This window comes from Castanea sativa, chromosome 4, assembly GCF_040712315.1.
Source record: "Castanea sativa cultivar Marrone di Chiusa Pesio chromosome 4, ASM4071231v1".
NCBI classification, from domain to species: Eukaryota; Viridiplantae; Streptophyta; class Magnoliopsida; order Fagales; family Fagaceae; genus Castanea; species Castanea sativa.
This window is the reverse complement of record NC_134016.1, coordinates 45,894,472-46,030,023: the sequence shown is the minus strand read 5'-3', so window position 1 is coordinate 46,030,023 and position 135,552 is coordinate 45,894,472. Positions and strand designations below refer to the sequence as shown.

Below are 135,552 nucleotides of genomic sequence, written 5' to 3'. Positions count from 1 at the left end.
TACTTTTACGGAAAAGAAAGACAATAGTCATATTAAAATAGTGCAAGACAAACTAGACATAGTTGATGAAGACAAAGAAAAAGGAATGACAAGGAAAGAGATAGAAAAGGAAAAACATAATAGTAATAGTTTAGTAAAAATAGTCAACAAAGAAGAGAAAGCTAATAATTTCAAGGAAGAAATTGATAGAGTACTAAAATCAATTGATAAATCTGTGGCATATACCTGAGACAATAGTTTAGCAGAATTAGCTAAAAAGATAGAAATTTTGAATTCACCTATAGAGAAAAAAGAGATAGAAAAAGGCATAACAGTTTTAGAGATTGCTGAGTTATCAGATAATGAGAAACCTGACAGGCATACTAGAAATACTATTTTTCATAAATGTAAAGAATATGGGCATACTAAAAAACAATGTGACAGACATAATAAAAATGTAAAACGTATAAGCAAATTAGAGTTTGAGAAAGACATAATGAATGAATTAATGGAAATATTTAACGTTAAGCAAAAAGAGATAGACCAAGTAATGAAAAAGGAAGAATTAAAATCAACCAATCCACTCAAAATCAATAAAAGAAAAAGGAAACAAAAAGACATAATAATGAATCTGATAGATAATCTACCCAATCACCTAAAAGATAAAAAAGGCTATTTACTAAAATTGAAAGATTCTATAGATATATCTATTGCTAGTATTAAGTGTAAGAAATATGGACACCATGTTATGGAATGTGGAAAAGGAGAAAGAGATAAGAAAGAAAAAGCTAAGAAAGAAAAGACAAAAATGAAACAAGATGGAACAAATATAGAATCAGTAACTCTACAAGACTTAACGACAAAAACAAAAATAATAAAACAAAAAATTAAAGAAATTAATGAAGATGATTCAACAGACATAGAATAACAAAATATTGCAAAAATAATAAATTTAAAAGAATTTTCTAAACCCATGATAGACCCCCCCTTCATTAGAAAAAGATGATAGCAATAGACAGAATTTCTTGAGTTTACTTGATAGAGTAATTTTTCAAAAATGGCATACATAAATCACTTTCGTAATTAATAAAGCGTTCTCTTTGACAGAAATTGCTTTAATAGACTCAAGTGCTTACATGAATTGTATATAAGAAGGACTAATACCTTTAAAGTATTATGAAAAATCATCTAAAAAATTAACTCAAGTTAATGGAGAAAAGCTCATAATTAATTACAAAATACCTAATGTTCACATATGTAATGACGGAATATGTTTTGAAACTGTTTTTGTTTTAATTAAAGACCTTTCTTCTAGAATTATTTTAGGAAATCCCTTTATGGCTTTGCTTTACCTCCATTTAATGACAGATGAAGGAGTTAAACCTAATGTGCTAAGAAAAGATATAATTATCTCATCCTTTATCCCAAAAGAAATTTATTCCCTCAATAATGACACTATTAATATTAATAAAGAAAGAATTTATAGAACAAAAAGGCATTTGTCATCTTTAGAGACAGAAATATCACTTGTTAACCAATTGACAAAAAATGACAAAAAAAGTTTAAACAGGATATAGAAACAGACAAAAAGATAAGTGTAATAGAAAAAACATTGTCATGGACAAAGACAGAAAATCATGAAAAGGTGTACCAAACTTATCCACCCTTTGAATCAGTTATATTGAATCAAAGTAGTAGAGTCCAAGTGTTGGCTACTCCTACTAAAAGACCTAGTCTAAGCGATGATAATAAGAACCTAGATAGTATAATTCAACAGAATAATTATACTAATATATATTTAAAATCAATTGGTCAAAAGCTACAAGACATAGAAGACAGAATAACACCCCCTTCCACCTCTATAAAAAAGGAAAATGAGTCTAATACCCCTTTGTTTATCCCTCATTAAATACCTCCTCACCTTAGATCACCTTTAAAGAGACCTATGACAAAGAAAACTAATGATTTACTTAACGAAATAAATAAAAAGTTAGACTTAATGAAACTAGAATCACAAAAAGATATGGAGCCACTAAAAAACGAAGATATGACGTTAAATACAATAGGAAGAACTGAGCCTTCAAGGAATGAAGAATCAGAAGGCAATCAATTGACAGACTTGAAAGACTCATCAGACATAGATAATTTAGAATCACAATTTACAGATAAATTACAAATTAGTAAATTAACTTTAGGATCTTCATCGCAAGATCGCAAAAAAGGAAGAAATGATGAAATATACCCTAGAAAGAATTGGTATCCTAAACGTACTCCCCTAGATTTACAATTTGAAGAAAGACATACTTTTGTTAATTTGTCTTATTCGCCAGATTTAATATATGAATGGAATATTGATGGAATGTCAGAATATGAGATAATAAACCTTTTACATGAAATGACCTTGCTCACTAATGTTTATAAGAATCATGGAAAATCAGACCACCAAATAGCCCATTTAATTGTCACCGGTTTTACTGGCCAATTGAAAGCCTAGTGGGATCACTATTTAAATAATGATGACAGACTTAAGATGTTGACAACAGTTAAAAGAGAGACGGGTGGAAGTGTTATAATGACAGATAAACAGCCTTCACAAGATGCAGTCAATACTTTAATTTTTACTATAACTAAATATTTTGTTAGGGATCCTAATCAATATAAAGAAAGAGCTTCAGATGTTTTAATTAATTTAAGATGCCCACAACTTTCAAACTTTAGATGGTATGAAGATGTTTTTATTTCAAAAGTCTTAAGTAGAAATGACTGTCAACAATCCTACTGGAAAGAAAAATTTATTGCTGGTTTACCTTATTTCTTTGCTCAAAAAGTTAGACTTGATATAACTAATAATGATGGAACTATAGATTATCCTAGCTTAACTTATGGTGACATAATATCCTTAATCAATGAAACAGGTCTATGGCTGTGTAATGATCTAAGACTAAAAAATCAAATAGAGTAAGAAAAAAAATGCTAAAAAGGAGATAGGAACTTTTTGTGAACAATATGGCTTTGATTCGTTGATTGCTCCCTCTAGGAAAAGAAGGAAACAAAAGAAAGATGTTGACAGATATAAAAACAATAATAGAAGATATAATAAAAGTAGGTCTAAAGAAAAGAAAGAAGAGTCCAAAGGAAAGAAGAGTGATAGATATAGAGAGAATGACATTATTTGCTTCAAATGTGGTAAAAAGGGACACTCTAGTAAATACTATAACTTTCAAAGAAAAATAAACAAACTTGACATATCAGGAAAGTTAAAGGATAAATTAATGAGTATACTAGATATTAATAGTCTAATACAAGAATTGAGAGAATTAAAAACAAAAAATTTCATCCTAAAAAACATGACTGAGCAGATAGCCGCACAAGTAAATAGTATAAAAGATAGAATTAAATATTATAATGAGCCCTTGACAGTTTCCTCTCTCCCTGACAGACATAATTATACTAGTGAAAGTTCTTATGAAGATGAATATAAAGATAAATTTTTAAATATAATTGATAGAATGATATTCTAGAAATGGTATACCAAAATAACTCTAGTTGTTCATAAAGAATTTTCATTAACAGTTGTTGCACTCGTTGATTCAGGTGCTAACATGAATTGCATACAAGAAGGCTTAATACCTTCCAAATATTATGAATCAATGACAAACAGATTAACTTAGGCTAATGGTGATAGACTTAAAATAAGTAATAAATTGACAAAGACATACATATGTAATAATGGAATCAGTTTTAGAATACCTTTCTTCTTAACATATAAGTTGTCTAAAGTTATTTTAGGGAATCCTTTTTTGGCTTTACTTTATCCATTTTCTACAACAGACAATGGAATATATACTCAAATTTTTGAGACATAAATATTTTTTTAAGTTCATTTTACCCCCAATCCCCTAAGATATACAATTGTTAAAAGAAATTTCCATATTTAAAGACATGTGTACCGATGAAATTGTGCGAGCAACAAATAGTGTTGTTACTATAAACCTAGTGACAGATGATGCTATAATCGTTACCCAATAGTAGTAGCACTTAAATATATACATATTATTTTCAAGAGAAATATTTTCCTAAAGTTTCTTTAAAAGTTTGTTTTCAGACAGATTTTATGCCAACTGAAAGACTTTACTCAAATTAACAAAGTTCTTCACAGATCTTCTTTAAAATATTAGTGTCCCCCTCTGATATAGACAACCTTCTAAAAGAACTCCCTTAGTAGCATTTGCTCAAGTAGTATTGGCTCAAACTTAATCATCATTTGCATGAAGGCCTTCAAGTAAGGCGTACTTGCAATATATTAATTAGTTAATTTTATAATTAACGGCCAATTGCCTGGCAAGCAAGATAGCCATCCTAAGGCTAATAAAACTTCAGACCGCATTTTGCCAAAACAAAAATCTTCAATGAAGATTTCAAACAAAGCATGAAGACGTCTCAATCGAGACAATATCCCTTCAAGTGGTGATTATCAGAAATGCCAGATTATCTAGAAAGATATTTTGAAAGATTACTTTTCACCATACAAACCATCCAGACAAATCTAGAAAGATATTTTGACAGATTACTAGCTACTATCAGCAGAGCAAATTACTATTCATCAGCATGGCAGATCCATAGCAGATTATTATTCATTAGCATGGCAGATCACTATTCATTAGCATACATGAATGCAGAAACTCACGGGCTAAAAGTTAAAAGTTACTACTGTTCACCAGCACGCGTAAATAACATTCTGACAAATCCTTTCCCGGAGAGATTTGACAGATTCCCAGAAATATTGGACGCTGACGAATTCCCAGACAGATTTGAAAAAAGTCACTTTATGAAGACTACTGTATTTTCTATAATGTTCTACGAGTTTCTACTGACAGCCTAACTTGAGTTAATTTTACCAACTCAGGTTACTTTGGAAGACTTACCATGGTTCATTACATCTATAAAAAGGACAGACTCTGAAGACAGAAGACAGGTTTCAAGTTTAGGTCTAGAATTAAGGTTCAATTCTCAGGTCCAAAGTTTAGAAAGAAGATAGCTTTCTCTCTCCCTTAGAAAGACTCTTGTAATCCTTCCTCTCTTGTAATCTTATAACCCTTCTCTTTAGATAGAACTTTGTAACCTTTCAAAGAGATTTTACTTTGTAATCTTATAACTCTTTAGACAGTGTTTATTTTCAAGCTTGAATCAAAGACAAAAAATTTTAGTATTAATCAAAGACAGAAGTTTTTATTCAAGTAAGATTTTACTAGTATTTGTCTTCATATTTCATACTCCGTTTTAACCTTATTTTGAATATATCTGTTTTGCTATTTTCTTCTTTATCATCTATTTTATCATTGTTTATGCTTTCATATTACTGTTGTGCTCTCTCCAAGGTAGTCATTGGTGGTAGTCATTATGAACACGAGAGAGCACAACAGTAATATGGAATTATAAACAATGATAAAATAGATGATAAAGAAGAAAATAACAAAATAGATATATTCAAAATAGGGTTAAAACAGAGTATGGAATATGAAAACAGAAACTAGTAAAATCTTACTTGAATAAAAACTTCTGTCTTTGATTAAAACTGAAAACTTCTATGTTTGATACAAGCTTGAAAATAAACACTGCCTTAAGAGTTATAAGACTACAATGTAAAATCTGTCTGAAAAGTTACATAGTTTTGTCTGAAGCAAATGGTTATAAGGTTACAAGAGAGGAAGGATTACGAGAGTCTTTCTAAGGGAGAGAGAGGGTTATCTTCTTTCTAAACTTTGGACCTAAGAATTGAACCTTAATTCTGGACCTAAACTTCAAACCTATCTTCTGTCTTCTAAGTCTGTCCTTCTTATAGATGGAATGAACCATGGTAAGTCTTCCAAAGTGACATGAGTTAGTAAAATTAACTCAAGTTAGGTTGTCTGTAAAAACTTGTAGAATATTATAGAAATTGCTATTAATGAGCAATGGTTTGTCTGGGAATCTATCAATTCTCTTTTCACACATGCTAGTAAACAGTAGTGACTTGTGACCCTCTATCTGTATCTGTCTAGATTGTCTTGGATTTTTTTGGAAGTTATTCACGCGTGCTAGTGAATAGTGATCTGTCACATTTGTCTTTCTGGGGGAGTTTTCTGTTTAGCTTGGCCTGTCTTATTTGTCATATGTCATAGGGATCTTGAGAATCTTGGAATACTTTTGGGTGAGTCCTGTAGTTTAGATAGGACGATTTCATTATTGTGTCATCTTCATCATCTGAGATTTATGATGCTGCTTCAAGGAGCTATTTTTTAAGCTGCCTTCTGTTTGAGACGAAAGCGAGCTGGCACTAAACTTGACTTTTCTCTAGAAGGAAATTAGAGCATTCTGTCTAGGAAGAGGAGGATTTTTTCTATTGTTCCTGGTGAATATGATGAAAATTAAACTTATGCCACCATTTTAATTTAAACTTTCTGGTGAGCATGGGAAAGGGACATTAAGGATGTTTTTCTATCTTATATTCCCATCTAATAACCCATGGAAGGTTTGGAAACCTGTAAAAGAACTGTAAAAGATGTGGAAAATTCTTAAGATGCGGTATGTTTGGTTCTTTCTTGAAAGTCTCATAGGCTTTTAGGAGATTAGGAGGGAGAATCATGGCTTCAGGACCGTAGGAATTCCTCCAGTCAATGAACCCTCTTGGTATCATTATGTCTTTCTTTCTATACATATCAAAATAGTAAAGCCAAGTATGTATGTAGATATTATTTTGGAGAAGAAGGAACCTATCCCAAGCTTCCATATAGTCAAAATAATTATAAAACTAAGGTTCAAATCGTTGGAAAAAGTTCCTAGCGATCCAAGGTTGTGCTTTCCACCGGGAGGGCGTGAGGACCTGTTTTATGACTACTTTAGAGTAGCCAACTCTGTTTGGGTCTTGGGAGCAAGTGAGAAACGCATATGTGTTACTAGTATTAAGTCTGTATCAACTAAAATAAACTCATAAAATGTTTGGGTCTTTAAGGTTTCTGTCTTAGGATGTTTTCATCTTGGGGGTATGAGTTGTTTGACTAGGGAGAGGGTATTTGTTATGTGTTGGTATTCTGGTTCAATCCATAAAATAACATTCCAGGAGTCTTTTGGAAGTTCAATACTATGGTCTTCTTTTGGGGCTTGGGCTTCCTGAGAAGTAAAGGATTTGTACTTTGGTTGGTTGGAGGGAGAAGCTAAAGGGGGAAAATAGGCTATTGCTATATTTAATGGTGTTTTTAAGGGAGGAGTTGAGGTTAAGGGCAAAGCGTATGTTTGCTTAGTTGTTGGAGTGGGACTTAGGGAAAGTGGGTTAAAGGGATTTGGGTTGCATGTCAATGGGGATTTGTCTTGGGGTCTATCTGAAGAGAGGGTGGGTGAGGGGAAAGAAGGGGAAGGGAGAAATCTGCTAAGGGGAATAGGAGTAGCATCATAGGATTGTCTGGTTCTGGGTTTTGGGGAGTTACTCTTTTCTGAGGGGGGAACTCATCTTCCCTGTAAGAATTCACGGGTTAAGAAATCAGGAATTGGATTAGATTCTCCTTTAATGTATTCAATATCAAAGTAAAAAACAATTAAAATAGCTTGCATCTAGCAAAACTTTGTTTAGAGACAGGATTTTGAACATCTTTTTGTAAAACTTCTTTAGCACTTTTACAATCAACTCTGATTAAAAACTTTTGATTAAAAAGATCATTTTGGAATTTTGAAACACAAAATATAATAGATAAAATTTCTTTTTTAATAGTGCTATAATTCTGCTGGGTAGCTGACCAGGAGCCAGAATGGAATCTGACAATTTGTTCTTTAGCATCATCTTTTGTTACCTGTTATAGGATTCCACCATAACCTATGTTAGAATCATTTGTCTCAACAATTTTGAAAGCATGGGGTGAAGGAATAACAATGCAAGGGAGTTGCGTAACATATTTGTTAATTTGTCGAAATATCATAGTATGTCTGTCTGTCCATGCAGGAGGATTCTTTTCTAGCCTTTCATACAGGGGTCTACATATCTTTCTTAATCCTTGAAAATAGATTTAGGCTGCCAAGAAATCTTTGTAACTGATTTTTATCTTTTATTTCATCTGAGAATTTATCTGCAAATTAAATGGCTCTATTAATGGGGCTTAAGGTTCCCTTATAAATATTATGTCTTAAAAATCGGATTTTATCTTGAAACAAATTTATCTTAGTGGCTGAGACAACTAATCCATTGTGTTTAATTACTTTGACAAATATATCTAAATGTTTCCAATGGTCATCAATTGATTTGGAAAAAATTAAAACATCATCTATATAGACAATTGAAAATTCTATAAAAGGTGTAAATATATCATTCATTATATTTTGAAACTCACTAGGTGCATTTTTTTAAACCAAAAGGCATAACATTCCATCCATAATGACCAAAAGGAACGGTAAAAGCAGTTTTATATCTGTCTTTCTCATCTATCTGTATTTGTCAAAATCCACTTTTCATATCAAATTTAGAAAATATGGTTGCTTCATGAAGCCTGTCAAGTAAATCTTTCTTATTAGGGATGGGATATCTTATCCATTGTAGTGTTGTATTTAAAGGTTTATAATTTATAACTAATCTTGGAACTCCTTGTTCCAATTCTGTCTTTTATTAACATAAAAGGCAGCATAGCTCCAGAGAGACTTGCTTTTCCTAATCAAACCTTTATTCAAAAGGTCTTCAATTTCTTTCTTACAGTGTTCTAATAATTCATTATTCATTTGTATTGGTCTGGCTTTAGTAGGTATCTATCTTTCATTAAAATCTTTTTCATAAGGTAGTTGTACTATATGTTGGTGCTTGTGCCAAAAAGCAGTAGGAAGATTAGAACAAATTTTGATCTCAATCTGTTGTCTAAACAATTTTATTTTATGATTCAGTATGGGGTCTATCAATTGATCAGCGATTCTTTCATATATTATTTCTGACTTTAAAGATTCCAAATGTCTATTTTTCCTGTCAATTCTTCCTCTATCAATTTCCTTTATCATGGAAGTATTAGTGAGTGAATAGATTTCTTTCGGGATAGGTGGTAGAATGAATTTAAAAAGTATGTCTTTTCCTAGCACATTAGTTTTAATCCCTTCTTTTGTTGTTAAAAAGGGGTAAAGTAAAGCCATAAAGGGATTGCCTAAAATGATTTTAGAAGAAAGATCTTTAATTAAAACAAAAACTATTTCAAAACATATTTCGTCATTACATATGTGAACATTAGGTATTTTATAATTAATTATGAGCTTTTCTTCATTAGCTGGAGTTAATTTTTGAGATGATTTTTCATAATACTTTAAAGGTATTAGTCCTTCTTGTATACAATTCATATCAGCACTTGAGTCTATTAAAGAAATTTCTATCAAAGAGAACTCTTTATTAATTACTAAAGTGATTTCTGTATGCCATGTTTGAAAAATTACTCTATCAATTAAACTCAAGAAATTCTGTCTATTGCTATCATCTTTTTCTAATGAGGGGGAGGGGGTCTAACATGGGTTTAGAAAATTCATTTAAATTTATTATTTCTCCAATATTTTGTTCATCGATGTCTGTTGAATAATCTTCTTTAATTTCCTGTTTTATTATTTTTGCTTCTATCATTAAGTCTTGTAGAGTTACTGGTTTTATATTTGTTCCATCTTGTTTCATTTTTGTCTTTTCTTTCTTAGCTCTTTCTCCTTTTCCACATTCCGTAACATGGTGTCCATATTTCCTACACTTAATACAAGCAATAGGTATATCTATAGAATCTTTCAATTTTAGTAAATATCATTTTTTATCTGTTAGGTGATTAGGTAGATTATCTATCAGATTCATTATTATGTCTTTTTGTTTCCTTTTTCTTTTATTGATTTTGAGTGGGTTGGTTGATTTTAATTCTTCCTTTTTCATTACTTGGTCTATCTCTTTTTGCTTAACATTAAATATTTCCATTAACTCATTTATTATGTCTTTCTCAAACTGTAATTTACTTATACGTTTTAAATTTTTATTATGTCTATCACATTGTTTTTTAGTATGTCCATATTCTTTACATTTATGAAAAATAGTATTTCTAGTATGTCTGTCAGGTTTCTCATTATATGATAACTCACTAATCTCTAAAACTGTTATGTCTTTTTCTATCTCTTTTTTCTCTATAGGTGAATTCAAAATTTCTATCTTTTTAGCTAATTCTGCTAAACTATTGTCTCAGGTATATGCCACAGATTTATCAATTGATTTTAGTATTCTATCAATTTCTTCCTTGAAATTATTAGCTTTCTCTTCTTTGTTGACTATTTTTACTAAACTATTACTATTATGTCTTTCTATCTCTTTCCTTGTCATTCCTTTTTCTTTGTCTTCATCAACTATGTCTAGTTTGTCTTGCACTATTTTAATATGACTATTGTCTTTCTTTTCCGTAAAAGTAGTCTTTAAGTCTTTCAAGTCTTGATTATTGTTATCTTTCTCATCCATCTTCTTACGTATTGTTTGTATTCAACTAGTTTCTTTATTGCTTCGTCTTTCCATTCTTTCCATCATTTCTTTTAATTCTCTTTCTCTTATTATACTCTTTTGTCTTTCTATGTCATCTTTTCCTTGTATTATTCTTATAGCACTACTTTCTTTCTTTTCTATCAGAGTAGTCTTTAAAGTCTTTAAGTTATTTCTTCCATCATCTTTTCTACATGTCATGTTTTTAGGTTTGTCGGTGCTTACTAAGCTATTGTTTTGTCTACTATGCCAATTATCAGTCATTAAAGATGATCTGTCTCTTTCTTGTTCTGAATTTAAAGCTTTAGTTCTTTCATAGAGGTCCAGAAAACTATCATTTTTTCTTCTACTTTAATAGTGGATCTTTCAATAGCTTCTAAATATTCTAATTCTTTATTAATCGTATCTAAGAAACTATTATTGTGTCTATTAGTCTGTCTATTGATTTTATCTCCTATTAATGTACTCCTATTATTTATGTTATTATAGTTATAATTATAATTATCCATATCACTAATAGAGTCAAAATCTGTTTCATAATCCATATTATCATTTAACCAATTATTGTCTATATCTCTTATGCTATAACCTTCATCATAATCTATATCATCATAGTCCATGTTTCTAATTAGTGTGTGTCTAACCTAAGTGTGAACAAGTAAACAGATGATGAGCTGATAAACGTATTTATTCTATTTCCAAGCAATTAATAATTACTGACGGAACTATTACTAACCACTGGTATCCTTGCTATCAAGACCATCTCCTCGGGAAATTCTGACTCTGACAGTGATATGGATAATTATAATTATAACTATAATAGTACATTAACAGGAGATAAAATTAACAGACAAACTGATAGACACAATAATAGGTTCTTAGATAGGATTAATAAAGAATTAGAATATTTAGAAGCTATTGAAAGATCCACTATTAAAGTAGAAAAGAAAAATGATAGTTTTCTAGACCTCTATGAAAGAATTAAAGCTTTAAATTTAGAACAAGAAAGAGACTTTGAACCTCATCATAGATCATCTTTAATGACAGATAATTGAAATAGTAGACAAAACAATAGCTTAGTAAGCATTGACAAACCTATAAACATGACATGTAGAAAAGATGATGGAAGAAATAACTTAAAGACTTTAGAGACTACTCTGGCAGAAAAGAAAGAAAGTAGTGCTATAAGAATAATACAAGGAAAAGATGACATAGAAAGACAAAAGTGTATAATAAGAGAAAGAGAAGTAAAAGAAAGGATGGAAAAAATGGAAAGACGAAGCAATAAAGAAACTAGTTCAATACAAACAATACATAAGAAGATGGATGAGAAAGATAACAATAATCAAGACTCGAAAGACTTGAAGACTACTTTTACGGAAAAGAAAGACAATAGTCATATTAAAATAGTGCAAGACAAACTAGACATAGTTGATGAAGACAAAGAAAAAGAAAGGACAAGGAAAGAGATAGAAAAGGAAAGACATAATAGTAATAGTTTAGTAAAAATAGTCAACAAATAAGAGAAAGCTAATAATTTCAAGGAAGAAATTGATAGAAGACTAAAATCAATTGATAAATCTATATATGGCATATACCCGAGACAATAGTTTTGCAGAATTAGCTAAAAAGATAGAATTAAAATGATTTAAAAGGTTCATGATTTTAAAAAGTTGGGATTTAATTTGAATTTATTCTAACTTATAATTAAATCATGTATTTTACCACAGTTTTTAGTAAATTATAATAATTTGACGGTGACTTTGTGCAAAACAATAATTTTATTATATAGTATTAACAATACTTGTTAATGGCAACCATTAAAAATTAAACCAAATAATTTGACAGTGACTTTGTGCAAAACAATAATTTTATTATATAGTATTAACAATACTTGTTAATGGCAACCATTAAAAATTAAACCAATAGCTCTGAATGAAATGAAAAAAAAAAAAAAATCAAAATTTCAAGTTTTCAGAAGAAAAATGGGTATTTGTCTCTAATTTACAAATTATACAGCAAAATTCTCCTATTTTGAAACTATTTAGCAAAATGCCCTTGTTTTTTAAACTCAATTTTAGCAATATCAAGTTCTATGCATATTTTGCCACTTAAATTTTCAACTTGACATAGCGTGTATTTGGATTGAAATGAAAAATTAAAATTATTTCACTATTCAGCTTATTTTTGTTACTATTCATGGGCTCACTGCACTTTTTGGCACTATTGATGGACCCCACCGTACTATTTCAACTAACTTTTACTTTTATCTACAGTAATTTCAGTAATAATTTTTCGATTTCAACAAAATAAGTGGTATCTACATATCTATAATGTCAAGTTTCACTTTAAAAATATATAGAACTTGATTTTGAGAATATCAAGTTTTACATAGAATTCAATTTTCTTACAATTGAGTTTCAAAATCACAGACATTTTACTAAATAGTTTTAAAATAAAAACAAACATAATTTATAAATTATAACCAAATACCCATTTTCTCCCGTTTTCACTACCAAATTATTAGTTGGAATGTGAGCACATTCCCCACGGGTCCTTGTGGGGTTGATTCCAAATGAAGCCCACACATGGGTCACCATTGTGGATATGGGCCAACAAGTTTTTTGACGGATCAGTCCTTACCCGAACCCGACTCCTCTCTAAACACACTGCTGCCATAGAAGTTGCTGCCACTCTGCTAAGCCACCACCACCGAGGCACCACCTTTTTTCTGTCTTTCATTTTATCCTCCAATGTCAGCTTATAAGTTGTTTTGGTTTCCTATGAATTTTCTGTCTCATTTGAACCAAAGTAACTGATTTTGTGTTTGATCTGAGCAATGGGGTTTTCATTTCTGGACTGTGCTAGATTATATTTGAACAACTAGTTTTGGGAAGAGAGAGAGAGAGAGAGAGAAAAGAAGAAAGGAACAGGGTTTTGTAGCTAAGGTGTGATAGTTAATATAGGTAAATAACTATTTACATAATCAACTTGAAATATCAATCAGCTGTAATTTTAAAAGAGTTTCAACTTTCACCCTTTATGCTAACATGATTTAGGTTCATGGAATAGGTCACTCAAAAAGATAACAAGGGGTGGGACATAAACCCCTTACCCCATTAGGGGTGAATGCCCCTCATTTACTATGGCAACTAGTTCTAGCGAGTGGGGTTAGTTGCCCGTAGGTTTTACAGGCTAAAAGCGAGTCTAAAGAACTCTTTTTTAAAAAGGTTCCAAAATCCTCTAGGGACTGTGCCTCATTAAACAGTGGGGTCACTAGTTCGATAGGCTGATTTTGGAATTCGACCACAACAGTGGAATGCTAATATGTTCACAAGAGTAGTGAGCTATTAGGTATATGAATATGGATTTTTGTGTATTGATTGCTCTAGAGTTGTCTTGTTGGCTTCACAAACTATCTGCCTCATGGGGTTCAGGTCCTGTTGGCTGAACTGAAGCTGGTCGTGAACTTGTAAATGCAAGTCAGCTCATGTTTTCTGATTTTAATTCTGGGATTCGTGCTGCTATTGGATTTAATCAAAATCCAAATGTGACTATAAAATGTGTTGACAATTAAAATTTTTTTGAGATGCCAATCATGTATGAATTTAATTTGGATTGGTATAAGCTACTGTTATAGGAAAAATAAAATTACTGGCTCTTGTGTGGACTGCATCTTGAATTTTTTTTTTTTTATTTAATTTTTGATGACCATCAGATTACTTTGTTGTGAATCCAATATTCTTTGACAGTAGTTGTGTTGCTTGAGCAATGTAGGGAATTCTGTATGCTTTTAATAACTACACAATTGTGTCATTATTGTCTCTGGATCTTTTGAGCATGATGTGGCATAATTTTTGTTGAAATTTGATTCTCTTCTTTCATAGGGTTTAGTGGCAATAGCTTGGGTTTGGGATTTGATAAAGTCTGACTAGGATATTATATATTTGAGAAGTGATTGGCAAGGTTTTCCGTCCAAATTTAAAGGACAAAAGTTTAGAGACATTTTGTTGGTTATATTATTACAAAGTGCAAGTTATCCAATGGTTGATAATGTTTTTAAGCATATTGTTAGATTCAAACAATGAAGTTCATGTACTTGGAATCCATGGAAGCTTCTCTGTATGCATCAAAACTTGTTTAAATCCATGTTAGTTGTGCAATAAAAATATGCAAATTCACGTTTAGGCCCTAACAATTAGGCATTGAGTTATTTAACTGATTTTCTCAGTGTTGAATTTTGCAGTCTTCATTTGTTTTGCCCACCATGTTTTGTTTTGCTTGTTTTCTTCTTCTTTTTTTGGTCCAAAGAATCTAGGTTTTTTGCTGTAATTCTGACGGGCACACCATAATAGTAGGCTCCTTGAATTTAATGTTTTACCATAGGAATATTATCTGGTACATGAGTCACTTTTCTATAAGGAAAAGCAATGCCATAGCAAATGTATCAAGTTTTATATGGTGGTTTTCAGTTTGTAGATTTGTATGGATTTTTTTTTTTTAGTATAAACTGAAACTGTATTTTCTTTCATAAACGGCCACCCAAGTCTTGAATCCATGACCTCACTCTCCACCCTCTTCTTGTGGGAAGAAGAAATTTTCATTTGAGCTAGTGCTCAATGGCCGAAAACTAAATCTGGATTAATGAATTAAGTTCATTAAAATTAGGTTCTTAAGGGAAAAAATTGCCTTGCCAATCAGCTATAGCTAAATGGCATTTCCTCTTCCCATAATAATGGGATAGAGGGTGAGGTAGTGGCCTTGTGAGCACTTGTGTGTGTTACTCACCAAAATGACCATACCATTTGTGACCTCTGCTTTAAGGGGAGATTCGAACTAGTGAACTCATTTTATGAGGTGTGGTTCCCAGTCAATTGTGTGCATTAGAGTATAATGACCATACCATTTGTCTTCCAAAGGCTGTCCAGCAAGTTACTCCTCACCTCCTTAAAGAAACCCATTTGCAACCTGAATCTCATAGGCAAGAAAGGGAAGGGGAAAGGGAATCATGAAATGAGACGATAGGTACATAATTTGGCATATTCAAGGGTGATCACAAGTGGATTGGGTTCAGTATGATGGCCAGCCTGTCACTCAACCATGCCAATTAGGGAAGAAAGAAACCCATTGCCAACCAACGCAAATCTACTTGCCAAACGTCTGGCCTGATTGGGTGATTCCATCATTTGGGTGGAGATTGATGTCAAGGCCAGCAATCTGAGCCAATCTATGCAAGATCTAATGAAGATGGAGTTGATCTTCGTCAGATCTAGTGGATATAAAGAAGAGAGGTCGACAACTAGCAAGGGGTGATGCTGGTGAGGTTGAGATTTAGGAGGGACGATGACAGGCAAGGTGGGCATTGTATTTTAGTCACATTTACAGTTGAGATCAATATAGTATATGTTTGGATACTGCTTATTTTGCTGAAAAATGAAACTTTATTGCTGAAAATAATAAAAAAATAATTTATGGGTTACTGTTCACTGTTGAAAACACTGTAACTTTGCCTTAATACACTGTTCATGTCCCATGAACAATGCAAGAGGCGCTAGTCAAAAAAAAAAAAAAAAAAAGAGGGAAAAACGCAAAAATGCTGACGTGATCCAAACGGACACATATTGTCATAATAATTGTGTTATATTCAACTAAAAAAAATTGAGAAATTTTGGATGTAAATATGAGCTCCATAGGAGTAAAAGATGGGTCTAGAATCTGATTAATGGAAATTCTTGAAACAAGGCTTTGCTGTAAACCTGTAAGCTGTTTCTTGGGTTGGTAATTGAAGTGCAAGCAACTTGCTTTTTCATGCTAGAGTGCAATCTCCAATCAAACACTTTTCAGATTCTCTAGTATTCTTTACTGGGTTTATCTTTCAATCGTCAGAATGGTGCATGCTCTTTGTCAACGAGCTTTAGTGCATATGGCACCTCCTCTTCCTATAAAAACAAGGGTGAAGGGTGCATAAGTAACTTAATAAAAACGATGCATTCTCTTTGTTCCTTAAATGGAAATGTATCTGGTATATATGTACCTTGAAATGTCAAGTCTCGCATTGTTTGTGACATGTTCTCTTTATTCTTATTTCTTGAATATTGGAAAAGTGTTTTTTTTCCCCCAAGTTGTTGAGTCTACTCTGTCTTGTTGGGCATGTGCAGTTTAAGTATAGGATAATGGGTCGGAAAGCTGGTTCGCTTTATATTAACCCAAAGAAATTTGGCTCTCTTCACAAACCTTGCATGAAGGAAATGACTACATTTCTCAACTGCTTGGCTGTCAACAACAACAGTAATGATAAGTGTGTCCGGCATAAGGAACTTTTGAGTGCCTGTATGGACTCTCAGGTGATACAACTTTTCTGATTTATTGCAGCATATTCTTCTCCTATCTTTTTTGTCCCATTATTTTTGTAATTTTTTGAAAATATTTATTATGTTCTTCTTGGATTGTCCAATGCATTATATATCTTTTAACTTTTGACTGCCTTTGTTACAGGCAACCAATAAAAGAAAGTCTTGGGGAAGCATTAATTACCACCTGCAGAGGCTTAGCAGAGGAAGAAAGTAGTGGGGTTTATAGAGAAAGAATGTTTTATTTTAATGTCTCATTCTTCAAGTTCAGTAGCAGAGCCTTAGCATGGAAACTATTTTGGTTGTTGGACCAGAAGAAGTTTTGAAATCATTTCACAATTTGAATTGAATGCATCCAATGAAAACATCAATTGTGGTTTATATTAATCCTTGTTGCAGTGAAGAATTTTATAGCAACTCTACTTTCGGTAGAATGAAGTTAGACAAGATAGACATCAGAGTTATTTCTTTACCAAGCTACTCAAAGCTTCAACATGTTGCTCATTGATAACTGATAATCTATTTTATCTGCTCAAATTTGTCCATGCATCAGTTACCCCAGCCAAGTAAACTTTGTTTTTCCTCTTTTTGTATTTCAGTTGCCCCTACCAATTCTTAGCTTCTCGGCTTTCTTTTTAAAAGAATGAAGGGGAAACTTTTTTATCAAAGTAATGGATGATAAATTAATCTACCTTAGAAGGTTAGCTCAATGGGGAAAGGGATATCTAAAAGTTTAAGTTATAAATTCATGGTTTTATGTACAAAATTTTTAAAATTAGTATTTCCTTCGAATTCGTTCTAAATTACAATGAAATCGTATATTTTACCAAAGACTTTAGTAGATTGTAATAATTTGAAAGAAAGAAAGTGTAGTCACTTGGTGCAAAACAATACTTTTATTTATAGAATTTGTAATATGCTTGTGAGATGCAGTGATCGGTAATGGTCTTTGAAAATTTCAAAGGATACTAGTTATTTAAGAGTGTGTGTATTTCATTTATTTCATCACAATATTTACCTTGGTTTTGAAAAAACAAATGTTTTTTCCCCCAAAAAAAACATATTTTTTGAAATGTTGATTTCCTCATTGCACCATGGAAGAATGTAACTATGATGAGAGTAGGAGGTATCACTTGTCATCTTGGAATAATGTACTGCTGACTAGGATATTTCATTAAGGGTGCAGCTTGTGGCCACTGCCTATGTCCAGTGGCTAATGCCACTGGACACGTTGCGATGCGGACACGTGTCCAAGACTGAACACATGTCCGTATCCGAACGGGTCCAGAAGCCAGACCCTTTCATTAATCATTATAATTGGTTTATTTATTTTTATTATTATTATTATTATTATTATTATTATTATTATTATTATTATTATATGGGGTATTCTCATTGCACCATCTATTTTGGTTTGCCAAATTTGAGAATCAAGCTGCTCTAGTACATAAGGCGAAGCTGAGTCGCACTAATACATGATTTTTCAACTCTTTGTTTGTGGCCGATTTGATTGGTTACAAACCAAATCCTGCAGATCACAAAGACATAAACATCACCAAAGCCAAAAAAGGGAAGAAAAAACCATGCTTGGCAAGTGTATTGTTAAAACTTGTGGTACTTGTCAAGAGTCGTGTAATTTAACTAACGGTATTTCTAAGTTTCTAACATAAACATACAATTTGTATACTATCCAATTATTAAAAGAAAAGTTAAAATGTGTGGCAACCATTAAAAAGTCAACCAATAGCTCCACATGACATGAAAACTCAATTTTCAATTATTCACTACCAATCTGGGTTTAGCAACGCAAACTTGTAACTTTTGTTGGGGGATTAAAGTGGTGGAAATTTAGATTTTAAAAAAAACTAAATAGTGTATTGAGTTTGATAGTTTAAAGTGAAAAAAAAAAAAAAAAAAATTTCACTTCCAAATTATTAGTGGGTAAGTGAGCCCATTCCTCATGGGTCTTGATGGGTTGACTCCCAATGAAGCCCACACACTAGTCACCATTGTGGAAATGGGCAGATGACGATGGGCTAACAAGTCTTATGTGGGAATACACAAGGGTGTAACTAAAGAAGAAATATTTTCCAATAATTTGATTTGATTTTCCAAACTCAAAGCCCAACTAAAGTTAGACCAGGCCTAGAGCTAAAGGTTTGAAGGATTTTTTTTTTTTGCTGAATAAGGGAATGTATTAACACAAAAAAAAAAGGGAACAAAGACAAACAAAAGCAAGGGAAGGGGAGAGACTTAGCCTACACCACCTTCCATAAAACCATAAACTACAGAAAAAGGGGGGACCAAAACTGTTACACAAGTATGCCCAATGGGCTATGGAGTGAGCTACAACAGTAGAGTCTCTAAAAACAAAAGAGGCATTCCAACATACAAAAGAGTTTAGAACCACACCGATATATTCTAAAATAGTATTGATGGACTAGTGGGGAGTTGTAAATGGGTTCATGATAGCTTTAATCACTGATTGGGCATCTCCTTCTAGCACAGCTTTAGCGAAACCTTCTTTATGAGCCGAACTAACTACTAAGAGAGCTACTTTAGAATCCACCCATAAGGACTTACCTAGGCATTTTTCCTGAGACTGTGTAGCTACTATGGATCCGTTGCTATCTCTACAAACCACTGTCAGCACCACCTTATCGGGCTTCACTGCTGTATCAAAGTTACATTTGATCCATCTAAGAGGAGGAGGCTTCCATGAAGGGGAGTTCTCTTTTTCTTCAAGGATCGATTGCCAAGCTTGCTTGTGTTGAGTAAATACCTTATTTATTCGGACTGGGAGCTTGATTGATTTTGCTGGTTGGTTTCCCCACACTGTTTGGTTTTTGTTCTTCCAAATTTGGTCACAAAGAATTGCTGCAAAAAGAGTAAACTCCTTTGCTTCCTTGCCTTGGATCTTTAACAATTCACTTTGATTTATTATAATATTTATCCACTGATCAATGCTCATATCTTTGAATACAACCATGTTTAAGGGCCAAGCTGAATTGGCCCAGGCCTGAATTGTGATGGGGCAGCATATGAAGACGTGTTCGACAGTTTCAACCTCTTCCCCACAAACTGGACAACTCATGTCAGGAATTGGAAACTTTTACTAAGAGACTCCCGAACCGGAAGGGATTTACAAATTATTCTCCAGAGAAGAAGCTTAAGCCTCTCATGAGTTTTACTCTTCCACAACATCTTCCAATCCGCTTCATGCATTGGCCCTAGTGAGGTGCTGCATTGTTGCATTTTTAACATATATGCTGATTTTACAGTAAACTCACCCAATGGACTTTGTCTCCAGCATAAGGTGTCACACCTTGAGAAGGCAGGAAGATGGATATTGAAGATCTTTATAGCTGATTGAGTCTCAAATAAATCAAAAAAATTTCCTTATCCCATTGTCTTGAGTCATGATTGATGAGCTAGGCTACTAGCAAGTTGCTTAGAGCCCTCCCAACCTTGAGTTTTGGTCTAAAATTTGGTTCTTTAGGAACCCAAGGGTCATCCCATATGTTAATACTTCTTCCATCTCCCACTTTATAGCACATGCCTTTCTTAATGAGCTTGTTACAACTAAATAAGCTCTTGCAAATCCAAGATGCTTGCTTAGGTGGCCTTGTATTGGTAAAACTTCCACCTCTTAGATATTTTCTTCTAAATATTTTACCCAGTGCTTATCCTCATTTTTTTGGACCTCCCAAGCTAGTTTGGCTAGTAGAGCCTAGTTGAAATCCTCACTTTTTTCTGAGGCCTAGACCTCCCATGAACTTGGGTTTGCAAATAGAATCCCAATTCTTTAGGATGCAGCAGCTGGAATCATTTTCCTTTGAACCCCACCAAAATTTCCTATTTAAGGCATCAAGCTTCTTTGCTGTTTCTTTTGGGAGTCTGAGAGAGGACTTAACATATGATGGCATGGCTGAGGTAACTGTGCGAATTAGGGAGGTTCTAGCAACCTGCGAGAGTTTCTTAACTTTCCAGCCTTGACACTTCTTCTCAACTCTTTCTACCACCTCTTGAAATGTATCTTTCTTTGACTTTCCTATCAACCTTGGTAGCCCCAAATATTTTCATTTTGACCCTTCAATTTCCAAACCCATGCTCCCAGCAAGCGAATGTTTAAAATGCCAACTAGTTAGGTTTTTGTTGAAAACCATGGTAGATTTGTGGGTATTTATTTTTTGCCCTGACCAGGAAGAATAAGTGGATAAACATTCTTTGATAGACCTTATATTCTCTTCATCTGCCGTCCAAAAAATGAACAAATCATCTGCAAATTGGAGGTGAGAAATTGGTTGGCAGCCCTTTGCAAGCTTGATAAAAGGTTTGAAGGATTGGCGAGGGCATAAGCACCTTAGACAAAAACTTTAGAGCTTAATCTCCAACAAGCTTGTTAGTAGATTAGATGATGGCACAAATAGAGTTAGGAGGAAGAACGATAACTTTTCATTTCTTTAAGAAATCCCATTTTAGAAAGTAGGACTTTTTTTCATGTTGATTATGATTATGATTTTTTTTAAGGGGGGGGGGGGGTTGGATTCCTCTTTTCCACTTAAAACCCGTAAAAGATGAGAACATTATGAAAAGGGGACTCAAGTTTTGTATTAAGTTATATGTTTTGTTTTTGTTTTTGTTTTTTTTTTGTACGTTCTAGTTAGCTTAACTGATTAAGTCTCTGATAGTTGAATGAAAAATCTAAGGTTCAATTTTAGCCTATGCAAAAAACTGATTGGTATTTTGGTTTGATAATAAAGAGCTATCATTAGGAGCGGACATTGTAGGTTTAAACTCTCTAAAAAAAAAGTTATACGCTTTTTATTTTATCAATTTAAGCTATAAATTTATGAGATCGTTTTAATTTGAATTCTCCATCTTTGTTATTTATTTCTTGTTATTCATAATAATAACAAAGTAAAGAAAGTTGAAATATCATTGTTGAAATTTTGTGTTTCACTTAGGATTTGTTCATAATCAAGTAGTCATTGAATTGCTAACAAAAGAAAAGAAAAGGAAGTAGTCATTGAACAAAAAGAGTAGAGAGATAAAGCTTAGCTTATATTGAGAAAATGATTGTCCGACAAAAAAAGAAATTGAGTGTTTAGATGAAACACGAAACCTTATCAATATTTCCTTTTTTTTTTTTTTTTTCCATTATGTTACTGTCACAATAAAAACGGAGATGGACAAGAACTTGGTATTTAAATCAGTTAATTTGTTCCTATAAAAAAAAATCAGTTAATTTGTTGGAGACTTTAATTCATAAAAGAGTCATGTTAACGATACCCTTAAGACAATTTTTTTATAGACCTTAGAATCATTGTTATTAAATAATTTTAAGTAAGTTTTGACTTTTAACACCACTTTTTATGGTAAATGAAAAATATAAAAAAAAAATTGTAAATTTTTTTTTCTTCCTTCGTAAAAACCTTAAAAATGTATTATAAATCAATGTTCTTAGCACATTTTCCTTTATGAAATTCAAAAGGTGGGTCCTATATAAAGTCTACAACATAATGTTTCCCTCTTTTTTTATTCCAAAGTGTGTATATATCATGATGAAGTATTCTTAGGAGGTAAGGAAAAAGCATGTATAAAAGCAGGCCTTTTTACGCGTCCCAGACAGATCCAAAAGTCACACATACACACATTAGATTCGAACAAGTTTTTAAAAAATAGCCAATAGCAGCAGCACTCTATATATAAAACCAGATCAAACGGTTCCTAAACAATTCCGAAAAGGACAGAATCGTAATTTCCTCATCTTGCTCTTTCTTTCATTTCATTTCATTTCATTTTTCCTTTCCCGCTATCTACGCGTGTCTTTTGTTTCCTTTCCACTCGCAGTTCACAACCTTTCCTTTTCCTTTCTTTTCAGTTCAAAATTCGTTGAAATCCAACTAATTTATAGCTACTGAGTTAAAGAGAGAGAGAGAGAGAGGACCGAGAAAGTTTAGAGGTTTTGATACGGCGTCGTATCGTAGCGTAGGCCATGGAGGTTAGGGCTTCCAGGAACTGGGAGAAATTGGTGCGCGCGACGCTGAAGAGAGAGCAGCTGAGGAGTTCTGGTACAGGCCATGGGAGAACTCCGAGCGGGATCGCCGGTGCGATCCCTCCGTCGCTCGAGCGAGCCACCAACATCGACGCGATCTTGCAGGCCGCCGATGAGATCCAATCTGAAAACCCTACCATCGCGAGGATTCGTAAGCATTGCCTTCATTTTCAACTCAAATTTTGATGAATTTGCTTTTGTTTTTGTTTTTGATTAGTTAGTTGAGTTGAGGAATTGAAATTAAGCTGGTGCGTTTCGTTGAATTTGTTTTTATTTATTTTTTATAATTTGTTGTAATTTTAGTTAAATTATATGGTTGGTTGAGTTTGATGAAGGTTTAGCTGGTTTTGGTTGTGATTTGGACTTGGATTATGGAGCAATGGTTAGGTGGTGGAGTTGAGAAATTTGAAATTAAGCTGGAGGAGAAGATAGTTCTTGCTGAACGAATTGTTTTCATTTCGTTTAGTTTGACTTTTGGTCAATTTGTTTTTATTATTTTTTTGTAATTTTAGTAAATTATATGCTCGGTTGAGTTTAATAAAGGTTAAGCGGGTTTCAGTTGTGATGTGGACTTGGATTATGGAGGAATGGTTAGGTGATTGAGTTGAAAAATTGAAATTAAGCTGGAGGAGAAGATAGTTCATGTTGAATGAATTGTTTTTCTAATTTTGAAACAATTGGGATAGACAACAAGCAGGTTTATTAAGCATTTCTTTCTTTTAGTTCGAGTTTTGGTGAATTTGTTTTTATTATTTGTTGTAATTTTAGTTAAATTATATGCTTGGTTGAGTTTAGGGACGGACTTAGGATTTAAAGCTAGGGGAGACCGAAGTATAAGGGGAAAAATTGTGTGACATTTCTATTATATTATTTATGTCTTTTTATCTTTGTTACTCACCCACAGTCCCAAACACCCGGTTGCTTACACACTACCGGCATTATGAATTTTTTTGAGCATTCTAAACTCACACTACCATACCACTGATAATATCAAAAACACATTAAAAACATCCATAATTTAAAAGACAAAATTTGCAACGTAAAATTATTATTTACCTATATAAAAAAAAGACAAAATTAACCAGCAATACCCAAACTTCTTAAATCCTAAATGGACCTAATCCAAAGGCCTAGCAAGCAACATTACAAAATTCATAAAAGGACAAACATAGACCCCAAGAAACCACATTATGAATTTCTAATGCGTTACTAAAACACTTTTCCTAACTTTAGAAATTTTTTTTTCCTGAATCACTACCCTCTGTTAGCCTGTTTGTGCATGTTCCTATTGTTGCCCCCACTACCAGCAAACAGTCAAACAAATAACATACTCTTTTTCATCCCCTACTCTCTGTATATAATATAATTTACTCACAGAAAAAATAATTTTCAGTCTCTGAGAGAATCACAGTTTCACAGATCAATTATTCATATATTCAATTCACAATCATCCTCAGCAAAAAAAAAAAAAACCACAATCACATATTTACGCAAACTATAAAGGTATGATGTGGTGAAAGAGCATCAGAGAAAAATCATATCAGCATTAGGTTTTGAAAGAGAGAATAAATACTTGAAATTGGGTAGATTGGGATGGAGGTTGGATAGGCCAGCATTGGAGGTGGGGTGGGCAGTTGGAGAGGCTGGCGGGATGGGCGGTGGGTAGGTGGCAGGTGGTTGATGCTTGATTATCTCTCGGTCTCTCGTCTGTCTCTCTTTTTATTTTTTTTTAAATATAAAAATTTGGAATTAGGTTAGATGGCTTATAATTCCTTGTTGGGTTGGGGCCTGGGCTGATATGTTCTTGGAGGGGAGGGTTCCTAAAGGCCCCAAACATGATTTTAATACCCAATTTACCTACTTTTTTTTTGGGGGGGGGGGGGGGGTCTGGGCCCCTTTGGGCCCCCCTCTGGTTCCGTCCCTGGTTGAGTTTGATCAAGGTTAAGCGGGTTTTGGTTGTGATATGGACTTGGATTATGGAGCAATGGTAGGTGATTGAGTTGAGAAATTGAAATTAGGCTGGAGGAGAGGATAGTTCACGTTGAATGAATTGCTATCTAATTTTGAAACAATTTGGATATACAACAAGTAGGTTTATGAAGCATTTCTTTCTTTTAGCTTGAGTTTTGGTGATTTTTTTAAATTATTTGTTGCAATTTTAGTAAATTATATGATTTGTTTGTATTCTTTTCTTTGCTGTGAGTTTACAATTGTAAACATATTGCACCTTTGCTATCAATAAAACTTTTATTACCTTTCCCAAAAAAAAAAAAATAGTTGAGAAATTGAAATTAAGCTGGAGGAGAAGATAGTTCATGCATAATGAATTGTTTTCTAAGGTTTATGAAGCGTTTCTTTTAGTTAGAGTATTGGTGAATTTGTTTTTATTATTTGTTGTAATTTTAGTTAAATTATATGCTTGGTTGAGTTTAATCAAGGTTAAGCTGGTTTTGGATGTGATTGAGATGAGAAGTTAAAATTAAGCAGGAGGAGAAGATAGTTCATGTTGAATGGATTGCTATTTATTTTTGAAACAATTTGGATAGACAGCAAGAAGGTTTATGAAGCATTTCTTTCTTTTAGGTTGCGTCTGTTTCACATGAAAACCAGTTTCGGAAAGTATTTTACACCATTGAATGTGTTTGGCACCAACTAAAAATATGTCAAACTGAAAATGTTTTACACTTTGACTGTAATATACCCCTTCTCACCCGTAAATCCATTTCCATAGTTTTTTTTTACCTTCAAACCACATTTTACAGATTGAAAAAGTGGAGAGAGAGAGAGAGAGAGAGAGTCGCCATCATAGTCGCTGCCGGAAGCTCATCGGCGCTGCCATCTAGATCGTCACCACCCAAGACCAATCCACCCAAAACTGATCTGGTTCTTGATCCACCCAAGACTGAGCTCGTTCTCGACACACCGATCTTGTTCTCCCTCTTGCTCAACGTTGCCGATCTGGCTGCCACCGACCACCAGCCCACTCCACTCCACTCCACCCCAAATCCACCCGATCTGGCTGTCGAGAAAGAGATAGATTGAGAGTCGTTGTTGGAGTGCAAGCAGAGGTATTTCTACAGCGTCTTGGTATGAAGTGGGAGGAGGAGTGGCAGCGGGTCGAGTCGCAGCAGAGGAAAGACGGGCTCGTTGCGAAGAATCGGCTGATGGGCTCGAGGGATTTCTCTGTTTCTCTCATTCTGTTTGTTTTGGTCACATAATCAATCCATCCCACAAATCTCTCCATATATATATAAACTCCCCAAAACCCAATCCCTCTGTAGAAATCCCTCTCTTTCCCAATCAATCTCTCTTTCCCTCAATCTGTCACTCTTTCTCCCTCTTGCTCAATGTTTTTATTTTAATTTTTGGTTATGTTAAAGGGTATAATTTGAAATTTTTTTGGAAGTTGAGAAAATGACTGAGAAAATGTGAAAAATTTGTAGGAAAATAACATTTTCAGAATGTTACCAAACATGAAAAAGAGTTTTCCGGACTAAATTTCATTGCAGAACCAAACACCTGGATTTCATTTTCTTTACGAGAATTCATTTTCTCCTGCATTTATTTTACACTCGGAATTCGTTTTACATAGAACCAAACGCAGCCTTAGTTTGAGTTTTTTTGGTGAATTTGTTATTTATTTAATTATTATTTTTCTGTAATTTAGTAAAATTATATGATTGGTTGTGATATGGACTTGGATTATGGAACAATGGTTAGGTGATTGAATTGAAAAGTTGAAATTAAGCTGGAGGAGAATATTGTTAACGTTGATGAATTGTTTTCTAATTTTGAAACAATTGGAATAGACAACAAGTAGGTTAATGAAGCATTTCTTTCTTTTAGTTCGATCAAGTGTAAAGGCCCCCTTTTGCACTTGAATTGTTGATCCTTTGTACACTCCCTGTACTAGGGTGTTCCTTTTTTGATATCAATAAAACTTATCACTTGTCAAAAAATTTCTTTCTTTTAGTTTGAGTTTTGGTGATTTTTTTTAATATATTATTTATTGTAATTTTAGTTAAATTATATGCTTGGTTGAGTTTAATCAAGGTTAAGCTAGTTTTGGATTTGATTGAAATGAGAAATTAAAATTAATCTGGAGGAGAAGATAATTAATGTTGAATAAATTGTTATGTTATTTTGAAACAATTGGGGATAGACAACAATTGGGTTTATAGAGTGACTAACAGTTTTAGCACTTTAATTAGTGTATGGGTTATGGGGTTATTGGTGATTTTTCTTTGTGTCAGTTGTTATGCAATGGCGGTGTTAAATGATGTCTTAAAACAAGAAGAAATAAGTAGTTTTTAATTTTTTTTTGGATGAGTAAATTAAAATTTATTTGGAAAAAGAGGTGCTCAAATGCGAGTGCCCATAAAGAATTACAAATGGACACTCACAAGGTCCAAAAGCTCAACAATATTGCTGCAAGAAACCACTGCAATTGAGGTACACTTTTCAAACAAAGATCTCAAAAAACCTATTCTTAATAGTTTGCAAAGATTGCTTTTTCATTCTCAAAAGTCCGTTGGTTACTCTCTTTCCATATGGTTTGCATAATACAATGCGGTGTATCTTGCCACACAATGCTATTACGGTGACGCCCAAATACCCCTCTCCAGATAGTCAATAAATCGATTACCTGAGCTGGCATTGCCCAGAGAACCCCAAAATCCATAAATGCAATAGACTGCTACTCGCTAGTGATAGGACAGTGCCTCAACAGGTGGCCAACACTCAACAGTCAACAGTTTCACTACTGCCCTTGCACATTATACATCTGTTACAACCACCAGCTTCCATTTAAACAAGTTGTCAATGGCCAGTATGGAATTCAAATTTTTTGTGCATATAAAAAAAGCTACCTTACTATCCCAAATGCCTTTCCAGGGATAAGTAGATGTCTCATAGTTAGAAGGAAGGAAATCATTTGAGGTATGATGAAAGCATTTATAGGTTCAATGAAAACGTAGACTCAGTAAATGAGACTTGTTTATTTATATCTTTCCATAAGTTAGAAAAGGAAAAGAGATTGGCACAATTTCCTGTACATAATATTTTTGTTTTGTTTTCTGTTGTTTGTACATATTTTTTCTGGCTACTTCATTTTTCTAATGAAGTAGTCTTCTCTTAATACAAGTTTTCTTACCCATAAAAAAAAAGAGACTGGCATGAAGGCTGCGACCAGTCCGAGATCAAAGAATACAAATCATAAAGAGAGGAAATTGAGAAATCAAAAAACGACATCGAATGAAAGCAACCCTGAGGACACATTTAGTTGTACAAGGATTTCAAAATGTGCTCTTTGATTACAAAGGTAGGACGTTCCACTTCCACCCCATTAAAGGCCCTCCTATTTCGTTCATACCACAAAGTGCACATGATACAAAGTGGTGTGACTATACACACCTTAGCTAATCGTGTCACTAAAAATGGCCTTGCCAATACTCCAAACGATCAAGCACTAACTTGTGCAAAGACAAAGAACTATGTCTCTATGTTCGCAAAGAACAATGAAGTACCAGGTGATGAATAGATTCCCTGCTTTTCTTACGCATACAACACCAATCAACTTTTAACAGATGCCTTTTTCGAACATGTCAATTGTCAACAGATGCCTTTGTGATAAGAAGTTTGAATTTTTATGAGTCAATGTGTTGTGTGTATTTGTTTGTTCAAGATATTGCATACCTGTGTGCTTTGGTTTTTCTTGTACTTGTTTTTCCTATCAATGAAGTTTATTACTTATCAAAAAAAGATATTGCATACCTGTGCATATAATATTTAGAAAAGTCTCAAACAACTCTCTTCTGTTTTTGATTTTTAGTGAATTATAATCTGTACCCGTGATCATATATTTGAACTTGTGTTTAAATATTTGAGAACTATTTTAAGCTCAGTTCTATCTACTTTATTTTGTAATACCTTTACTGTATTTGTTTTCAATTTGACTTTTTTACACTGCTAGCGTCAGCAGTCTTAGTACAGGGTAAAGGGGCATGTTGGAACAATCTTGTTCTTGCTTGCTGGGGTGCCTACCTTTCTAGTGTTGACATATCTCAAGATATTACCTTCCATAGCTTCCTGTATTTTGTGAAGGTCAATGCTATTTGCGGAGATCATTTGCGTGCCTCTTTGCTGGATTATATGAATTAATAATATGATACTCAATTTTAATAAATCTGATGACATAGTTCATACAAGTTACATATATATTTTATTTTCCATTTTAGTGTGTGAGCAGGCATATTCCATGGCGCAAAACCTGGATCCCAATAGTGATGGTAGAGGTGTTCTTCAGTTCAAGACCGGTTTGATGTCTGTAATAAAGGTATCAATTAAAAACAAAATCTTGTGTGGCACATATTTATAAAATTAGGATTTTATTATTCCTTTCTATTTTTTAAATGCACTGCAGAATGAATTGCTTGTGCATGTTGCACTTCTTGCTAGAATTTTATCACTTTATCATTTTGAGTTATGGGGAGTTGACTATTTTCTGCAGCAAAAACTTGCAAAAAGGGATGGGGGCCAAATTGATCGTAATCGTGATGTAGACCTCCTGTGGGAATTTTACCAACAATATAAGAGACGGTATAGAGTAGATGATATCCAAAGAGAGGAACAGAAATTGCTGGAAACTGGAGCCTTTAGTGTTAACATTGGAGAGTATGGCTGCTAACTAATGCTTCCTTATTTGTTTTCTCATGACTTATTTGTTCACTTAGATCCAATAATATTTATGTTCATTATTTAGGACTATAACCAGCAACTGGATCCTTCTACTGCTTGTTCCTTCAGAGAATTCTATGTTGCATTTTGGAAATATTGCCCATGAAATACTTTAGTGAAAAGTTGAAATCTGGTCACATATAGTTTTAGAGTAGAATGAGCTGCTTGTATATGGATGAAACATCATTTGATTTTACAATTTAGTCTATGCAATCAATTGACGTGAAATGGACAAGGTCAACTGGAGAAGGCATCTTTATTTAAGTAAGAGCTATGTCACCTTTGCTCCATTGATAGATTTGGAAAACATGCTTTTTTTTACTTTCGCAAAAGGGTTTTGTTTCCTGTTTTATGTGTTGAATCTGTAGTGGGTTAGTTTTCTTCTTTTTATCCTGCTAGCCTTAAATCAAAGTGATTGCTCACTCTGCATATTTTAAATATCTTCATTGTGCTTTGGAATTGATTTTGTATCATCTTCATTGATAAAAAATTCATATTATATATTATCATTTGATTTCTGTTGGGTTTTTTCCTAGTCATTGTTTATTTGTAGGATTCCATGTAGGACAAGGTGTGGTGCCACACCAGTACATGACCAGGCATTTGTGTCCACAGAGCAAGGGCAAGGCCTTGACATCCTTGCCAATGGAAGGCTATTAAATGGGCATTCATGCTAGGCCAAGCCTAGGAATGTGAAATCATGCCATTACTTGAACAGCCATCCCATGACACACCCAAGTATTTGCAGCCCAAGTTTGGCAAGGCCAAGATAGGCTTGGCCTTAATTGCAGGCTTGAGTCGCTTGACTCTGATTAAGGATGAGCTTAGGCCTTTGGAACACTTATTTTGGTTAGATGTTATTTTGTATGTACTAATATAGCAGCTTAGATGCTGCTTGGTTGGGATAGTTTTTTCTTAGCTCACTCTATAAGCTGGGATTGAGATTGCTTCTTTTTATTATATTTGAAAATCTTGTTTCTATTTCTGATAAACATAATGAACACTTGGAAGAACTTTTGGGGTTTCCCTCTCTATGTGTTAAGCATGGATAAATTTTTTAATTGAAATTAATATTTTGTTTTGGGTTGGAATTTAGATCTTTAGAAATGAGAAAGGTAATTGCTACCTTGAGGGCCTTGGTTGAGGTCATGGAGGCACTTAGCAAAGATGCAGATCCTAGAATTGGAAGACTTATAATTGAGGAGGTACTTGCCTTTACCTAACTACCTTTGGATGGGACCTTCAACAGACCATGCAATACATTATATTATTTAATGCTTACTTGTATCTCCTTAATATTTTGTCCATTTAGGATTTACTTTGATAATTTAGTGTGGGGTTGAGCTGTTCTCTCTGGTTTTTACTGGTTGCTAGTTGATGGGTAATGGTGGCAATCAAAAATTTCATTTTAAAAAAATCTGTCACTATTTTAAGGATTCTGTTTTGCCTTACGGAGCAGCTGTTGGTATCCTGACATATGCAGCATCCAACATATTTATTAGTGATGGAAAACTTTGCCTGGAAATAACAGTTTCTCTGTGTGTGTGTGTGGCTATTCAGTTGCGAAGAATCAAAAGGTCTGATGGCACATTATCTGCGGAACTCACGCCCTACAATATTGTTCCTCTGGAAGCACCATCATTGACCACTGCCATTAGAGTTTTTCCAGAAGTAAGTCAAGTATTGAATAAGATTTATTTCAATATGCGTGGTCCTTGTTCTTTAGCAATACTGTTACCCTACTTTTGATTGGCTTTCAAATTTACCTGATTTTGAGGGTTTCCCAGTCTTATTACATAACAATTACACGTGCACTTTAAATTGAGGTGACCTTTTCCTGGTGTGCATTTTTTTTTTCCTGCTGTGCTCCATATTATCCATGTGGAGATTGCCCCCTTAAAGAAGCCTTCCCGGAGTTGTTTAGAATTAGTTGTGATGAGGAGACTTCTATAGTGGGAGTTATGCATTTTCATGATGGGATGCTTAACTGGGATGTTCAGTTCACTAGTTTGGTCCAAGATTGGGATTTGGAGTCCTTGACTGCTTTTATGGATTTAGTCTATTCCAGAACGGTGAATGGTGAAAGGCAAGATAAACTTTATTGGAGTACTGTCAAGAGTCGGGGTTTTGAGGTGTGTAGTTACTATTACCCCCTATCCTTGTCTAGCAATAGTTCATTCCCTTGGAAATTAGTATGGTGATCTAAGATCCCTCCTAAGGTAGCATTCGTCTAGCATTTGGAATTTAGCTCCGCTGTGCTTAATGTAGTGTCTTTGGAGGGAGCGAAATTGGAGGACGTTTGAGGATATGGAAAGTTCCGATGACCAGTTAGTGGCTTCTTTTAGTGGCTCCCTTTTTGACTGGTTTAGGGCTTGGGAACTCGCCTCTAGTGATTCTCTACCTATGTTCCTTAGCTCTCTCCTTTGTAATTAAAATCTTTTCTTTCTGTTTTTATCTTCTTTCTCTATATTTTTTTAACTCTGCCTTATGACTTTCTGCATGAGGTAGTGTTCTTGAATATACATCTTTCTTACTTATTAAAAAAAGAAGAAGATTTTGGCTATAGACAATTCATGGAAGAGAGGCATCATTCTCATTGATTACTGCAATATGTGTATAATGAGTGGGGAATCGGTTGATCATCTCCTTCGTCACTGTCCCAGAGTGTTTGAGTTATGGACAATGGTGTGGAGTTTGTTTGGTCTTCTATGGATAATGCCTCAGAGGGTTTTTGATTTGTTAGCAGCTTGGCAAGGTCCCTTTTGGTTGGCATCGTAATATAGCTTTTTTAAGGGTGGTGCCACATTGCATCATGTGGTGTCTTTGGCGAGATTGGAATGTGAGATGTTTGGAAGGAGGAGATCGGTCTATTCTTGATATTAAATCTTTTTTTTCTTTATACTTTACTGGAATGGAATGTTGCTTTTAAATCTCTTCCTTGTTCTTCATTGTTAGATTTACTTTAGCATTGTAATTTGAGGGACTGATTGTACTCCCCAAGTACACCCGTGGTGCACATGGGTCTTTCTTTTTGATCAGTATAATTTTTGTTGCTTATGGAAAAATAAATATATTTGGGTTATCTGTTCAGGTCAAGGGAGCGATATCTGCAATTAGATATACTGAACAATTTCCCAGACTTCCTGCTGATTTTGAGATTTCTGGACAAAGGGATGTAGATTTGTTTGATCTCCTGGAATATGTGTTTGGTTTTCAGGTTTGCTAATACTTGTATTTCTCCATTATGTTCTTTGATATGTTTGACAGTAGATATGGTATGGGGTAAAATTGCACTGTAAATAGATCTCAGTTTTGCAAACAACTGGTTTGATTAATGTTTTAGTTTGGGCTGATGCATCAATGATTATTCTACTATTGATTTTAATTTTAATTCTACTATTGATTTTAATTTATTAATGTTTGAATATACATCTTTCTTACTTATCAAAAAAAAAAAAAAAAAAATAATGAACATGCTTTGAGGATGAAAGAGGTTTTGCATAATCTTCAAAAAAGTTTATTCAGTTGTGATTTGCTTTACATGTTTAGTTTGAAACCCACCTACACAGAGTTAAGGTGATTGCCTTTAAGTACCACATCAGCAAACCTTTTGGCCGATGTACATATAAATTACTATTCTGTGATTACATATTCTAATAGCATACTCTGTTTATCTTCCCTCCTGTCATCTGTTTCTTAGTCGAGTAATTTGACTTTCTTGTATGCAGAAAGATAATGTAAGGAACCAGCGTGAGAATGTTGTTCTTACAATAGCAAATGCACAAACTCGACTTGGCATACCTGTAGAGGCTGATCCGGTAAGAGTTTCAGATAATTTATTTGTGAATCAATTTTCATAATGCTCAGGTTATCAGGCTTTTCATTTGCTTGTTATTTACTCAGCTTGTTAGTTTAAGAGTTTTGCTTTGTTTTCAACAACTTTTAGAGTCTTGATTGAATAGATCAATATGCTTTTATAATTTGTATTATGTTCCTAGTCAATGATTGTTATTATGTTCTCTTTGTGAAGCTGTAGATGAATCATTAACATGCAAAGATCTTTTTGGTATCAATTGATTTATACGCAGATCAATTGATTTGTTGTGCCAGTTTATAAGAAGATAGGTTGTCGTTTATTTATTTATTTTTTTTTTAGAGGGGAATTTATGGGGTCATTGATGCCTGATCAACGTCCTGAAATTTATTGAAGCAGAATTAAATTGAATTTCAGAGTTTTATTTTCTAATACACAGAATATATATTTGGTTAGTTGTAGACTATATTATTTCATGAAGGCACAATTCAGTCAGGATTTTTTTAAATAAATTTTTTAAAATTATATATATATATACACACACATACATATATGTATGTATGTATTAAATTCATGGTCCTTAATTTATGTACAAATTGTTGCTTGCTATTACTATTAGATTAAGCTTGTAATTTGAATCTTAAAGTTTTGAATATCTGTATGTAAGGTTTTATCAGCCTTTCTGGTGGAGGTTGTGAAGGTTTTTTTGTTCACTTTTGAAGCTATTACTCCTAAATTAATGGTACGGATAACCTAAAGATGTGAACTACGGAGACAAAAAAGGTTAGGGGAAGAGAGAGGGGGGGGGGGGGGTTGCACTGTATCGCAACATGAGTTTGTTGTGGTATTTACAACCAAGCATCCAAGCATTTAGTGAGGGGAGTGAATGCGCTTACTGCTCATCTGCACATTATATGTTTCTATGAAGTTGGATGTTGTGTAAATTATTTTGTTGCTTATCTTGGAAACTTTAAACATAGTCCTTCATACCTTTATACGTTAGGCATTCTGAAAGTACTTGAATCATGTAGTCATTATTTGCCATGTATACATGTGGTGGATATGCTCAGTCGGGACTTTTAAGCCCTACTATTTTATTTTGGTATTGTTTTCTTGTCTTTGTTATGGCTTTTCTCCCACTTCTCTTCTTTTCGGTTTATGCTAATCTATATTTTTGTAGATTGTAGGGTGGTATTGTAATGAGTTATCTTACATTGTATTGGAAAGGTGATTGGTGGGATTCTTGTGGATGTTAATTGACAGATATCACTTTTTTCTTGTGTCTTGGACAGAAAATAGATGAGAAGGCAATAAATGATGAGGTTTTCTTGAAAGTGCTGGATAATTATATTAAGTGGTGCAAGTACTTGCGCATACGCCCTGTTTGGAACAGGTCAATTCTGAAACCTGCTGTTATTTTGAAATAATTGGTTCAACCTAAGGGATAGCATAATTGGCTGGGGACCATGCCTCATGAGCGGAGGTTACTAGTTTGAATCTCCCCTTTCCCCTCCCCTAGGGGCCAATATTACTAATAAAAAATTTGGTTCCTCTGAACTCATGACTTATCTGTGTTTAAATCTCCACAGTTTAGAAGCAATTAGTAGGGACAGGAAGCTTTTTCTGGTTTCATTGTACTTTCTTATATGGGGCGAAGCTGCAAATGTCCGTTTCCTTCCTGAATGCATTTGCTATATATTCCACCATGTAAGCTTCTAATAATGGTGCTTAATTTTTTGTTTTGACCTTTGATCTGCTATTATCATCTGTTCTGTTATGCTTATATAAAAATAATCATCTGTTCTGTTATAAAAGATGGAAAATGTCTTTTTGGCACTGACAACTTCTTTGTAAATCTTATGTGCTACAAAATCATGCTGTGCTAAGTATTATTCTTTAATTTACTACGTAACTGATCAATATCATAGAAATGTAAATTATATATGACCCCATGAAACAAAATGAGACTCTTTTTCTTTTCTTTTCGTCTTTCTTTCCCCTTTCTTATTATCCTTCTATTTTTCTGCTTGCTGGGTTGGAGTCCGTGTGCTCTAAGAATTAACCTATTTTCAGTTGACATTCAGCCTGGAAAATAAATAAATATATATATATATATATATATTGTGTAAAATGTTAGAATATTTGGGCCACAGCGATTTATGGAAACAAGTCATTATTGACGATGATGTGGGTGAGAGTGACCCTATATTGATGATTATTCATGTATATTTTTAATGTCTATCTGAATTGAAAGAGACGTTTTGCTAGAAATCTGATGATTGTAGTTTTATATTTTATCTATAGTAATGAAATTATTATAATCAGTTGCGTTTCTCAGATGGCAAAAGAATTGGATGCAATATTGGATCATGGAGAAGCTAATCGTGCTGCCAGCTGTATAACTGAAAGTGGTTCTGTGTCCTTTCTTGAGAAAATCATTTGCCCTATATATGAGACATTGGCAGCGGTCAGTGGTTCTTTCACTATTCATGTGATTTGAATGTATCTTATGTCATCTTCTCTGCCAAGTAAAAAAAAGGACATGTCTTTCACTATTCATGCACTTTGTTACTCCCTGAATTGGCATGTTTTTTTTAATTTATTTATTACTTTTACTAATGTTATTTTTGGTCTTTCTCTACCTTTTTTTTTGTTCCCTCAACTTGGAACGACTTACTTTTTCTAATTTTTTCATTACTTGCTCTTCTCTGAACATGACCAAACCATCTCAAGTGACTCTTCCTCATCTTTTCATCAATAGGGGCTATCTCTATTTTTAAACGGATTTCCTTATTTTGAATCCTATTTTGAATCTTTTCTTTTCGTGTATTCCCCACTTATGCATATTTACATTTTCATTTCCGCTATATTCATTTTATGGACATGTAGATTCTTAACCCCCCAACATTCGGTACATAGAGCGTAGTTTTGGTTGTATGATAGTTTTATAAAATTTTCCTTTCAACTTAATAGGTATTCTTCAATCAACAATACTCCTGATATGCTTCTCCACTTTATTAACCTTACTCTTATCCTATGATTCACATCCTCTTCAATCTCTTCGTCTTTAGGAATTATTGATGCAAGGTATCGAAAGCTCTATCTCTTTAGTATCTCTTGGCCATCAATTATTACTGCCCCTTTTTCTTTGTTTCTACTTTTACTAAACTTTTTTTTGGATAGGAAATAAGAGTTTTATTGATAGGAAAAGTACAATGTGTTACAATTGTAAACTCACTGCACTTGCAACAAATACAATCAAATCAAATGGAAAATCTAACCTAATTAGGAAATCAGACATGGAAATACAATGCGTAAGACCCCAAATACAAGGCTGCTCAAACAAAGTCCTAGTTAGCAAAGTCTTCAACAGGTCTATGGGTTTCTAAATGTCCTCAAAAGTTTGGGCATTGTGTTCCTTCCATACTAACCACATAAGACACGCGGGTACCATATTCCAAACATTTGAAGAATAAGTCCCAACCAATTCCATATCTCTAGTAGAGGGTTGTTGCCACTAAATATGGAGTGGGTCAAGGGGGGTGGAATACTAAAGTCTGCAGAAGGGCCCACAAGTGTGGTTTATGGTGTGGTATTAATGAAGGATGGGAGAGCTTCTCCAAACATTTGGCCCTAGTGGTGGGTGATGGCTCTTGTATTCTTTTTTGGCATGATAGGTAGGTTGGGGATAACTCACTTAAAATGCTCTATCCTTAGTTGTATGCGTGTTCAAATGACAAGGAAGGTTGCATTTATGATGTTCTATGCTATCAGGAGGATGGAAATGATAGAGTTTGGAATTTGAGATTTTATAGGGACTTTCATGATAGGGAATTAGAAGCTGCCTTCTCTTTCCTTGATTTCATTCAATCTCGGATTCCTAGGGGTATTGGGTGATATAGTTCCCATTGGTGCCTTAATGGGAATGGTAAGTTTGATATTCGGTCCTATTATAATAAGATTTGGGGTGCTTCTATCTCTAGTTTCCCTTGAAAGGGTATTTGGAAAGTTAAGGTTCCTAAAATGGTGACTTTCTTTTTGTGGACTGCAGTTCATGGTTGGATCTTTACTTTTGATAATCTTATGCTCAGGGGTCTCTTTTTGGTGAATCGGTGTTGTATGTGCTGCTGTATTGAGGAATCTGTGGATCATCTCTTCCTCCATTGTCCTGTAGCTCACTCGTTGTGGGTGCATATGCTTCAGGTCTTTGGGATCCAATAGGTCATGCCAGTTTTTGTGGAATGTTTGGTGTTTTGTTGGAGCTACTAGTTGGGGAAATTTAATTTAGACATTTGGAATAAGGTTCCTGGCTGTTTGGTGTGGATTGTTTGGACAGAAAGAAATCGTCGCTCTTTTAAGGATATTGAGAAATCGCTGGTTTAGTTACAAGCTCTATGCCAGAGAACTCTTTTGATTGGTCTAGGTGCTAGGGTTCCTTGAATTGTTCTTTTATCATTGATCTTCTCTTATAATCGTCCCTTAAGTTCTTTTCTTTGTTGTTGTTTGTTTCTTTTTCTTGTGTTCACCATCATGAACACCTTATATTTGCTTTCTTCTTTTTTTCAATATTATTCTTATTACCTATATAAAAAAAGTACCCAATCAATTCCTCCAAGCGAAAAGAAGAGAGACAATTGTGTTTGGCATCACCCACTAAACCCCAAACATAAGAAAGACTTCACTCCACAAAGCATGAGAAACTTACAATGTAGCAAAAGGTGATTCATAGTTTCCTCATCACACCGACATAGGCAACACCAATTAACAAGAGACAAGTTCTTCTTAACAAGGATATCTATTGTAAGAATCCCACCCCTAGCAACTATCCATAAAAAGAAAGACACCCTTTTAGGCATCTTAACACACCAAATGCTCTGCCAAGAGAAAGAATCAGAAGGGGCCTTCAATTAAGAATTATAAAATGATCGCACATTAAAAACACCACTACGAGTCAACTACCAAATTAGGATATCATCACCCTCCCCACTTGGTATCCTGGCAGAAACGTTCCATGTACTCCGGTTTAGTCCTACTTAAACAAAAGCCTTTAGATTATAGAGTGTCGCCAAATTTCCAAGTTGGCACTAACTCCACTTTTAGTTTCATCCACTAAAACTATATCATTTGCAAAAAACATACACCAAGGGACTTCCTCTTCACTCAATTTAGTCGATTCAGTGAGCTCATCCATCATTAGTGCAAATAGATATGAGCTTAATGCTGATCCTTGATGTAAACCTATGGTGATGGGAAACTCACTTTTGATTCCTCCACTTGTTCTCACACTAGTTACAACTTTGTTATACATATCCTTAATCAAATTAGTATTACTTTAGTTGAACTCCATTCTTCTCCAAAACTCACCACATAACCTCCCTAGAGACCCTATCATATGCTTTCTCAATATCAATGAAAACCATATGAAGATCTTTATAAGCCTCTATTATTCCATTAGTCGTTTAAGTAAATAAATAGCTTCCATAGTAGATTGTCCTAGCATAAAACCAAATTGATTCTCCAATTCTATTGTTTCATATTGTAACCTATGTTCAATCATTCTTTCCCACAGATTTGTAGTGTGATTCATAAGTTTAATTCCGTGGTAGTTTGTACAGTTTTGGATATCCCCTTGTTCTTGTAAATAGGTTTTAACCGTTTTATAGGACACTAGGAAGCACGGGTAGGGGTTCGGGTTCGGGTGCGGGTGCTGGTGCGGTGCATCGACATAATAATATCTCAATAAACTTACAGTTGACTTGGATTTTCAAATCGGTATTAGAATTGATTGGATGTTGTTGTGTCTATTCTTTAATATGTAATATATTGATATGACATGTTGGGAATTTGGGATTGGTGGGTGTAAAATTTGGGTTTTACACCACATCCTTATAGAATTTAATCTCTCTCTCTCTCTTTCTTTATATATATATATATATATATATATATATACTTGGTAAACACGATGTACTCTTTATTTAATAAAACTTTGATTACCTATAAAAAAAAAATGATATATAAACTTGGTAAAATTTTAATATGCATTTAGTTGTGCTTATTTGTAAATGCATCCCATGCACATGATAAAAAAAGAATACACGGGATAAATTTTAAGGGAGACCAATCATGTAAAGAACCACGAAAAAAAAGCAACTGGTCTCCCTTAAAATGTATCCAAGAAATCTTATAACCTTCTTCCTTCAGCTTTGAATAAATATGATAAAAAAAAAAATACACGGCCTCCATCTCCCAATCTTGAAAATCCCAGTGGAACCACAAATTCCAACTCCTAACTGTCTCGTGTGATGGAGGATCCAACACATCAGAAACTAGGTTAGGGTATTGATCCTTTAGTGGAAGATGATCAATAAACTTCAATAAGTTTGAGAAAGAAAACTTCTTTCAATGTTGATTTTAGCATTTGAGACTGCTTGAAAGGGAATTAACTTTTCTTCGTTTGAAAATTTTTAGTGTATCTTTGAGATATTGCTAAGAAGGCTGATATGATAATTTCTCCTGTTCTGGAGTCAGAACCTGCTTTTATGCTTTTTTTAATTATATTTTTTATAAATAATGTAAGAAATTTTATTAAGAATATCAAGCCAACCAAATAAATTGGAAATGTACTACAGTGGCAAAAATCAAGAACCCAGACTACAATGGTTAATAAGATTAGGGAGGGACAAACAAGAACAAGATGACAAAACTAAACTCCAATCAAGGAGAGTACGGAAGAAGAAAGACTTTATATCAAGGGTAGATCGTTCACAATCCTCAAAGCATCTAGCATTCCGCTCTTGCCATAAGCACCAAAACAAACCATGCGGCACAAATCTCCATAAATCTATATTTCGATGTCTACCGAACTTGCCCTGCCAAGAAGCTAACAACTCAATAACTTTATACGGCATAACCCAATGGATACCAAACAAACAAAATACCATAGACCACACCTCATATGCTATAGGACATTGAAGAAGAAGGTGATCCACCGATTCTCTACACCTTTTGCACATATAGCACCAATCTAGGACTATAATATGCCTCTTCCAAAGATTATTGGTTGTTAAGATATTACCTAAAGTGGCAGTCCAAGAAAAGAATGCTATTCTAGGAGGAATCTTCGATTGCCACACCATTTTCCAAGGAAAAGAAAGGATAGAAGAAGGGGATAAAGAGTGATAGAGACCTTGAACCTCAAAACCTTATTTGGAATGCAATACCGGTTAAAAATGGGTTTATAAGGAATATAGTCAGAGGTCTCATTTGTTTCGACGATGTTCAATATGTTGCTTTGTAGACTTATTTCTGAAGCAGGTTGCATAACTGGGAAGTTGATTCTGTGGAGTTTCCCCTTGACACTTTCCTAACCTTAAGTCATGGTGTATGGGATGACAAAATGAGATGGCTTCTCAATGAATCAGTACTCCCCACCCCCCAAGTTATTAAAAGTTCACTTTACATCTATATTCCAAAAAGTTCTTGGTTCCCGCTAAACATCCCTTTCCTGAAAATTTGTTAACAGTAGATCATTCTATCTTAAGCCTTTGGGTTTTGGGAGATGAACAGAGGAAGTTGTTTTAATTGTCCAAAGGGAATTATTTTATGATAACGTAGGGGACCTTTCCAAAGAACCCTTTATGTTATTAACTGTCTCTCTTCTTTCTTATGTATTGTTGAAACCTTTTATGGGTGTGAACAGAATGGTTTATACCTGAAATTGCAGTTACTTGAGTAAACGTCAGCAACCAGATTCTTTACTGTTTCCAACTTATTGGAGCTTATAGATCGTTGTAGCCTCGGAGCTTTGTTGTGACGTACATCTAGTATATGTCTTGCATACTTGGTGCATTTCTTTTTTCTTAATAAAACTTGTTACTTATATTAAAAAAAAAGGTACATTTGGCTGATGCCTCTTACTTTTAGAAAGTTGGTGGGTGGTTGGGGTTGTCATGCTTGCACTAGGAAGGTGTGGATTGTCCGGAAATAATCAAAGAAAAATAAGTAGAAAACCTTTTTTTTTAGTTTGAAGGAGCTGATGGTGTTGTTTTATGGTATTATTGATAGGTTTGTTATCTTTCATTTTAAAAGTGATTTTGGTAGTCATATATTGGTTTTCGTTAATATGTACTTCAATTGTTGTGGCAAGTATTTTTATTTTTTATTTTATTAATCTACAGGAAGCTGCTAGAAATAATAATGGGAAAGCTGCACATTCAGCATGGAGGAATTATGATGACTTCAATGAATATTTTTGGTTTACTTTTTTGAAAATTTTGTCCTCTGATTTGGTACCTAGACTTTAAATTATCTCCTGGCCTTATTTGCAATGTTTATGTAGGTCAAGAGCTTGCTTCGAGCTAAACTGGCCGATGAGGAGTGAGTCACCGTTCTTGTTGAAGCCTAGTAAGAAGAAAAGGGTTAGTTTGCTGATGATTTGTGGCCAAAATTTACCAATGTTTTGTATATTCCTTTTGTTTTTAATGATTTATGAAACTCAGACAAAAAATTCATTTTAAGGTTTGCCTTATTTATATTTAGAACTAGGAATGGCATGGATTTGGTATTTAATATGGATACGAGTCATCTAATATGCCTACCTAACTGAAAATTGATGAAAATTGAATTTGGCTGGAATGTGCACCCATACATGGGTGTTGGTAATTGGTAAATTATGGGATGATAATAATTGGCAATAAAGGGAGCTTTGGTCTTGCTTTTATCATTTAGTTCTGGCATAAAATGTTTATTGATTCTTTACCTCCTTTCACTTGACTTCTATTTATTCTTCTCTTTTTTAACCTTGAACTGGCAGACTGGTAAAAGCACCTTTGTTGAGCATAGGACATATCTGCACTTATATCGAAGCTTTCATCGTCTTTGGATCTTTTTGGCTTTAATGTTCCAGGTTGCTATTCTACGTCCATGCATTACTAGTTGTGTTTACTTCTAGTTTAACTTATTCATCCTTAAGATAATGCTTGTTATCTTCTGTTTATTACAGGCTTTGACAATTATAGCCTTCAATGGAATCGGTAAGGGCCATCCGGATACTTTTAAGCTAATACTTAGCATTGGGCCGACATTTGCAATTATGAACTTTATAGAGAGTAAGTTGTTTGCCTCTGCCACATGCTTTCATGCTCATTTCTCATAAATTAATCTCAAATCTCACCCTTTATATGTATATATATATATATTTTAACCGGGTTATGTGCCACACAGGTTGTTTAGATGTCTTGCTTATGTTTGGGGCTTACAAAACAGCAAGAGCCATGGCTATCTCAAGGCTGGTTATTAGGTTTCTCTGGTGTGGCTTGAGCTCTGTATTCGTAACATACGTTTATGTGTGAGTCTACAATATGCTTCTCTGCGACGTGCTTTTATGTTGGCAGCTACCAAAATATGAATTTTCATTGTAATTATATATTGCTAATCTTGTTGATAAATGTACTACTTTGCAGGAAAGTTTTGCAGGAAAGAAATGACCGTAACTCAAATGATTTCTATTTCCGGATTTACATTCTTGTAGTGGGTGTCTATGCAGCTTTACGCCTATTCCTTGGACTTATAGTTAAAGTTCCAGCATGTCATGCACTGTCTGCAATGTCTGATCAGCCATTCTTTCAATTTTTTAAGTGGATTTATCAGGTATATTCCGATCAATGCGTACCCTACAGAAATATTGAACGATTGGTTTATTGAGTGTATGATGAAATTTTAATTGATTGTTTGCTCTACCTTTTATTCTCCATATTTCAGGAGAGGTACTATGTTGGACGTGGTCTTTTTGAGAGGATGAGTGATTATTGCAGGTTTGCTTTTGTGCCTAAGGAAGTTCAAAATTGGTTTTTCAAAACATTTTATTTATTTATGTTTTCCTGTAGATGATGATATACCACACACACACACACACACACACACATGTATGTATGTATGTATGTATGTATGTATGTGTAGATGATAAGTAATAGTTTCATAGGCTAGTACACGAGGAGCAAAGAGGATCAAGCACCTCAGAATTTCATTCCCTCCAAATGCACTGTATTAGATGTCCAACTTTAAATCTCCCTTTCCCCCTCCCCATGAGACAACTTATACAACAAAATCCACATGTCCAAACTTTGTTTTCTTTCAAAACCTTCTCACTAACATGCTAATTTACCTTGCCATATTGTTCTATTCTTAATAAGCTGTATTGGCCGAGATGGAGCTTGGAAAAGTTCAAGACCTGCTGGCTATCTTTTAATTAAACACACTATGTTATCTATGTTTTATATTATAAAACAAGTGGACGTTGTCTAGAATGTTTTATATAGGCTCCATATTGAGTTTCAGATGCTTATTATGTATGTTGTTGAAGAGTGACATTGATGCAGGGCATTTCAAGTAACTATATGTGTATATCCTAATCCACCTGTAACTAATTAGTTAGTTAGTTAGTTAGACGATTTCTTAAGCATTAGCCTATAGGATTTAGACACTTGTTAACCATCTAGAGGCTGCCAATGCCAAACAACTAGTTTAAGTAGGAGAATGTAAGCTCTTTGTTAATCAGTTTGAATGAATTGTTAGCCTTTGCTATTTGGAACTATGTGTTCTTGTAGAGGTATTTATCCACCTATCAATATGTTCTAAGCAGCTCAACCCTTTCATTTTTTCTGAAATATATACAAACAGCCCATCACATTCCCTGCATCAGACATACAATCATTAGATGACAGGCACTTTCATTCTTGATCTGAGTCTTCCAATAGCGAATGATAAATGTGTCTTACTTGTCAGAATTCTTATTTTCCTTTTAGATGCTTATGTTTGTTTTTGGGACCGATAAATGTGGCCTTTTTATGCTTGATCTTAACAATAATAAATCTGCACTTTAATTCTTGATCTGACCTTTGGGAATTATAAGTTTTTCTTACTTGTCATTATTTTAATTTTCTCTCCCCCCCCCCCCCCCTTTTCCCTCCCAAAAAAAAAATGCAGATATGTGGCCTTTTGGTTGGTGATCTTTATATGCAAATTCACATTTGCTTACTTCCTACAGGCAAGCATTGTGTTCTAACTTTATGTAAATATTTAGGAATGGGTTTATATAGCACCGATGTCCTTAGTTAATTTGTACTCCTATTGCAGATCAAACCTCTTGTGAAACCCACCAGACTTATTAGGACCCTTTCAAATTTGGAATACTCATGGCATGATTTAATCTCAGAGAGTAAGTTCATCACTATGATCTACCCTTTCATTTATTTATTTATATATTTTGTTGCGGATACTCTATTCGGTTGGTGGAATTGGCCTGGGAAACATTTGTCTAGCATTTGGAATTTAGCTCCTTTATGCTTGATGTGGTGTCTATGGAAGGAGCGTAATAGGAGGACGTTTGAGGACATGGATAGTTCGGATGACCAGCTATTGGCCTCTTTCAGTGACACTTTGTTTGACTGGTCTAGGGCTTGGGTACTCACCTCTAGTGATTCCTCCCTATGTTTTTTTTTTTTTGAGAAACACACACACACACACACATATATAGGGGAAGGGAGATGAGATAGGGGAATACTCTCTTGTGTACTTGGTTACTCTTTTTACTCTTTCTTTTCCCTTTGTATTTTTTTCTCTGCCTTATGTTTTTCTGCATAAGGGAGTGTTCTTGAATATATATCTTTATTACCTATCAAAAAAAATATTTTGTTGTTTGAAAGCACTACATTAATCAAATTTGAGTCAACATAATATATTCTGTTACCACCTAGCATGTGTACCTTAGTGGTCAACATGCAAGTTAAATGAATGTAAAGCTTGTTCCTAGGTTCAAAACTTGTTATTTGCAATTTCATAATTTTTTACTTATATATAAATAAATAAAAAACCATTTTCTGGTAGCATTTTGTCAGTGTAATGTCAAACAGAAATTAAGGAATGTATTGAAGGATTGGTTAATTTGGTAATGTACAAAGTAGTGACAAATGTGTGATGTAAATTGCAATATGATTATGCAACAAGCTTAACAGTACGTTTCTGGAAATATTGAGGTAAATCAATCAAGCAATGTTATCAACCTCTTTAGAAACCAGGAAAAAAATGTTGACATCAACCCTTGTGTCGAGGTCCTACCTAAAATATGAAGATAATGGTCTAGATGTTAATTTGGAAAGTTTTACATGGAAATTCTCAATAAAACTTATAAAAAAAAAAAATTTCTCAATAAATCTTTATAAGATAAAACAGTAGACAATAATAGATGGTAGATCAGTATACTATTAATAATTTGTCTCTATTCATATGTACTGATTGATCTACCAACTCTTGCTGTGTTCTTTCTGTATGCAAGTCTTTAAAATTCAGAATGAAAATTTTTATTCATTTTTTATATGTATTCTCTTTCTTTTTCCCATTTTCCTTTTCTTTTTACTGGTAATCTTATGTATACTGTCTGTATTCTTGGGTTGTCTCCGTGTGTCTGTATTGATACTACTTCCTGGAAAAGAGAAACAATGAAGATGACTTTTTCTTTTAGTTGAGCTTTGTTGTATAGTGTTATGCCTGTTGCGATTAAATAATTTTAGTGTTTATCAATTTGTTCCTTGTAGATTATTCTTATTGACTTTCCATTGACAGAAGGCATTCTATAAGAATATTTTAAGTGTTGAGCTTACGTAAATTCGCATAATGATGGAAAAAGGGGTTGCTTATGAAGTTATTTGTCAGGGGTAGAGTGAGAGAGAGAACTCTTTGGTTGGTAGTTATTGTTTGATATTAACAGATGCTATGTGTTTCTGACATATGTTTTTGATTTTGGCAGATAACAATAATGTATTGACTATAGCTAGTCTGTGGGCTCCTGTTGTGGCTGTGAGTATTTTTCTTTAGCTTCAGTGTTAATGTATCTGGATATGAATTCAATATTAGGTGGCTGCCTGAGTGTTGCATTAAGCAAGGCAGTACCCTTGAGAAATCTAGGTTTAGATGTTGGCCAAAACAATCGCCTAGGGTAACTTGCCAAGGTATATTTGAAGTGCATTGCACCTTGACTGAGACGCTCACCTCCTGATTTGACTCAGCTATGGGCTTTCTTATTCAGTGCCTATATAACTAAAAATCATTTTGCCTATATCATAAAAGTTTCCATCACCATGCATATAGTATGTGTACTTGGTCATATCTCATTTTTATATATTTTCTCTTTTCCAGATCTATCTAATGGACATTCACATCTGGTACACTCTTTTATCAGCAGTTGTTGGTGGTATCAAGGGTGCGCGAGCTCGGTTAGGCGAGGTATAAATATAATTTATAATAATATATTTCCAACAATAGGGACAGGTTCTATTTTTATTTTGTTACAAACTAAATGCTCTTTTTACTGATGTCTTGATATATTATTCTCCTTTCTTTTCTTCAGAAATCTTATAGTGTTAATTGCTTCCTGTGATTTATATCAGATACGTTCAATTGAAATGGTGCATAAACGTTTTGAGAGCTTCCCTGAAGCACTTGTCAAAAATCTTGTCTCATCACAAGCACAAGCCCAAAGGTAGTGTTTTATTTATTAAATATTAATTTTATTGATTACCTGTTCTCCCAGAATATGGCTTGATTTAAAATGCCACAATAGTTATGATGCAGGGCATTTCAAGTTGTTGCATCCTAATCCTCTTGTGAATAGTTAGTTAGTTAGTTAGATGATTGCTTAAGCAATAGCCAATACGATTTAGACACTTGTCAAGTACGTAGAAGGCTCCAATGCCAAACAAATAGTATAAGTACCACATTTTAGTTACTTTGTGATTAGTTTTTGAATGCAATTACATAGATTAGCCTAGTACTATTTTCAAGAGATGGATTTCTCTTAAGAAGGTTTTGTCACACCTTGTTCACTGTTCTAAGCAACTCTTATTTCCCTTAATCAATTCTAGGCCTAAACAGCAGTCCCCTTATAATCCCTGCATCAAATTAACTAAGAGAGCCAAGAGCCTTGTAGCTCAAATGGCAAAAAATGTGTAGTTTTTATTTTAAATTCCCCTTCCCCATTGTATCTTTTGAATAATAAAAAAAATTAACAAATAGATAAATATGGAACAATCTTCTTAAAATATCTGTATTGTATATAAGAGGTGGCACATTTTCAAAAAAAATCTTGTTTCCTTTTTCCAAATAAAAAAGAAGAGTAAGGGTAATGTACAAAATTGAAGAAGTATGAACTTTTATTTTTAGAATGGGTGCATATATTTTAGGAAGTTGAAAATAGGAAAGCAAGACATTTAAATTGATACAGAAAGAATATTATTTAGAATGTTTTATAAATGTCAATCATATTGTAATTTGTAAGGCTAATGAGCTTTTGCTCAATTGGCACATCTTCCTCTTGTAATCATGGAATGAAGGGTGAGGTTGTGGGTTCAAGACCCACTAGGTGTGTGTATAAGTTGCCAATAAAGAAAGAATAGTGTAAGGCTTGGAGCTATCTGACTTTTGGCAAATATGCCTGTATCAAATGGAAGATTAGTTTACTTGTTCTTACCGATCAAAAAAAAAAACTTGTTTTGACTTTGATATCTATTGTTTAAATGGCTTGTGAATAAATATCGGCCATTTTCTCTATCATTCTTTTTAAATAAAGTCTTTAAATGTGCTTTTCCAGGATGCCCTTTATCAGCGAAGCACCTCAGGTGAGTGATCTCTTTGATGCTTTTACAGTTTTACTCATGTAGTAGCATTTATTTTACTGTAGATGCATGAGGAAATTGTTTCAGTGACTTGGATTGTATTCTGATGTGAAGGCACAATTATTTTCAGTTTGAAATTGGTTATTTTAAGCTTCATTGGAAACCTCTAGTGGTCCAAAAGCAATGGAACATTTGTTGGGAACTTTTGGGCCCCCCCCCCCCCCAAAAAAAAACGAAAGAAAGGAAAGAGAATTTTTTTTTTCTTATAGATTGTATGGCTCAAATATTAAAGAAATTTGAACTTTCACCATGTTGATGCCTATAACCCCGTAAACTTAGTTGGCTACTTCTAACCTTCATTTAAAGTTTTGAATTCTGATATGAAACAACAGCATGCATCAGCCTCTAAATCCTGTGATGTTGAAAATTTCCCATTGTTGAGACCAAAAAGTTTTATTTATTTTATTTTGAGGATTTTATTAACGGATGACGTAAGGGCATTTATTTAGTAAATAAATTTAGAAACATTTTAATGGAAAGGAAAAAAGAAACTGATTTTTTTTTTTTACAACTTTTTATATTTTCCGTAAAAGTGATATCAAAATATTTTTAAAATGGTCTATTAACAAATGCCCTAAGCGCATCTGCTAGCTGGACCCTTATTTTAAATTGGTAAAACTTTTATTTTCTAATAAAACATTTCTTTTTCTTTGGGATAATTTATGACATGTTTGTTTAAAACCTTTCTTATTTGGCTTTGTGTTATTATGTTTATTTTTTCTTTTTAGGAGTCTCATGATATGAACAAGGCATATGCAGCCTTATTTTCTCCATTTTGGAATGAGATAATCAAAAGCTTGCGTGAGGAGGATTTTATTAGTAACAGGTAGATCAACTGTTTGCCAAAGGAAAGAAAAATCTGATTGCATTACTGTAGTTTATGATTCCATTTCTTGTTTTTCTGTAATTTCTATTAATGTCATTTTTTCATTTTAATGCTCCCAGGGAGATGGACTTGCTCTCTATTCCTAGCAACACAGGAAGTTTAAGACTAGTCCAATGGCCTTTGTTTCTTCTCAGCAGTAAGGTGTGGCTTATTGGATGTTAGCTGGAATGTTATTGGTGACTGACGCTTTTGGTTTGCTGAATATCATGTCTACTGAAATACATCATTTTTTTTTTCCAGATCTTGTTGGCAATTGACTTGGCCTTGGACTGCAAAGACACACAGGCAGATCTTTGGAATAGAATAAGTAGGGACGAATACATGGCTTACGCAGTTCAAGAGTGTTATTTTAGTATTGAAAAAATTTTAAATTCCCTGGTTGATGGTGAAGGAAGTCTTTGGTATGGACTCACTCATTCTTGTATTTTTTTGAATCTTTATGCTTCCAGTTTAAATTCAACCAAATTTGTAATAGATTTTGCATGCCTTCTATACTTAAATGTGCAATATTGATTATTTATTATTTTGGTAACCTCCTTTATGATAGGGTTGAGAGGATTTTCCGTGAGATCAACAACAGTATTTCAGAGGGTTCACTTGTCATAACCTTATCTCTTAAGAAGCTGCCAGTGGTGCTTTCAAGATTTACGGCGCTGACTGGGCTCCTGGTATGTGTTCTGTTAACTATGTGCATCATTTAACTTGATGGAACCGATACTGCTGGGATCTATACTATATATATATATATATTTTTTTTTTTTTGATAAGTAAGAATGATATGCATACAAAAGGCTGCTTTATGCATGAAAAGCATAGAGCAAACCAACATTTACAAGAAAAAGGAAAAAGAGAAAAGAAACAAAAGAAAACCGAGCAGCAGACTAATTACAAAAGTGCAGAGAACTAAGAAAGGAAGGGAAAGAATCATTAGTCGTGAGTTCCCAAGCCCGAGGCTAGTCGAATAAAGTTCCACGCTTCCACTAAAAGAAGCAAACATCTGAGCATCTGATCTTTGGAACTATCCAAGTCCTCAAGAGTCCGCCAATTTTGCTCCTTGCAAAGACACCGTAATAAGCACAATGGAACTAAATTCCAGATGTTAGACGAGAGCTTCCCCAACCAATTCCACCAGCCAAAAAGTAGATTTGGAATCGTTCTAGGTATGACCCACGAAATTCCAAAAGATGTAAAAACAAAACTCTAAAATCGATGATGAGCCTTCTCACAATGAAGTAGTAAGTGATCCATCGTCTCCCCACAATAATGACACATAATGCACCAATCCACAAAATTAAAACTCCTAAGTCTCAGGTTTTCACTTGTGAGGATCCTATTCCAAGCAACAGACCAAACAAAAAAGGAAATGCGCTGAGGATAAATCTCCTGGACCAGATGGCTTCCCTATGGCTTTTTTCCAAGCTTGCTTGGGGATTGTTAAACCTGATCTTATGACCGTATTTCATCATTTTTTTGCTAGTGGTTAGTTTGAGAAAAGTTTAAACGCAACTTTAATTACTCTCATTCTTAAAAAACATGCAACTAGTGAGATTAGGGATTTTCAGCCCATTAGTCTAGTTGGGGGTGTTTATAAAATTATTGCTAACGTCTTGGCTAATCGGCTCCGCTCAATCTGTTTCTCCATCTTGATTAATGGCTCTCCTTGTGAATTTTTTGGTAGCACTAGAGGTTTGAGACAAGGTGATCCATTGTCTCCATTGTTGTTTGTTTTGGTGATGGAAGCTCTTGGAAGAATGTTGGATAAAGCAGTTCATGAAGGACGCATGTCAGGATTTAGTGTGGGTAATTTGGAGGGAAGATCCTTGGCGGTGTCTCATCTCTTTTTTGCGGATGACACTTTAATTTTTTGTGAGGCTGATTTAGAACTGATTTTGACTCTTTGCATGATTCTTATATGGTTTGAGGCGGTGTCGGGTCTATAGATAAACTTGGGCAAGCAGTATTGGTTCCGGTCGGGGTAGTTCATAATATTGACCTATTGTTGGTTGTTCTTGGCTGTAAGCAGGGTTCTCTTCCAATGAATTATCTGGGTCTTCCTTTGGGTGCTAAATTCACTGATAAGACTATATGGAATCCAATTGTGGAGAAAATGGAGAGGAGATTGGCGGGTTGGAAACGCTTATATTTATCTAAGGGAGATGAGTCACCCTAATCAAAAGCACCCTATCTAATTTACCCACTTATTTTCTATCTTTATTTCCTACACCTGCTAGTGTGGCTAACCAAATTGAGAGGCTTCAGCATAATTTCTTATGGGGTAGTTTTGGAGATGAACCTAAAATTCATTTGGTTAAATGGGCTACTATTTGTGCTCCTATTTCTTCGGGTGGTTTAGGGATAAAGAAGATAAGGCTTTTCAATGAAGCTTTACTTGGGAAGTGGTTATGGAGATTTGCGATTGAGAAAGCTGCCCTTTGGAGACAAGTGATAGAGATGAAATATGGATGTGTGTGGGGGGGCTGGTGTACTAGATCTGTGAATGACTCTTATGGTGTTGGTTTATGGAGAAATATCAGTCAAGGATGGCCTTCTTTCTCACACCATATTCTGTATGATATTGGTGATGGGTCTAGAGTGAAGTTTTGGCAAGACTGGTGGTGTGGAGAGACATCTCTTGCTGTTAGATATCCTGACTTGTTCAGATTTTGCAGGAATAAAGATGCCAGTGTAGCTAAGCTAATGAAGTCTTCCAATGGCGTCCTCTTTTGGGATGTGAGATTCTTTAGGGGTGTGCATGCTCGGGAACTTGAGGCTATGTCAGACTTCATGGAAACCATATATAGTTCTCCTATAAGGGGGCTTGGTGAGGATAAAATGTGTTGGATACCTAGCAAAGATAAGGGATTCATGGTTAGTGATTATTATAGAATTCTAGTTGGCAACACTATCTATGGTTTTCCTTGGAAAAGTATTTGGAAGTAGAAGATTCCCTCTAGAGTAGCTTTTTTTGTTTGGACTGCTGCCTTAGGGAAATGCTTGACGATTGATAATTTATGAAAAAGGAAGGTGTGGATTTTGGATTGGTGCTACATGTGCAAAAGAAATAGTGAATCGGTTGACCATCTATTCCTTCATTGTCCTATTGCTATGGATCTATAGTCTATGGTTTTGGGTCTATTTGGAGTCACTTGGGTTATGCCGCACATTGTTTTGGGGCTGTTAGGGTGTTAGCAAGGCAGTTTTGGTCGTCATCGAAATGGATATATTTGGTCTATCATTCCACATTGCTTAATGTGGTGTCTTTGGAGGAAGAGAAATAGTAGATGTTCTGAAGATATTGAGAGATCTATTCCGGACCTCAAGCTATTCTTTTTTAGAACTTTGCAGGATTGGTTGTTTGCTTTGCAAAAACAATCATTCCCTTCTTTTATTGATTTCCTAGACTCTTGCAATTTTTGTATTTGATTTCTTGACTCCTTGTACACTCCCTGTGTACTAGGGTGTTCCTTTTTGATATCAATAAAGTTTATTACTTATCAAAAAAAAAAAAAAAAAAGACAATAGAGGGAGAACGTCGCAGCTTGGTATAAAATGACTGGATGTCAAGATCCCCGTTAGGCTTCAACTTCCATCTCATTCGATCTCCAACATCTATTAAAGGAATATTGGCTCCCAAGATACGAAGAAAGGTCACTCCTTCATCCATCTCCCAATCATTAAAGTCCCGAATGAAATGAACATCCTAACCTCTTCTCTCCCTTGCCCCCAGTCAAAGAAGATTCTACAGAGGCGATCTATACTAATATACAAGCCATATTAACCCCTCTTCTTGTCTTTCTGAATGAGTTGGAGTAGGGGTGACCAGGAGTAAGCTGGGTTCTGGTTGGGGGTCAAACCAATACTTGACTTGATCCGTGGAGAATCCTACCACTCACGATTGACCAACAACAATTCTGACGAAAACATCTATGTCCAACCTTAAAGTGAATGGTTGGATTTTGGCGGGTAGTTGGGTTCAAAAATTTATTCTAGCAGCACGAAAAAGGATCTAAGTTTTAAAGAGCCTTGTAACTTAACTAGTTGACACCTCCTAATGTTTCTAAGACATCTAGGGTTAAAATGCCTCCTTCCCGTTGTAACTATAAATTGTGGAATACAACCATAATATCATCTTTACCTACATACTTTCTTTCCCTTTTTCCTTTATCGGGTAAGGTGGCAAAGCATATGGAGAAATTACAGAGAGATTTTCTGTGGAATGGGATTGGTGGTGAACCTAAAATACATTTATTTTATTGGGCAAAGGTCTGTCAGCCTTTGCAGGTTGGGGGGGTTGGGTATAAGAAGGTTGGGAAGTTTTAATTCTGCCTTGCTAGGAAAATGGTTGTGGAGGTATGGCTTGGAGACTGATGCTTTATGGAGGAGGGTTATAGAGGCAAAATATGGGAATATTTGGGGTGGTTGGTGTACGAAAAAGGTGACAAGTCCTTATGGGGTCAGTCTATGGAGATACATTAGAAGTGGCTGGTTGAATTTCTCTAAACTCCTTGTATATGATGTGGAGGATGGTACTAGAGTGAAATTTTGGAAGCATGTGTGGTGTGGGGATTGCACTCTCCAAGAGGCCTTTCCGGAGCTTTATTGTATTAGTAGGTCAAAGGATTCCTCGGTGGCTGAAGTTATGGGTTGGTTTGCTGGGAGATTTCATTGGAATGTGCAATTTCGTCGTCCACCACAAGATTGGGAAGAAGAAGCCTTTGATCGGTTTATGGGGTTGGTTTATTCTTCGACAGTGCGGGAGTTTGGCCCAGATAAGGTTTGTTGGAAGCTTGCAAGGAATAAAGGTTTTGAGGTTAGAGGATATTATAGCTCCTTCTATCCTCCTAATCTTGTTTCCTTCCCATGGAGAGTGATATGGCACTCGAAGGTCCCTCCAAGGGTGGCTTTCTTTTCTTGGTTTGCTTCCTTAGGTAAGATCTTAACAACAGACAACCTTTGTAAAAGACGTGTGATAATGCTTGACTGGTGCTATATGTGTAAGAGTTGTGGGGAGTCGGTGGATCATCTTCTACTTCATTGCTCCATAGCTTGGGAGTTGTGGTCCTTGGTTTTCTGTTTGTTTGGTATTCAATGGGTTATGCCTCATACGGTTCTTGAGTTGTTTGAGGCTTGGCAAGGAAAGTTTGCACATCATCGTTACTTTGATGTTTGGAAATTAGTGCCTCATTGCTTGTTTTGGTGCATTTGACGTGAAAGGAATGCTAGAAGTTTTGAGGGTTGTGAACGTTCTTTGGTAGAGATTAATTCTTCTTTCTTGCACACTTTCTTTCAATGGAGTGTGGTCTTTTCTCATTTTTCTTGTTCTTCCTTTCCTATTTTTCTTGACCGTTGTACTGTTGTTTCCTGATTTGTGCCTCCATAGTACATCCCCAATGTACTCGGTTTGACACTTTTTCTATTATTAATAATATTCTTACGTTACTTATCAAAAAAAAAAATTATAAATCTTATCAAAATGAAAAGAAAAATAAAACAAATCTGTAAAACACAAATCTATGTATTTTTTCCATCTTTTAATTTTTTTAATAAGTAAAAAATTCCATTAAAGAGGAAAAAAAGATCGGCACAAATGGATGTGGGCAGTCATTGAAGAACACAAAATCAAAGATAAGGAGACAGAGAAATCAATAAAAGACATTGAATGGATACCACCCTGAGCTTGCATCCAGTCGTACAAGGACTGCAAAATGTGCACTTTGACTACATAGATTGGGTGTTCCACCCCATCAAAATCCCTCTATTTTGTTCAAACCACAAAATCCAAATGATACACAGGGCGTTGTTCTCCACATCTTAGCATTCTGTGTCACTGAAAGCATCCTTTCCAACATTGCAAAAGCTCAAGCACTGATTTTGGCATCACCCACACTCGGCCAAACAAAGCAAAGACAAAGGTCCAAATTTCTTGGCCAAAGAATAGTGAAGGATTTCAGGGGTATTATAGAATGATTGAACCCTAAACTGGCCTTTTGACTTTCGCATCCATAAAGCTCGGTCTTCCCTTGTGGAAGAAAGGCAAATTAGCAGAGTAGCTCAAAAAAAGAAGCCATGGATTTCAGTTCCCAATCATGAAAGGACTTGGTGAAGTGGGGATCCAATGTTGGACTTCACCATAATGGGTGCTGGCTGAATACATAACCACTGAGGCTTCCTTGTCCTCCTCTAAGGTGAACAGGTTGGTAAACAAATCTTGGAGAGAGCGATTGCAAAACCAAATTAGTGTCCAAAATCGTACTCTAGAGTCGTCTTGTATATCAAACCATAAGAATTTGGAAAAAGGCTCCTAACCCCAATTGATGCTCTTCCAAAAACTAACCCCATGAGGACCCTGAGGCGGCTCTTTCATTCACCCTCCCCAAATTCAATGTAGACTACCCTCCTTCATAAATGATCCCTTTCAGCTCTGAATCTCCACAACCACTTCCTTAAGAGAGCCTGGTTAAAAGCAGAGAGCTTCCTATTCCTCTAACCCCTGTATTTTGATGGTGAGCATGCCACTCCCTAATTCAGTAAATAAAACTTCTTCATACCACTGATGCCTCCCCAAAGGAAATCCCTTTGGAGTTTTTACAGTTTGTTGGCCACATCAGTAGGCATCAAGAACAAAGACATAAAATAGGTGGGAATCATGTTAGTTAAAGTCAAGCCAGGTGCTTGCCTAGGTGCCACTATTGTTAGATTAACCATATAAAGGCGCCTGTTGTAAAAATTATTGTTAGGATAACAAATTTATAGAAGCTTGTTGTAAAACTTATTGTTATATTTTCAAATTTATAGAAGTTTTGTTGTAAAACCTGTTGTTAGAATAATTAATAGAGCCTAAAGGCCCTAAACCATGTTAATAGGCAAAATTTCTTCATGCAACATATTTAAAAACACTTGATTATAATATTTCAATACATTAGGTATTTATGATTTTAAGTTCTATATGTACAATAACCATATTTAGAATCTGATGCCTCGCTTTAATCTTCCTAGCGTCTTGGATTTTGTTGAACATTCCCCCTTATCTTGATTTTGATGTTGTAATGATTTGCTTTGCATAGAATCATGATAATGCATATGATCCAAAACATGGTCACTATTCCGGTATAGCAATTTAGTCAACCTGGAGATACTTCTCTTTTCCCCTAATTGGTTCTTTTGAGAGTCATTATGGAATTTTATGTATCAAAAACTTATGGAAAATGAACATTTAGGATTGAAGGAAATGGGTCACAGTATTGGGATTGAAGTCTTTAGCCACTGAGCTAGAGCTCAAATAGTACCTCCTCAGCTTATACGTTCTAGGTGGAGGGTGAGTTCATGGGTTCAAGACCCATTGGGTGCTTGTAGAACTTAACTCTAAAAAACGGATTGAAATCTTTATATCTCAATTCTATTTTTTAATTTGATCGTATTAGAGATATGGAGAGGGTTTGGCTTGAAAGGAAGTTTGAGAGAGAGGAGATACTTCAAGTCGTACGTGATTTGGAGGGGGACAAAGCTCGAGGTCTGGATGGGTTTACTATGGCGTTTTATCATCACTGTTGGAGAATGGTGGAGAAAGATGTGTTAGCAGTCTTTGAAGAGTTTTTTCAACATTGTAAGTTTGAAAAATCTCTCAATGCTACCTTCATTGCTTTGATTCCTAAAAAGAATGACGCCTCTAATATTAGAGATTTCCGACCTATTAGTTTGGTGGGGAGTGTATAAAATCTTGGCTAAGGTTTTGGTAAATCGTTTGAGAGTGGTTTTAGATCAGTTGATCTCTGAGACTCAGAATAGCTTTGTGGGTGGGAGACAAATCCTTGACTCGGTTTTTATTGCGAATGAGTGTGTGGATAGTAGAGGGAAGAGTAGGGTTCCTGGAGTCATTTGTAAACTTGATATTGAGAAAGCCTACGATCATGTGAATTGGGAGGCCCTGCTGTATTTGTTGAATAGAATGGGCTTTGGAGTGAGGTGGTGTAAGTGGATCCGTACTTGTATTTCCACAGTTCAGTTCTCTATTTTGATTAACGGGTCTCCAATTGATTTTTTTGGTAGTTCAAGGGGTTTAAGACAAGGAGATCCGCTATCTCCTTTGCTGTTTTTGATTTTGATGGAGGTGTTTAGTAGGATGTTGAGAAGAGTGGAGGGAGCTGGCTTGATCCGCGGTTTTAAAGTTGAGGGTAGGAGGGGTGGTGGGGAATGTGTTTCACATCTATTGTTTGCAGACGATACTATCCTTTTTTGTGATGCAGATGTGGAGTAAATTCTTCATATTCGGTTGTTGTTACTTAGTTTTCAGGCGGTAACAGGTTTGAAGGTCAATGTGCACAAGAGTGAAATGGTTCCTATAGGGGAGGTTGATGATGTGCATGCCCTGGCGGAAATTTTGGGTTGTAGAGTTGGAACTTTGCCTATGTCTTATCTTGGCATGCCGTTGGGGGCTTCGCATAATTTCCCTTCAATTTGGAATCCTATTTTGGAAAAAATTGAGCGAAAATTAACCGGGTGGAAGAGATTGTATTTGTCTAAGGGGGGTCGATTGATGTTACTCAAGAGGACGTTATCTAGTCTTCCTACCTATTTTGTATCTCTATTCACCATTCCTACTTATGTGGCTAATAAGATTAAAAAGTTGCAAATGGACTTTCTATGGGGTGATAGCAAGATTCATCTAGTAGGATGGGATAAAATTTGTGCGCTTATAGCTAACGGTGGTTTGGGGCGGTTTGGGAAGGAAGAGGGTCAGTTATGGAGGAGGGTGGTAGCGTCAAAATATGGGGAAGAATGGGGGGGAGGGGGATGGACCTCAAAGCTAGGTAGGGGAGTTCATGGGTGTGGTTTGTGGAGAGGTATTCGCATGGGATGGGAGGTTTTTAGCAAAAATTGTCAGTTTGTTGTTGGGTTGGGGAATAGAGTGAGATTTTGGCAGGATGGGTGGTATGGAGATCAACCTTTTCAAGTGGCTTTCCCAAGGCTGTATGGTATTGCCATTGATAAGGAGGCATCTGTAGAAACTTCTTTGTCAAGGTAGGGAACGGAGGATAGAAGAATTTGGGATGTTCGTTTTATCCGAGAATTTAATAATTGAGAGATGGATGAATGGCTGCATTTTCTTTGTATATTGGGAGCTAATACTCCTCCAATGGATGTTAGAGGCCGGATGAGATGGAAGTTGAAGCCTAATGGGGAGTTTGACATCCGGTCATATTATAACAAATTGCGGGATTCTTCCTCAATTGTCTTTCCTTGGAAAGTAATTTGGAGAATAAAGGCCCCTAGGCGAGTTTCTTTTTTTGTTTGGTGTGTGGCTTGAAATAAGATCCTTACGGGTGATAACTTAAGCAGATTAAGGGGATTGAATTTTGTAGACTGGTGCATTATGTGCCGGCATTATGGAGAGACGGTAGATCACTTATTCATCATGAGATGGCTTATCAGTTGTGGAGCTTTGTCTTAAAAACTTTTGGTTTGTCTTGGGTCATGCCTAGATCGATCCCAAATTTGCTTTTTGGCTGGTGGAATTGGTTGGGGAAGCATTCGTCTCAAATTTGGAACTTAGTTCCATTGTACATCCTATGGTGTATTTGGAAGGAACGGAATCGGAGGACTTTTGAGGATTTGGATAGTTCCGGTGTTCAGTTGATTGCCTCTTTTAGTGGGATTATTTTTTATTGGTCTTTGGCTTAGGGACTCACGACTAGTGATTCTCTTCCCTCTTTTCTTAGCTCTTTCTCTTTTGTAATTATTTTGTTGTTTGGTTTTCTTTTTTGTTTTTTTCAGTTTTTTTTCTTCTTGTATTTTCTGGGTTTGCTCTATGTTTTTCATGCATAGAGTAGCCTTTCGTATATATAACATTCTTACTTATCAAAAAAAAAAAAAAAATTGGGAACTTGTTAATTTTGAATCGTAGGCATCTGTTCTATTTATTCTTATTTTGCATCTCTTTTGTACTTCCCATTTACTTTTTTTTTCCCTTTTGATTAGTAATGGAATTTTTATTTAAATCATAAAATAGAGTCACCTAAGTATCCAGGAAGTATACAACTGGCGGCCAAAAAAGTCACCCAAGCATTCATCAAATCATAAACTGAAGATATAGAAGGAATTTCTATGATAGACATTCAATCCAATAGTTTTTTAAAGAATAAATTTATTAAGTCTACTACTGTCCTTTTAGAGTCTTCAAAACACCGGTTATTTATCTCACGCCAAATGCTCCACATCAAAATAGGGGTGGCCATGGGTTGGTCCGGGTTTGGTTTGTGCCCAACCTGGACTCGACATGACCACTTTGGGTGGCAAAAATCAAAACCCTAGCCGACTTGGAAGGAGCGTTGGATCAGCTCTCATTGGGTGTCGGGTGAGTATCGGTCGGAGTCGGGTTTGTGATAGGTTGAGATTTGGCTGGATTTGGCCGAAATCTGGTTGGATCTATTGAGATCTTGTTAGATATGGCCAAGATCCCTCCAAATCTCCTTATATCGGCGGAGATAGAGTTCAAGCTTACTGGATTTTTAGCCAAAATTCATGATTTGTGATGGAGAGAGAACCAATCATTGGTTGGATCAGGTTTGCCGGTTTCTATGTCGGCCAAATCGCAACTCAAAACGAAGGGATTGGGCCTTGGCATTGGCAACCTGCAGTTGATTGCCACTCGGATTGGGCAGTTATTGGGTCTGGGTGGGTGGTGGACAAGCCCTCAATCAAACAGTGAGGGACAGCTTTTACTAGGGCCAGGTTTTTAATTTTTAATTTTTTTGGAGTTAATTTTTTGCTTATATATAAAAAAAAAAAAGGAACTTGTGGGGTGTAAAGGGGGGTTTCAACAAATAAGATTGTTGTATTGCATAGTAGTTTCTACTTTAGCAATCTATTTGATCTACAAATACGTTTATCACTGTTGTACTGCTTTCCTGGATGATTGGCATACTGTGTTTGTCTTCCTATTTCATAACAATGTGAGTTTTTGAACAGGTTGGTCCACATAACTATATTATTATTTTCTAGGTGCAGTTCTATCCTTTTGTTATTTGGTTATTTCATTTGTTGCCCTTTTAAGGGCTGTGTAGTGCTTCCATTGTCTTGTTGGTTATCCTTTATAGTTGAAAAATGAATTAGAGCATTAGACATTGCTGCTATTAAATGTTCTCTATTTCTTAATTACATAATTAGGAGTGCTTGGTTGCTTTTCCAAATGCACAGTTTTTCCCTTTATTGGTCTCTTGTCTTCCAAATGTTGTATGTCTTACTGCCACACAAAGTACTTCGCTGATAAAAATGTTGAATTTGATTTCATTGAATACTGGATGATGGTGTATTTATTTTTCCAATTTTATAAGTTATGGTGAATGCTTGTTATCATTTTCATACTAACAAGTGATTTGTATTAGAGGAATGAAACTCCTGAACTTGCAAGGGGTGCTGCAAAAGCTCTTTATGACCTTTATGAAGTTGTTACGCATGAGTTGTTGTCATCTGATTTAAGGTATATGATTCTCCACATGATGCAGAATCTATATGGAATGATAACTTTGTTGAATTTGTACTTATTTGTTTCTATTTTAATGCTCCAGGGAGCAGCTTGATACATGGAACATTTTGGCAAGAGCAAGAAATGACGGGAGACTCTTTTCTAGGATTAAATGGCCCGTGGACCCTGAAATTGTATACATTTTTGGAAGCTTGCATGACCTCTTTTACTATGTAGTTTGGATTTACCTGAACAATTCTACCCTGTTTGTTGTCACAGAAGGAGCAAGTGAGGCGGTTGCACCTTCTTCTCACCGTAAAAGATTCTGCAGATAATGTTCCAAAGAATCTTGAAGCAAGAAGAAGATTGGAATTCTTTACTAATTCATTATTCATGGATATGCCTTCTGCAAAGCCAGTTAGTGAAATGATGCCCTTCAGGTATTTGCAAGTCAAAAGAAGTGATTTTCCTTGTCAGTGTCAAACATGTCATTTTAATTTCGTTTTATTTGTTTGTTCGAGAATAGTGTCTTCACCCCATATTACAGTGAGACAGTGCTGTACTCTAACTCTGAATTGCGGGTTGAAAATGAGGATGGAATATCTGTTCTTTTCTATCTTCAGAAGATTTTTCCAGGTATGTCTCTTCCTTTATCTCTCAATAAGAAATCATTGCTATCTGAAGGCACTTCTGAAAAAGGAAAATACAAGTACAAACCAGTGCAAAATTCAATCAACATGAAATGTGAAAGGGGTTGCTTGCCCTGAGATAACATGATTAGAGCACATAGTTGCTTGTTTTCCTCGAAGACTGTATTTTCCTCTTCCTCTAAATGCTACACATCAAATCAGAGTAGACCAATCTCCAAGTGAATACCCTCCAACTATTTGATTACAGAACAGGATAACCAAAAAAATGCCAATGAGAGAAAACTGTCCACCACGGAGCTTGAGTGATATAAGGCAGGTGAACGATGTATCATGTTTCCATCTCATGCACATATAGCACTATCTAATAACAACCTTGTGGTTCTCTGAATTTCCTACAGTGAGAATCCAACTTAAAAAGCCACTATGCACACAAAAAAAATGAAAACATTCTAGGGCTATTACTCATAAACTTCTCCCCATCTGAACCTCGCAGCATCAGCTGGCCTCTCTTTTTTTTATTATTATTTTTCTAATTTTTTAATTTTAAAAGGACCCCCTCTAATCTCCTTTATTCAGCCAGTAATACAAAAAATTATATATAGAATTGAATAACAAACCTCATGCTATATCCTAAAGGATTACAATTTACAATAGAAAGAAAGAGAATTGATAAAATCTACAGAAGAATTGTAGAACTGGTGCCAAGCTCATGAGACTACTTAAACAACAATCAGAGGGATACCAATTTCAATTCATTAATAGACAACTCCACACCACTAACCATTTGATTATTTCTTTCACCCCAAATCTTGAAATTAAGCAAAGAGGGCAGCATTTCACATGTGCACGCTGCCATGTTATCCGAACCAACATTTTTTTATTTATTAGTAAGAATGATATATATACGAAAGGCTACAATATGCAAGTAAAACACAGAGCAAACCAGAAAAATACAAGAAGAAAAAAAAATAGAGAAAATACTTAAAAGAAAACCAAACAACAGATTAAATACAAAAGAGAACGAGAGCTAGAAAAGAAGGGAGAGAATCATGACTAATTACAAAAGAGAAAGAGAGCTAAGAAAAGAAAGGAGAGAATCACTAGTTGTGAATCCCCAAACCCAAGACCAATAAAAAAGAGTTCCACTAAAAGAAGTAATCATCTAATCATTGGAACTATCCAAATCCTCAAAAGTTCATCGATTCCATTCCTTCCAAAGACACCATAGTATGCACAACAAAACGAAATTCCAGATCTGAGATGAATGCTTCCCCAACCAATTCCACTAGCCAAAAAGCAAATCTGGAATCAATCTAGGTATGACTCACGACACTCCAAAAGTTATAAAAACAAAGCTCCATAACCGATAAGCCATCTCACAATGAAGAAGTAAGTGGTCCATTGTCTCCTCACAGTGTTGACACATAATGCACCAGCCTACAAAATCCAAGCCCCTTAATTTCAGGTTATCACCCATTATGATCTTATTCTAAGCTACACACCAAACGAAGAAGGAAACACGTCTAGGGAGATTCAAAAATACTACCTCATGCAGAAAATCATAAGGCAGAGATAAAAATTACGGAAAAAGATGATAAAAAACAGAAAGAAAAGATACTAATTACAAAGAAGGGAGCTAAGGAACATAAGGAGAGATTCACTAAAGGTGTGTCCCTAAGCCCTAGACCAATAAAAAAGAGAGCTACTGAAAGAAGCCAATAGCTGATCATCGGAACTTTCCATGTCCTCAAACGTCCTCCAATTTCCTTCCCTCCACATACACCACATTAAGCACGGCGGAGCTAAATTTCAAATGCTAGATAAATGCTTTCCAGGCCAATTCCACCAACCAAAGAGAGTATCTGCAATTGATCTTGACAAGACTCAAGAAATCTCAAAAGATCTAAACACCAAACTCCACAATCAGTAAACTTTAACACAATGCAGTAGCAAATGATCCACCGTCTCCCCTTTACAACGACATATAATGCACCAGTCAACAAAGTTCATCCCTCTATCCCTCAAATTGTCACTTGTAAGGTTTTTATCCCATACAACAGTCCACACAAAGAAAGAAACACGCAGAGGGGTCTTAACCTTCCAAACGCCTTTCCAAGGAAATATAAAGGGCACGGGTCCTCTTAGCTCATTATAAAACGATCAGATATCAAAATCCTCATTCTTCGACAACTTCTATCGCATACGACTCTATTCTCAATTGGAGGTAAATTAGAGCTCAAAGTACGAAGAAAAGCATCCACACCACCCATTTCCCAATCATTTGGTCTCCAAATGAAACGAACATCCCAGCTTCTCCGTTCCTCTATCTCCAACCGTTCAAGAGAAGAGGCCACTGATGCCCCTTTATTGGAGACAATCCCATACACAATCGGAAAGGTCAATTGAAGTGGAGAATTCCCACACCATTAATCTGTCCAAAGCTTCACTCTATCCCCCACCCCTACCTCAAATCGAATATTTTTACTAAAAACATCCCAGCCCATTGAGATGCTTTTCCACAAACCACACCCATGTACCCCTCTATCTAGCTTGGAAGTCCAACCCCCCATTTTTCCCCAAACTTTAGAGCTACAACCCTTCTCCAAAACCTTGTCTCCTCAACCCCAAACCACCATAACCATTTTCCTAGTAAGGCTTTATTAAAAGTAGTTAATTTCCTTACTCCTAACCTACCATTTTCCAGAGTTGCACACACCTTATCCCATCCCACCAGATGTGTTTTGGAGTTTCCCCACAAAAAAATCCTTTGCAACCTCTCAATTTTATTGGCGACATGTGTAGGGATTGTAAAAAGAGATAAAAATTAAGTCGGAAGACTAAATAATGTACTCTTAGGCAATGTCAGTCTTCTACCTTTTTTTTTTTTGATAGGTATTAAAAATAAAAATAAAAAGGTGGAAGACTGACGTTGCTTAAGAGTACATCTGTTCAAGCCAGTCCCTCTCCAACCCTTCAATCTGATCAAACTCTAAACCTTCCACAAAAGGCCTCCACTCCTCTGTCTTCTTGTACAAGTTTTTATAAAATTGTACTACTTGGTCCGCCATCTTTGATTCATCCTCATAAGTAACCCCATCCAACTCTAGCATACTAATTTGATTATACCTTTTGCGGGAGTTAGCCACCTTATGGAAGAATTTGGTATTGTTGTCTCCTTCCTTAATGCAAAACATCCTCGATTTCTGTCTCCACGAAAATTCTTCCAAAGAAAGAAGGTTTCGTATTTGAGATCTCATTAGGCTTCAACTTCCATCTCAACTGGTCCCCAACATCCATTGAAGGAGTATTGGCTCCCAAGATACGATGAAAATGCAGCCTTTCATCAATCTCCCAATCATTAAATTCCTGAATAAAACAAACATCTCAAATTCTTTTATCCTTCGCCTCGTGCCTTGACAAAGAAGCTTTTACAGAGGCCCCTTTGTCAATAGCAATACCATACAGCCTCAGGAAAGCCATTTGGAAAGGTTAATCCCTATACCACCCATCCTGCCAAAATCTCATTCTATTTCCCAACCCAACAACAAATTGAGCATTTTTGCTAAAATCCTCCCAGCTCGTATGAATGCCTCTGCACAAACCCATGAACTCCCCTACCTAACTTAGAAGTCCATCCCCCCCCCCCCCCTCTTTCCCAAACTTTGAAGCTACCACCCTCCTCCACAGCCCATTCTCCTCTTTCCCAAACCGCCACAACCATTTCCGAACCAACATTTTCACCTGAAGAGCACTTCATTCATCTCAAACACCATCTTTGTCATTGACCATTGGACTACAAAAAAAGGGAAGGCAAAAGATCAACAGCTCGCTCACCACTGCACAATTAATCAACAAATGGCCCAGAGATTTACCCTTACAGATGCTCATTCAACACCATTCCACTGGAACAATATTCTTTTACAGATGTTTGCAGTTTGCACAAGAAGGTTATAAAATCATTGTATTTTGCTGCTGGACAATCTTAGAAACCTGTTTTTGTTTATGGATTTTGCAACCAATGTTGGTTTCCTTTCCTATAGCATGAGCAGTTTTTAAAGGTCATTTCCCAGTACTGGTCCCATTTAAGTTGGGTCCTGGGAGAGATGGCTTGCATATGGTCTTAAATTAGCTTTTTTGCATATTCAAGACTTGAGCCCATGCACTGCACTTGGCAGCCTGAGATTTTTTACCATTGTGCTAGTCAATTGTCCTTAATATATGCTTTTAAATTTTTTAGGGAGAAAAAAAAACTGTTTTCTGGATGTTTCGAAGGGGATTCTCTTATATTTCCTTTTTGATAGGTAAATAGGGGGGGGGGGGGGGTTGGTGGGGTTCAAACCCTAGTGCCCAAGCACCACAAGATATGCTTGAACCCTAGAATCTCTTATATTTATGATTTTAGTTTGTTTTTTGAATAATGTCATTTCTCCATGACTTTAAGGTTTCTGGAACATTTGTTAGGATTTTGGAAAAATGGATGTTAAGTGTTTTTATATTTGCTTTGATTAGGAGAACCAAGTTTTAAAGCTTTTTTCCTTGTTCAATATAATGCTTTTTGGGGCGGTTTTTTCTTTATATTATTATTATTAATAATATTATTATTATTATTATTAATAATAATATTATTATTATTATTATTAATATTATTATTATTATTTATTAATAATATTATTATTATTAATAATATTATTATGTCCATTGTCTTTACCAAATATGGCTGAGATTTTGATTTCTAATTAGATGAATGGGACAATTTTTTGGAACGGATTGACCGTGCGGAAGCTACTAGAGATGCAGAACTTCAAGACAGTTCAACTGATTCTTTGGAGCTGCGGTTTTGGGCATCTTACCGAGGGCAGACTCTAGCCAGGACTGGTTAGAATCACTTAAACAATAACAATTTATCCTTTAATTCCAGATGCATTCAGGAATTTTGTTTGTTTCTAGTGCTACTATTTGATTACTTTACCTATTGAAAAATATATTATTTATTTCTACCTGTTTCAAATGAGTTTGATACCACTTTAATCGATTTGTCCTATGTTTTTTGATCTTGGAAAAAACAGTGCGTGGTATGATGTACTATAGAAGGGCTTTAATGCTGCAGAGTTATCTTGAAGGGAGACCTCTGGGAGGTATTTGCTTCATAACTTTTTTAATTTCGTAAATTTATTATTTTTGGGAATGTTGCAGATATATCCTAACATTTTACCTTGAATCTATAGAGGATGCATATTCTCAAACGGACCTCCCCACAACCCAAGGTTTTGAGTTGTCTCGTGAATCAAGGGCACAAGCAGATTTGAAGTTTACTTACGTTGTGTCATGCCAAATTTATGGTCAACAAAAGCAAAAAAAGTTACCAGAGGCTGCTGATATTGCTCTTTTGTTACAGAGGTATAGTTACTGTTGTTTTTCCTGTTAAGTAATGAGAGTCTTCTAAAGAAAGGAGGTCTCAAAAGATAGTGTCCAAAAGAATTACAATTAGAGAGACTTATCAAAAAAAAAGAATTACAACTAGAGATTTAACAGATCCATGAACTCAACTAAATAGTTACAAAATACTCTGCTGATCTTGGTGCAAAATTCAAACAAGAACAAGAAATGCAAGAAAATAGATTTGATCATTGAAAAAATACAGTTCTTGTTGTTGTGTTATTATTATATATAAAATGAAATTTATTATATATATATATATATTTTTTTTAATATTGATCCATTTTTGTTGTTAGATTGAAATTTAAAGTAATCATTCTTGATTTATATTAATATAACGTTAGCAATGATTCAAAATTTGGGCTTGAGTATGTGGCTACCTAGGATTTGTGAATAATTAAATGGTTTGAAAAGGATTTGGCTGTGATTAAAAGCATTCTGCATATAGTTAAAGGATGCAGTTCCACATAATATGATGGCCTTCTGCCCTTTTCGTTGATAAGTAAAATAATTTACTGGAAGAAAGTAGCTCTCAAAATGCAAGCATCCTCACAGAATTACAAACAGACATTCAAAATCAACAGTGGGGCTACCTGAAACCCCCCCCCCCCCCCCCCCCCCCAAAAAAAAAAAAAAAATCTTAACAGCCTGTGTAGATTGCTCTACATTCTCAAAAGTCCAACCATTTGGAAGGGGTTCTGCTCTTTCTATACTTAATAAAATCTTTTATTTATAAAAAAGGCAAGTGTATGGTGAGTCACGGATTCAATACCATGCAGGTGCATAAGTGGTGTATTTACCTGTTAAAGAAAATTTCCTTTTATTAGTCTGTAGTTATTGAATGTGCTGGAGGTCAGGTCTGTTGATAAATATCTGCTCTCCATTATTTTACTGCCATTCCATGCCCAAGTTCTTAGCATTCCTAAAGCACTATGCATATAAACATAATGAAAGAGAAGGAGGAAATCCCCCCCGGGGGGGTTTCCAATGTTAGAGAGGGCTCATTGCATTTTAATCTTTTATAGATGTATGTTATATTACATATCCTATTGTACTTCCTCCACCAAGTTTTTTGTCCATTCCATTTTGGGATGTTCCAAACCCGAAATTTTTGTCCACCTTGAAGTGAAAGTAAATGTGAGTATTATCCCCAACAAGATATGGAGTAAACTTCAAAACTTATCTCAACCACTTCTAATAGGCTTTCACAAGCTCAGTCCGTGAGCACTATTGACCTCCATTGTACTCCAGTGGCCCTATGTCTCATTGTATTTTGCTTCAATACTCCTTTAGAGAAGAACCCTTTCCATTTTTTTTTTTTTTTTGATAGGTAAGAAAAAGTATATTAAAAAAACTGCTAGATGCAAATTAGCACCAGCATAACAAAAGTACAAGAAAGATGAAAAAGCGAAAAGATAGAAAGGCATTAATTACAAAGAAGAAGAGAGCTAAGGAATAGAGGAAGAGAGTCACTAGATGTGAGTCTCCAAGTCCTAGCCCAATAAAAAAGGGAACAAAAAACGAGGGCAAGCAGTTGATCCTCAGATCTATCTAAATCCTCAAACGTTCGCCAATTGCGTTCCCTCCAAATACATCACATCAAACACAACGGAACTATGTTCCAAATGTATGATAAATGCTTCCCTAACCAATTCCATCAATTAAATAGAAAATCTGACATCATACATGAGGGAATCCATGAAATCCCAAAAATCCTAAAGACAAAACACCACAGCCGATAAGCCTTTCCACAATGTAACAACAAATGATCCACTGTTTCACCACAGCACCAACACATAATGCACCAGTCAACGAAGTCAAAGCCAATAAGCCTCAAGTTGTCTCCTGTGAGGATCCTATCCCATGCGGCTGTCCAAACAAAGAAAGAGACACGCCAGGGTGCCTTAACCTTCGAAATACCTTTCCATAGAAAAACAACAGAAGAAGAGCCATGTAACTTATGATAACATGAATGGATAGTAAAATCCCCGGTTTTTGTCAACTTCCATCTCAAACGATCACCATCATTCACTGAAGGTAAATTGGATGCCAAGAATCGAAAGAAATCATCCACCACATTTGCCTCCCAATCATTAGGACCCTGAATGAAACAAACATCCCAAGTTCTCCTATCCCCTGCTCCTTGACATATTAAAGCATAGCACCAAAGCCACTTCCCTAAACTAGCTTGATTGAAAATACCAAGCTTTCTAGTACCTAAACCTCCAAATTGAACAGGGTTCCATTCCACATTTCACCAAGTGGAATTCCATTGATTTCCCACACCTCCCCATAAGAAATCTCTTTGTAACCTATCCAACCTCATTGCAACACTTGTTGGTATATTAATATACTTTTCTGTTATTAGGAATGAGGCACTCCGAGTTGCTTTCATTCATGTAGAGGAGAGCGGTGCAGTAGAAGGAAAGGTTTCAAAGGAATTCTATTCAAAGCTTGTCAAAGCTGATATACATGGAAAAGATCAGGTAAATGATTTCTCATTCTTCATAGATCTTTATTTTCTTTCTAATGTTGGTTTCTGAGTATTTATTGCTCCCTGTATGCTTCCAATTTTATTTTCTGAAAGCAAGATTGTGATTACCTCAGCATGGTACACTTTAGCTAGTGATGAAATCAGTCTGAAATGTTCTTCTCTAGTGATGAACAAGTAGATACTACTTTCTTCTTCAAGGATATGCTCTATATATTTTGTGAAAGTGTTGATGGAAAAAGACTAGCCAACATGCTTTTTGTTTCAGATTCTGTGCATGTGGATGTCTTCTTTACCTAGTTCTAGTGTGTTAACATTTGAAATGTGATGACAGTGTAATAGAACTTTTTGTATATATTTCATAGTACATGGTCAATTGCCACTGCTATCCGCTTTTATGTTACTTGTAACATGAGTTCGTCTTATCAATTACTCCCTCCATCCCATAATATTGATCCTTTATATCCCAAAATGGGTCTTCTTTGAAAAGTCAATGGACACAATATGATTAACTCTCTCAACTTCCCGTGTGCTTTATTTGAAAAGTCAGTACCTCTTTTCATTAGTTTTATTTTAGTTTAAATTAAAGATGGCAGTTTTGGAAACTTCTACCTTTTTGTTTGAAAGACCATGCTTTAAATGATATTCCCTTAAAAAATTGGATTTTCTAAATAGAACTAATAACATGGGGCAGAAAGAGTATTGTATTATCTTCCTGTATGCAATTTGTATGGTATAACTTGTGTGTCTTATAACATTTCACCTTTTTTATTTTTGATGATTCAATAAAGCTTATCTATTTCTCATGGTGTATAAATAATTTAAATTAAATTATTTTTTACTGTTCTTGTGGAAACATTTCTTTTTTATTTATGGCACTGAGTACAATCTGAAATTTTAGTATTTGATTTCCATTTCAATTAAGACTTGAAAAAATTTATGATTTGGTTGATTGGTTTCCTATGTTCACAATTGTATTCATCACTTGGGTTCTAGAACTGGTGACTGTTGAAAATTGTCAGTTATAGTCAACATTTCTGCTCCCCATCCACCAAAAAAAAAAAGCGTAAGGAGATTGGATGCCCACTATTTATAATTTGCGTGATTTGTTTGTTAGCTAATTTGTGAATTCTTTATCTTTTGTTGTTGTTGTTGTTGTCTGCATTGTGCTCTGTGATTTAATATCTTAGGTTTAGTATGGGTGGATTTAGAAGTTTTTTTTTTATTGAATCTAAGTTGTTTCAGTTGGAGGTGGAGGAAGGAGGGAACTTTTACTCCCTTAAGATTTTTGAATGGGGAAAATGTTACATGCAATTAGTTTTTATGGGTAAGAGTGTAGCACTTTGGGTGATGTGGAGTCTAAAACACACCGTGATAGGGGTTAATCCTAAGCATTTTTTTACGTTCAGGGATGGTGATACTGCTTATACTTTGCAATGGGGGTCCAATTTGTTTGGACAATACTTATCTGTGACAGAGCTTAAGGTAGGGGGGTTGAGGAGAACTATCATTATTCCTGCCGGTAAGTCACAAGGAGGATGGAGAACTTTTGGGATTGAATTAAGAAGAATATTCAAACCTTCTCAATATGCGTTAGGTGGATTGAATTTTGTATCGTACAAGTATAAGCAGGTTCCAAAAAATCGTTCTGCCGGGTCCATGTGGAAGCTGTCAAAGCTCCAGTACAGGCAAGGTTGAAGCCTATTCAGCAGATTTTTATCAAAGAAAAGGTCAAGGATGGTGTTGTGGAGAATATTTTGGAGCCTCCGAGGGACAATTCTCACACACAGGTAGTAGTTCATGAAACTCAGGCTGGAAGTTTTTCCCAAGCAGCCGTGAGTGGTGGTGAGGGTGGTGAAGGTGGTATTAATGGTAAGAATATTATTGAGGAGAAAATCCCGGAAGCAAATAAGCTCAATATCCCTTTGAAGTTTAATTTGAATTAAAAAATTGTTGAATTTGGAAAGTGGCGTGATAATAGGAAGTCCCGTTGGTTTGGGAGAGGGCTGATTGTGGATGTGAATGAGTTTGGAAAGAGGCGGGTTTCCTGGGATAGAGTTAAGGGTGGTAAACAAGCTGGCAATTGGGTAGCAAGGGAGAGTAATATTGCTCAGAATAAAACAGTGGGGCTGGGCCCATGCAATCAGAAAGCCCACGTAACTTTGAGTAAAACAGTAGGCCTTTCGGGAAGTAAGGTGTCTACTTTGGGCCTGGGTTTGACAAGCCCATGTAACTTTGAGGTTGGAGAGAGTTCTATTAGTGGCCTTAATGTTCTGGAGACTTCTCATCGGAACTGTTTAGTTAATCTGAGCTTAGGTAGGAGTGAAACCATTGCCTTGAAGAAATTTGAGAGCTCCAGGGACTTGCCCACTACAACGGTGATGCTTGCGATGTCACCGAAGGTAATCTTGGACACGAGCTCCTCCGTAGCAGTGATGGAAGTGGCAGGTGAGGGTGGTCAGCACAGCCCAACCCGCTTCGCTCCAACACCCACCGTGCCGATAGAACGAAAGGAAGTGGCCCATGCATCCCACGACCCAATATCGGCGATCGGTGACCCGAGTGGGTCGATGTTGGTGCCAGTGGTGTCCTCGGCCACGATGTCCTCAATTATTGCACCGGAAGTGACTGGTGCCGATAGTTTTGGTGGTCTGAGAAATCAGACCCAGTCTTCCACCATGCCAGTCAAGCCAGTGGGGGTGGTCCAAGCATCCAATGAGACATCTCAGGTGGCAAAGGAAGATGGGGAAGAGGATTTTGTGGGTTCGGAAGGTTCAGCCACTACAAATTATGACTCTGATTCTGAGGGAGTTTATTTATCTGGTCCTACTATTAGGGAGTTGGTTGGAGACTTGGATAAGTCTTGGGGTAATTCCAAAGACTGGATGCTACAATTGCGTGATGGCAGACAATTAGTGATCCCATTGTCATTGTATCGATCTCCAGATTGTATGTCAGTCTGCTCAAGTTTGGAGGGCGAGTGTGTATCAGGTAATGTTTCTACTACTAATGCAGGGCAGAGGGTTACTTGGGCAGATGAGGATGAGGGGCTAGTAGAGTCTTTGTTTGTGGTTCCCAAGTCAGAGAATGAGATGTGGGAATTTGATGAAAGGCTGAGGTATTGTGAGAGAGGTGATGAGCCATTAGTTGTGGTACCTTTGGCCACTGAAGGTCTGTTGGAGTTGGTGTCTAGTCTTCTGAAGGAGATTGGGTGTAAGGAGAGTGTGGACAATTGTCAACCATCACTATGGGTAACCAATAGGATTAAGGCTTTTAAGAAATCTGTGGGCATTTTGCTAGAAGGTTTTGAGGAGCAGATTACAGGATTGTTATTAGCCATAGAGGCCAGAAAGAAACATAAATAGAAACTTGTGGTGGGTGATCAGACGAAGTTGGTCAAGTCAGGCCAGAAAGGTCAGCGGGAGTTGAAGAATTTTTTGTCATCCTTGAATGTTGAGTATGATCCAAATAAAGTAAGGAGTGCAAGTTCTAAGCAAGCTGTTGTGCCTTATCAATGAGAGTGATGATTGTTTCTTGGAACGTTAGAGGGTTGAATGAGCAGGATAAAAGGCTGAAGGTTAGAAATCTGATTAGGCAATGGGGGCAAGATGTGGTTTGTCTCCAAGAAACCAAAATGGGGCTGATTAATAGAGCGGTGATTCGTAGCTTGTGGGGTAGCCAACATGTTGACTGGTCTTATTTAGGTTCTTGTGGAGCTTTTGGTGGGGTGTTAATGATGTGGGACACTCGGGTAGTGAATAAAATGGAGGAAGCAATGAGGAGATTTTCGGTTTCTTGTAAGTTTACAAGTGTGTCAGATTAGTTTGTTTGGGCGTTTACTAGTGTGTTTGGTCCTAATTTACACCAAGATAGGAGGTTTTTATGGGAGGAACTCTGTGGCTTAAATAGTTGGTGGAGTGTCCCATGGTGTGTGGGTGGTGACTTTAATGTGGTTAGGTTCCCTTCCGAACAATTGGGATCTACTTCTTTCACTGTTGCTATGCGGGAGTTTTCCAATTTTATTTCGGAACAGGGTCTTCTTGATCTGCCATTGCAAGGGGGTACTTTTACTTGGTTAAATTCTAGAGAAGTTGCTTCGAAGGCTAGGCTAGACAGATTTTTGTTTTCTGCAGATTGGGAGGATAAGTTTCCAACAGTTTCTCAAAAACGGATGTCTAGGTTGTGCTCGGATCATTTTCCAGTTGTCCTTAAGGGTGGATCGTTTCAGAGAGGGAGTATGCCGTTTAGATTTGAGAATATGTGGCTTAAGGATGAGGGTTTTGTGGATAGGGTTCGGTCTTGGTGGGATTCCTATCAGGTCCATGGTGCACCGAGTTTTATTCTGGCTAATAAATTAAAGCTCTTAAAAAATGATTTGAAAAGATGGAATGTGGAGGAGTTTGGTCATGTTGAAGTTTGGATTAAAAAATTGTGGAAGGGCCTAAGTGTTCTAGAGAATATAGAGGAGAGTCGGGGATTATCAGTGGAGGAAAGAGTAGAAATGGGAAGAATTCGTGATGAGTTAGAAAAAGCTACTCTGTTGGAAGAAATATGTTGGAGACAAAAATCTAGAGTTCTCTGTGTTAGGGAAGGAGACAGGAATACTAAAATTTTCCACCGTATAGCTAATTCTCATAAGAGGGTTAATTCTATTGATAGGCTTATGGTGGATGGGGTGTTGTCTTCGGATCTGGCTGCTATAGCAGACTGTATATCTCAGTTTTATTGACAACTTTATTTTGAGAATGTGGCTCATAGACCTATCTTAGATGATGTGGATTTTTCTAGTATCTCAATGGAAGATGCAAGTTGGCTAGATAGGCCTTTTGAGGAAGAAGAGGTGTTTGGGGTGATTAATGATTTTAATGGTGATAATGCACCTAGCCCGGATGGCTTTTCCATGGCATTCTTCCAGTCTTGTTGGAGTGTTTTGAAAACAAAATTATGGTTGTATTCCATAATTTCCATACTCAGGCGGTGTTTGAGAATATTCTTAATGCTTTGTTCCTTGCCCTTATCCCCAAGAAAGTGGATGCTGTGGAGGTTAAGGACTTTCGGCCTATTAGCTTAGTTGGTGGGATTTATAAGATTATTTCTAAGGTGTTGGCTAATCGGTTTCGTAGGGTGGCACATAGGCTTATTTCGGATTCACAAAATGCTTTTGTGAAGGGCAGACAGATTTTGGATTCCGTCTTGATTGCTTCTAAGTGCATTGATAGTAGATTGAAGTTAGGAGTTCCAGGTGTGTTGTGTAAATTGGATGTGGAGAAGGCATATGATCATGTGAGTTGAGATTTTTTAATGTATATGCTTCAACGTTGTGGTTTCTCAGAGAAATGGATAAGGTATTGCATTTCAACTGTAAAGTTTTCCATTCTTATAAATGGTAGCCCTCCTGATTTCTTTGGAAGTTCTAGGGGGCTTCGAGAAGGGGATCCTTTATCTCCATTGTTGTTTGATATTGTGATGGAGGCATTAAGTCGTATGTTGGATGTGGCTGCCTTTGCTGGGCAATTCTCAGGTTTTTCTGTGGGTAGTACGGCTGGTCCATCTGTGATGGTGTCTCATCTCTTATTTGCAGATGACACTCCAATTTTTTGTGATGCTGAACCATCTCAGATTGCTAGTTTGAGGGTGATTCTTGCTAGATTTGAGGAGGTGTCAGGGCTTCGTATTAATTTGGGGGAATCTGAGTTGGTACCTATTGGTGGGGTGCACAATTTGGAGGCTTTGGTGGGGCTATTAGGGTGTGGGCAGTCTTCTCTGCCCTTGAAATATTTGGGCGTTCCATTAGGTGCAAAATTTAAGGATTTATCGGTTTTGAATCCTATTTTAGAGAGAATAGAGAGGAGATTAGCAGGTTGGAAGAGATTGTATTTATCTAAAGGGGGTAAGGTGACACTCATTAAAAGCTCACTCTCGTCTTTACCTACATACTTTCTTTCCCTTCTTCCGTTACCAGGTAAGGTGGCAAAGCGTATGGAGAAATCACAGAGAGATTTTTTGTGGAATGGGATTGGTGGTGAACCTAAAATACATTTAGTTAATTGGGCCAAGGTATGTAGGCCGTCACAGGTTGGGGGTTGGGTATAAGACGGTTGGGAAACTTTAATTCTGCCTTGCTAGGAAAATGGTTGTGGAGGTATGACATGGAGATTGACGCTTTATGGAGGAGGGTTATAGAGGCAAAATATGGGAACATTTGGGGTGGTTGGTGTACGAAAAAGGTGACAAGTCCTTATGGGGTCAGCCTGTGGAGATACATTAGAAGTGGCTGGTTGAACTTCTCTAAACTCCTAGTTTATGATGTGGGAGATGGTACTAGAGTGAAATTTTGAAAGCATGTGTGGTGTGGGGATTGTACTTTACAAGAGGCATTTTTGAAGCTTTATTGTCTTAGTAGGTCTAAGGATTCCTCGGTGGCTGAAGTTATGGGTTGGTCTACTGGGAGGTTTCACTAGAATGTGCAATTTCGTCGTCCACCACAAGATTGGGAAGAAGAAGCCTTTGATCGGTTTATGGGGTTGGTCTATTCTTTGTCAATGTGGGGGTTTGACCTAGATAAGGTTTGTTGGAAGCCTGGAAGGAATAGAGGTTTTGAGGTTAGAGGTTACTATAGCTCTTTCTAGCCTCCTATTCTGGGTTCCTTTCCATGGAGAATGATATAAGGCACCTCCAAGGGTGGCTTTCTTTTCTTGGTCTGCTTCCTTATGTAAGATTTTAATAACAGACAACCTTCGTAAAAGACAAGTGATAGCGCTTGATTGGTGCTATATGTGTAAGAGGTGTGGAGAGTCGGTGGATCATCTTCTACTTCATTGATCTATAGCTTGGGAGTTGTAGTTGTTGGTTTTCTGCTTGTTTGGTATTCAATGGGTTATGCCTCATATTGTTCTTGAGTTGTTTGAGGCTTGGCAAGGAAAGTTTGCATGACATCGTCACATTGATGTTTGGAAATTAGTGCCTCATTGCTTGATGTGGTGCATTTGACGTGAAAGGAATGCTAGAAGCTTTGAGGGTTGTGAACGTTCTTTGCTAGAGCTTAAGTCTTTTTTCTTACACACTCTCTTTGAATGGAGTGTGGTATTTTCCCATTTTTCTTGTTCTACCTTTTCTATTTTTCTTGACCGTTGTTCTTTGGATTCCTAATTTGTGCCCCATAGTACATCCCCAATGTACTTGGCTTGGCATTTTTTCTATTATTAATAATATTCTTACGTTATTTATCAAAAAAAATTTATATCTTAAAGAATTCCTGCTTGTTAACTTATTGTCCCATTTTGGAACAGAACACATGCAGGTTTATTCTTGAACAATGATGTTTCTTGTTCCTCTCTCTCTCTCTCTCTCTCTCTCTCTCTCTCTCTCTCTCTATCTATATATATATATATATATATATATAGGCATGTAGGAGTCTTGTAGCTCAGTGGCATTGCTTGGTTCTCTTTATGAGAAACAGGGTTTGAATCCCTCCTCCCTCCACTTGCTGTAACAACTGTATTATTAAAAAAAAAAAAAGTTTCTTTCTATTCAGCCTTTTTTCTTATTCCCTCATTAAATGCAAAATTTGGTACCATTTTTTCCATTTGCCTTGAACTGTCGTTTGCTAACGTTATTCTTCTTATCAATCTATAGGAAATATATTCCATTAAACTACCTGGTGATCCAAAGCTTGGAGAAGGGAAGCCTGAAAACCAAAACCATGCTATAATCTTCACTCGCGGGGAAGCTGTTCAAACCATCGACATGAATCAGGTATCTCTCATGCTCGCAAAAAATTGACATAAATTTACATCCCCTATTTAGGTGGTCACCTTTGTATCTTTTTGGGTTTTTGCTTAGTCTTTTAATTGGAAAAGGCAATTTGTTATGAGTGGTTCAATTCATGTCTCTTTAACTTTAGCAAAGAACGATATAGATATGATCTGTACATAGTAACACCTTTATTTTCTGATGTAGGACAATTACCTTGAGGAGGCAATGAAAATGAGAAATCTACTCGAGGAGTTTCGTGGTAATCATGGTATTCGACCGCCAACTATTCTTGGTGTAAGGGAGCATGTTTTTACAGGAAGGTTTGTCATGCTACTACTTAAATTATAGTCCATTTTTGTTTAAAATTCAGTAGTGGTCTTTCTTACCTCTTACTTGTTGAATGTGTAAATGCAGTGTCTCATCATTAGCTTGGTTCATGTCCAATCAAGAGACTAGCTTTGTAACCTTGGGTCAGCGTGTTTTAGCAAGTCCACTCAAGTGAGTCGTCAAAAACTTATCTTATAAAAAAGTGATTGAATTGACTTATAGATCATTTTTTCAGGATTCAGTAGTTAACTTTTTAGCTGTTTTCACACATAAAAGGTTGGAGGAAGTGGAGAAAAGTTGAATTCCACTAGTTTGGAAAGTGTGGGTTATGAATTTGAACTGTTTATTAGAACATTATAAATCAAAAAACACAACATGCTCTATTGAGTTGGGCGATAGAAGTGTATTGTATTATGGTGTTTGCAATTACTTGACTTTGTTCTATCATTAATATATATACACATGCGTTGCAGAGTCCGCATGCATTATGGACATCCAGATGTGTTTGATCGAATATTTCATGTAACTCGCGGAGGCATCAGTAAGGCGTCACGTGTTATTAACATTAGTGAGGATATATATGCAGGTAAGTATGAAGGGCATTAATGATTTGCTTCTTATTGCTGTATTTAGTGTCTGTTGTTAACAAGTTTACCTATACTCTTTCTTCTATACATGATATCTATTCCAGATTTCATATTGAAGCATTGGCTAATTTATATTATTTGCTTCACTTAGACATGTCTTTGAATGAGTTTTTTCACAGGGGAAGGAATTGTAGTTGCTTTATTTCCCTTGTTCGTTGAGAGAAGGGACTAGAGAGCTACATCATTTGATGAACTGCATCTCTGCAAATGTAGCCATGCAACTTGTTTATCAAATAAGACTAATAGATTTTTTTTTATTAAACAAAAAAAAAATTTGAAATAGTGGGCATTTAAAGTCTTCAGTGACATAATAGTCACATAGGTTAATATGTTTGCTTTGCATTGATTTTATTGGTTAAATTGTAGTCACCATTTAGTGGTTCCTGGAAAATTACTTTTTTGGATTCAACTTTGCTACAAGTTGGTTCACTGTTTTTTATGTTTGAAGATTGAACTCTAGTTCCGAGCCAACAAGAAAAGCATTTCTTTTCTTTTTAAGGAAAAAAAAAATCAAGGATAAATTATTGATGAAGTTGAAACAATAGAGTATAGCAATGTTTCTCAATAGGTAATCCACTATTAACGAAGATGAATTTCTTCTATCACCATCATTAGTTTGTAGTCATGACAGGTTGGTGTTTTGATTTAACGACTGCTCTAGGCATTGTTCTGTATTCCTATGTTTTGGAGTTTCCTTATCTTTCAAATTTTGTATTGTAATGTTTAGTTTGTAGCTTTTGGAGAACCTTTTGTGTGCTTGTGTTACTTGTATTGATTTCCTGTCTTTCTTTTCAAATAATTATCTTTCTCAAAAAAGGACACATTGGCAGTGAATCTACCTACCTATGGAACCTTTCTTCTTCTTATTTGGGGTTTTTTGGGGGGGGTGGAGTGGAGGGTAAAAGAAAAGGTTCATTATTGAATCATGGTATTTATTAATTAGAGAGGTTGTGTACCTTTTTCTTTTCCCAGGTCCCATTTACTCTGTATTAGAAGCCTTATAAAATTGTGGTTGATGTTGACTTTATATGTCCTTCCATTGTTGCCCAAGTAAACCTCCACTGAGGAGAATAGAATAATTCTCTTTCATCGAGAAGCGAGTTAAAAGTACACAAGTTCAATAATTCCAATCATATTAGAGAAAGGATGACTACTCAAGGCAGCCATCCAATCATACATAGGACGGAAAAATAACAATTTCAATTCCAAAAGTGAGCGCTCGTTCCTTTTGAACATGTGATTGTAATGTTCTCTCCAAATATTGACATCAAACATAAGGTAGTGCACCCCATATATCCTGACTGCAATGCGAACCAAAACCCCTTTCCAACATTTTTTTATTCAGCATTCTTATTGTTTAGTCTGTCAAGATTTATTTTCCTTTGCAATTTAGGTAAAGGGAAATCTGATCGCTCATATAAAGTCTAGCATAGAAGTGCAGGCATTTCTTGGTCGGTTATCAGTATAATTGTATTTTATCCCATTCTATGATACAATTTGATAGAGGGTTCTGCCTTCCTTTCTTAGACATATTTTATGCTTAAAGAATAAAAATTTTCATTATAAATTTTCATTAAAGAGAAGAAATTTTCTAAGACATCTTTTAGTTCTCCTCTCTTGTAACTAATTTTCTGTTCTTTTCTTTTTCCTGCTTGTACTTTTCAACTTCTTTGTGCTTTTTTTGCACAAAGTAGTTTTTTTTTTTTTTAATAGATACTTATCTCACTTTAATATATATACATATATATATATATATATATATATATATATATATATATATATATATATATATATATATATTTGGGGTTAAATTTTTTACTTAAATGAAAAAAAAAAAATTTGTTATATTCAGCAAGAGAGTTTTCCAATTACCTTGTTTTGCATTACTTTCTTCCTATTTATTATGTCAATTGCAGTTGCAAATTTCCTTGTCAATATTTATTCACTGAAGTGTATACTTCTTTTGTTGATTATGTAACAACGCTAAGAGATGGATCATGTGTGATACATTATAATTTATGTATTCACTGCCCAGCCTCCATGGTACTTTGACCATGACTAATGGCTGCTAGTTTTGCGCTAAGCTTATTCTGCTTGAACTTGGTCTGAAATTACTTCTTCTCTTTGCAAATGTTATCTGTTTATTTTTAACAATTGATATGGTTTATTTAAGCATTCTGTTGGTTCTCGTAGCATGAGATTATAGAATATTTTTAATTTTTGTTGCAGGGTTTAACTCCACATTGCGGCAGGGTAACATAACACATCATGAGTATATTCAGGTTAATTATACTCGTAAATTTGACTGTTTATGTTGAATTTTTTTTGTTTCTTTTATGGTTGCTTGATAGCTGCTGCTTCTCATACAGGTTGGAAAGGGAAGGGATGTTGGATTAAACCAGATTGCCCTATTTGAAGGGAAAGTGGCAGGTGGAAATGGAGAACAAGTCCTTAGCAGGGATATATACAGGCTAGGACAATTGTTTGATTTCTTTAGAATGCTGTCATTCTTTTTCACAACTGTTGGTTACTATGTGTGTACAATGGTATGGTTCAATCATATCCTGTTCTTTTGTTATTTTAGATCATTTAAATAACTAGTCCCTGGAATGTGCTGATAAGAATTTCCTTGTTATTGCAGATGACAGTCCTTACAATATACATATTTTTGTATGGAAGAGCTTACCTGGTAATCTAACAAAGTTAATTTCCCTTCCTGTGTTATTCACCATGTTACGTAAATGAATAATAATTATTTTGCCTGAAGCTTACTCTTCTTCCTAATTTTATAATAGCTACAATGATTATAAATGTATAAAATTGTTACTGTCAAATTTCTGGTTAAGCTCAGGGGTAACACTAGCTTATTGTCTATTACACAATTTGTATAACTGGCTAGGTAAGGAAGTTTAGGAATTTGTGCTGCATTTCTTGCAGCCTGGTAGATGGGGAGGGTCAAGCTTTAAATTGAGCTTTTGTCACCGAAAAAAAGAAAAAAAGAAAAAAAAAAGGGAAAGTTAAGCTTTATGGAACACTTGCCAAAAGGTACCTGTGGTTAAATGTTTTAGAACATGTGTCCGCATGCAGTGACTGAGCCTTAAAAAAAAAAAAATACTAAGCGCTTTTTTTTTTTTGGGTAAATAGGGAGAGGGGGCTGATGGGGGTTCAAGCCTCAATACCCAGGCACCACAAGAGGTGCTGGAACCACTGGGGTATCCCTTGAACCCCCAGTAAGAGCTATATTTTTCTGAGTTGGATTAATAAGTTCTAAATCTCTTCTTGGATCTGGTTAGTCTAAGCTATATTTGTTTGTAGACACCGGTTGCATCCTAGAGGGTTGCAGTGCCACCATAGTCAGTGCTCTACCCAAATCCATTCAACCAAGAAAAGTGACTGACTTCTTTATTTTAGTGCACTGATAAGTATAATGTTGTAAACATTGCTTAAAGAATGCTCTTTGGGTTTTAATCTTTGGTTTGTGTACTTCTTCATTGTGTTCAAATGACTAGTACTAGCTGTTGGAGTTAGTGTTCTTGGATATATTGTTCTTCCGTTCAGAATTGCACCAAGGCATCTTACCACTTAATTTAACTTTTTGTCAATCTGCTGCCAACTCCTTCAGGCTTTCTCTGGACTTGATGAAGCAATCTCTAAGGAAGCAAAAATTACGGGTAACTCGGCCCTAGATGCAGCTCTGAATGCTCAGTTCTTGGTCCAGATTGGAATCTTTACTGCAGTGCCAATGATAATGGGTTTCATACTTGAACTGGGATTGTTGAAGGTCAGTATATATTGTCTCCTGCATTTTCCTACGGTGTGGACATTTTTAGGCTCTAGCAGGCTATATATTTAGATAAGTCCATCTTGTCATTTTATACTTTCTGTCTGTTCTAATAATGTTCTTGTCTTCTTCTTTTCTTTATCTTGTTCTTTTTCCTCAATAATTGTATTGCCTTGTGCTTAAGTTTTTGTATTGTTAATCATTTAGTGTTACGTAAATATTTGCAGGCTGTTTTCAGTTTTATTACAATGCAACTTCAGCTGTGTTCTGTCTTCTTCACTTTCTCATTAGGAACAAGAACTCATTATTTTGGACGAACCATCCTCCATGGAGGTGCAAAAGTATGTAAATACATTTTCTGATTTTTCTTTCAAAAGTTATTGTTTATTTTTATATATATATATATATATATATATATATATATATATATATATTTGCAATTGAAAGATTTATTTGCATTTCTATATTTTACTGACAGTACCGAGCAACTGGTAGAGGCTTTGTTGTCCGTCACATCAAGTTTGCTGATAATTACAGGCTTTATTCAAGAAGTCATTTCACCAAAGCGTGAGTGAAATTTTCAAATAGAGGATAGATGATTTTGCTTTTTGGGGAAGGAGTGGGGGGTTAAAGTTATTTATTTGGATGTATCAAGGACTGTTTATTTTCCTGCTACAATGAAGTTGGTTTTTTGCAGACTTGAGGTGGCACTGCTTCTTATAGTTTACATTGCATATGGGTATACGGATGGAGGTGCTGTTTCATTTGTTTTGCTCACCATGAGCAGTTGGTTCCTTGTCCTCTCGTGGCTCTTTGCTCCTTATATCTTCAATCCCTCTGGTTTTGAGTGGCAAAAGTAAGTTCTTAGCTTTTAAATATTTCCTGGAAATTGTCTTTTCTTTTGTGACATTTATGTCCCTGCTTTTACTTCTGTGCATTTTATATGTTTCTGAAACTGTTATAATTTTCTATGTATCATTCTGTCTTTCTCGGTCTTGTAATCCTACTTTCCAATCAACAGGACTGTGGAGGATTTTGATGATTGGACTAGTTGGCTTATGTACAAAGGTGGAGTAGGTGTGAAGGGAGAAGATAGCTGGGAATCTTGGTGGGATGAAGAACAGGTTTATAACTACCAGCACAATTGTTTTCTTGTCTTTATGTAGCTATTGTAATAGAGATTGTTAGAATATTAATTAAATGATTAAATTCACAATTTCCTAAGAGCTTAAACTTTTGGGACAATTGATAATTTATTATGGTATCAGAGCAGGAGATCCTAAGTTCAATCCTTGTCTCTACTCTACCTCCCTTCTAAGATATTAAAAATCTCATGTGTTGGTCCCCACTAATTAAGGGGAGTTTAGGTCCACACATGAGAGGGAGTGTTAGAATATTAGTTAAATGACCTGAGTTCAGTCCTTGTCTTTACTCTACCTCCCACTTAAGTTATTAAAATCCCACTTGTTGGGCCTGACTAATTAAGGGGGAGTTTGGGCCCACATGTGAGGGGGAGCGGTAGAATATTAATTATTAGAGACAATATGTTTCAACTTCACTTTATCTCTTGATAAGCACACATTTTGATATTTGCTTTCGTAATTTGTTTTCCTTTGACGTATAAGATGTTTGATTTTCGTTTTCATTGCAACATGATAATGATTAGCCGACTACAATTTAATAAAAAATTGTTGAGACAATTATTCTCCTTTTTTTCCCGTGTGCTAGAGCTTGATCATTTTTTTAATTTTCTTTCCTTTCTTCCCTTTTGTGGCTTGGATTGGGATTGAAGGTGGGGCATTTTATAGCGCCAAACTCTTTTCTCTATGACTTTTTATGTTGATAAAGGAGAGAAATATTTTCTCTAAGGCACTTCCTTTTCCTGTTTGTTCTATTTTAGAAAGAAAAGCTGCATATTTATTTGGGCTAGGATATGTGAGAATTATTCCATCACATGCTGTCTATGCTCTTTTATATATGAATTTTCTTATGCTTAACAAATGTACCTATGGGCTTGTTATACTTTGTGGATTGGAAGTTCTTCCCAGTAAGTAGTTGTTTTTCATATTCGTTAGTTATGTTCATCTTTTGCAGATGCATATACAAACACTCAGAGGTCGTATATTGGAAACAATTTTGAGTGCGAGGTTCTTCTTTTTCCAATATGGCGTAGTATATAAATTGCATCTCACAGGAAACGATACATCGCTTGCGGTAGCCTTCTTGTCCTTTGTTCTGCACTATAGCTTACATATGTTCTGTATTTTATTCCAAACTAAATTAAGCATATTCATGAATCCCCTTGCTTAGTAAGTGCTTCTAATGTAATTCTATAGATAGGTTGTGATTAATAAGCAGCTCCCTAAGTTCTCCCATCCGTATAAGCAGGAAAAACTATCTTGTACACATTTTGTTTTGCCAGTTCTCTGCAGATTCTGCTAACAAAATTTTAATTGAAATTGCAATTTGTGCCATGTCACAAATTGCTGATCTGACACTCTGGATTTCGTGAGAAATTTTCCTGTGAAAAATGAAGACACTGAAGATAATTTTAATGCCAAAAAAATTTCTCTGCAAAAAGTGCATTGAAATTTTTTTTCTAAAAAGAGTAGAAATCTTGTGACATGTTATTTTCAGGACTGTATTAAATGATATTTGGGAATATATTAATGTGTTCCCATCGTTATAGTGATTTTGGAGATGAGTGTTTATTACCAAAACAAGGAAGCTTCTTGAAGTTGATTGAGATTAAAGAGGCTTACAATCAAAATGTCTGAGGAGCTTGTGTCTATGTTCATCCTGTAGTTGCAAGCTTGGTGTCAGTATCCGGGGCAAACTACTGCCAAGTGCTTCCCTTAAAGATCAACAATTCATACTCAACTGACGAAACAATTTACAGTGATCTAGATATTTGCATATACCATTGGCTTTGATTATTTTCTGCAACCACTAGCACTGCATAAAACAAAAAATAAATTAGTAAAATTGTTAAATTACTGATTCTCCCAAAAGCTTAAGAGGCTGTTTGGATTTATGATTTCCATAACTCATAACTCTGTTTCCATCACCCATAACTCAAAATATGTGGGTTCCACAAAAAAAAGAAAAAACTCTGTTTGGATTTGTTTCCAATTTTTGTTTTCATCACTCAATTCTCTGATTTTTGAGTGATGAGTTATGGAAACTGAAAACACATTTTAGGTGTTTCAGTTTCCAAAACTCAGTTTTCAATGGCATTTTCGTAATTAAACACACAGGCATGGACCCACTGTTAGTGCCTTGTCAAGTCTGGCTCTCCCTTTCATGTCCCCACCAACAGTTTTTTCCTTCACACCAAAAACCCAACCCACAGAAACTCTTCTCCATTCCCAAATCCAAGCATACCAGGCCTTGTCTCCGTTAAAACTCCACCTGACACTCCACCGCTCCGAATCTCCGTCCCTGAAACTCCGACCCAACAAATATCCGAACCCCTAAACTCTATTTCAAACTCCAAACCTGCCTCTCCGCTTCTGAGATGACCATCGAGCTTGTGCACGAAACTATCGCCTCCGGCGAGGGACCGAACAAGGCTCTCGACTATGCGCTCCGGGCTTTGAAGTCGTTCGAGCGGTGCTCCGATGGAGATGATAGCAAGCCGAGTCTAGACTTGGCAATGAGCCTTCACATTTTGGCGGCGATCTACTCGAGTTTAGGGCGGTTCGAGGAGGCGATTTTGGTTCTGGAGCGGCCATTTAGGTTTCGGATCCTCTTAGAGGCGCCGATCACGTGCTTGTGGCGTTTTCTAGTCACATGCAACTCAGCGACACGTCCAAGCTTCTTCTATTTTTATGGGTTTGGGTTTGTGTTTTGGGAGAGGCACTCTGTTGAAGGGTGAAGGGGAAATGAGAAGTGAAGGAAATGGGAATGGGTTCCGCGGGTAAGCTAACAGATGAGTCTAACTTGGTGATCAGGTATGGGTCCCACCAAAAGGTTGAAATATTTGAGTGATGTGAACTGAAAACAGTGTCCAAACAGGTGGGGTATATCAAATTGGGGTATTTTAAGTGATGAGTGACAAGTGATGAGTGACGAAAATTGAGTGAGGAGTGATGAGTGATGAAAAAAAAAATCCAAACAGGGCCCTAAGCTATTGGGATGTGGTAAATTTACTCATTGAACCACACAATTCTAACAAAAATAAAGGGATAAATAAAGAAATATGGTTACCTATGCTTCTGGCTTTGGCTACATATTATCTTATTCTACTCTACTGATTCTAATTGTTCGAAAGGATGAGTTTTTCATGATCTTAATAATTGCTTCTGTTCTCTAGGTTTATGGATTCTCCTGGGTTGTATTGGTTGCCTTTGTCATGATATTCAAGGTTTGTATGATTTTCTATTTAACTTCTTTCACCCTCAACCTCAGCTTGCTTGATCTTTGCTGTTAAGTGTGAATCTTATATTGTGCATTATTTTATTTTGCCTTGTAGGTCTTCACATACAGCCCTAAAAAATCAAGCAACTTCCAGCTACTGATGCGATTTACACAAGGAGTCACATCCATAGTGCTTGTTGCAGCTGTCTCCCTTGTTGTTATCCTTACTAATCTGTCAATAACAGACCTGTTTGCATGCATCCTTGCATTTATTCCCACGGGATGGGGCATAATATGTGTAAGTTAACTGAATACTAGTTCTGATCAAATTTAATGTTCACAAGATAATGCATGACTTCACAATATTTTTCTATGGGTAAAATTAACATAAAGGATGTCTTATGTTCAGGCTGCCAATTAGATAATAGTATTCTACCTTTTTTGAAAGTGAGTTGATTGAAAGTAAGGATGAAGTGATACAATGCTTCAAAAGATATTATGGCTGGTGTAGCTGAATATAGTATTCATGGCCACAGCTATGACATTTGATTTACTACACAAACAGTTGGTGTAGTTGTTCTTGACTCATCATATAATTTCAAATACAGAAAGTAGTGCAAGCAGCTTAGCTTACCATGCTTAGATCAAATGTTATGTCCCGCAAACCATCACACTGTCACAATGTCTTTGCCTCTTTGGGATGCATGGACTTTAGTTGCTTAATTGGCAGAGCTGACTTTATTGGCACTTGTGATGATAATTGCTGCCAACAGTGTGAACTGCTTATTTTTATCTGAGTCTTTAACTGGGTTATGATAAAACTTTTGACATGCTATCATTCTTTGGTAATTCAACAGCTGGCAATCGCTTGGAAGAGGCTGCTCCGGCTCTTAGGTGTGTGGGATTCTGTGCGCGAATTTGCACGGATGTATGATGCTGGGATGGGCATGCTCATATTTGCCCCAATTGCCATCTTATCCTGGTTCCCATTCGTTTCCACATTCCAATCTCGTCTGCTCTTCAATCAAGCTTTTAGCCGTGGGCTGGAGATCTCTCTCATCCTTGCTGGAAACAAGGCCAATGTTGAGAGATCGTAGGATCTGAGATTGTATATTTGATATGGCCATTCTCTGTATAATATTGCCCCTCAAATCAATATATCTATCACTGTATACAATAGCAGAAGTTGAGAGAATGTAAATCTAACGGTTTTGTTTTGTAGAATTCCGAACCAACGTAACCTTTATTCCCAAAAGACACTGCCTAAAAGTCTTTTAGCCAAAAAAAAAACCCATCACTCCTAATCACTTTACTATATATTTCTTGATTATAGCATTAATTTCATTTCAAACTCAAATAAATATATTCTGCCCCTAATTTAATAAAATCTAGGATTGTATGATAATTCAAAATCAATTAGCACACGACAAATTTGAAATGAGTTTAGATTCATTAAATATTTGTGGAACAAATTTGATATTAAATTGCTAAAATTTAATAGATTTTCAAACGAGTTTGAGATCTTTTTTTTTTTTTTATAATAAATTTAGAATAAGTACTCATAACCCAAATTTTTCATTTCTAATTCTTAAGTGCTCCAAAATGGACCGGATCAAACTGGATTAAATAGATCAAAATGGACCCCAAAGTTGCCAATTTTGTTATGAAATGTTATAATTTGCCCTTCTGATAATGACTTATTTCTAACAAAAATCCCCTTGTGTAAATAACATTTAAGCACATCACATTCATTATGCCAATCATCTTCATTTCTATGTATTATGTTTTATGGCATGGTTATCAAGCTCATTGATGCACGTATATGATACATGTGTGCATCCCTGGATACTTATAACATACTCTGGTGCCTGAGTTTGGGTAGGTTAAGCATGTGTTTAAAACAATTCGGATCTATTTCTAAAAATTCAATGAAAAAAGAGTTCAGAATGAATGTTCAGTCGTTTAACCATTCTCTCCATTCGAGTAGTTTACTTTTAAATGTTATAAATTCAAGACGTTAAAAACTTAAAATACAATTAAATTCAGTCATTACTATTTGTCTTGCAATCTTGCACTTAAATGCGGCAAATAGCCTTCAATTATATAATGAAAACATTATCAACTCTTGGACTATAAAATAGCAGTGGAGAATAATTAATTAATTATGATAAGTTAGCAAACAGACAACAGCTTGGATTATTTAAAGCCACGTATATCCAGGCAAATATTGATGCATAAAATGTTATGGGTAAGTACTGATAGACACTATTTATTTCATACAAATGTACACACATTTTTTCATTGAAATTATAATTTGAAGTCACAGTTTCAGTGCAAAAAGTGTGTACGTTTGTGTACAATAAGCTACCTGTAATATATTAGAACCTTGGCATATTTTGATTTGTGGACTATAAGGTGGAGCAGAAATAGTGGATAGAGAATTTTGATTCTTAACAAAGCATATATAATATATTGTTTACTTGGTATGAAGACGCACAAGTAGATTCAATTCAAGATTGGTTCCTAACTTCTTATGATTTGTAAGTTAACTCAACTAATATCGTTTTTTGTTGTTAAGTCAATGATGTAAATGGAAATCTTATTTATGTAAAAATGAAACTTATCGATATGTTGGTTTGATAGTAATATATGCAATATAGATATCCCTTCTATTTAGCTATACATTCTTATCTTATATTGTTCTAATCTGGTTAAAATAAGAAAAAAGAGAGGTGCTCATGACCAGCAAAAGAGTCATATTCCCATTTCCCCGGATTAAAAAAAAAACAATAAGCGGTTAGTACCGTTGGGCTACGTATGTACCTTATTCATACAACAGAGATATTCAATCCAACAAACAACTACTTCTACGTACAAAACAAATAACACAATGTTCCACATTTTCTCATCCTCGTCCCTAACAATTCGCTCTCTCTCTCTCTCTCTCTCTAAATCTTCCTTTCCCATAATAGATTTTTTTTCTCATTCATTCATTCTCTCTCTCTCTCTCTCTCTCTCTCTCTCTCTTCTCCAAGCATTTCATCTTTGGGATAGGAAGCTCCTTTGATCTTGCATTCATGGCGGTAACATTATATATCTCAATTCTCTCTCTTTTCTTTTTTTCGTTTTTTATTTCATGAATGTCTTGTATTCCAGGACGTGATTTATAACATCAATATGTGCAAAAACAGACATGTTCCTTTTCTTTTTCTTTTTTCCTTAATTTTTTTACCCTTTTCTTGTTTCTTTTTGTACTAGGGATATTTGCATAAATTTGTTGCCTCTTTTTTTTTTTTATTGGAAACAAGATTTTGGTTGTGGTGAGTGTATAGATTCTTGCTATATGGTTTCTTCTATTTTGCTTTCTTTAGGGTTCAACGAATTTGGTTGTAAATCATAAAGGGTAGGTGTGATTATGACCATTCTATTTTGTGACTTGAATATCATAAACGGTTGCCTTTTGTATCCAAATGTCTTTGAATGAACAATGAATTTTCTCATTATTCTAATAATATAAGGTCAATTACCAAGAGTCTTCTAGCTCAACTGACACTTCTCTTGGTATTTCCAATGAAGATGTCTAAGACTCAAATCTCCCATCTCCATATCTAAGGACAAACACTATTTTTTTGTCCTTTTAGTCTGTTCAACTTTCTAATTTGGCCCTTAGAGTTTAAAATTAGTAATCAAATCCTTAAATATTTCAATATGTTCTCTAGATTGTCCTAGTTTTCATGCATAATGTGACTTAATTATTGAAACGCATTTGTTTTTATGAGTTCAATAAAATAGTTTGCTCTATAGCCCACTATATGTGACTGCACAATATAGGAAAAATTATCTTATGAGGCCAGTTTATACAAAGCCCCCCTCAAATATGGATTCTACTGGTTTGTGGGGCCCAACAAATGTGAAGGGGCTCTGCATAAGCTGCTATCATGATACTTTCTCGTGAGTTAGGCAGTGAATGGAGGCATATCTGTTAGAAAGGCACCACTGTATGATACATGTCTTGAGTCTCTTGACACAGGATGGTTCTGGTGTGCCTTTGAATCTCCAAGTCTATGTTGGGATGTGTGCCATTTTTTGTAAAATTCTTTGGAGATTGAGTAGTACCTATCATTTGTATGCAAATTTGGCATGTAAAGAAGGAAAGTAAAAGACCCCTTTGTATTTCACATTTCAATATGCAGTTATTGGAACCAGTGCAATTACTTGCTGCTTAATAATTCTGTGGGCATAAGTTTATCGTTTGTTTTCTGATCTTTTCTTAGTCTCTGCCTGTTGAGATGGATGGCCAAGTGGTGAAAATTTTGGCTTCCATTTATATACCTTGAATTAATGCCTGAAGAGATGAATTCTACTTTATGCCTGCAGAGATGAATTCTACTTTATGGATAAGTAGACATCGCTTCAGATTAATGAATTTATGCTAAACAAGTTGTAATCATCTATTTATGGCAGAACTTTTCTATTCTTAAGCAAGATAAAGTTTCTCCGCTGCCCAAATTTGGAGCTTTATCCATAGCTTCACATTAATGAATTTATGCTATTCAAGTTGTAATCATCTATTTATGGTAGAACTTTTCTATTCTGAAGCAGGATAAAGTTAGGCCGCTGCCTAAATTTGGAGAGTGGGATGTAAACAATCCTGCCTCAGCAGAAGGATTCACTGTCATATTTAACAATGCTAGAGATGAGAAGAAGACCAGTGCTGGTACTGAGAACCTTGTGACCCCACGAAAAAGTAATCCCGTGTATAAGAACGACAGCTATCCTCAGTACCCTCAAAAGGTATGGCTTATAATAGACTTGTATGTATCATTAGCTTCTGGTGGCAGACTGGCAGTTCATGTTTGGTATCTGTAACTGTTAGTTAAGATCTTACAGAGCTCTAAATTTTGAATGCAGAAGAAGTGGTTTTGCTGTGGTTGAATCCTGGCTGCTTTCTGACCCTTGAATCTGTGTAATTTGTCAACATTAGTATAGGCGCAAGGAGACCTTCACTATCCCACTTGCTATGTGCTTGGAAGTCTAGTGATGCAGGGATTAGTTTATGATCATAGTTATCAATTTATTTATATATTATCATTTCTCTTTTATCTTGACTTAGTTCTTTTGATTTTTATTATGTTTTATATATCTCAACCAAAGACTGAAAAGAAGGAAAGTGTGGGACATGAAAGCTTAAATTTTATACATTCAGATTGGAACCCCCATGTTGGACTCGGTTCTGCACAGAACATTTTTATATCTCTTAATATCAATGAGATCAAATATATGGTACTATTCAGGCTTGAAAAGGCTAACAAAGAATTACTCATTTCACTTTGATGAAAAAAACAAATATATATATATATATATATATATATATATATCAGATGATTACACTCTGTCCTTAAAAAAAGGATCAACAAACTCTTTTACAACAGGATGGACCTCCAGAATGCAGTAGGTACATCAACTAAGCCCTACTTCCGTGCACTATGAAGTGCTGTCAGTGGGATCCCCCAGTTACAATTAGTACAGAGTCCTATGTAGAATGGAATTGCTTATTTCTACTTGTAGTAGCCATTCTAGCTTTGACATCTATACAGATTTCTTTCACCATTTGCTCGTCTGTTTGTATTTCCCCTGCATGGATCCTGTTGTTTCTTTAAATGCATATATAATACACCGAAGCCAACCATACACTTAAACAAAGAGTTGCTCTAAAACTTCTTCATTTGAAATTTCTTATTCCCCAACAAATCAGCAAATCCCAAATATGCTTCCAAATTCTCTTAGTGAATGAGCAGTTGTAGAATAAGTTTATCTCTGTCTTCTATGCTGACTGCAAAAAAGGTTATCTTTGTGGAAAGCCTATCTCTTATTGTGAGTCAATCAATAAAACCCATGCTTGTGGATTGCTCCTTGACATTAAAAGAGCTTGCTGCATCATAGATTAGTCTATGCCCATACTCCTGATACAAGGTACCATAAGGAAGCCATCTATCATGCCATAGGAAGACCTTACTGCCAACACCAACTTCATAAAACATGAATGTGCATTCTTTGGGAATTTTCACTATCCATAAGCTTTTTCCTTTTAATAGCACCTCATGAACCCATGCTACCCAAAGAGAGACAGCTTGGATTGAGTAGTTTTCAAAATCTCCCCCTTCCTATTTTACCCTCATCCAGACCTTTCCAAAGAAACCCATTGAATTTTTCCTCAATAGCCTTGACAACCTCCTTTGGAAGCATGAAAATACTTGACCAATACATTTGTATGCAACATAAAACTGACTGTATGAGGAGCACCCTGCCTGAGAATGAGAGTTTCCTGGCAGTCCAGGACTTTAACCCAGCCGTCATCTTCATAATTAGGGGTTAGGCTATGGCATCCCCTAGTACCTAACTGAAAATTCCCAACCTTGAATTCTAGAGCTGAGAGGATCTGAAGTTCTGAGAGCAGGTGAGACTACACAAAACACTTCACACTATTTGAGGTGAATATATGCCAACATCTTCTACTGAAGACCTTCGGCTTTAGGTGCTCAAACAGCGGAACAATTTTCATCTGAAAAAAAAAAATGGTTCAAATTGAGCAGTTTATATATCCCTTGCTATGCATACCTACGATATGAAAGAACTGAACCTTATATTATGGGGTCCAAATGGGTTTTACATTAGACCCTTTTTAGAGCAATACATATAGATATTTGATCCCAAAGGAAAGGCCAGAAATGTGGCTCTACATCTTCCTATAGCCATTTGTTCACATTTGGGATATGGATATATCACACGTCTGAGCTGTTCTTTTCACTTTCCAAAAGGCTCTAATAGTACTTCAGGGGAGAGAATAAAAAGTAAGAGGAGCATACCAAAAACTTCCTTGCTATTGTAAATCAAATTGTACATCAAATTATCAAGAGTCCGGTTAATATATGCTCTAAAGACACACATTAAACTATTTATTTTAAAAAACATTTTATGAAAACTTGAAAAAACTATAAAACATTTTTAATTCTCAATAAAACTTTTTTTTCAAAAATAGTATACCAAGGGAATGCGTTTAGAACCAAGGGAGACAAGGGAAAAGAGACAGAACAGTCAGACATGATAAGATAAAGATTTTACCTTTCGGTCTTGTTTTACAATCTCCTCCTAAAGGGCTGCAGTTCTTTGAGGAGTAGGGCCCATAACTTTTGCATAATTTTTTTTTTTTTTTGAGAATCAACTTTTGCATAATTTGATAGGTCATCCACTGGTGATCAACTTTTGAATAATGACATTATTACACGCTCACCACATTTTCTCCACAACTAAATCGATTTGTGATAAAATTTATGGTAAAAAAAATTCACTTTTTCTCTGCTACTCAATCGATCTCGTCATAATTGTGAAAAAAGTTATGGTAAAAAAACGTCCTTGGACTTTCTAAAAAGCTTGGGAATCAGTCTAAAGATACAATTGTCGTGTCTAGCTGTATTATACAAGTATGATTGGAAGATCTTTTATGACGCAACTGAGGGCCTACGTGATATTATAGTGGGACCTTGAATTCCAACCATGATTAACAAAAATAAATAGAAAATGGCATTTTGATAAATTAAAAGAGCTAAGAGGGCATTTCTGGCATCAGGCATCAAACCTATTCAGCCCCTTTCAAAACAACCCCCACACTCGTGTCTGTTATATTAATAAATATAATATTACAAATCCTTGGTTCTGTGATTCCTAAAAGCTAGGGCCTTTGATACAAAAATTTTTACACAGGCTGCTGCAGAGGGGAATCACTTCCACTTCCACTCCCAGCAACTCCAGCATTTTCTGAAGTTACAGAGATACCATAGGAAGAATGCTGATCAACTCCAGTCATAGGTGAAGAAGGTGGATCTATCGGATGGTCAAATTTACAAGCCGGCCCAAACTTGCAAATGCCATATAGACTATAATGTGCACATATATTCTGCTCCTGGATTTCAAAGAAAAAAAAATCATTATAGGGACTAATTAGGGAATAGAAATCACATGAGAAACTTTCCAGAAGAGACAAATATTAAAAACAGTATGAAACTTCCTGTCATTTTTTCAAAATCATACTAGATTTTGGCTCAATTTAGTGGGGAGAAATTTGAAACTACTTCCCAGTTTTCAAATTCTTTCACAAAAGTACAGCCCAGAGGAATAAACTTACAGGTCTCAGAGGAAGGCCCTTGTCGCTGAGAGCACATGGGGGTGACTTCACATTCCGATTCTTAGGGTGGTGATATTTGCAATTAGATTTAAACTTACAATCCCCAGTTTTTAAGTAATAACTGCACTCAGGTTGGCCAGGTCGTTCTGGATAGTCTTCGAATTGAATCTGCTGCTGCTGATGTGAAAAGAGATTGGTTGTTTGAGCTGTTGGTGGGTTCATTAAATATGGGGGAGGGAGATTGATAGTCCTTTCTGGTGTATATACAGGAGCCTAAACAATCCAAAAACAAATAGAATTAATGGGGGAAACACATTTAGGAAGGAATCCAAGAAATGAGGCACAAGGCATAAAGCACAACTATAATTAGATACAAAAATAGAACATGTTGCACACGTCTACATTTGTGCAAAAAGTTCCTGAGGCCGGGAACACCCGTGGATCTACCAGATTTTTTAAAAACAAAACAGCAAAGACTAATTCTTTCTCCTCACCCCGCTTGACAATTTTTTTTAGAGAAATAAGGCATCCAGAACCCCTGCTAAATACCTTAATTCTTTCTGTCAGCATTTAATTTCAAGGATTATGTTGACGAAGAATATTTGCTTTTAGACAATATATATATATATATATGGGTAGAGACCCTCCATATGACGTCACTTACCTTTCATATAATTTTTAGATGCCCAAGAGGCATAGTCTCAATAGTAAACTGGGGTTAACTTAAGTCACTTGAAGGATATCAAAAATGACAAATGAATATGTTCAACTGTTTTGTCTCATATATACTACTCAAATGTCTTTAAACACTTCTTTTAATTGAGCAATCTTCTAAATAAAAACAATATTATAAAATAAAAATTGAGCCACTTCACAATTAATATCTGAACCCAACAGCCTATAATCAGCTATACTCAAGTAAGATGGACAACAAACAGGGCTGGTAACCCACTAGTTTGTATGCATTGATAGAACAGACTATTCGTGCTCCTGTCAAAAGAACCAGAATTTAAAGCTCAACTTCAATTAGGGTAAAGAAAGACAACCGCAGGATTTGTGATGGGCCCAAAATAAGTAACAAATCCAATGTCTCAGCAGTCATGAAAAACATCTATTAAAACTAGCTTGGGCACTGATTGCAGTACAAATTTGACCAGAAAGATAAGGACATCGCAAGGACCATAATTTAGGTATTAGGTTTATAGGATAAAAATATTGTATTAAGAAGATTGACATACAAGAAATTGTTACATGATATTTAGCAGGAAACCAAAAAATAATTGCCAGATTAAAGTAATGAAAAAGTTACTCAAATTATGAAGTACCTGATACCCATTCCAATCAGAGTTTTGGGGCGGAACTCCTGGCGTAGGTGAAAGCACCACTGGCACAAAGGGAGAGTTTTCATTCATTGCTCTAGGCGGAGACCAGGATGTCACAGATGATTGGGAAGCACCTAATGAAACAGATCCGCCATTACCAAATCCTGAGGAGGGGTCGCTTCCAGCCACAGCTGTAGGGTCGGGATGATTAAACTTGCAGTTTGCTCCATACTTGCAGGAGCCAGTACGCATGTAGTAGGGGCACTCTTTCTCTCCCTGTGATGAATTATAATGACATTGATAGGGATATTGACTAAAGATACTCTTACATATAGTTTTAAGCTTTTTTTCTTTTAATAAGTTTTGGCCCCAAGGGAAGGGAAAATTCGAACTAGTGGCCTCAGCCGATTGTGCTACCTCTTAGGGCTTATAATAACTTGAGAGATGTTTAAAAATAACATAAAAAAGGGATGTACAAAGATTCATCAAGAATTCATAATATAGACAGAAGTAATACCGGTCGGATTGGCAAGCCCAGAAAATTAAGCTCTAGAAATGTGCTTCCCATCGTTTTTCCTCTTGTGTGATTGTATCTACAAGCCTTTCCAAACTTACATCCCCCTGACCTCAAGTAATACTGAAACAAGCTCAAGAGATGAATTATAAGACGATAAAACCTGTTATTAGTACACTATGCAGATCGCACATAGTTAATCATATCATAAACAAGGAGAGAAAATGCGTCTCATACTCTTTCACAAAGGAATAAGTACTTTCCTGAAAACAACACATCAAATTAAAAAGTGGCTAAATAGTCACTTAAGATTTATTATCTAACAAAATTATCTTCCATGTAATATATTTTTTTTTTTGTTAAGTCATCTTCCATGTAATATATAAACAGCTAACTTGAACAACATTGCACATTAAAAGAGATTGTGCGTGGGCCATTAAATGACCCAGACCCATATTCAAACGGATGACAGATCTTCCATACAGAAACTACAATCACAATTTTCCTTTTTATTTTTCACTTTTAATAAGTAAAGAATACTTATTTCTCAGTATTACAATCCCCACATAATTATCGCTAGGGAAAAAAAACTGCAATTCCACAAGAGACTAAGGATCCATTTGGGAACCGCTTATTTTGCTGAAACTAAAAACTATTTGCTGAAAGTATTTAGAAAAAAAAAGCTAAAAGCTGACTTTTAAAGCAATGGGACCCACTTTAGGAGCAAAAATAAGCTAACTTTTTCTCATATCCCAAATGCAACCTAAAAGAACTTGAAAATTCTCAAGAACTTGGCCTTTAATTATCAATGATCCAGACCCAGACCCAGACTAAATTATCAATGGCCTTTAATTATCAAGAACTTGGAAATTCTCTACCTGTGCCTACCTCTAAGCTTTAGATCAAATGGGTGGGTAATGTAGGTATAGATTTTAAGTTCAGATTTCTACAAGGGAATGACTTACTATAATTTGATACATATCACAAAGTTACAGATAAACTAAGATCTTAAATCTTGGCATACATCAGCATCATACAGATAAACTATGATCTTAATTCTTGACATACATCAGCAACATTATAACAATCCAATATCATCAAAATCAAGGATAAACAAATAAAATTCCAAGCAGCCCAATTAGTTTTTCCAAAGTAAAAATTCAAACTGAAGTACCCACCCTCCCTTATAGATGCCTTAAGTTTTTACTCACTATGGTAGGACCCTATTGACCTATTGGCAATGCCAAATTAATTGAATCAGGAATATTCTAAGTATCTAGGGTCAAATGCAAAGAATCATAAATACAATAGTAAAAATCCTTCAACGAAGTCTATCTTGGGCCATAAAATTAATACACAAATAATTGAAACAATTCTAAAAAGAAGTCATGGAAGATATGATGCGTACTAAAAAAAATTCCTGTTAAAATCAACTCATAAAGATGATTGTGAGAACCATAATAACAATAATAAGAACCTTGCATTCCAACTGGCCCGGCCTCTCTGCGAGTTCTTCTTTTTCCTTCACCTTGTCCTTAATAGCCTTCAAATTGATAAAATAAAAAAAGCCCAAAAAGCAAAAAATCAGCACTATAGAAAAATAGAAAAAGAAAAGTGCCACTTGAAAGCTAAAACCCTAATATACCCACTACCATTAATTTTAACAAATATTCCATCCATTGAGGAAAAAAAGAAGAAGAGGTCATTCTACTAATTCCCTCCATTAAATTTCAATTAAGAAGAAAATGAAATCATATAAAAAAATTTTCAGAAACAAAACTAATTTCCCTTAAAACTAACTCAGCCCTAAAAAGAACTACCATACAAAATCCAACCCACCAGAATCCCCAATATCACAACAACAACAAATTAGTAACCAAAAAATATATATCACAACCACCCCCCACTTCCTGTCCACTGCAAGACCATTCTCCTCTCAAACATTAATAAAACTCCCCATCTCCAAACCAGTACACATTCCTCCTCACAAAATGATTGTTATCATCATAACTCAACACACCAACTAACACTTGCCCACAAACAAACACAGAGTTCCACACATCCACAACACAGACCCACCTTACCCTTTTGCAAAAACAACAATTTAGACAAATAAACACAATCATAGAAATATATACATTCCTGTGTGTGTGTGTAGTATTGCATAGTGTAGTAAAGTTATGTTACTAGTATATAAGATTATAAGTACACATCCTCTCACCAAAAAAAAAAAATCATCATCATCATCATAACTCAACACACCATTGAACACATCCCCCACAAACACGAAGTTCCACACATTGCTAAAACAACACTATAGACCAATAAACACACATATATACAAACATGCCTAAATGGGTCGTACCCAGTGCACAAAGCTCTTGTTTTTTGCAGGGTTTGGGAGAGTTCACGGTAGGCAGCCTTATTCTCAATTCGCACACACACATATATACATACATAAAAAAACACACATAGTATCTGCATAGAGTTTTACAATATATATACCTGGTTTTTCCTTTTGACAGGATGATTGAACCTGCAATTGGATCCAAACTTACAAGTCCCAGTCTTCAAATAAAATGAGCAATCTTCGGCCTCGGGTCTCACCGGATACTGATACTGAAACTTCTTTCCACCCCCATTTCTCTCCTCCTTCTTCTCCACCTCATCACCACTACCACTACCACCACTTCCACCACCACCACCACTTTCCACTACCACCTTATCAATCCCAATCACAACCTCATCCTCATTCTCATTCTCATTCTCATTTCCATAGCTCCATTCACTCCCACCCCTCTTCTCTTCTTCCTCTTCTTCATTCAAATCACTCTTCTCTCTCACCACCTCTTTCAACCCAAAGCTCCCATCTTTCTCCTCCTCTTTCTCCTCTTCTTTCTCCTCCTCGCTCTTCTTCTTCGAGTCCGGTTCCTCCTTCAAATCCAACCTCTCAAGCTTCTCATTGAGCTCCTCCACTTTTGGATCCGGCAGTGTTTGGTTGTCCAGATCGGGATTAGGGTTTGGGGATTGTGAAGAATCTAACCCTAATTCCAGACCGTTGGTATTGGGATTGGAATTGGGTACTGAGATTGATTCAGAAGATCCCATCATACCTCCACATTTCAAAACCCTAATTTAACCAAAAAATTTTGGGGAAAAAAGTGAAGTGACAGAGAAGAAAAAAAAAGGGTTTTTCTTTTTCTTTTTTTTTTTGTTTGGGTATGAAAAGGTGTTACTTTTGATGGGTATATAATAAATGTATACGTTCAGGTACTACAAAGGTCTTTGGGAGAAAACGTACATGGCTGCTCTCTATTGTTATCACAATATATATATATATATATATATATATATATATATATATATAATTTTTTTTTTTTTTTTTTGGGGTTTGTGTGTGTTTTTTTGAAAAGTGTGTGTGTTTGTTGGGGGGGGGGGGGGGTTAGTAATTAAATTAATTGTGGTCTTTTTTTTCTTTTTCTTTTTCTTTTTTTGAGGGAAGTTATGGTCTTCATAGTCAAAGATTTTGTTAGCAAAAATAAATGACAATGAAAAAGGAAAGAGTAAAAAAGAAGAGGTTCTAGATTAGGCTTTTGTCAAATATAGTAAATTACATAAGATAAGTGGGGTTTTAAGTCAAGCATCTAATTTACGAGTGTTTTTAGGATATTTGTTAGTTTATTATTTTAAATAAAATTTAATATTATTTTAATAAAAAATGGTTAGAAAATCTTTTTTTTATTTTTTATTTAAAAAACTTATAAAATTATTCTTAAACCAATGTCCTTATAAGTTATAACATTAGTTAGCTTTTTAATAATTTAATAATCATTGAATATGAATTTTAATTTAATAGAATAGAAGAAAAGTAATGCAACAATCATAAACTATTTTATAACATTTTATTTAGTTTTTATTTAAACGCATCATTAATATTATTTTTTCATTTATTAATAACTGTTCACCACATCAATAGTTTGTAAAAATTTTTGTAAAAAAGTTTATATCTCTATCATTACTCCAACAAGAAGACGTTTTATAAATGGTGAAATAAGAGTTTTTTGTTGGCCAATTAGAGTTGATGGTATTTTTTACTCAAAAAGAAAAGAGTTGATGGTTTCTTTCTTTTTTAGAAAGAGAGTTGATGGTTTTGATTTGAAACAGTAGATGTAAATATGAAATCATTAAAACTTGTAGCAATAAATTTGAAATTTTATAATAATAGCTTTGGAGGGTTAAGCATTAAAAACTGAAGATAATTTAACAACGACAACCTGCGGATTGCAACGTTATTCCATGCCTGAGGTGTCATAGTCTCTCAGTGTAAATCTTTTTTATTTTTTATTTATGAGAAAACTGATATTAAATACTCTCAGTATAAATTGAGGCCCACCACAGGCTCCAATCAAATGACGCTCCTCTTTCTCTAGCTTTATTGAAAAAATTGCTGTCTTTTAAGTCTTTGGTGTGTATAAATTTGGCCTTCTTTAATGTTCAAATTCTTCTAAACCGTTAGCTCTTCATGGACTTTGTGGATTGATTTGCTTTTTGCTAAGTCTATTTGCTGTTAACCTATGTACGCTTAAACGTGAGACCAAAAAATAAATAAATAAATAAAAAGCACTGATTATCATATCCTAGTGTGTACAGAGTGCATCATGTCAATTGAAATCGTGTTCTTAAAATAAAATTTTACTATTTCAAAATTATAAATGAAATTATATTTTCAAAACAAGATTCCCTTGAAATCATGTTCTTAAAATAAAATTTTACCATTTCAAAATTATAAACGAAATTATATTTTCAAAACAAGATTCCCCAGGCCGTGAATGAATGTATGCAACTAGCTGTGTGCAACAAAAGTTAAACAAATAAATTAGTTTTATTTTAAGGAAGTTTATTTGCTGTTTACTTGTAGCTTATGACAAAGTTTTGATTAGTAGTCCTGATATGGGTTATAAAAAGTTAGTTGTTGATTGATTCAAGCATATATTTAAAAAAATAAATAAAAATGTTATCACTATATAAACATTATCGAGAACCTAACAAAGAATAACAAAAAGGAATATGCATGCAAGTCATGTAATACGTGGAGGGCCTAAGAAACTAGTTGCAGTACTTGAACATTCATGGAAGCACAGACTATGCAACATATAGAGGAGAACAGTTGGGCCATTTGGTTCACAAAAAACTGTCATACTCACCAATGGTTGTGCATGACAATGCTCAACCAGCCAGCAACATACTCGAACATCTGAGATATCCTGTAAGTTTACCCTCCATGTTTCTATACTTGAGCCTGGTACCAATTCTGTGTTGATGGTAAGGTGAATAAATGAAAACATAAAATCAGACCATTAAAATTAGTTCTATTTTTCAACACATTGATTATGTAGTTATGGTTACCAGGGTTAGAATGTGACAGACATTGACTGGCGAAGAATGTTGAGCATCCAAGCAATTGCTCTGGTTGCAGCAAATAACTGGGTCCAATGAAGACCCCAGGCAAACAGAATTGTTACAGTTGCTCTGAATGGCAATTACAGGGAAATCCTAACCCTATCTTTAAACCTATCCCTAACCCTGTCAATTGAACAACATATTTGCTAGCAATGGTAAATTACATCCCTGTTCCATTGAATTACTACCTTCCCTTCTTTGCTGAATGACCTGTCTTCCGCTTGTGACGACTGAAATCTGACACAAATCGGAATGTCTGCCCACAGCCTGGCTCACCACACACATAAGGACGAGCACCTGTGTGAACCCTAATATGTTCAGTTCGAGCCCATGCCCACTTGAATGTCATCTTGCAGCCCTTCCAAGGACACCTAAGAGGCCGTTCATCCAGGTGTACTCGACGATGCTGCACCAGATATTTATGCGAGAAGAACTTCTTTCCACAGCCCTTGACTGGACAGACATTTCTCTTATGCAAGACAAGCTCATGTTTTGAGCCAAAACTCATGGTACACCCCTCAATGTCACACAGGAATTCTACTTCCCCATCCCCTATTTTTGGATCATTGTGTCCAGCTGGAGCCTTCACAACTGAAGCATTCTTTCTAACTTTTATCCTACTAGCTTGCTTCTTTGCTTTTGGTTTAGCTTCAGACTCTTTCATGGTCTTTTTGGTTCTTTTCCTGAGGCGTGTGCTTGGTCCACCTTGGTCCTCTTCAACTAATAAGCCAATATGACTAGAATTCCGTTCACTCTGATTATTTCGAAGTCGAGGAGTCTGCTGTTTCATTAGCTGAGGGCTCTCTCTTTTGATTGGCCGACGGGGCACCTGTTTTGTAGCCCAAGAGGTCCCTTTTTTCACACGGCGGGGGGGCCCTTTCTTCATAGGCTGACTGATTTCTGCTCTCATTGGCTTGCTTCGAAGAATCCTCCTATGCTGCTGATGAGAATCATCGTCCAGTGGAACATCCGAAACTGCATCTTCTCTCTCAATGCTTGTGGCTTGCTTGATTTTAGGAAGCCTCCTGTGCTGCTTATGTGAATTAACCCCAAGTGAATCATCCAAAACTGCATCTTCTCTCTCGATACATTTGGCTTGATTCCTTCTATTATACCTCTTGATCTGCTGATGAGAATTACCCTCAAGAGAATCATCAGAAAATGCTTCTCTCCTAATCTTGCTTTTAACAATCCTCCTATTATGCTGATGAAAATTATGCCCTAGTGAACTATCTGAGATTGCATCTTCTTTGTCAAAACATTTTGATTGCTTGCCCCTATGAATCCTCCTATGCTGCTGATGAGAATCATCCATCAGTGAATCATCAGAAACTGCATCTTCTCTCTCATCAAAAAAGGCTTCCTTGCTTTTAGAGGTCCTTTGCAGCTCATGAGAATAATTATCCAATGAATCATCTGAAACTGCTTCATCTCTCTCTATAGATTTGGCCAGCTTGCCTCTAAGGGTCCTACCCTGCTGATGAGAATTATCTTCCGCTGAATAATCAAAAAATGCATCTCCTCTATCAATAAATTTGGCCTTTTTGGCAGACCCACTTTCTACTGTCATCTTTCTCTTCCTACCATATTTTCTGGCAACCATGGTGGTTTCACTTTTATGGGTACTTTCTGATTTTATCTCAAGCTTCTCATCTGGCATTGTCCAAGTTTGGAAGCTCATGTCTTCTTCTTCTTCTTCATCAGAATCCCCTTTCGCCAAGAAGGGATGAACCTGATGTGACATCCAGACTTTCCCACACCATTTCCCTGCCACCACTTTTCTCTGCCTGCCAGATCTCCTCCTATAGACTTTAGCTTTTTTGGGAGAGCTAGCCGGAGAACAACGGCCAAATGCATTATATATAACAGAATTGTAAGGCATCTGCTTACTATACAGAGGAGAGCGGCTGAGGTTGGCACTATAAAAGAGATTGATACCCAGCTTTACAGCCCAATCTCCATTCCCAGGAATTGCTTCCTGGCTATCCAGAGCTGACCGGATCCTATCCTCGTCCTCTTTGGTGGCATCCCTGAATGTGATATTGTTCCAGGGATAATCAATTGCCATTTCTTCTGCCAGCGACTTTGCATCATCCACTATCTTGGGATAGTCTGCAGGTGATATTACAAATAAATGAGGATGATTAGAGGACAGATGATAATTAAGATCTATACATGGGAAAAACTACAAACAATAATCTTTTCAAAGATGCAAGACATCTAGATAATAAACCATTTCATTGAAAGTGGCAAATAAATTCCACCAATGAAGCTTAAAATGCCAGTTCACAGCAAATGACATAAAATCATGAAATATGTAAATTTTAGCACATGGTAAAAGACTCTTGACTATGCAAATTAGGTTACTATATCATTACAGATATCTTTTCAATCTGAGAACATCTTGCCACTTGGATAAAACTAAAGTCAGCATATCACTACGTGAAATTATATAATTCACCATGCTAAAACTTCTCAGACTTCCTATATTCACAGCTAATTTAATCTCAAGCCCTCAACCCCATAATAAACCTAATCTTTCATCTCTCTCCCTCCTGTATCTTTGGCCTTTTTTTATTATTATATAAGTTTCTTAGCTTTGGCTTTTCATGGAAATTAATGGGGAAAATGTCCATGTTGTAAATGAAGAATTGTTAGAGCATGCACCTGGATGACAAAGGAGCAATATATGCACTCCTCCTATTGGACGAAGTTGCTTTTCTACTTCTTTGGCATGCTCGAGACAGAAGACATGCATTCTAGAAGAGTCTTCATCAGATCTTGGAGCAAATGACATATTTTTATTCTCTCTTGGTACATTTTCCTTGCCAAACTTTGTTTGCTCAACATCATGGACATCCAGAGAACAATCCGAAGAAACATGTGATACTGTAATTGGATCACTAAATGTATCCATCAATCCATCCGATCTTCTGGAAGCAAGATCATCTGTTCTAAACTCAGCAGAGCAGTCAGAAGTTTGATTACTTCCATCCTCAACACCATGTCTTGATAGAGAGGGACTGCAAACCCCAGTTGCACCCTGGGGGCAGTCCTGCATAGAGGGCAAACCAGAATTATCACCCTGGTATATACTTTCTGACGAACTATTTGTCAACTTTTTTTTATCTGCACATGCAGGAAAATCTGGTTCACCCTGATCATCCTCAGAGTCAGACGAATTTCCATAAGTCATAGCTAATAGGCCAAGAGCAGACGGCTCTCTCTGTGTCTCAGTGTTTGAAACCACTTCATAACTTTGATCTTCCATCTGATGTTGGCCATGAAGAGATTGAACAGGGACATCAAACAAACCGATACTTTTCTCCATCCATCCTACACACACAAGCAAAAATGCATAAATCTACCAAATACAACCTTCTTTGAGGCAATCTAAAACAATATAACTTTAAAGAGACACTATTAAAACAGACCAATTTATGAAAATAGAAAGCCTGCGCAAAATACAATGTCAGAATTATATGCAGGCTAAAGGTAAAACTTAGCCACTAGGATAATTGTTTTTCATTATGTGAGCTTTGGCCCCAAGAGAAGGGGGAAAGGAGATTCAAACTAGTAACCTCTACTTCATAAGGTATGGTCCCCATCAGATTATGTTACCCCTTGGGGTTAGCCACTAGGATAATTGTGCAGAACATTAGATATGAATAATATGATTATAACAAAGAATCCCTGCAACATAATAAGTAGTTGCACTCAAAGTAAGAATATACTTTCATTAAAACTATGTAAATGAAAAGTTAGTTGTTTCAGTAACTGTTACACAGCCCAGGAAAAAAACTATAATTACAATAAGCAATATCAGGTGCTTTGTCTCCGCTAATCCTTTTATATGAGAGATTTGGATTCCTTTAACATGTCTTCCCAACTTCTATTAGTTCAAAGGAGAAATTTGGATTAGACTATTAGAGCAGTTACAAATCACAGATCTACTACAGAAATTGCAAGAGAGGAAAGGTGGATAACTGCTACAATCAACAGAGGAATAAACATTAAGCATTACCAAACAAAAATGTAACCCACCAAACCCCAAAAGAAAAGTGGAAAAAAAGAAGAAGAAAGATTTAGGAGTGGCATTGATGTTTTAGGAGAGAAGCAGCAATTATCAAAATAAAATGAAAGAAAAGAAAATTAAGGTCCATGCACCTAGAAGTGAGTATAATAGGCTGGCTATAACCACACTGATAAATAAAATAAAATAATGAAAGGACTAAAACCCTGGATAGCTCACCAGAAAGGCACATAATGACATAGATGTCATGTCTAGTACACAAGGTTAAGTGTAGCAAATGACAGAAAACACAGCAAATTTGTACTTAACCACAACATAAGATCATATAACGATGGCTGGTTTGCAAAGGATGTTTTACTAGTAAAACTACCTGGATGAGTATTCTGATCAGAAGTAATTGCATGCCCATTAGCAACAGTGAACCCATTACCAGTTATTCCAGAACCAACAGCCCAATCATTAAGGAAGCTACAATCAGCCGTCATAAGGTATCTAGAAGCTGCTTCTCTTGGTTGAACGATAGCAACGCAAGCAAAGCTTAGAATTCCACATGTGACACATGAAAAGAGTCTCTGATCTGACAACCCATCACCTTGACCTGCACTTCCTCTTTCACTGTCTGTATTCAATGTCTTAGAATTCGAGGAGCAGATATTATCAAATCCACTTGATGAGGATATTCTGCTCCTCTCATAAAAAGAGCTAAACTTTCCTTTCACTGGAAGAAAACTTTTAACTTGCCCAATTCCCTGGTTCACTTCCTTAGAACTGCAAAAACCAGGGGTCAGCGTGGGGTTTACTCTTAACTGGGATCCAACACGTAATTTAGAACAAACAGATACGTCCGAAGAACTTCTTGGAAGAAGTACAATGGAAGATCCTTTTCCAAGAATGTGAAGCAGTTCATTGTTCTGTACTACATTCTGTGCAAATAGCTCTTTAACCACTGTTTCTCCTTCTCCCTTTTTCTTATCTTTTAGGCGTGAACTTCTTGGTCCAGCACTGTTGCCCATAGGCATTCTGCACAGAGAAAATGGAAAATTAAGGGGGCCTATAAACCCAACAAGTATCTCTATTCATTCACTTCTTCTAACATTTCTAGTACCAACTAATTCATTTGGGAAATTTACTTTTTAATCTATTGTGCTTCTGACAACTTATAACACAATTTTGGAAGACTTTGTGGCACATTGGAAATTTCTCACTAGGATTTATGTCTCTTGTATTTCACAGAGAAATAATATAACAAAGACAGGAACAACCCAAAAATACCAAAAACTTGAAGCGATGAAAATCACAAAGCAAAGCAATTAGTTATAAATATTACCAAATGAAAAAATTTAAACATGAAACAAGCAATGCATTTTACTAGAACATTTCCACAGTGTAGGCAATGAAGACTTCAAATTCAGTTAATATCTTAATATCAGCAATAAGATACATATATAGTAAATGTATTGATCGGATTGAGAATGAAGCATGCATTGGGAAAGCCTTCAGCAAGGTACAGGAAGAATGAAACAGCTAGTGTAATAGTGAGAAACAAACGTAAAATGGAAATGAAACAAACCTTGAATGTAATGCCAGTGCAAGATCATATAGTAACTGGAAATGAGACACCATGGGAGGATAATTGATAGAAGCTCTTCGAATAGCAGCATCTTTAGCAACCCTCAACCATTCAGGAGTTGCAATATTAGCTGCCTCCCCACAATTAAACCCTAAATTTCCAAAATCAAAGGGATGAAATAGGTATTCTCATTTAATAACAGCAACAAGAGTCACCATTACAATTCCAACCTCACACTACCATATTAAAACTGAAAGGTTTCTCACCATGACTAAACCCTGTATGATAGGCTCTTGGGAAAGTGACAACAAATTCCCCAGCATTTTGCACTAACCTGATTTGAAGCAATTGACAAGAGTAAGAGACACATATGAATTCATGCCATACCTAAGATAATGAATGCATATCACAAGCAGCTATAATCAAGGATGCTGTAATGGATTGCAAAGAATATTTTCAGTGTGCAATCAATGTGATTTTATTCTCTTTCAACCAATATTTCAACTTCTACCATTAATCAGGTTGAAAGTGCAGGTTAGAGGAATCAGAGCAAAAGTTAATCCTAAGCTAATAACATCATTAGTTATTCAAGCCATTAAATGTGATTCATGCTTTGAATTTCATCTTAGTATGTCCATAGAAAGCCAAAACAGAACATTGAGAAGCAGAACAGGAACAAAAATCACAAGCTCACCTGCAACACGGAACCCCTGCACCGATAAATACTTCAGGTGACATCACTGTGGTCTTCTCCCCCAGAGTTGCAAAAGTAACTGACCAAAGATAAATGAAAAATATGCTTAGTAGGTTACAATGTATAGAGAAACATACAAAGCAACTTAACTCCTTTACGCAACAAAGAAATTAACCAACCCTTAAAAAAACATATTAGCTTTGAAGGTTAGAGAAACATAAAATGAAATATTATTCTTCCAATTTGTTGAAACAGGTTAGTTTAATTGCTAAACTCTTTTAAGCAATCTAACTAACATGACCCTAAGGACAGAGTGATCTCTTTGTCAACCCAGACTTTCCAAAACATTCTTCATCAGTCATAAACATCAAAATGCAACAATTTCCAATGAAATTTCACACACATAAACTTGCACAAAATCAGGGTAATGTATATGTAAATCCATATCCTTTCTAAAACATTCTTCATCCGCTATAAACAACCAAGTTTATCAATTTGCAACGGAATTTCCTACACACACACACATTAGAAACAAGGACAAAACAAGTTAGTTTCTCTGCTTAACTCCTTTAATTGCTTAAAGTAGTTAACCAACTGTTATCAAAACAATCGAGAATCATCAAATTAACTATCAACCTCTGAACTTGTCGAAACAAGTTTAGTTTAATTGCTTAACTCCTTTAACCAATCTAAACAACTTGACCCCACAAGAACAGAGTAATCTCTTTGTCAACCCATATCATTTCTAAAACAGTTCTTCATCAGTTATAAACAACCAAATGCATCAATCTCCAACAAAATTACAAACACAAACACACATTATAAACTTTAAAAAACAGGGGAACCCCAACTCGTCAAAAAACAACTCACCAAGAGGATTGATCTCTCCACCATAACCATGAACTCTAACCACCTCCTCGAACGCGACGGCAGCCTCTCTGGGCACGCCATACCAGGTCTTCCCGGCACCCATGTGCAAGTAATTCAAGCTATGCAAATCATGATCCTCCACATGCCAAGCAAACCAGCTAAACATCATAGCCACATACACCATAGGCGAAGTAACCCCTGGAATCTCCTCCTTCATGAACTTCAACAACGACCCATTAGCCCTTGACACACCTCTCATATTCCAAGCAGTCTCTCCCAAGCTCACACCCTCGCAGCTGCTGCTGCTGCTACTACTAATCTTGCTCTTCTTCGAGTCCAATGGCACGAAAGCCGAGCCGGGCATGTCGTTAGCATACTCAACCCTGAAAGGCTTATCCACAGTGGCTTTCCAGTAAAGGGTCTCGATTTCCAAAGCCGAAAGCGGCGTCGTTTTCTTCCCATTCCCATTCCCACTACCGCTACCACCACATTTCTTCAAATACGCTTTCTCAAACGCCTTCGCTTTGGCCTCGAATTCCTGAAACGTGTAGCACTCGCCGCTCTGCCAGACGGGCCTCTGCACGGGTCGGGGCTTCCTCGGGCAAAACCCGATCTGCTGCTGCCGGGTCGTGAATGTGGGGGCGGATTTCGGGTCGGAATCCGGGTTTCGGGCCAATAGAGACTGGTTCAAGTTCGGAATCACGGTCTTCTTCGGCGATGGAGGCACGGGTGGGACGATTTTGCAGATTCCGTACTTGGAAGCCTCTTTCTCGATCTTGAAAATGTAGGAAATCGGATCTTGGAACTCGGACAGTGAAGGGCGGTACTCTGGGGCTAAAGGTAGGGTTTTTAGCCATGGAAGTACAACCTCTTGAGCTGCTTCTGAAGCTGCCATTAACAAAGAAAAACACACACGCAAAAAGAGCTCAAATTTTTTTTTCCTGGGTATTACAAAAGATTTTTCATTTTTGGGTTTTTGAGAGAAGAAGAAGCTATTGAGAATCTTTGTGCTTCATTTTTTTTGGAGCTTTGAATATAAAAAAGGGGAAAAAAAAGGAAAAAAGAGAAGAGAAGAATTTGCTCTGTTTTTATTTTAATGTGACAGAGGAGAGAAAGAGAGAAATGGTGAAATTGTTTGTTTTTTGAGGGGCAGAGTAGGAGTGTGAGTAGACATGTAGCATGTGAGTGGGGTTTTATTCTGGGTTTGGAGACTCTCTCTCAATTTGACTGTCTTTTCTCATCAATTTACTTTTGCTGCCATTTTTAGACCATTTGAAAAATTAAAAAGTAAATAATTTTTATTTTGAACACTTTTCTTTTTTAACTTTTGGATAGAAGATGTGTCAAGATTTTTCTAAAATGGTTTATTAACGATTATCCTAAAGTTACTCGTTGACGAGACCCAATTATTATTAAATAGATGACAAAGTTTTCACAGTGAACAAAATTTCTTTCCAAATATCTCATATATTTCTTTTTTGAGTGTAAATTTTGAAAATCTAACGGTTAAATTTTATGTTCTTTATGTTCTTAACATGCCTATCAAATTTTGTTCAAATTGGATATTATATACTATTTGATCAATTAACTTATTTTTTATATACAATTTTAGATTACAAAAACTTGAAATTATAACATTTATTTGATAACATAGTAATTGATTTTTGATTTTCTTGAAATTTTGTAAGCATTAAGGATGTAATAAGAACATGCAATCTAACGGTTAGATTTTCAAAATTCACACTCAATATAAATATATATTAGCCGCCGTCTGGATACCAATGAAAAATGAAAATTATTTCACTGTTCAGCTTATTTTTGTTACTATTCATAGACTCCACTGCACTTTTGATACTATTTATAGACCCCAATATACTATTTCAGTTAACTTTTACCTTTATCTATAATTCTTTCAGTAATAAATTTTCAATTTTAACAAAATAAATTATATTCAAACAGACCCTTAGTGTGAAAATCTCAAATTTGAGTAGGTAATTTTGAATAACAATAAAAATAACTCATAAGAAAATATCTATATATGCTTGGTGCGCATGTCGGGATTGTAGAAAAAGGTTTTGTTTTTTGTCTCGGCTGTTTTTGTAAATAATTTAACTTTTCACTTTTATTAAAATATACTAAGATTTAAATTTTGTAACACAATTAATATAAAAATTACTAAAAAAATTATTTCTTTTTATAAGTATTATGAAAAAAAATTATCAAAAAAAAATTCCCAAACATACATTTTATGTATCTTAAATCTAAATGTATGTCATTGTTCTGTGGTGAATATTATTATTTATAAATATGATTTTTTTGGTAGCAATATATATGAGATTTTAGCTACATCGAAGCCATAGGTTTATATGGATTTTGGGAAAGAATAGGGGCTTTCTTATAATTTGGATGATAGAGGAGTATTGAATTTGGTGAGTCGGTGGTGATATCAGAGTGTATTGCAGTTCTGCCCTTTTGGATTTACCAAATTAATTGCCATTTGGTATTTTTATTACACTATGGCTTGGTTGTACTTTTATATTTGACCTAACAATGGTCAAAGGGTGGCAACAGTTGACCAATCAAAAAATGACATGTCAGTAGCTATGCACTTTATATGTACTGACATGTCTTAGTGTCATTGGCTAGATCTGTGATTAGAGTAGGCCATATCCAAAATTAGTAGTAAATTTTCTGCATGTAAAAACAAAACCAAAAAAAATAGTATAAAATGAAATAAAAATCCTGGGATTGTCACCAATCTGAATCTGATTGGTTGTACAGCATGCATTTTCTGTTACTGCCTGGGTGGGAATGACTATTAAATGATTCACCACATCTTTTTGGGCCTTGTGGCAAAGATCCAAATTATATAATTCAGTCACTAGTCTATCCAACTTTTCCATGACCAGTCATTGCATTTTCCCAGTTGTTCTTTTGCCCCTAAAATACTTCCCCACCATCAAAAGGAAAACAATTTTCAAATCATAATGCAAAATCTAAGATTGTTCTGCTTTCTTTGCATAACATGTTTAAAAAATTGTTTTTTTTTTTTTTGGTTGTCAACACTTAATTGATATTTTATTTTTCTTATTTTTAATTAAAGATGATATCTTGGTTTATTCCTCTCCAAAATTATCATATACAAGGAAGGCAATACTCCATCTAAACAATGAATACATACCTACTATGAGCTTCCATAGCTTAGGTATATCAAGCTTTTCTACAAGGCTTATCAAACACAATTTGAAAGTTATTTTACTAGAATCCAAAGCTAAACTTCTAACCACCACCCATATTGGGCAAGTTGGTATTTTCACAAACCTTAGAGGCTTGAGAGGTTGAGAACCTAGGTTCAAGTGGTCCCAACTGAATTTAGTAACTTATCTTGTTAGGCTATATAATAATCATTATATATCATATTAAAGTTGAAGCATAATTAAAACTCAAATTGGCTTTTAATTGTTGTTTAAATTTACACAAATGTATGATAAAGATATTGAAAATTGACCATGAATGACCAACATATTCCTTAAATGTAAATAATACTGTAGTAGACTAGTAGAATTTGAGTTAACAAAAAATTAAATTTAATTAAAAATTGCACCCCTAAAAATTTGGGTCATTTTGATATATTTTTCTAACTTAGGTATAGTTTAGATTTTCTCCTTTCTATCAATGCGATGTGCCCTAAATTTCTATTAAGTTTCGAAATAGAGTATGCAAATTTAAAATAATCTTAATCTTAAGGGTTGTAAAATCAAAAGAAACAAAAATATAGAAGATGTCATTAGGATATTAAATCTATCACTTAACGAACATCTAGACATGATGCAGTGACGAAAAGGGGGTAAATTCAGACAATATCAATTGTTAGTGGAATATATTAGATTTTAAATTTCTAAAGAAAAAAATTGATCAAAATTAAACCTGTAAGGATGAATAAATCAAATATTACATGTATATGTGTCTATTGGGCCAAAGGCCCAATCCGAAGACATTAAATGGTTCGAGGATGGGAAAATATCTACCTAAGAGGTTGTATTGATGAGTAAAGAGATAAAGTCTGATCAAGATCTTCCCAGAAGGTGGTCCGAGGAGAAATCCTTTCTCAACAAAATAAAGCCGAGGTGGGAAGGTGTGGCCCACCATTCGAAAGCAATGTTCTAGGAGATTGTGTAAGTAAGGGTATACATCGTAGAAGCATGGGACAAGGAAAGGGCTATGAAATATCTAAGATAAAGTTGTTTCCACCGCATTAAATGCTCTGCAGCTAACCCTCTAGCTGCATTAATGAGGAAGTGATGCATGATCATTAGAGTTCAACCTTACAGCTACTTCCAAAAATTTCAGGGAAGGGCTGATGGGACAAGTATTCAAACCAATAATCTGATTCATACGTAGAGGATGTAAAGAGGAAAGAGGAGGAGATAAAAGGGGGAGGAGACATTCAGGAAAGGAGATTGGAGAGAGGAGAGAGAAAAAAGGCTGTAAATTGTACATTTGTAATCTATCTTTAAGAAATGAAATATAAGATCAAGCTCCTCGGCTCGAGTCTGAGGACAAGTTTTCATTATACAAACTAGTCCATCATTATCATTTTGTGATCTTGGGTCACTACCTTTGTTAGCTAAGCTCATAAGAAACTAGATTTCAAATCCACTCTCTACAAATTTATTGTGTTGAACTCTTTGGGCTTATACTCTTCCTATTATTGAATTTAGGTACAAATTGTGACCTTACAAAACCAAACTTTAGGGATGAAATTGTAATTCAACCAACAAAATTGATTACTATTAGAGGCTCTGCAACTTATTTAGAGTTTTTTTTTTAATTGAAAAACAAAAGAGACACCACTCCATAAGCTATTTTTGCTTCAATCTCTGCTCCGCCCCTACAAAAAGAGACATCATCACATGCTTTTTTTTTAATCATGTTTATGAATTTTTTTAATGTAATACAAATTTCAATTAATTGATTTGTGAAATTGTGACAAGGTTTAACTAATGCTCCATTTGTTTTGATGTAAAATATTTTTAAGAAAATATTTTCTCATTTTACGATGTTTGTTTTGCAGTAAAATACTTAGTCAAAAGTAAAATATTTCCAATCAACCTAAGCAAATTTGTGTAAAATATTTTACACTTAAAATTTTGGTAAAATATTTTACAATTTCTCTCTAACTCTCTCCCAACAACTCTTAGGCTATCTATTCTCCCCCTTTCACGCTATCTCTTCTCTCCCTCTCAATTTTCTCTTTTTCTCAACCCGACCCTCTCTCCCAAAACCTAGTGGCGCCACCCACTAACTGGCGAAACCCAACAGCGGCGCCACCCACCGACCGAAGCCACTCACCAACTGGTGCTACCCACCGGTGATGCCACCACCGACCAACTCCACACTCCTCCCTCCTCTTGTCTCTCTCATGAAGTCCATCGGGTTGTTGGTGGCTGTTCCGATCTTGCTCTGATCTTGGTGGCGGGGGCTTGGGTTTTTAACGGTTGCTCTAATCTTGCCGGTGGCTGTTCCGATCTTACTGCCACTAGATTTACTTGCTTGTTGGATTTTCATATTAGATTCTTTGTTCATGGATTTTCTTTTCAAGTTTTTGATATGGTTTTATGGGTGTTTTAACTTTTCTAATATGGATTTTTGGGTTGTTGATGGTTGTTTTTTGGGTCATTGGTGGTTTTTTTTTTGGTAGATGGTGGCGATTTTTTGAAGCTTTGGTGGTGGCTGCTGGTGGTTTGATGGCTGTGTTTTGAATGGTTGGTGGTGATTTTGATGGCTCTTGGGTGTTTGGGTAGATGATGGTGGCTGATGGAATGGGATTACAGTGGGGATATTTTTGCAATGGTTGGTGGTGGTTGGGTATGTGGTAGCTGGTGGTGGCCGATTTATATTTGCAATATTTAGGTCACAACACTTGCCAAACACTTGCAAATGTTTTACAGTAAAATATTTTACAACGAAACAAACGGAGCTTAAGTGACTACCATATTATCCATTGAGAATTTCAAAGTTTTTTTAGTTTGAATATTATTTCAATTTATTTTCTTTTATTCCTTTGGTTTAATCAATTTTTTTTTTCAAATTACAACAATTAGTTATATCACAAATCACATTGTTATACAATTAATAAACATCTAAATATACAAATATTTTAGTTTATCTTCTATTTGGCCCATCCGGTTTAATTCGATCCACTTAAATCTCATTCGGTCCACTTCAATCTACTTTGGTCCATTTGGTCTACTTCAATCACTTTGGTTCATTATGTCCATTTCAGTCCACTTTAAAAAAAGTATATATATTATTAAATAAATTAATGAAATAAAAATTTAAATCACTAAAAATTACATTCCAAAAATTATATTTTTTCATTTTATATTTCAATTATAAATTTCAAATTTTAAACTTTTAGAGAAAAAAAATCAAAATTAAACCAAACTTTAATGATGTAATTATAATTCAAGAAAAACAAAATGTTTACTATTAAGCATTAATTACGAACTACTGAGTGGAAGTTGACAACCTCTCAAACATGTGGCCATCAAAATTAGAATAACTCCATTTTTTAATTTTGAACTAATGGCTAGGTAATAATCAAAGACGAATATCAAATATTAAGGGCCCGTTTGGTACATATGTTTAAAAACTGAAAATTGTTGTTTGAAAACATTTGTGGAAATATGTGTGGGTAAAAAAGTGTGTGAAAATACGTGTAATGTTGTTTAAAAACTGAAAATTGTTGTTTGAAAATACAAACCAAACACCCCCTAAAGGTGCAAAGGTAAGCCGAAGATCAGACAGTACCAAATTTTCTAACATCCTGTTGAAGAGCTCTCTCTCTCTCTCTCTCTCTCTCTCTCTCTCTCTCTCTCTCTCTCTCTCTCTCTCTCTCTCTCTCTGATAAGGTATAAACTACTTTTGTAGTTTTGTTCTTCCTCACCCTTTGTTAATGTAGGCTGTAAAGACCAACATCAACTTACTAATTCTCTTCAAAGTTCCACAACTTAGTAGATTTTGGTTCACAGAGTCGCATATAAAGTACTAAGCTTAAAAATGTATATAAAAAGAAAGAAAATCAAGTCGAGAACCATCTTTAGCGTGTTTGTGATTTTCTGAGGCTAATGTAAGTTGAAGACATTATAATTATTATTAATCCACCTCCAATTTTGATCAACTTGCCATACAAGTCTACATCCCATGTGACATCTAGTTCTCTCTGAACCAAGTAAAAATCATGCATTTGGTGATTTATTCATAGGGTCATACGTTTGGTGGGAATGACTTTTAAATCGTGGACATTTTTTTTTTACCCTTGTAGCAAAGACCCTAAGTATATTATTGACACTAGTCACTAGTCCATTTTAGTCCCTTTAGTCTAGTTCGATCCTTTCTGTCCAATTCAGTCTATTTCAGTTCAATTTGGTTCATTCGGTCTATTTCGGTTTATTATATCTAATTCGGTCCATTTCCATCTTCTTCGGCCTATTTGGTATATTATTCAATCCACTTCGGTCCATTAAGTCTAATTCAGTCATTTGATCTATTTCAATCCATTTCTAAAACACTGCTAATTTGGGTTGGGTTATTACAGTCTTTGTCCATAATCCACCAAAGGAAAAGCAATGAAAATGTAATTTCAAATTTACAATGGAAGACATCTATTATTAAAGATGATATCAAATCATTAGGCATATATCTAAATTGTGTAACACTTGGTAATTCTATATCAACAAATGGCGTTAAAAAATGTGCTCTCTCTTGCTAATCCATTATGTGCCTATTATCTTTGTTAATTGCATCTTCCTCACATTGTCATTATAAAAATCCTATCAGAACTCATCGTGAAACTCCCACTAAGGCTGAGTTCTACAAGTTTCAGGCTTCACTAAGGACTATGGACTCTGCTTTGCAGTCCCATGAAGAGGATGAAGAACTTCAAAGAAGCACCAAGAAAGTGAAGGAAAACCATCGAAATAGAGCCTTTGGTCCTGAAGAAATGGAAGGCTTATACAAAGCAAGCTGCTAGGAGAAATTCCTGGAGCTTACGAGCAAGCTTTTGAGTTTGACCGAGAGATGGATACTGGTGTTGAATTTGACAACGACATTTCCGACTTATCAAGAGGAATGAAAGCGGTAAATTTTTCCAAGGAAACAAAGGTGCGCATCCGTGCTCAGTTGTCCAGCGCACTTATCGTTAAAGTTTTCGGCAAGACGGTGGGGTACCAATACTTACATCCATGGCTTCTTAATATGTGGCGTCCAGTGGGCAAGCTCGACTATGTCAACCTCAGAAAAGATTTTTTTTCTCGTCAGATTCTCTCTGAAGGAGGACTATGTGAATGTCCTAAAAGGTGGACCTTGGTTTGTGAACGGCCACTACTTATCTATCAGGTCTTGGGAGCCAGATTTCCGACCATCTTCTACAAGTATCTCCTCAGTGTCTGTATAAATCCGGCTACCAGAATTGCCTATAGAGTATTATGAACCATCCGCACTTCGGGAGATAGGTGAAGCCATTGGTCCGGTTCTACAAGTTGACACTCATACTGCAGCTGAAGCGAGAGGACGATTTGCTCGGTTGTGTGTCCAAATCAACTTTGACGAACCCATTGTGAAGCTATTACGGATTGGTGGTAAGGACCAAGTAGTTCTATATGAGGGCATAAATTCTTTGTGTTTCTCTTGTGGTCGTGTTGGCCATAAATCAGAATCCTATCCTTACTGCGTGAGAACATCGGAGAAAGTTGGTGGAAAAGAAGGTGATGAAAGACAAGTGGAAAAGGTTGATGAAAGCAAAGGTGACGTGGCAAATCCCCAGAGTCAATAGGAAGCCCAAGAAGATGTTTTTGGACCTTGGGTCCTAGTTTCACGAAAAAAGCATATGGGCAGACAGACTAGAAAAAGCTCAGCCCAGCCTTCCTCTTCTAATGATAATAAACCTCGAGACACAACACCTATTGGGCCCCTTAGCTTTGCTGAGCTAAGATTTAATATTGGAAAGGTCAATGGGAATTTGGACTGTGGTGAAACCAGTAAGCCCATTCCTATTTGTCCTATTATGCTCAGGAATCTCAGCAAGTCCAAGGTGGGTCCGCCTCCCAACCTAATAGACATCCTTCTAGAGGCCAAAAGTCAAAGAATGCTTCCCATGACATTACTAGCCAAAAGAAAAATATCTCAAATATTCTGTTTGGTTCCAAAGCAACCTAGATGAACCAAACACCCAATATGCAATTAAAAGCTCACTCAGGTTCCATAGCTAGGGGTGCTACGATTGTTGCCAATCCAACCCCACCTATAGGGAACAAAATGACGGATGGGTCTTCTTCAGCTCTTCCACCGATTGTCTTCGGAGCCAATCTTGATAATAGTAGCAAGAGCTCGTCAATGGATATGTCCAAGCATCTCTTCGATGATTCAAATTCTCGGGTTGTGATCGCCGTAAATAATATTTCAAAGGTCTCTTTGCACCGTAGGGGATCAAAATCTCACCTTGGAGGGAAGGGGAAGCTAAAGCAAGCCAACCAAGATAATGAAGGGGGAGATCAATCCTCAGATGAATTAATATCAGATCAAGAGGAGTACAGGGATCGAGATAATAGTCCAAGGCTGATGGATATCTCTGGCTTAAGGGAAGGTGCCTTTGGTAATGGCACTAAGGTGGATGAGATGCAATTTAATGAAGGGGAAAAATCTCCAACATCTTGTTGTGGATTGGACTGCTTTTTCTACTGTCATTTATAATGAATTTAGTTGCTTGGAATTATCAAGGTGCTCAAAAACCCTTTTTTCAAAACACTGTTCGTGATTTGGCTCAAGCTTACTCCCCTGCCGTGATGATCATTTCAGAAACTAAGGTTGGAGGAGCTCGTGCCAAAAGTATTTTAGATCATCTCCCCGTTAATAGAGCTATTCATGCCAACACTATTGGCCTTACTGGTGGGCTTTGGGTTCTTTGGGACTCGACTCAAGTAGAAATTTCGGAGCTTGCTTCCAGGGAATAGGAAATACATGTTCTTGTCAAGGTATTGTCCTCAAATATCTCTTGGCTATTGTCTGCCATCTATGCTAGTCCTAGGTATGCTAAAAGAAAACTCCTTTGGGAAAACTTATCAACCATTGCTACTTCACATTCTCTTCCATGGATTTTAGCTGGGGACTTCAATGAGGTTCTGACTGGAGAAGATAAGCTTGGAGGTAGGGCCGTAAAATTCAAGGAATGTCTTGACAAGTGTAGAATGATTGACCTTGGGTTCTCTGGCCCTAGGTACACTTGGTCAAACAGGAGACCTCTGACCTAACTCATACAAGAATGAATTGATAGGGTGTTTGTCACACCGGATTGGAATGAGATTTACCCAGAAGCTAGTGTTCAACACTTGGAGAAAATTCAATCTGATCACTGTCCAATCCTTCTTTCCCTTCATAATCCCCCTGTGCTAAATCTCCCTTGACCCTTTAGATTTCACTCTATTTGGCAATCGCACCTAAATTTCTCGAAGGTAGTTAAAAATTCTTGGGCACCACGTGTGCCTCTCCCTGCCGATGTGAACTCTTTTACAACCTCAGCTAAGGTGTGGAATAAAACTGTTTTTGGGAATATCTTCCGTAGGAAAGATAAACTTTGTGCTAGATTAAAAGGCATTTAGATGGCGCTCTCACACCACCCCACTGATTTCCTTGTTGAGCTAGAGAAGACTCTGAGGCTTGAATTTGCTGAAGTTTCCAAACTTAAAGAGGAATTTTGGGCCATGAAGTCTCGTATTAACTAGTACATTCAGGGGGATAGAAACACTACCTTTTTTCCATACTTCTACTCTAGTTCGAAGAAAAAGGAATCGCATCTTGGGGATCAAGGATAGTGTTGGGAATTGGTTAAAGGAGGAATCATTTATTGCTCAGTACATCAGGCAAGACTTTATGCATCTTTTCTATACTGGTCAAAGCTTCTCCACACTTGCAGATTGGCATCCTCCCTTTTAGAAGTGTGCTCTACTAGACACTGAGAGGGATCGTCTTGCCCTTCCTGTTAGTGATGAAGAAATCTCTTCGGCTCTTTGGTCTATCAAGCCTTCAAAGGCTCCTGGTCCGGATGGCCTTCATGTAGGCTTCTTCCAAAGATATTGGATTATTGTTGGTGAATCAGTCAAAACAGAAGTAAAAAACATCTTCTCCTCAGGTACGGTGCCTAATTATCTTAACAAGACTCTGATTACATTAATTCCTAAGTGTTGTAGCCCTGAGTCTCTCAATAATTATCGCCCGATTGGGTTATGCAATACTGTTTATAAATTGGTTACTAAGATTATGTAGCCAGGATGAGACCTACTCTATTAAATCTTGTGTCACCTCTTCAAACAGCCTTTGTGCCGGGAAGAAAAGGGGTAAATAATGCCATCATAGTGCAAGAGCTAATCCATACCATGTCTCAAAAAAAAAGAGGAAAAAAGGGGTTCATGGCAATCAAGATTGATTTAGAAAAAGCTTGTGACCATTTAGAGTGGAAATTCATCAAAGATACTCTCTCTCTGTTTAAGTTTCCCACCAATCTTATTGCCTTGATTATGAGCTACATTACACCTTCATCTATTTCAATCTTATTTAATGGAGGTGCACTTGACCCTTTCCTTCCATCAAGGGGCATTCGGCAAGGAGACCCCCTATCCTCCTATCTCTTTATCCTCTGCATGGAGATTCTTGGAACTTTTATCACGGAAAAGTGTGACGCTAAACTTTGGGACCCTGTTAAAGCTTCCCAAGGAGGGATTGCCTTCTCACACCTATTTTTTACAGATGATTTGGTCCTCTTTGCTAAAGCTAACCAAAAGAATTGCCTTGCAGTCTGGGATGCCCTCGACTCCTTCTGTGACCAATCTGGCCAAAAAATCATCAATGAGAAGTCTCGAGTTTTCTTTTCTCCCAATGTCAGCCCACTAGAAAGAGAGAGATTTTGTGATATTTTGGGATTCCGTTCTACCCCTTACTTGGGAAAGTACCTTGGATTCCCTATTAAGCACACGTCAGTACCCCATGATTTCAGTTTTGTTCTAGAGAGAGTTCAAAATAAACTAGCTATTTGGAAGGCTCACCTGCTTTCCTTTGCTAGGAGATTTGTGCTCACACAATCTGTGACATCAACGATACCGAATTATGTCATGCAATGTTCAGCATTACCACCCAAAATCTTGAGCAACATTGATCGTTTGAGCCAAAATTTCTTATGGGGTCATTCAGACAACAAGAAGAATCTCCACCTTGTGAGTTGGAAGAAGATCACAAAAACAAAAGAAGAGGGAGGTCTTGGACTCCATGAAGCAAAGGCAAAAAACATTGCCCTTCTAGCCAAACTAAATTGGAGAATGCATAGGGAGAAGGAATCCTTATGGGCTCAAGTTCTTTCCCATAAATACAACCTTCGAAGAAGGCAAAGTAGTTCGAATCCAAAACCCAGGTTATGCTCAACTACCTGGTCAGCTATAAAAAAAGGCGAAGAGGTCTTCAATCAGGGTGCTAAATGGCTAGTAGGGAAGAATAGTCTTTTATCTTTTTGGTTCGACAAATGGCTTGACAAAGGAACAATGAGAAGTCTAATTCAAGGCCCCCTAAAACGGGAGGAAGAAACACTGGTGGTAAGGGATGTTATTACTCCCTGTGGTTGTAACTGGGAATCTATTTCCTTTGTAATTCCCAAAGCTTTATCACTAGCTATCAAAGCTACCCCCCTCCCTTTGACAGCTGAAGGTGCTGACCGCCTATCCTGGTCCTCCTCTCCCAATGGGTCCTTTGAGCTCAAAGGGGCCTATAGGCTAGCAATTGGTGGCGAATCCTACACTACCTCAGGTTTTAACGAGAGCAATTGGGTCTGGAAAGTGGACACACTCCCCAAAATTCGATGTTTCTTATGGCAATGTTGTCACAAAAGTATTCCCGTAAGATCAATTCTAGTAACTAGAGGGCTGAACATCGATGCCTCTTGTCCTTTGTGTAATAATGCCCTAGAATCCATTGAACACATTTTGAGAGACTGCATTTTTGCTCGAAAGCTATGGAACTCCCTCCCTCTGCCTATGCACGCCAACTCGTTCTATGGCACTGGTTTAATCGGATGGTTGAAAGCTAATTGCTGTAGTAAAGCACCCATGCAAGGTACATGTTTTGATTGGAGCACTGTTTTCTCTTTTGGAATATGGTCGCTGTGGATTTAAAGAAATAGGAAGCTTTTCAATCAAGTGAACCCCATTCAGGACTTAAAACATGAAATTCTCGCAAAGACCACAGAATTCTACTATTTGCTGTCAAGTGAGAAATCTCATTCTTCTCATATCACTATCCAAGTCAAATGGATTCAGCCACCTTTGAATTGGTTTAAACTGAATTCAGATGGCTCATTTATGGGAAATCCGGGGTTAGCACGGGGTGGTGGACTCATTAGAGATGCAAATGGGAGTTGGGTTTCTGGATATGCAAGGGCAATTGGATACACTACCAGCGTGGCTGCAGAGTTGTGGGCCTTAAGAGATGGTATTAACCTGTGTATCTCACTGAAGCTTCAAGATTGAGCTGGATGCTAAACTAGTAGTTGATCTGCTGAGTAAAACTACTAGATCTTCTAACGCCATTGACATCATAGCTGCTGACTGCAAAGAAGGCCTTAAGAAAATCCCCATGACTATTGTGCAACATTGCTATAAAGAAACAAACAAATGTGCCTCTCCTTCCTCAAGATTTTGTAATTTTTCAGGAACCTCCCACTGAGGTCTCCTTTCTCCTTAGTTTAGATTCTGCAGATGATTTGTATGATCGTACTGTAAGCTCCTTTGAGCCTTTTTAGTTTAATGCAAAGCCTCCTGTTTACCAAAAAAAAGGACCAACTTTTTTTTTTAAACACAATATCTACTTAACTTCGTGACCTTATATTTTCAAAGAACATGTATATATTTATTTGAAATGTATTATAATGTTGGTTCCTACGTGTCCTATTATTATCAATGTGTTACATTCATAAATAGTAAAACTGATAACTCTAATTTATAGATCCTTTGATAATAACTCCTTACTCTTTACTCCTACGGATCTATTTCAAATTCATAAATTTCCATTAAGTTTATGAATAGTAGATTTCGCAATTTTTAAAAGTGAAATGTTGTGATTGATACTAATAAAAATGATGTTAATAGTAAATTTATGTAAAAATAATGTTATTCCAATCTCAATATACCATTGCAAGAGTTATGAAAAATTGATATGTGCATTATCATTATTATCATTATTATACATTTTTAGGCACTACAATCAAATGATTTTCATTTTTTCTTTACATCTTTCATCTTTCATCTTTCATCTTTCATCTTTACTAGTCACACAAGTTGTCTGCAACTAGTCAACCACTTCTAGGGTACTTTACCAATAGATTTTCTTAAATTCTAACCACTTTTTTATAACTTAAATGTCTAGATTTTGCCATGTTAGCATTCCACTAACAATACTCTTAAAATAATAAAATAATGTTGCAAACAACATAATTAAGATTGTTGTTAGTGGAATACTGACATGGCAAAATTTAGACCTTAAATCATTAAAAAATGGTTAAGATTTAAGGAAATCTATTTAGTAGAGTACCCTAGGAAATCTAGAGGACCTGAATCCGTCTCTATATGTTTTACATTTTAATTGTTACTAGTCGTAAACCAGCGTGTTGCGCATGATAATATTATTATTTTAGTTATTATTGGTTAATAGTTGGTTTTTCATTTTCTTTCAAGTTAATATATTGACTTTTAAAAAATATACAATCTAATATATGAATTAAACAACAGTAATAATAATAATGTTGAATAAAATAATATGAGAAGAAAAAAAGTAAAAATAAAGGATATAACAATAAACACCAAATTAATTATCTCTAAATAAATAACAAATTATTTAAATCATATTATGTAATATTATAATATTACATTCTTATGTAATATCTTTAATTTTTTACAATGCAATATGATAAAATTTAACAACCAAAGTGAAAAAATAAAAATAAAAATAAAAACTTAAAACACGATTAAATCGCATCAACCTAAAGTAGAGTTCTAAAAAAGACAAAAATTTCTCAACGTAAAGCAGAGATGCAATATATATATATATATATATATATATATATATATATATATATATATATATATATATATCACCAAAAATTGAGAGAGAAAGAGAGATAAATAAATTTTTTTGTGAAGAAAAATTACGCATATAATGGAAAAGAGAATGCCAAATTTATGCTAAAAGGATAACAATAAGAAGATGTAAAGTTTGTTTAGACCCCTTAAACCACAATTGGATTAACCTAGTTAACAAGCCAAGTTATTACTTAGTCCAAATTCCAGATTTAGGTTATCACAATCATATAATCATATCAATGTAAAGTGCGGAATATAAAAACACAAAGATATGATGACCCAAGAAAACCAAACTGGTAAAAGACCTGGGGAGGATTTAACCTAGCTATCCTCAAGGTAAACCTGAATCCATTATGAAAGAATCGAAGTTGTATAATAACGACTTAGACCACTAACATCCTATTGCTACCCACCAGTAGAACTTACTGACACGACCACGTGCAAGCTCCGAGACCACAAACTCCTTCTTTCTTGGATTCTCCAGCAAGTACAAGCACCCCCGCTTGTGTATCTTTAAGCTCTTATGGCAGCAACTGAACAATCATCAAGCTCTCGAAGAAATCTCCTTTTTGATAATCCTAAGCTGGTGTGAAGGCAAGCACTTCTCAGATCTCACAAGAGATTCATACAAACAGCAAGATGAGCAACCTCAAAAACGTGATTAAAGTTTGCCTTTTATACCTAGGGCAAAACATAAAACCCTACATGTCATATAGGCTTAGAGCTGAGTTGAAAAATCTGCAGAAAAAACAATCTGCACGACTTTCGATCGGTCGAGTCTAATTCTCGATCGATCGAGTCAGGCAGAAATGCACAGTAACTTCTGCAGTTAACTCGATTCCAACTTTACATAAATCACATACTTTGAGCCAGTCTAAAACATAACTAGACACCTGTTTTGATCATGGTTTGCCAACAATACATATTAGAGTTCTAATACATTAGTTCCTAAGTACTTAGAACATAACAAACTCCCCTTTTGGCAATCCGTGACAAAACACAACTAAAAGCTCAAAGTTTACAAAATAAAGCCCTATACAAAAATATGCCCATTATTACAAATCCAATTCTAACTACTATCCATCAGTTGCAAGTGTAGACAGCAGCTCAATTGAATCAACCTGTATATTTCCTAAAGCACTAAACAAAATGGATAAACGTATGTGTGAAAAATACAAGTAAATAAAAAGACCATTCTTGATTTCACAAAACACAAAATATAGACAAATATCAATGATATCAATGAATAACTCATAATCATAAGTCTATAAGCAGTGAAATAAGAAACATATCCAAAAAGAAAATGAAACTCCCCCTAACATGAATTCATCAAGAGCCAAAAACAATAAGTACACAGTGAAGCACCTAGATACAATCTAATCTCCAGAAGCTCTCAAAGAACAAAGTCTCAAGCTCTCCAAAAACAAAACTCCCCCTAAGATATACAATCTACTCTCCCTTTTTGTGACGGAATGCCAAAGAACAAATCAAAATCCATCATCAAAAGGAGGCGGTGAAGACGAACGTCTAAGAAGTGCCAAATCTGCTCGCAAAGCACGGATCTCATCCTGAATGTCCACCAAAATCTAACCATGAGCCGCCTGAACGGTCACGACAGACTCCAACGTACGACGAATGTCAAAGTCATCCGAAGTCGATGGCGGAAGAACATCAGCAGTAGCATCGCCAACAAGATCAGCAGACTCCTCACCAGAAGGAACACCTGTTAAAGAAGAAGGGGGTACGATGCCAGAAAACTCAACTCTAAGACGTTTAGAGCGCTCTCTCATCTGAGCAGCCCTCTGCCTAAGGAAAGTGGCACTGATGGGAGCAATAACATGGACGGGCTCAGAAACGGGGAAGTCAGATAAACCTAAAAACAACAGAATCCTATGAATAAAAATAGGATGAAAAAGAGCATGAACCGTAGAGGAACTCCTATAAACTTCGTTCAAAGAACGAAGAAACAGATGAAGAAAACTAATAGGAGCATCCGTAACAAGTGCATACAAGAAGACACATCGCTCCAAAGGAATGGTGTGCAAATGAGAAATAGGCCACAAGGAATGACATGTTATCCTAAAGATAAGATAGGTAGACTCAGTGAGCTCAACAGAAGTGATCCGAGGATCAGAACCCCACCGAATAGCAGTACAAGTGATATATGACATGATGTTGTCTAGGGGAGGAGACACATCATAGGGGTAAATAGGATGCTGAACAAGCGGCACCCCAAGAGCATTAGCCACTACCGAAGGAGTAATGGTATACTCATCACCATGAATCCAACTCCTCACAAAAGTGTCGGAATCATAGGAGTGAACAAAGAGGTTCAAATTGAACTCTCTAATCAAGATGGCTGGAGGAGGAGAATCAAAATCCAAAAGAGACAATCAGCCTTGACGCTCAAAGTTTGCCCTAATAGCAGGATCAATCTCATCTAATAGAACCCTACGCTCAGCCCAAATCTTTCTCTTAGTGTTAAGGGTCACAAAAGTCTCTTGGTGCTTTGCACTCAAGAACCTGTCACTCTCAAAGGAAGGATCAGAAGTAGATGTGGATGACCTATTGGCTCTAGTCTTCCTAGGCATGATGATAAAGAAAGAAACAGAGACACAAGAGTAAGAGCAAAAACAAAAACACAAGGGCAGACTACAAATTAGCACAATAAAAAAACTAAATGATACATGAACAGATAAATGTCATGATGCATGCTCTAATGCAGTGACAACAGATTCAAATTTGGAAGGTTGGAAACACAAAATTGACTTGAGCATAGAGTTTAAAACAAAAACTCTAAAATTTTCAAAAACCACTTGTAGAAATTTTACTCAATTGACCAATTGATCATCACACAAGGTAGAAAACATTTAGAATGATCAATTACATCAAATCAACAAGCCAATTTCATCAATCCAACTCAAATTGAACAAAACCCCAATTCGGAACAAAACAAGCCCTAGAATTTTCAATTCTTCATAAAACACCAAATTGATCAAATTAAACATTATGGATCATGATTAGAGCATTGTATGACAAAAACCCATCAATCAATTTCAAAAAATAAGGCTTGAAACATCAAAAATCCCAAAAATGGCTTAGGTCCGAAAATATCCCTTAAAAACATGAATTTATGCATGAAACATGAAATAAAATGCAAAATGAAGGGTATAAAGGTCTTACCGGCCTTTGGAGAGAAAAACCTTGCAAAAAGAACAGAGGAAAACGACAAAAAATTTTATGGAAGCCTTGACTGGTTCGTATAGAGAGAGAAAAGTTGAAAAACTTTTTGAAAAGTGGATGAACACGTGAGAAGAAAACTCTTTTAAAAAAGTCTCTATACGATTTTTGATCGATCGAAAAAACAAATTCGATCGGTCAAAAATGCTTCGATTGATCGAGCACTGATCGAAACAAACAGTAGCTGACCAAAAAATTTAATCGCAATTTCAATCGATCGAAAACATGTTCGACCGGTCGAAATTCTGGAAAAACCAGTTCTTGAAGAAATAAAACATTTTGATGCAGAAACTCCTCAAAGCATTGAATTTTATAAATAAAATGCATGAGTATGAGATGAAATGTTTTTAAAAACACAAGTTTTGAACCCAGTTTCCCAAAAATATAGATTTTCAAACATTTTCCTTGAATTCTCAAACATTAAAATGATTTTGCAAAATACTCAAGGCATTTTCAAACTTGGTTGGTCAGACCAAAAACACACACAATTACATGTACAAAGTTTAGCAAAAGATAACTTGTGTAGTGTGTGCAACTAGCAAGAAACTTGAGACACATGTGAGGTGATATGTAAGTAAAAATCAACCACAAAGGCTTCGAAATTCATCACAAAGAATTTAAAAGAGACTATCACCTAAAGAGTTACATCATATAACTCTCACATCTCCTAGATCATAAGCTTGCAATCATGTAAATTTCTTAATTTGGCCACATAATGTAGACACAGATTTTAAGTTTTTCAGAAACTTATTAAAAATAGCCGGGATAATGTACACACCAATTTTATTGATTTGATTTAGCATTAAGTCCAATAATGTACACACTAATTTTAATTATATAAACCAAGGCTACACCTTATGTTTTTTTTGTGCATGTGCTACACTTTCTTGAGCACAAAATCTTAAGATATGTACTAAAGTGTTCATGATTGGCTAATGAACAGTGGTGAGATGGTTATTTATGTCTTTCTCAAAAGAGTCAAGTCCGTCAGTCAAAAACCTGTGACTTCAAGATCACGACAAAGTAGTCAAAAACTACAAACATCTTCCCACACAACATGCACTATAGAGCTTCAACTAGTATAGTGCAAGAATTAAGCTCATCCAAGCTAAACACAGAACATAGACAAGTTATATGTAAATAAATTAACCAACCTTGTTTTCAAAAACCAAGAAAATAAATGCAAAACACATTTTGCTTCCCTTTTCTTTTCCTTTATTTTATATATATATATATATATATATATATATATATATATATATATATATATATATATTTTTTTTTTTTTTTTTTTTTTTTTTGATGTAAATAAAAAAATCCTAAAATGAAATGCATGTATGTTATGCAATGCAAATCCTAGAATACAAAGAGAACAAAAACAAAAGAGAATCATAAAAAAAATGGTCACAAAGAGTAAAGTAATGAAGCACAAGGACCATGTCAGAAAGACTTACTTAGATTCAGCCTTTTGCACCCAAAGTCTTTTAGATGAACCTTGAGCATTGGAGTTCTTATTCATATCAGAATGATTTCCAACTCCAGAATTGGAATAAAGGTTTAGAGCCTTTACCAACTCACCAATAAGTATCATAGGATCATGAGCTTGAGGCACAGGTACTTTTGGTTTATTTGCTCTCTTAGCAGCTTGAAGCATGTAACAGTTTGGATGAATATGCCCAGACTTTCCACAAAAATGACAAACTTATGCAGGCTTATCATGTGTCCTGTTCCTAGAAAGGGTAGACTCCTTAGGTTTAGACTCTTTCAGATCAACCCTAATCTTCTTAAGAAGAGAAACTTCTATGGGTTTGACAACCTCACGCACAGGGGGTTTGACAACCTCACTCACCATATCACTCATAGAGGGTTCAGAAGAAGATGAAGGAACAAAGATTGTGGAATTTGGTGCAGACACATTGATGCTCTCTACAAAACCTAACCCAGTTTTGTCGGAAGGAGACTTTTGAACACTTAGCATCTGATCAAGTTTGGAACTAGCAGACCTATTCGTTTGTTCTCTAGCAACAGATAGTTCATGTTCCAAAGTTTTGACTTTATCAAGCAAAAGCATATTCTCAGTCTTCACATTATTCAAAAGATCAGTAGCATCAAACAAATTCACAAGCAAATTTTTCTTATCAAGCTCAAGAGATGCAATTTTCTTTAAGCCTAATTCAACATTCATAGCATCCTTTGCAGCAATTTTGCAAAGTTTATTGTAGGCTTCTTGAAGATCTGCATCCTTAGAGAGTTCCCCATTCTTCAACAGCCACACTTTCATTTACTATAGCAGTAGCAGTGAAAACAATGAAGTTTTCATCCTCGTCACAGCCAAACTCATCATCAGAAACTTCATCATCACTAAGGGTTACAGCCTTAGCCTTACCCTTAGACCTCAAGAATGTTGGACATTCAGATTTCATATGACCATACCCTTGACATCTAGAACATTGAGGACCCATAGAATTGTTTGAAGATTGACCTACTTTTTCTCTAGGTTTATCTAGTTTGTTAACCTTAGTGGGATCATTCTTCCTAAAATTTCTAGGTTCATTAGTGTTTTTACCTTTTGCCCTTCTGTTGCTATTTCTAAGGAAATTCCTAAAGTTCTTGGCAAGATAAGCAATCTCTGTAGCAGAAAGTTCATCATCAAATCCACCAACCTCAACATCATCAACAGACTTAAGAGCCATTGATTTGGATTTGCAAGTTTTGGGTAGGTCTAACTCATAAGACTGAAGAGATCCTACAAGTTCATCAACAGGGATAGAGTCCACATCCTTGCTCTCAGTAATGGCAGTTACTTTGAGTCTAAAATCTTCAGTTAAAGATCTAAGAATCTTTCTAACAATTTTAGGTTGATCATAGATTTTACCCAAGTTGTATGCAGAATTAACAATGTCATTTAGTTTAGCATAGAATTCATCAAAAGATTCATCATCAGACATCCTAATGCTTTCAAATCTAGTTGTTAATTGTTGCAACTTATTGATCTTAACTGTCTTTGTGCCTTCACGCACAGTCTGGAGGATATTCCAAGCAGTGTGAGCAACCTCAACATTAGAGATTCTCTTAAATTCCTCCATAGAAACAGCATTAAAGAGAGCATTCATAGCTTTGCTATTGAAGGCTGCTGATTCTTTATGAGAAGTTTGCCTTTCACTCACAGGAGTAGTGGGCTTCTCCCATCCGTATTCAACGAAGTTCCAGACTCTCTTATCTATGGATTTCAAGAAAGCTTTCATCCTTACTTTCTAGTAAGCATAATTATTTTCATCAAAGTGAGGAGGAATAACAAGAAAGTGTTTGTGTTCCATGACAACAGGGATCAAGGATCAGCTCAGAGATCAAAAGATCTACACACAAGAGCTACATGCTCTGATACCACTTGTAGAGTTTGTTTAGACCCCTTAAACCACAATTGGATTAACCTAGTTAACAAGCCAAATTATTACTTAGTCCAAATTCCAGATCTAGGTTATCACAATCATATAATCATATCAATGTAAAGTGCGGAATATAAAAATACAAAGATATGATGACCCAGAAAAACCAAACCGGTAAAAAACCTGGGGAGGATTTAACCTAGCTATCCTCAAGGTAAACCTGAATCCACTATGAAAGAATCGAAATTGTACAATAGCGACTTAGACCACTAACATCCTATTACTACCCACCAGTAGAACTTACTGACACGACCACGTGCAAGCTCCGAGACCACAGACTCCTTCTTTCTTGGATTCTCCAGCAAGTACAAGCACCCCCGCTTGTGTATCTTTAAGCTCTTATGGCAGCAACTAAACGATCATCAAGCTCTCGAAGAAATCTCCTTCTTGGTAATCCCAAGCTTGTGTGAAGGCAAGTACCTCTCAGATCTCACAAGAGATTCACACAAACAGCAACATGAGCAACCTCAAAAACGCAATTAGGGTTTGCTTTTTATACCTAGGGCAAAACATAAAACCCTACACATCATATGGGCTTAGGGCTGAGTTGGAAAATCTACAGAAAAAACAATCTGCACGACTTTCAATCAGTTGAGTCTAATTCTCGATCGATCGAGTCAGGCAGAAATGCACAGTAACTTCTGCAGTTAACTCGATTCCAACTTTACATAAATCACATACTTTGAGCCAGTCTAAAACATAACTAGACACCTGTTTTGATCATGGTTTGCCAACAATACATATTAGAGTTCTAATACATTAGTTCCTAAGTACTTAGAACCTAACAGAAGAAACAAAATAAAGGGAAAGATGAAGAGTGATATTAAGACTTAAGAGAGAGGGTAGTGGGGAGATGAAAATGTAAAGGGAAAAAGTTGGAGAAAGTGTAAATGTTAAAAAAAAGTGAGTACAATTTAATTTATTTAAATATAAATAAAATATTATATTTTTAATTATATGGAGGATGTGATTGAGTTTAAATATTGAATAAAATAAGATTAAAAGATTAAAAAAGTAAAAATAATATATATATATATATATATATATATATATATATAACAATAAGAACCAAATTACCCAAATCATGTTATGTAATAGAATAATATATATATATATATATGTAAGTGCACAATTGCACCTGGACCCAAGAACAGTTATGGGCTCAGGCCCAATGAGCCTTAAACAATACGAATTTGTAGAGTGTGGGCTTTAAACCTAGGTTAGAAGTGTATGGGGATTAATTGACACACTAAAGATTGCCAGTACCTGGAAATAACAAGGAGTAATGTAAATAGGCCTCCTCGGACGTAAGCTGAGAGCTGTTCTTATATTATATCTCTCTCTTTGTCTTTTTTCTTTTTAGGTTACAAAAAGTTCCGTCCCGTTTCTGTTCTAGGTCCCTCCTTAAATACTCCTCTTTTTAATACTTTATACACGTGTTGCCCCAACTCCTCCCTTAGCCTAGATATTTCTTTTCTTAGTGCCTTTGAACAGTGACTAGAAGTTTCCCTTCCACTATTTAAGTGTCACTTCCCCATTAATGCGGCCAGGGTGGTAGGTGCAGGGTCTTTAATGTGGAGGTAACAGCCTTTACCTTTGACATTTCTTCAACACCGGTGCTTCTGGGGCGTTCTAGGGTTCACCCCTTTTAACCATTGGCCTTAACTGTGTCATCCCCTAACCTTTACTATGAAATCCCGAGTTCTTCGGTGCTCATCCGAGCATAGGTTCATCCTCGGCTGGATCCTCGGATCCTCGGCGTATGGGCCGACCCATAGTACTAACAACTTCTAAACCCAGGGTCAGGTCGGCCTTCCTTAACACGGCCCAGCAGTCCCCCTCGCCGTGCACTCACAAGCAACTGTCGTTCCAGAAGAGCAGGTGTCTTCTTCACACACACTTGACGACGAGATAGATCAATTCCATCTCGAAGACACCGAGAGACCTCGCGGGAACCAGTTTGTGGTACTTTCCGACGAGGAGGAAGAAGCCACCGAGGCCTCTGGAATTGCAGGGTTTGTGGTTGCCCTTCCCGAAGACGAATTAGAAGAAGACATGGGAAGAATGGAGGGTCTCCTCACCAATAGGGCTGCTAAGGTTGACAAGAAAAAGAAAACGGGGACGTCCCAAGTTCCCCCAGCTTTACCTCCTCCTCCTCCTCCAGCTGAGCCAAAACCGCCAGCCGAGGATCCCAAGAAGAAGAGGAAGGGGGATAATGAGGGGACGATTAATAAAGACCCCAAGAAACCACGCCAACAACTCCCACCGGCCCAGCAGCAGAAGCTGGACAAGGGCAAGGGTAGAGCCCGTTCGGTTGAAATCGGGGAATTCAGGGACGAGGCTGAAGTGCGCCGAGCACTGACCACCTGGTCCCCCGATCTAAGGCTGGACGGCGCACCCATCTCCTGCCAGTCCAGTATAAGGGCGGTTCAACAAGGCCACGCCCACCACCTGGCCGAGGTCTTGTAACGCCCTCTTCTGCTGCCCAAGGACATGGAGACCTTGGAAAAGATGGGTCAGCCACAACTATTCCTCTCACTAAAAAGAGACTTAGCGTTGGTAAGTTTTTCTCCTTTTTTAGGGAGATTCCACTTTTAATAATATTTATAGGTAAGTTTGTTTCTTATTATTCCTAACTCCATCATACTTTGTTACAGGCTATTCAGGAGGTCTTTGTAGCTGAAAAGTTTATTGAAGACACTCGGAAAGTAGCCAGAACTGAGCTCGAAATTAGGCTGGAGACTGAGAAGTCCTTGGGTACAGCCCTTGCTGAGAACGAGAAGCTGACCTCGGAAGTAGCAGATCTGAGGAGAGAGAAAAATGGGGTCGAGTCAAACTTGAAGACTATGAAGACCCAGATAGAAGGACAGCGCAAGCTCCTTCGTGAAAGAGATGAAGAGCTCTCCCAAGCTCAAATGGAGTGCTCGGATCTGAAGAAGCAACTGGCTCTGATGAAGGAAGAAGCCAGCTCCTTCCAACTCTCTCTTCAAGCTGCCAAGCAGGCAAGTTTCGATGAAGGGGTAGCAACCACAGAGGAGCAGCTGACAGAGGAGTTCGCGGCTTTATGCCGTGAATACTGTCAAAAAGTATGGGGGGAAGCTTTAAACGTAGCAGGAGTTCCCCAATCTTCGGATTTGAGGAAGTCCGAGAACGTTTGGCTTCCCCTAGAAATACAGGAGATTGAAGAGGCTCCTGCTGCTACTCCTATCCCTGAGACAACTCTTCCTGCTCTACCTCCGGTGGTCCCACAGCAAATTCCTGATCCTACAGAACCTTCTGGTTCCAATAAAGAAAAGGAAGGAGGAGTGGATGCAGAGAAGGACTTGAACCAGACAGTGGAACCCAACGTCCTTCCAACAAAGACAGCGGATAAAGAAAAGCAGGTTATGACTCCTTTTGAGCTGGAGTTGAGAAAGACCGAGGGCACTAGTACCTCTCAGCAAGATCCTCCTCCAACAGCTTAGGACTTAGCTTAGGGCTTCTCTTTTTCCATTTTTTTTTTTTGAATTATATATTGTAATGCATACTCAACTGATTAATGAAGAACGATTTCGTTTACTTTTCACTTGGATTGTATCTGTTTTTACTTTATTCTTTTCGTACTTATTACAAAAGTTTCCCATTAAGTCATATCAAAAGTTTCTCAGAGTATAAAAATCTAACTCCAAGGATTGCACAATCATAACTTCCACATAATCATGCGTATATTATTAAAGATTTAATACAAGGTGACATGGTTAATTCATTTGAACAATGCCTCAATTAAAAAGAAGAAAGGACCTCATATAATGATTAAACCCTTGTAATGCATATCACAGTATCTAGTAAGATGTAAGATCCGAGGACCATTCCTTACACAATCAAAAGTTAACTTTACGATCCGAGTTAATAAACAGTAACGTATTAACATCCAGACACAATCAGAAGTTAACTTTAATCAAAGTCGTAGTCCGAAGATAAATATTAAGCAATCTTTCGTTTAATTCTTAAAAATTGTAACTGTAAATGTTAATTTTCCCAAAGTAGGAGGTCCGAGGACCCGGCATAACTAAGATTCTGTTTAACAAATGATAAGACATCAATTTCCACAAGGTTTGTGGTCCGAGGACTGCACTTAACCAAGTTTCTGTTTGATTCTTTAGAACAATAACTTCAAATGTTAATTTTCCCAAAGTAGGAGGTCCGAGGACCCGGCATAACTAAGGTTCTGTTTAACAAATGATAAGACATCAATTTCCACAAGGTTTGTGGTCCGAGGACTGCACTTAACCAAGTTTCTGTTTGATTCTTTAGAACAATAACTCCAAATGTTAATTTTCCCAAAGTAGGAGGTCCGAGGACCCGGCATAACTAAGGTTCTGTTTAACAAATGATAAGACATCAATTTTCACAAGGTTTGTGGTCCAAGGACTGCACTTAACCAAGTTTCTGTTTGATTCTTTAGAACAATAACTTCAAATGTTAATTTTCCCAAAGTAGGAGGTCCGAGGACCCGGCATAACTAAGGTTCTGTTTAACAAATGATAAGACATCAATTTCCACAAGGTTTGTGGTCCGAGGACTGCACTTAACCAAGTTTCTTTTTGATTCTTTAGAACAATAACTTCAAATGTTAATTTTCCCAAAGTAGGAGGTCCGAGGACCCGGCATAACTAAGGTTCTGTTTAACAAATGATAAGACATCAATTTTCACAAGGTTTGTGGTCCGAGGACTGCACTTAACCAAGTTTCTGTTTGATTCTTTAGAACAATAACTTCAAATGTTAATTTTTCCAAAGTAGGAGGTCCGAGGACCCGGCATAACTAAGGTTCTGTTTAACAAATGATAAGACATCAATTTCCACAAGGTTTGTGGTCCGAGGACTGCACTTAACCAAGTTTCTGTTTGATTCTTTAGAACAGTAACTTCAAATGTCAGAGCTAGCCATAACTTTGAAGCATTAATTGACAAAAGCTCATTTGATTAATAATAATACCTTCTAAGATTATTTACATTCCATGGACGTGGTACAATTCGTTCGTCTAGGTCAGCTAGCCTATACAACCCTATGCCTGCTATAGAAACAATGCGATAGGGGTCTTCCCAGTTAGGTCCTAG

The 135,552-nt window shown here is 35.9% G+C and overlaps 6 protein-coding genes across 7 annotated transcripts; 3 read left to right on the top strand and 3 right to left on the bottom strand.

Moving 5' to 3' along the window:
- Positions 1-15,214: 15,214 nt before the first annotated feature.
- Positions 15,215-17,303, top strand: LOC142630238 (uncharacterized). The gene is made up of 3 exons (XM_075804214.1): positions 15,215-15,826; positions 16,630-16,815; positions 16,967-17,303. Exons 1-3 carry the CDS (start codon positions 15,815-15,817, stop codon positions 17,036-17,038), a joined length of 270 nt encoding a protein of 89 aa, XP_075660329.1. The 5' UTR covers positions 15,215-15,814; the 3' UTR covers positions 17,039-17,303.
- Positions 17,304-19,261: 1,958 nt separating this feature from the next.
- LOC142633008 (uncharacterized) lies at positions 19,262-19,915 on the bottom strand. The gene has a single exon (XM_075807302.1). The coding sequence runs from the start codon at positions 19,913-19,915 to the stop codon at positions 19,262-19,264; it is 654 nt and encodes a 217-aa protein (XP_075663417.1).
- Positions 19,916-22,638: 2,723 nt separating this feature from the next.
- LOC142631785 (callose synthase 10) lies at positions 22,639-87,308 on the top strand. The gene is made up of 51 exons (XM_075806101.1): positions 22,639-23,030; positions 29,116-29,213; positions 29,388-29,551; positions 30,711-30,819; positions 31,175-31,285; positions 32,706-32,831; positions 33,343-33,432; positions 34,721-34,821; positions 35,018-35,135; positions 35,767-35,895; positions 41,606-41,682; positions 41,767-41,845; positions 42,241-42,333; positions 42,430-42,535; positions 42,651-42,774; positions 42,890-43,076; positions 43,188-43,240; positions 44,412-44,472; positions 44,562-44,643; positions 46,231-46,280; positions 46,620-46,706; positions 46,871-46,962; positions 48,070-48,097; positions 48,883-48,980; positions 49,100-49,181; positions 49,281-49,441; positions 49,588-49,708; positions 60,422-60,516; positions 60,605-60,695; positions 60,781-60,941; positions 61,028-61,137; positions 65,892-66,026; positions 66,218-66,286; positions 66,377-66,548; positions 68,956-69,073; positions 76,714-76,833; positions 77,038-77,153; positions 77,248-77,331; positions 77,634-77,746; positions 80,037-80,089; positions 80,177-80,353; positions 80,449-80,496; positions 81,430-81,588; positions 81,816-81,929; positions 82,067-82,155; positions 82,286-82,444; positions 82,610-82,712; positions 83,683-83,802; positions 85,904-85,954; positions 86,063-86,245; positions 86,805-87,308. Exons 1-51 carry the CDS (start codon positions 22,820-22,822, stop codon positions 87,042-87,044), a joined length of 5,718 nt encoding a protein of 1,905 aa, XP_075662216.1. The 5' UTR covers positions 22,639-22,819; the 3' UTR covers positions 87,045-87,308.
- Positions 87,309-88,929: 1,621 nt separating this feature from the next.
- LOC142632283 (protein NOI4) lies at positions 88,930-91,051 on the top strand. Its single transcript, XM_075806718.1, has 3 exons — positions 88,930-89,030; positions 90,547-90,741; positions 90,859-91,051. Exons 1-3 carry the CDS (start codon positions 89,025-89,027, stop codon positions 90,880-90,882), a joined length of 225 nt encoding a protein of 74 aa, XP_075662833.1. The 5' UTR covers positions 88,930-89,024; the 3' UTR covers positions 90,883-91,051.
- Positions 91,052-93,505: 2,454 nt separating this feature from the next.
- LOC142631633 (zinc finger CCCH domain-containing protein 43) lies at positions 93,506-99,276 on the bottom strand. Of its 2 annotated transcripts, XM_075805847.1 has the most exons (6): positions 98,471-99,276; positions 97,443-97,508; positions 95,969-96,088; positions 95,455-95,727; positions 94,130-94,402; positions 93,506-93,907 (listed from the first exon to the last, which is right to left on the bottom strand). In XM_075805847.1, the coding sequence occupies exons 1-6, from the start codon at positions 99,074-99,076 to the stop codon at positions 93,701-93,703; spliced, it is 1,545 nt and encodes a 514-aa protein (XP_075661962.1). In that variant the 5' UTR covers positions 99,077-99,276; the 3' UTR covers positions 93,506-93,700. The 2 variants fall into 2 exon arrangements, with proteins under 2 accessions (XP_075661962.1, XP_075661963.1); XM_075805848.1 differs by lacking the exon at positions 94,130-94,402.
- Positions 99,277-101,317: 2,041 nt separating this feature from the next.
- On the bottom strand, positions 101,318-109,738 carry LOC142631632 (lysine-specific demethylase REF6). The gene is made up of 7 exons (XM_075805846.1): positions 108,593-109,738; positions 107,723-107,801; positions 107,295-107,362; positions 107,029-107,179; positions 105,829-106,478; positions 104,093-104,761; positions 101,318-103,537 (listed from the first exon to the last, which is right to left on the bottom strand). The coding sequence occupies exons 1-7, from the start codon at positions 109,485-109,487 to the stop codon at positions 101,610-101,612; spliced, it is 4,440 nt and encodes a 1,479-aa protein (XP_075661961.1). The 5' UTR covers positions 109,488-109,738; the 3' UTR covers positions 101,318-101,609.
- Between the last annotated feature and the right edge of the window lie 25,814 nt (positions 109,739-135,552).

Excerpts from the sequence above, each read along its gene's own strand:
- LOC142630238 (XM_075804214.1), top strand. Across the intron at positions 16,816-16,966 it reads GTGCCTGTATGGACTCTCAG|GCAACCAATAAAAGAAAGTC; the intron begins GTGATACAACTT and ends CCTTTGTTACAG.
- LOC142633008 (XM_075807302.1), bottom strand. The coding sequence starts at position 19,915 with ATGAGTTGTCCAGTTTGTGGGGAAGAGGTTGAAACTGTCGAACACGTC.
- LOC142631785 (XM_075806101.1), top strand. The coding sequence starts at position 22,820 with ATGGAGGTTAGGGCTTCCAGGAACTGGGAGAAATTGGTGCGCGCGACG. Across the intron at positions 41,846-42,240 it reads AGCCTAGTAAGAAGAAAAGG|ACTGGTAAAAGCACCTTTGT; the intron begins GTTAGTTTGCTG and ends TTGAACTGGCAG. Across the intron at positions 60,517-60,604 it reads TTGTTGTCATCTGATTTAAG|GGAGCAGCTTGATACATGGA; the intron begins GTATATGATTCT and ends TTAATGCTCCAG.
- LOC142632283 (XM_075806718.1), top strand. Across the intron at positions 90,742-90,858 it reads ATCCTCAGTACCCTCAAAAG|AAGAAGTGGTTTTGCTGTGG; the intron begins GTATGGCTTATA and ends TTTTGAATGCAG.
- LOC142631633 (XM_075805847.1), bottom strand. The coding sequence starts at position 99,076 with ATGATGGGATCTTCTGAATCAATCTCAGTACCCAATTCCAATCCCAAT. Across the intron at positions 97,509-98,470 it reads CTGTCAAAAGGAAAAACCAG|GCTATTAAGGACAAGGTGAA; the intron begins GTATATATATTG and ends ATCAATTTGAAG. Across the intron at positions 93,908-94,129 it reads AGGGCCTTCCTCTGAGACCT|GAGCAGAATATATGTGCACA; the intron begins GTAAGTTTATTC and ends TTTGAAATCCAG.
- LOC142631632 (XM_075805846.1), bottom strand. The coding sequence starts at position 109,487 with ATGGCAGCTTCAGAAGCAGCTCAAGAGGTTGTACTTCCATGGCTAAAA. Across the intron at positions 107,802-108,592 it reads TGGAGAGATCAATCCTCTTG|TTACTTTTGCAACTCTGGGG; the intron begins GTGAGTTGTTTT and ends ATCTTTGGTCAG. Across the intron at positions 103,538-104,092 it reads ATTGCTCCTTTGTCATCCAG|ACTATCCCAAGATAGTGGAT; the intron begins GTGCATGCTCTA and ends TATCACCTGCAG.